The sequence below is a fragment of the Squalius cephalus genome (assembly GCF_949319135.1).
Source record: "Squalius cephalus genome assembly, chromosome: 24".
Classification (NCBI taxonomy): Eukaryota; Metazoa; Chordata; class Actinopteri; order Cypriniformes; family Leuciscidae; genus Squalius; species Squalius cephalus.
In genome coordinates this window covers 29,290,615-29,434,793 of record NC_137145.1, presented here as the reverse complement: position 1 = coordinate 29,434,793, position 144,179 = coordinate 29,290,615, and the positions used below count along the sequence as shown (strand labels likewise).

Sequence of the window (144,179 nt, the reverse complement as noted above, 5' to 3'; positions counted from 1 at the left end):
GGTTGCGGTGCCACCGGCTTGGGCCTGTAATCGCTGCTCGCAGCTATATTTAGGGCCCGAGCACCGATGGTGTGAGGACCCTCTTGGAATTGCTCTGTTTATTATTAGGGCCCAAGCCCTGAAAGGGCGAAGGCCCTATTGTTTCCGTAAGGATTATTTTTTTTTTTTTTCTTCATTATTTTTTTTTTTGCCTTTTTGACACTTTTGGGGCCCTTAACATGCTCAAAAACTCTTGAAATTTTGCACACACGTCAGAACCCGCGGCCATCAGGGCCGGGCTGAAGCTGGTACCGGGGCGTGGCAGGGGGGCTCGACGGCGCCCCCTGGAATGGGGTCCGAAAACTTGGTCCATAAATCAAACACGCTTGCGTGTAATAATATGAAACTCAGTACACATATAGATCTCATCGGGCCGAACAACTTTCGTGCTCTAAGTTTTACAAAAGCCCAACAGGAAGTCGGTTATTATACGTTGTTTGGAAAACGCATACAATGGAATGTGAAATACTCCTCCTAGGGATTTCATCCGATCGACACCAAACTCGGTGAGAATAAAGTCAAGACATTGAGGATGAATTCTTGCGAACAGATTTTTGATATCTCGAACGGTTTGGCCGTGGCGAGGAAACTAATTTATGGCGAATAATGGGACACAGGAAGTGTGTTATAACTTCTGCATACATTAACTGATCTTGATGAAACTTCAGCAGTGTATTCGTTGTAAGAGGCCGATCACATGGATGTGACTATTGTGAGTCAAAGTTATAGCGCCACCAACTGGCAGCAGGAAGTGTGTCACTTTCAAAATGCTTTGAAGTCACCCTCTTACTTTTACCCGATTTGCTTCAAACTTTATGTGTATAATGTAAACACACGGCAGATGTAGACCTGTGAAAGGATTATTGATATCTTAGATACTGTTGCCGTGGCAACGCATCAAATTTTAATGTTCTTTTCGGATGCGTTTGAGACTCTTAGCATGCTTGAAATTGGATGAAACTCGACAGACACATAACACTTATTAGCCAGTAGACATGTGAAAAGTTTCAGAAACGGGCGTGGCAGGGGGGCTCAACAGCGCCCTCTTGAACAGGGTCTGAAAACTTGGTCCATATATCAAACACGCTTGCATGAATTAATATGAAACTCGGTACACATATAGATTTCATCGGGCTGAACAACTTTCCCTCTGTCAAGTTTCACGCCAGCCCAACAGGAAGTCGGCTATTATGGGTTGTTTGGAAAACGCTTGCTGTGGAATGTGATGTACTCCTCCTAGAGAATTCATTCAATCACCTCCAAACTCAGTGAGCATGAAGTCAAGACATTGAGAATGCTAAATTGCGGACGGATTTTTGATATCTCGAACGGTTTGGCCGTGGCGAGGAAACAAATTTATGGCGAGAAAAGAGAGGAGACGAAGTGTTATAACTTCTGCATACATTAACTGATCTTTATGAAACTTTAGCAGTGTGTTCGTGGTAAGAGGCAGATCAGATGGATGTAACTATCGTGAGTCAAAGTTATAGCGCCACCAACTGGCAGCAGGAAGTGTGTCACTTTCAACATGCGTTTGACAAAAGTGGGTGGGTTAGTTTTACCAACAGTTACAAAAATCAGTATATATATTGGTCTCACCGAGCCGGACAACTTTCTAATTTACAGTTATTAGCTCAGAGCAAAAGGAAGTCAGATATTTTGGTTTGAATGTGGATTTTTTGGATATTTCAGACTCTGAGTTTTTAGCTACTCTTCCTAACTGGTTTATTTTATTCACACCAAACTTTTTCAAAATGATAAAGATACATTAAAGATGCTAAATTGTGAACGGATATTAAACATCTCAAACGGTTTTGCTATAGTGAGGGACTAAAGTAAAGTAACACTTAAAGCCTCATCTTCTAAAAATATAATTAAACACCATTTATTTCTATATAAAAGTATAAAAATATCACAACTAAACCCATTTTATTCTTTTTTTTTTCAATTTAATAAATATTTATAAGTTTAAAAATAGTAATTGTACTATTTAGTCCCATAAAAGTCAAGTCATACATAGGGCTATACTGCCCTCTTATGTTCAAAATCAGGTAGGCCTATTGTATCTACTTAAAAATATACTAGGTATGTGACGGTGAGAATATTTTACCACCGGTTAATCGACGTGTGACACCGCTGGGGGCTTTTGAATCGCCAACTTAAAAACGAAAGTAAAATATGTTCGTCCACACTGACATTGATAGTGGTTGAGCGAGCGTTTCAAATTAATTCCTATGGAAGTAGGAATTAACTGAAAAACGTTCACTCTGTTCTGCTCGTTCCTCGCCGTGGATGCGCACCGTTATGAATGCCCGTGCAGCCATGAGCATTTTAGTTTCATTTTAAAATTAGCGCCTTTCGGGGGTTGATTGCTTGAAATTATTTTACAAAAGCACAATGTTGTGTTTTATTGCGACTGTACACAAATATAAGTTAACACTTTGCAGTTTGAATGTCGTCCTGTATAATGACGGAGTATGTTTTTATGTGTCCACTGTTCCATCGCGCCCACGCCACACACACACACGCACACACACACACACACACACACACACACGGTTTACTATCTTTGTGGGGACTCTCCATAGACTTAATGGTTTTTATACTTTACAAACTGTATATTTTATCTCCTCACACTAACCCTACCCCTAAACCTACCCATCACAGAAAACTTTCTGCATTTTTACATATCCCAAAAAACTCATTCTGTATGATTTATAAGCTTGTTTACCCATGGGGACCTCTATTTAGGTCCCCACTGTGACACGAGTCCCCATGAGTCTGTGTGAATTCAGGTTGAAGTCCCCACCGGGATAGAAAAACATGAACACACATATACACACACACACACACACATTCCAGCATTGCAATCTTGACATCGCAGCCTGATCATTATAGCCTTAATAAAATATAATAATAAAATAGTCAACCTAACATATAAAAATTACACTGCTCTAAATAGTCAGTAGAACAATTCGTACATTCACAGTAAGCACCGCTCCACTGTGATGTTTCCAAGCACATTTTTGCGCATGTGAAGAGGATGATTTTTTCCATCAATATTGGAACACGAGTGAAGAACAAAGCCTATAATAAAGAATAGTTTAGCATCCAAATACATGGCAAATGTTGAAACATTTTGATTCTAATGAGAGGGTTACGTGAACCCAACACTGCTTACTTTCATTTTTATTTTTACATTAAATTTAAAGGATTTGGTGTGGAATATTTTGAGTGTATCGTAAAATCAGAATAAGGTAAGTCAAGTAATATTTTCTGTCTTTTATATATTTATATATGTGTGTATATATATATATATATATATATATATACTGTATATATATATATATATATATATATATATATATATATATATATATATATATATATATATAAATATAGCTGCGAGCAGCGATGAAGGGCCAAAGCCGGCGGTACCGCCACCCCGGTGCCTTTAGGTAAAGGCACCGGGGTTGCGGTGCCACCGGCTTGGGCCCGTAATCGCTGCTCGCAGCTATATTTATATATATATATATATTTAGGGCCCGAGCACCGATGGTGTGAGGACCCTCTTGGAATTGCTCTGTTTATTATTATTATTATTATTCTTCTCCGCATTGAATTGCATTTTTGAGGGCCTAAACATGCGCGAAAACTCACGAAACTTTGCACACGCGTCAGAACTGGCGAAAATTTACATCTGATATAGGTTTCAGAATTGGACGGGGCAAAATGGCTCGATAGCGCCACCTATAAAAGTTCAACGGAGTGCGCCTCCTGCAACGTTCCACGTACGTGCACGAAATTCGGTACATACGTGTAATGACCTAATACCTACAAAAAAGTCTCTTGGAGCATAGCCCTAAACACAACAGGAAGTCAGCCATTTTGAACTTCCTCTCAGATTTTTGTGCAGTTTTTGCCATTTTCAGGCCTCGTACTTTAACGAACTCCTCCTACAGTTTTAATCTGATCATCTTCAAATTTGGTGAGTGTAATCTTAAGGCCTTTGCGACGTTAAATTGCGAAGATCTTGAGTTTTCGTCGAAGGGCGGGTCCTCGGCGGCCTTACAAATTTCGATGTTTCGCCATGAAACAGGAAGTTGCTGTAACTCAGGCATGGAATGTCCAATCTCCCCCAAACTTCACACGTTTGATAAGAGTTCTGTCCTGAACACATGGCCATGCTCATATTCAGTTATAGTCATAGCGCCACCTGCTGGCAACAGGAAGTGACATGTTTAACACTGTTATGGACTCCTAATAACATATAAAAAAGTGCCAGCAAGTGCGAAACATGCTAACAACATACTAGAAGCATGCTAAAACATGCTAGCAAACTCTTAGCTAAGTGCTAAAGCATGCTATTATTGCAATTAAATAGGAATTTGCTGTAACTCAGGCATGGAATGTCCAATCTGCCCCAAACTTCACACTTTTGATAAGCGTTCTGTCCTGAACACATCTACATGATAATATTCAGTTATAGTAATAGCGCCACCTACTGGCAACAGGAAGTGTCATGTTTAACACGTTGATGCCATTCTAGCAACATGTTAAAAATGCCATTGAGGTCTAAACATGCTAGAAACATGTTAAAACATGCTAGCAATACTTAGCTAAGTGCTAAAGCATGCTAATTCAATGAAACAGGATGTTGTTGTTACTCAAGAAGGCAATGTCCAATATGCGCCAAACTTCACACTTTTAATAAACGTTCTGTCCTGAACACATGACCATGCTCATATTCAGTTACAGTCATAGTGCCACCTGCTGGCAACAGGAAGTGACATGTTAAACACTGTTGTGGACATATAAAAACATATAAAAAAAGTGCCAGCAAGTGCTAAACATGCTAACAACATACTAGAAACATGCTAAAACATGCTAGCAAACACTTAGCTAAGTGCTAAAGCATGCTATTGCTGCAATTAAATAGGAATTTGCTGTAACACAGGCATGGAATGTCCAATCTGCCCCAAACTTCACACGTTTGATAAGAGTCATGGCCTGAACACATCTACATGAGAATATTCAGTTATAGTAATAGCGCCACCTGCTGTCAACAGGAAGTGACATGTTTAACACTGTTGTGGTCTCCTAATAACATATATAAAAGAGCCAGCAAGTGCTAAACAGGTTAGCAACATACTAGAAACATGCTAGCAAACACTTAGCTAAGTGATAAAGCATGCTATTACTGCAATTAAATAGGAATTTGCTGTAACTCAGGCATGGAACGTCCAATCTGCCCCAAACTTCACATGTTTGATAAGAATCATGGCCTGAACGCATGCCTATGCTCAAATTCAGTTATAGTAATAGCGCCACCTACTGGCAACAGGAAGTGACATGTTTAACACGTTGATGCCGTTCTAGCAACATGTTAAAAATGCCATTGAGTTCTAAACATGCTAGAAACATATTAAAACATGCTAGCAATACTTAGCTAAGTGCTAAAGCATGCTAATTCAATGAAACAGGACTTTGTTGTTACTCAAGAAGGCAATGTACAATCTACCCCAAACGTCACACGTTTGATAAGAGTTATCTCTTGAACACATGTCCATGCTCATATTTAGTTATAGTCATAGCGCCACCTGCTGGCAACAGGAAGTGACGTTTAACACTGTTCTTGACTCCTAATAACATATAAAAAAATGCCAGTAGGTGCTAAACATCCTACCAACATACTAGAGACATGCTAAAACATAATAGCAAACACTTAGCTAAGTGCTAAAGAATGATATTACTGCAATTAAATATGAATTTGCTGTAACTCAGGCATGGAATGTCCAATCTGCCCCAAACTTCACACTTTTGATAAGCGTTCTGTCCTGAACACATGACCATGCTTATATTCAGTTACAGTCATAGCGCCACCTGCTGGCAACAGGAAGTGACATGTTTAACACTGTTGTGGACTCCTAATAACATATAAAAAAGTGCCAGCAAGTGTTAAACATGCTAACAACATACTAGAAACATGCTAAAACATGCTAGCAAACTCTTAGCCAAGTGCTAAAGCATGCTATTATTGCAATTAAATAGGAATTTGCTGTAACTCAGGCATGGAATGTCCAATCTGCCCCAAACTTCACACTTTTGATAAGAGTCATGGCCTGAACACATCTACATGAGAATGTTCAGTTATAGTAATAGCGCCACCAACTGGCAACAGGAAGTGACATGTTTAACACGTTGATGCCGTTCTAGCAACATGTTAAAACATGCTAACAATGCTTAGCTAAGTTCTAAAGAATGCTAATTCAATGAAACATGACTTTGTTGTTACTCAAGAAGGCAATGTCCAATTTGCACCAAACTTCACATGTTTGATAAGAGTTCTGTCCTGAACACACATCCATGCTCATATTCAGTTATAGTCATAACGCCACCTACTGGCAACAGAAACTGACATGGTTAACACAGTAATGCAGTACTAACCACATAATTATTGTGTACTAAGCATGCTAGAAACAGACTGAACATGCTAGCAACACTTAGCTGAGTCATGAAGCATGCTATTATCACCATTATACAAAACATTTTGTAACTGACTTTGACATACTCTTACTATATATACCTCCTTAAATGTACATTTCCCAACCATGCTCTGCCTTCCTAAAGCCACCGAGTGTTGATGGCACGGGTGCGAGGGCCCTTTCATCGCTGCTTGCAGCTTTAATTATTATTATTATTCTTCTCCGCATTTAATTGCATTTTTGAGGGCCTAAACATGCTCGAAAACTCACAAAACTTTGCACACGCATCAGAACTGGCGAAAATTTACATCTGATATAGGTTTCAGAATTGGACGGGGCAAAATGGCTCGATAGCGCCACCTATAAAATTTCAACGGAGTGCGCCTCCCGCAACGTTCCACGTACGTGCACGAAATTCGGTACATACATGTAATGACCTAATACCTACAAAAAAGTCTCTTGGAGCATAGCCCTAAACACAACAGGAAGTCAGCCATTTTGAACTTCCTCTCAGATTTTTGTGCAGTTTTTGCCATTTTCAGGCCTCGTACTTTAACGAACTCCTCCTACAGTTTTAATCTGATCATCTTCAAATTTGGTGAGTGTAATCTTAAGGCCTTTGCGACGTTAAATTGCGAAGATCTTGAGTTTTCGTCAAAGGGCGGGTCCTCGGCGGCCTGATAAATTTCGATGTTTCGCCATGAAACAGGAAGTTGTTGTAACTCAGGCATGGAATGTCCAATCTGCCCCAAACTTCACACGTTTGATAAGAGTTCTGTCCTGAACACATGACCATGCTCATATTCAGTTATAGTCATAGCGCCACCTGCTGGCAACAGGAAGTGACATGTTTAACACTGTTATGGACTCCTAATAACATATAAAAAAGTGCCAGCAAGTGCTAAACATGCTAACAACATACTAGAAGCATGCTAAAACATGCTAGCAAACTCTTAGCTAAGTGCTAAAGCATGCTATTATTGCAATTAAATAGGAATTTGCTGTAACTCAGGCATGGAATGTCCAATCTGCCCCAAACTTCACACTTTTGATAAGCGTTCTGTACTGAACACATCTACATAAGAATATTCAGTTATAGTAATAGCGCCACCTACTGGTAACAGGAAGTGTCATGTTTAACACGTTGATGCCATTCTAGCAACATGTTAAAAATGCCATTGACTTCTAAACATGCTAGAAACATGTTAAAACATGCTAGCAATACTTAGCTAAGTGCTAAAGCATGCTAATTCAATGAAACAGGATGTTGTTGTTACTCAAGAAGGCAATGTCCAATCTGCGCCAAACTTCACACTTTTAATAAACGTTCTATCCTGAACACATGACCATGCTCATATTCAGTTACAGTCATAGTGCCACCTGCTGGCAACAGGAAGTGACATGTTAAACACTGTTGTGGACATATAAAAACATATAAAAAAGTGCCAGCAAGTGCTAAACATGCTAACAACATACTAGAAACATGCTAAAACATGCTAGCAAACACTTAGCTAAGTGCTAAAGCATGCAAATGCTGCAATTAAATAGGAATTTGCTGTAACACAGGCATGGAATGTCCAATCTGCCCCAAATTTCACACGTTTGATAAGAGTCATGGCCTGAACACATCTACATGAGAATATTCAGTTATAGTAATAGCGCCACCTGCTGTCAACAGGAAGTGACATGTTTAACACTGTTGTGGTCTCCTAATAACATATAAAAAAGAGCCAGCAAGTGCTAAACAGGTTAGCAACATACTAGAAACATGCTAGCAAACACTTAGTTAAGTGCTAAAGCATGCTATTACTGCAATTAAATAGGAATTTGCTGTAACTCAGGCATGGAATGTCCAATCTGCCCTAAACTTCACACGTTTGATAAGAATCATGGCCTGAACACATGTCTATGCTCAAATTCAGTTATAGTAATAGCGCCACCTACTGGCAACAGGAAGTGACATGTTTAACACGTTGATGCCGTTCTAGCAACATGTTAAAAATGCCATTGAGTTCTAAACATGCTAGAAACATATTAAAACATGCTAGCAATACTTAGCTAAGTGCTAAAGCATGCTAATTCAATGAAACAGGACTTTGTTGTTACTCAAGAAGGCAATGTACAATCTACCCCAAACTTCACATGTTTGATAAGAGTTATCTCTTGAACACATGTCCATGCTCATATTTAGTTATAGTCATAGCGCCACCTGCTGGCAACAGGAAGTGACGTTTAACACTGTTCTTGACTCCTAATAACATATAAAAAAATGCCAGTAGGTGCTAAACATCCTACCAACATACTAGAGACATAATAAAACATACTAGCAAACACTTAGCTAAGTGCTAAAGAATGATATTACTGCAATTAAATATGAATTTGCTGTAACTCAGGCATGGAATGTCCAATCTGCCCCAAACTTCACACTTTTGATAAGCGTTCTGTCCTGAACACATGACCATGCTTATATTCAGTTACAGTAATAGCGCCACCTGCTGGCAACAGGAAGTGACATGTTTAACACTGTTATGGACTCCTAATAACATATAAAAAAGTGCCAGCAAGTGTTAAACATGCTAACAACATACTAGAAACATGCTAAAACATGCTAGCAAACTCTTAGCTAAGTGCTAAAGCATGCTATTATTGCAATTAAATAGGAATTTGCTGTAACTCAGGCATGGAATGTCCAATCTGCCCCAAACTTCACACTTTTGATAAGAGTCATGGCCTGAACACATCTACATGAGAATGTTCAGTTATAGTAATAGCGCCACCTACTGGCAACAGGAAGTGACATGTTTAACACGTTGATGCCGTTCTAGCAACATGTTAAAAATGCCATTGAGTTCTAAACATGCTAGAAACATATTAAAACATGCTAGTAATGCTTAGCTAAGTGCTAAAGAATGCTAATTCAATGAAACATGACTTTGTTGTTACTCAAGAAGGCAATGTCCAATTTGCACCAAACTTCACAAGTTTGATAAGAGTTCTGTCCTGAACACACATCCATGCTCATATTCAGTTATAGTCATAACGCCACCTACTGGCAACAGAAACTGACATGGTTAACACAGTAATGCAGTACTAACCACATAATTATTGTGTACTAAGCATACTAGAAACAGACTAAACATGCTAGCAACACTTAGCTGAGTCATGAAGCATGCTATTATCACCATTATACAAAACATTTTGTAACTGACTTTGACATACTCTTACTATATATACCTCCTTAAATGTACATTTCCCAACCATGCTCTGTCTTCCTAAAGCCACCGAGTGTTGATGGCACGGGTGCGAGGGCCCTTTCATCGCTGCTTGCAGCTTTAATTATTATTATTATTATTATTTTGTCAAACTTTCGGGCACTTTTGGGGCCCTTAACATGCTCGAAAACTCTTGAAATTTTGCACACAGGTCAGAACCCGCGGCCATCAGGGCCGGGCTGAAGCTGGTAACCGGGCGTGGCAGGGGGCCTCGACAGCGCCCCCTGGAACGGGATCCGAACACTTGTCCATAAATCAGACACGCTTGCATGTAATAATATGAAACTCGGTACACATATAGACCTCATCGGGCCGAACAACTTTCGTGCTCTAAGTTTTACGCCAGACCAACAGGAAGTCAGCTATTATGGGTTGTTTGGAAACGCATGCTGTGGAATTTGATGTACTCCTCCTAGGAAATTCATCCATTCGCCTCCAAACTCGGTCGGCATGAAGTCAAGACATTGAGGATGCTAAATTGCGGACGGATTTTTGATATCTCGAACGGTTTGGCCGTGGCAAGGAAACGAATTTATGGCGAATAATTCAAACAGGAAGTGTGTTATAACTTCTGCATACATTAACTGATCTTGATGAAACTTCAGCAGTGTGTTAGTTGTAAGAGGCCGATCACATGGATGTGACATTTGTGAGTCAAAGTTATAGCGCCACCAACTGGCAACAGGAAGTGTGTCACTTTCAAAATGCTTTGAAATCACCCTCTTATTTTTACCCGATTTGCTTAAAACTTTATGTGTATAATGTAAACACACGGCAGATGTAGACCTGTGAAAGGATTATTGATATCTTAGATACTGTTGCCGTGGCAACGCATTAAACTTTAATATTGTTTTCGGATGCTTTTGAGACTCTTCACATGCTTGAAAATGCATGAAACTCGACAGACACATCACATTTATTATCCAGTAGACATGTGCAAAGTTTCAGAAACGGGCGTGGTGAAATGGCTCAGTAGCGCCACCTTTAGTCAAAAATGGGGGCTTAGTTTTTCCTAGAATCACAAAACTTGGTAGGTGTATTGTTCTCATCAAGCCGGACAACTTTCTAATTTACAGTCATAACCTCAGACCACCAGGAAGTCAGATATTTTGGTTTGAATGTGGATTTTCTGGAGAATTTTCTCTCTCTCTCTGTGTGTCTGTGTGTGTGGGGGGGGTTGTATATTCCATTTAATCTTTGTTTTTCAAGGTTTCAGGGGCTTTTGGGGCCCTTAACGTGCTCAAAAACTCTTGAAACTTTACACACAGGTCAGAACCCACGGTCATCAGGGCCGGGCTGAAGCTGGTACCCGGGCGTGGCAGGGGGGCTCAACAGCGCCCCCTTGAACACGGTCTGAAAACTTGGTCCATATATCAAATTCTTGCATGAATTAATATGAAACTCAGTACACATATAGATATCATCAGGCCGAACAACTTCCGCACTCTAAGTTATTAGATCCGCCCAACAGGAAGTCGGCTATTATGGGTTGTTTGAAAAACGCATGCTGTGGAATTTGATGTACTCATCCTAGAGAATTCATCCAATCGCCTCCAAACTCGGTCAGCATGAAGTCAAGTCATTGAGGATGCTAAATTGCGGACGGATTTTTGATATCTCGAACAGTTTGGCTGTGGCGAGGACACGAATTTATGGCGAGAAAAGAGAAACACGAAGTGTTATAACTTCTGCACACATTAACTGATCTTGATGAAACTTCAGCAGTGTGTTCATGGTAAGAGGCCGGTCAGATGGATGTAACTATTGTGAGTCAAAGTTATAGCGCCACCAACTGGTAGCAGGAAGTGTGTCACTTCAAAAATGCTTTTGACAAAAGTGGGGGTTACTTTTACCCACAGTTACAAAAATCAGTACGCATATTGGTCTCATCGAGCCGGACAACTTTCTAATTTACAGTCATTAGCTCCGAGCAACAGGAAGTCAGATATTTTGGTTTGAATGTGGATTTTTTGGATATGTCAGACTCTGAGTTTTTAGCTACTCCTCCTAAGTGGTTTATTTTATTCACACCAAACTTTTTCAACATGATAAAAATACATTAAAGATATATATGTATATATATATATATATATATATATATATATATATATATATATATATATATAAATATAGCTGCGAGCAGCGATGAAGGGCCAAAGCCGGCGGCACCGCCACCCCGGTGCCTTTAGGTAACTAAAGGCACCGGGGTTGCGGTGCCACCGGCTTGGGCCCGTAATCGCTGCTCGCAGCTATATTTATTATTGTTGTTCAAGGGTTCGGGGGCTTTTGGGACCCTTAACAGACTCAAAAACTCATGAAACTTTGCACACAGGTCAGAACCCGCGGCCATTAGGGCCGGGCTGAAGCTGGTACCCGGCCATGGCAGGGGAGCTCGACAGCGCCCCCTAGAACACAATCTTAAATCTTGGACACATACAAGAACGTATTAGTATGAAACTCGGTACACATATAGATCTCATCGGGCCGAACAACTTTTGCACTCTAAGTTATTAGCTCTGCCCAACAGGAAGTCAGCTATTATGGGTTGTTTGAAAAACGCATGCTGTGGAATTTAATGTACTCCTCCTAGGGAATTGATCCGATCCCCACCAAACTCGGTCAGCATGAAGTCAAGACATTGAGGATGCTAAATTGCGGACGGATTTTTGATATCTCGAACGGTTTGGCCGTGGCGATGAAACGAATTTATAGCGAGAAAAGATAAACAGGAAGTGTGTTATAACTTCTGCATACATTAACTGATCTTGATGAAACTTCCGCAGTGTGTTCGTTGTTAGAGGCTGATCACATGGATGTGACTATTGTGAGTCAAAGTTATAGCGCCACCAACTGGCAGCAGGAAGTGTGTCACTTTCAAAATGCTTTGAAATCACTCTCTTATTTTTACCCGATTTGCTTCAAACTTTATGTGTATAATGTAGACACACGGCAGATGTAGACCTGTGAATGGTTTATTGATATCTTAGATACTGTTGCCGTGGCAACGCATCAAACTTTAATATTCTTTTCAGATGCTTTTGAGACTCTTAACATACTTGAAATTGGATGAAACTCGACAGACACATCACATTTATTAGCCAGTAGACATGTGCAAAGTTTCAGAAACGGGCGTGGTGAGGGGCTCAGTAGCGCCACCTTTAGTCAAAAATGGGGGCTTAGTTTTAAGTAGAGTCACAAAAATCGTTATGTATATTGTTCTCATCAAGCCGGACAACTTTCTAATTTATAGTCATAAGCTGTGACCAACAGGAAGTGAGATATTTTGATTTGAATGTGATTTTTTGGAGAATTCTCTCTCTCTCTCTCTCTCTCTCTCTCTCTGCATCTGTGTTGTGTGTGTGGGGTGGGGGGATTTGTCTGTTAGGAGAGATTTACTTTTATAATTGTTTTTCAAGTTTTCAGGGGCTTTTGGGGCCCTTAACGTGCTCGAAAACTCTTGAAACTTTGCACACAGGTCAGAACCCGCGGCCACCAGCGCCGGGCTGAAGCTGGTACACGGGCGTGGCAGGGGGGCTCAACAGCGCCCCCTTGAATGGGGTCCGAAAACTTGGTCCATAGATCAAACTAGCTTGCATGAATTAATATGAAACTCAGCACACATATAGATATCATCGGGTCTAACAACTTTCGCACTCTTAAGTTATACGCCAGCCCAACAGGAAGTCGGCTATTATGGGTTGTTTGGAGAATGCTTGCTCTGGAATTTGAAATAACCCTCCTAGGAAATTCTTTCAATAGCCACCAAACTTGGTCAGCATGAAGTAAAGACATTGAGGATGCTAAATTGCAGACGGATTTTTGATATCTCGAACGGTTTGGCCGTGGTGAGGAAAGAGAAAAACGAAGTGTTATAACTTCTGCATACATTAACTGATCTTGATGAAACTTCAGCAGTGTGTTCGTGGTAAGAGGCCGATCACATGGATGTAACTATTGTGAGTCAAAGTTATAGCGCCACCAACTGGCAGCAGGAAGTGTGTCACTTTCTAAATGCTTTTGACAAAAGTGGGGGGGTTAATTGTACAGTCACAAAAATCAGTACGCATATTGGTCTCATCGAGCCGGACAATTTTCTAATTTACAGTCATTAGCTCCGACCAACAGGAAGTCAGATATTTTGGTTTGAATGTGGATTTCTTTGCAAAATCAGCCTCTGAATTTTTACCCACTCCTCTTAAATGGTTTATTTTATTCCCACCAAACTTTTTCAAAATGATGAAAATACATTAAAGATGCTAAATTGTGAACGGATATTAAACATCTCAAACGGTTTTGCTATAGTGAGGAACTAAAGTAATGTACAAAAAGGAAACACTAAAAGCCTCATCTTCTAAAAATGTAATTTAAAACCATTTATTTCTATATAAAAGTATACAAATATCACAACTAAACCCATTTTATTCTTTTTTTTTTCAATTTAATAATTATTTACAAGTTTAAAAATAGTAATTGTACTATTTAGTCCCATAAAAGTCAAGTCATGCATAGGGCTATACTGCCCTCTTGTGTTCAAAATCAGGTAGGCCTATTGTATCTACATAAAAATATACTAGGTTTGTGACGGTGAGAATATTTTACCACCGGTTAATCGACGTGTGAGACCGCTGGGGGCTTTTGAATCGCCAACTTAAAAACGAAAGTAAAATATGTTCGTCCGCACTGACATTGATAGTGGTTGAGCGAGTGTTTCAAATGAATTCCTATGGAAGTAGGAATTAACTGAAAAACGTTCACTCTGTTCTGCTCGTTCCTCGCCGTGGATGCGCACCGTTATGAATGCCCGTGCAGCCATGAGCATTTTAGTTTCATTTTAAAATTAGCGCCTTTCGGGGGTGGATTGCTTGAAATTATTTTACAAAAGTACAATGTTGTGTTTTATTGCGACTGTACACAAATATAAGTTAACACTTTGCAGTTTGAATGTCGTCCTGTATAATGACGGAGTATGTTTTTATGTGTCCACTGTTCAATCTTGCCCACGCCACACACACACACACACACGGTTTACTATATTTGTGGGGACTCTCCATAGACTTAATGGTTTTTATACTGTACAAACTGTATATTCTATCTCCTCACACTAACCCTACCCCTAAACCTACCTATCCCAGAAAACTTTCTGCATTTTTACATTTCCAAAAAAACTCATTCTGTATAATTTATAAGCTTGTTTACCCATGGGGACCTCTATTTAGGTCCCCACTGTGACACGAGTCCCCATGAGTCTGTGTGCATTCAGGTTGAAGTCCCCACCGGGATTGAAAAACATGAACACACATACACACACACACACACACACACACACACACACACATTCCAGCATTGCAATCTTGACATCGCAGCCTGTTCATTATAGCCTTAATAAAATATAATAATAAAATAGTTAACCTAACATATAAAAATTACACTGCTCTAAATAGTCAGTAGTACAATTCGTACATTTACAGTAAGCACTTCTAAAAATGTAATTATACACCATTTATTTTTATGTAAAATTATACAAATATTAGAACTAAACCCATTTTATTCTGTTTTTGCAATTCAAGGAGTATGAAAAAGTTAAAAACAGGCTATTTAGTGCTATTTGGTTCAACAAAAAAGCAAACATAGGGCTATACTGCCCTCTTGTGTCCAAAAGGATATTAAAATAGTATATAAAACGTTTTACTAGGTAGGCCTATTGTATTTAAATATAAATTTATTAGGTATATGACTGTGAGGATATTTTCCCATCGGTTAATCGACGTGTGACACGAGCGGGTGCTTTTAAATCGCTAATATAAAAGTGAAAGTAAAAAAACGGACGTCCGCACGGACATTGATAATGGTGCACGTTGGAAAAAATGATACTTTTAAACATAACACTAAACCGCCATTAGGTGTCGCCAGGCGACCATCTTAATGAGCGAGTCATTGATTCATTCGTTCAAACGATTCGTTCGAATGACTGAGTCATTCATGATTGAGACAGATGTTTATGGATTGACCATTGAATCTTTGAGTCAACCGATTCTTTTCAAAATGCTGAATCATTAAGTAATGAGAAAACAAGTTGCTGTGAGATACGCGATGGTTCTGCTGTGATCTTTGTTTAACTATTTTTGCTGCTGAAACAACAAAAACAGTCAATATTGCTGTATGCTTTTATAATAAATTGTCTATCTATAGTATCTATCTATCTATCTATCTATCTATCTGTCTATCTGTCTATCTATCTATCGTAATAATGTATGATTTGCAAAAATGAAAACTGCTGCTTCTGTGTAGATGAGAGAATCAAAGTGTGTATGCGCGTTGTGCACACGCTACATTGATTATGGCCAAGCATGCGCCCTTAAAATAGCATATGAATAACATGCGCAACGCGCCACTGACTTTAAACTATTTTTTCCTGGTTAGTGGCGCAACTGTTTTCTAAACCTGCAAAATAGCATGAAGGAACATTTGCGCCTGAACACGCCTCCTTTTTTGCGCTGAACCGCCCAGGGAGCGCAAGTTCATTCCCTAGTTTAGCGACGTGCTTCTGTGGAGGGAAAAACGCGCATTGCGCGGGTGCAAAATAGGAATGATACATGCGTCGGTGTACAAAGTCAATTGCGCTGGGTGCAAGATAGGGCCCTATGTCCTGCTGGAGTCGTCCTGATGGAGGTTCAGGTTCACTGAGAAACACTGAGTCCTGCTGGAGTCGTCCTGATGGAGGTTCACTGAGAAACACTGAGTCCTGCTGGAGTCATCCTGATGGAGGTTCACTGAGAAACACTGAGTCCTGCTCGAGTCGTCCTGATGGAGGTTCGGGTTCACTGTGAAACACGGAGTCCTGCTGGAGTCGTCCTGATGGAGGTTAACTGAGAAACACTGAGTCCTGCTGGAGGTTCACTGAGAATCACTGAGATCTGCTCGAGTCGTCCTGATGAAGGTTCGGGTTCACTGAGAAACACTGAGTCCTGCTAGAGTCGTCCTGATGGAGGTTTGGGTTCACTAAGAAACACTGAGTCCTGCTGGAATCGTCCCGATGGAGGTTTGGGCTCACTGAGAAACACTGAGTCCTGCTGGAGTCGTCCCGATGGAGGTTCAGGTTCACTGAGAAACACTGAGTCCTGCTGGAGTCGTCCTGATGGAGGTTCGGGTTCACTGAGAAACACTGAGTCCTGCTGGAGTCGTCCTGATGGAGGTTCGGGTACACTAAGAAACACTGAGTCCTGCTGGAGTTGTCCTGATGGAGGTTCGGGTTCACTGAGAAACACTGAGTCCTGCTTGAGTCGTCCTGATGGAGGTTCACTGAGAAACAGAGTCCTGCTGGAGTCGTCCTGATGGATGTTCGGGTTCACTGAGAAACACTGAGTCCTTCTCGAATTGTCCTGATGGAGGTTCAGGTTCACTGAGAGACACTGAGTCCTGCTCGAGTCGTCCTGATGGAGGTTCGAGTTCACTGAGAAACACTGAGTCCTGCTGGAGTCGTCCTGATGGAGGTTCACTGAGAAACACTGAGTCCTGCTGGAGTCATCCTGATGGAGGTTCACTGAGAAACACTGAGTCCTGCTGGAGTCGTCCTGATGGAGGTTCGGGTTCACTGTGAAACACGGAGTCCTGCTGGAGTCGTCCTGATGGAGGTTCACTGAGAAACACTGAGTCCTGCTGGAGGTTCACTGAGAATCACTGAGATCTGCTCGAGTCGTCCTGATGGAGGTTCGGGTTCACTGAGAAACACTGAGTCCTGCTGGAGTCGTCCTGATGGAGGTTCGGGTTCACTGAGAAACACTGAGTCCTGCTGGAGTCGTCCTGATGGAGGTTCGGGTTCACTGAGAAACACTGAGTCCTGCTGGAGTCGTCCTGATGGAGGTTCGGGTACACTAAGAAACACTGAGTCCTGCTTGAGTCGTCCTGATGGAGGTTCACTGAGAAACACTGAGTCCTGCTGGAGTCGTCCTGATGGATGTTCGGGTTCACTGAGAAACACTGAGTCCTTCTCGAGTTGTCCTGATGGAGGTTCAGGTTCACTGAGAGACACTGAGTCCTGCTCGAGTCGTCCTGATGGAGGTTCGGGTTCACTGAGAAACACTGAGTCCTGCTCGAGTCGTCCTGATGGAGGTTCGAGTTCACTGAGAAACACTGAGTCCTGCTCGAGTCGTCCTGATGGAGGTTCACTGTGAAACACTGAGTCCTGCTCGAGTTGTCCTGATGGAGGTTCACTGAGAAACACTGAGTCCTGCTGGAGTCGTCCTGATGGATGTTCGGGTTCACTGAGAAACACTGAGTCCTTCTCGAGTTGTCCTGATGGAGGTTCAGGTTCACTGAGAGACACTGAGTCCTGCTCGAGTCGTCCTGATGGAGGTTCGGGTTCACTGAGAAACACTGAGTCCTGCTCGAGTCGTCCTGATGGAGGTTCGAGTTCACTGAGAAACACTGAGTCCTGCTCGAGTCGTCCTGATGGAGGTTCACTGTGAAACACTGAGTCCTGCTCGAGTTGTCCTGATGGAGGTTCACTGAGAAACACTGAGTCCTGCTGGAGTTGTCCTGATGGAGGTTCGAGTTCACTGAGAAACACTGAGTCCTGCTGGAGTCGTCCTGATTGAGGTTCACCGAGAATCACTGAGTCCTGCTTGAGTCGTCCTGATGGAGGTTCCGGTTCACTGAGAAACACTGAGTCCTGCTCGAGTCGTCCTGATGGAGGTTCGAATTCACTGAGAAACACTGAGTCCTGCTGGAGTCGTCCTGATGGAGGTTCGGGTTAACTGAGAAACACTGAGTCCTGCTGGAGTCGTCCTGATGGAGGTTCGGGTTCACTGAGAAACACTGAGTCCTGCTCGAGTTGTCCTGATGGAGGTTCAGGTTCACTGAGAAACACTAATAATAATTATAAAATTGCTAAAAAAACAAATATATGTAATGTTCATTGTAAAAAAAATATTTAATATTTTTTTTGAGTATTTAAGAAAAATGCACATTAAATCAACTCAAGTGAGCTGCTCATGTGTAAATAAACAGATTTGTGCTTCACACTGAAACATGCAGCGCATATATTTATTTAATTAAATCGCAGTCATAATGCAATTTTGGTTTAACCCTCTGAGGTCGGCAATCACGCCGGTGTGATTTGCTCGCTTTTTTTTATCAGTTCATAAGAGATTCATTTTTCTCTGTTGACTTTGATATTACAAACACGTTTCATACATCAATCGATCATGTTAAATGTGTATTATTTTTGTGTATACTCACAATAAAAACAAAGTGTTGTGCTTTTTGCCAAATAAAGAAAAATAAACGTGATGCGAGTTCTGCCTTCTCTCTGTCAGTTAAGTCCATTCTAAAACGCGTCCGAAAATGAACAATAACTCAGCGAATACTCAGTCAAACAGGCATACAGACGCACAGGCATGAAGCTTGAATTCTCTTCTTTTAAATGAAGTAATTTATATAAAAAACAAATATTTTCATCTTGTGAAATCTGTATTAAAAGAGAGTGATTCCAGTCGAGCTCATTAGAGCTCATTCAAATGTAATGTGACCACGCCCCGGAGAGTGCGCGCTATTCAAACGCAAATTCTGAGAACCATTTCAGACCTGTGAAACGCCCATCAGCTGTAAACACAGTGCGCCGCGAGTGAGGCATAATATAGCCTACCTAATAATCCTGGAGAAGTTTCCTCAGAACAGTGCTGATATGAGGAGCAATAGATCCCGCTGAGGAGTGAGGTAGGCTAAGTTATCTTTTCTCAAGTGTTAATGTGGAATAACGTTAGTGTAGGCCTATGTAAACAGCAAAAAGATGAATCGTGTTTCTGTGAGATGAATGAAGGGTACATATTTGTAAAGACTGTTTAGCCTAAATATGAATCGCGTGTCTGTGTGTGAAAGAATAAACTGCTTTAATCAACTAAAATGCTTTGCTATACTGAGATGAGTAAAAATCGACTGAAATATGTTGAAATAAAATGTCTTTGTATAAGCAACGTATTAAACTGCAAGTTAACATTTATATGCCCTAATATTTCATAAAAACAACGTTACACTCAGGCGAAATATGAAAGACAACATTTTGTTGACTAGATTTGGGTAGTTTTTACTGTAGAATATACTGCCACATCAAATAAGCTTTTGTTTAGCAATTTCTGCTCATATGTTCTATATATATATATATATATATATATATATATGTATGTAAAAAAAAATTTTTTTTTTTTTTGAGTATACATTGTGAGTATACACAAAAATAATACACATTTAACAGGATCGATTGATGTATGAAACGTGTTTGTAATATCAAACTCAACAGAGCAAAATTAATCTCTTATGAACTGATAAAAAAAAAGCGAGCAAATCACGCCGGCGTGATTGCCGACCTCAGAAGGTTAAACCAAAATTGCATTATGACTGCGATTTAATTAAATAAATATATGTGCTGCATGTTTCAGTGTGAAGCGCAAATCTGTTTATTGTATACGTTAGCTTCTTCCTTCTCCTTTTTTCCCCCCTTTCTTTTGAACATGCTGAGACTTTTAATTTTATTGTTTTCTGTTAAAATATGTTTTGTTACTAATGATCATGTTCTAAAGAAGAAAAAAAGAATAAATGTATTCATATATATATATATATATATATATATATATATATAAATATATAATACTATTTTTGTCAAAAATAAAGTAATAAACTAAGATGTTAGATGTTCCAATGTTGGCTATATTCAAACTAATGAATACATATGATAAAATGTAGGCCTGTAATCATTTTTTTTACAAAGAAAGAGTAAAGAGTTTACACTTGAAATATTGTTGAAATTGTAATTATTGTTGTAATTGTAACCTTTTTAATAAAATAGCAAAACATATTTACAAGATAGATGTAAGCAAAATCTTAAATGGTCAATATAAGTCTTCTTCTAAATATATCTTTTGTCCTTGCATTCATTCTTGTGGGTCTCAGTCAGTGTCACACCTGAATGAATGGCTCATTATGCAGAGTCATTACGCATACTGGGTGGGCCATTGTATTCTCAGGTGTAAACCACTCCTCGTTCACGCCCCCCTCGCATATTGGCTTTCCAAGCAAAACCTGTCTTATAAAACAATTAGGGCTGTCAAAGTTAGCGCGTTAATAACGCGTTAACGCAAAATCATATTAACGGCACTATTTTTTTTAACGCTCGATTAACGCAGCGCGTATTTTCTGTTTGACCCGTGGCCCAAAACCTAGTTGGAGAAATGGAGATACACAGTGTTGCCAACTTAGCAACATTGCAGACCCATTTAGCGATTTTTTTCCCTTCAACAAAGCGCCCAAACCTTAAGTTATTTAGTTTCTGAGAATCTACCAGTACTGCTCTCCCAGCACACGCGCGCGCCTCTCTCTCTCTCTCTGCGTCTCGCGCTGGAGAGAGGAGCAGCGATTTAATTCAGTTAAACACAGATATGATGTTGCTTCTCAAATTTTACATGCAAGTATAGCCGAAATCGCAAAACAGATATTGTGTTTATCTTATGTGTATTTGATTTCATCAGACGACGGCTCGATTATCAGGATTTTTGTGCAGATTAACATCTTGGAAGGGAGAGCTGGTTATGTCTTAATGGGTCGCGTTTCAGTCACCATTTCATATTCATTCCGTTGTTTGACAACAGAAACAGTAAAATATAACAATGAAAACAGTTTTATTGAGTATTTAGCTTCATCAAAATGGGCACAGAGAGAGACAAACTATAATGTAGCCTAATAATAAATAATAAATGTACATTTAGCATTTTCAGAAGAGCTGCCCTGTCATGCAAAAATCTAAACATGTTTGTGTTAATTGCTCAGTGCAAAGAAAGAGAAGTAATGGGAACCTGGTATTTCTTTGTTCTTTCTACATGTGTCTAATAGACATGAACGAGTTCTTTGAAAAACATCTATGACCTTTGAAACATGTCTCGTCTTCATGCTCTATGTTGACTATGGTTTCAATAATAAACATACATTTGCATAAAGCATCAATATTTATCCATGCCCACATTGATTAGAGTATTACAAACTTAAAAATTAATTTAAGGTACATTTAGAACAAATAAAAAAAATGTGCGATTAATCACGAGTTAACTCATGACAATCATGCGATTAATCGATTAAAATTTTGAATCGATTGACAGCCCTAAAAACAATACATTGATTTAAATTGTGTGTGAACGATTAGGCAGGATGATGTTCACATCATTTTGAAGCCAGAACTCGAAGCGACAACATTCATTAGTCAAAAGTCTTGTGGACACATATTTAGTATGTGTTTTGTGGTCTTATTTCAGCAACTTTCATTTTTATTTTTTTTCAATAACCACGCATAAACATTATTCTCTTAAAAATTCAAACATACACATGCATGTTGATCACATATTATGGTAGCCCTGTTTGTGCTATATAGAGTGAATTTACACCTTTGCCATTAACGTGTTTATAAATAACTGAAAAAAGCACAAATGTCAGAGCATGTCAGAACACCTCCAGGGCCCAGAAAACCCCTCAGACCCCAGAGGGTTAATTTCGATGCAGCCCTCCTCATGCTGCCTTGCACGCAGCACGATTTTATTCACGCTGCTAGGCAGCCTGGACACCATGGACCAGATTTTCCCATCAAAAAGGGAACCAATCACAGAACGGGGAGGGAGCAGCAAGACGATGACGACGTCTATGCGAAACACCGAAGCAGTTTGTTTATATCTATGGATCCAACATGGCAGCAGACGCAATTAGGGCTGCACAATTAATCGAATTTCTAATCGCGATTACGATTATGGATGCCACGATTACGTAATCGTTCAAAGCCGCGATTACAAAAAAAAAAAAAAAAAAAAAAAAATCCACTCTGCGTGCATTTAGAGCATGTTATGAGAGGCGAATCACAACTACTTCAGAAAACCCAGCACAATAGGAACTACCATGCAGTGACGTATTTGTACGCTGAAATAAAAAGTCTTTCACCTCAGAAAAACGGACGTTCCTGTCCTTTCAGCCGTTATACTGTGCTCGTTAGCGCCTATGGTTAGCGCATACTCTTCAAATGCACGCGCAAATGCGGCGGCACGCGCTGTGTATAAGCGCGCTGTGTTTAAGTGCAAAGGAAACTACGAGCATGCAACGTTGTAAATTAGTAAGTCACGAAATAAAAGTAAAATACCAATAAATCACGTTACTGGTACATTGTGTGTTAGCTGAGAAGGATTTGCATGCTGGGATAATTTTCATTCTATTCACCAGGAGCAGTTTCCACGTTTCATTAACAGTTGTTAATATTGTGTATTCTACTATTCACCATGGTAACTGTCGTTTCAATATTAACCCCAAAATGCCACTTTATTTTCACTTTGTGTTATTTTTTTATATTTTTAAATGACTGTAGTGGCTCATACCAACATTGTATTAACAAAAGCTAGTTTGGGACTGCTATTTAATAGCTTTAGCATAGGCCTAATGTTTATTTCTTAGTAGTCTTTACTATTAGTCATATTCTTACAATTTATGTGCATGTTAAGTAAAGGGGACAGTGTGTGTGTTCACAATTTTTAAGTAATAAAAGTATAATAATATGCCTATATTATATATAATATATATATATATATATATATATATATATATATATATATATATATATATATTCAATGTAAATTGTGATAATCGTAAATAATAATCGCAATTACAATTTCAAGGGAATAATCGGCAATTATGATTTTTGTCATAATCGTGCAGCCCTAGACGCAATGTTACCTTTCGATGCAGTCTTAGATAGTGTTCTAAGTAGTTTAGAACGCAAGTTTATTTCGTCTTCTTCTTCGTTGAATTTCTGTCGCTCTACATACGTCATCTGGTATAATTATATTATACTGTGTTTACCATCATTTGGAGTAGAAATGACAAAATACTGACACCGTCATAAACCATGCAAATTAAGCTGTTGAGCTGAGACAAAGAAACTCTTTCCTGCTCAGAACTTCTTGATTCGATTGGTCTAACTACCCAAAAGAGGTGCGGACTTCAAACTCCTTAAAGGACGCACACACCATCGTGCTCTTACTTTTCCTTTTCACGGCTTTTTGTTTGGTCTTGTCTTGTCTTCTCTCCTCTTCTTCAAGTTTATCTGCTCTCCGTTTTGTTTTGTGTTTTACTTTTGCTTCTTAGCTTTTTGTATTAGTCGTATCTCCGGCTCCTTGCCTTGTTTAGTCTCGTGTTCACTCATCTCTACTAACAGAGAAACAGACTTTAAACTAAGTCTCTGGCAACTCTTACAAGTAAGCCGTTTGAACTTCCCGCGAACTACACGAGCTCCGGAAGAACTGAAAGAACGCGTCCAACTAACGGACACACCGAGAACGGACACTCTCACACACGCATTCTCGCTCAGCAACAAAAGATCAATGCAAGTATTGTCTTTTTCAAGGTTTAAATGTGTTAAGGTTATCTGCCCCTGCTTAAAGGGATACTTCAGGATTTAGCATTAAGCTTTGTATTAGTAGAAAACCTGTAGTATTTTCGAATTACCATGCTTTCCACCCTCATATCCCCCTGAGAGGAGAGATTTATGTATTTTTTGTCTGGAAAAAATCCTCCGATGACGCAAAAATCGTCATTTTGCGTCATCTGAGGATTTTCTGTCCTGAGGCTAAAGACTACAGCCAGTAGAAGGCGTTGTTCCGCATGTTTTCAGCCCGCCCATACAGGGTGGGATCTCACTCACAGAATGTACACACAGTCAGCCGTCTTTCTTTGGAAGCTAAGCTAGCAGGCTCTTGTTCTGTGGAGAAAGCTGAATAGTAGGAGAAAGCTGAGTAAGTAGGGGTTACCATCCTCCTTTTCCCTGACTTGTCCGGCGGGCGAGATCGTTCAAAATGTCCGGGATTCGGCTTTTGCTTTCTGCGGTCGCCATTCATTGTTTACATGCACACCTCTTGTATCAATCTAACTGAATTCATTCCGATCGGTGAATCTGAATGTAGTGTTTACATAAACGCTAAACAAGTGATCGGTTGATGTGCGTTTTAACATTGCTACGAAAATTCCCGCACCTCCGTTGCGAGACCGGCGCGTCTCAGTAATGACGCCACCGGCCTCGCGCCGTTCTCCCGCGGCCGTAAGCCTCGTCCTGCTCGCCACAGTAAACATGATGAATGCCGACTGTAGAACGCAAAAGCCGAATCCCGGACATTTTGGGCGATCCCGAAATCCCAGGCAGACTCGTCACGGAGACTCACTGGTAGCCTAACCTTGTTTTAAACTGCGCTCTCTTACCAGTAGGCGTGGCCTCCTAGGGCAGCGAAGCAAGTGCATTCTGGGAGTTGTTGTCTTTCATCCACATGAGCCAAAAATACATTTTCTGGCTTTTCTCAGTCTAGAAAGCTCCAAATTAAAAAATATCTTCACATTTCTTCTACATAAATGACCTATTTTAAATACACATTCATCTTTCCAGAGGTGAAGTATCCCTTTAAGGTGGTTTTGATTCTTTGCTGGTTCTCAAAGGTTCATTGTTTGTTATATGTTTGCCATTCTGTAATCTGCTCTTTCTTTCTTTATTTTCTTTCATTATACTACTCATATACTGTATGTATTCTTTTTTAGATGTAGTTGTATGTTTATAGTGTAATTTATTAAAAACGTACTCGGTTACTAACGTAACCTCGGTTCTCTCTAGTAGAGGGAACGAGTACTGAGTACGTTTTCTTACGCTAGGGGAAAATCCTTTTTCCGCGAGATATTGACGGCAAAAATTATCTTTAATTTTTCAATAATGCAAAATGCGTTGCGGCAGCATACAGACATAGGCGAGGCAGCTCGCGCGCCTATTGGCTGCTCTGCGGCAACTGCAGCAAGCCTATCGAGCGAGGCCTGGCGTGACGTCAGACCCAATGAGGGCGCTTCACGCCCGCTGCGTCACATCCCGCCGAAACGGGCGTGGCCTAGGCCTATAAATACCGCTCGCAGGCAGATATTATCTGGTTTTTCATCATCGAAGCAACCAGAGCGTGTGCATGCACGGCAAGATACGCAGTACTCGTTCCCTCTACTAGAGAGAATCGAGGTTACGTTAGTAACCGAGTACGTTCTCTTGCGAGAGGTCTCTCGTACTGCGTAAGGTATCTTACGCTAGGGAACCCAATGCAGAACGCCGTGCATGCTGGGATCTGACACCAAAGACCCAAGGGCGAAGCCCGGGGTTCATATAGTGCACAATCACCCAGGGAACTCACAGGGAGTCCGGGAAGAGGGAGGGGCGAAGCCGCACTCTTCCTCGTATATCAGCGTCGCTTAGACGCGAATTACATCATACAGACAGGGCGGGGCACGGCCTGAACTGATGGGGAAATGTGGGTCTTATACAGTTTGCCCAAAACACATCTTTGTGCTGTTGTTTTACACTGTCGATCATTGAGCTGTGCTCAGTAGACGCAGCATTCTGAGCTGATAGCATCAGGACAGACAATACTGGTTATCTAGACCGACAGCAGCCTGGCCTGCAGGACAGGAACCTCTAGGTTGTAAAACCTATTAAATGTAGACGGGGAGGCCCAGCCTGCCGCCGTACATATATCTTGCAAGGCAATCCCACTCGACCAGGCCCACGATGAAGCCATGCTTCTCGTGGAGTGCGCTCTGACACCCAACGGGCATTGCATGCCCTTGGAAGCGTATGCTAGCGCAATAGCATCAACTATCCATCTGGATAGGCTCTGTTTCGACGCGGCTAGTCCCTTAGAGCGCCCGCTGAACGAAACAAAGAGCTGCTCTGTCTGTCTGAAAACAGACGAGTGAGACACATAAGCTCGTAATGCCCTGACTGGGCAAAGGAGGCTCGCGTCTCCTTCCTCATCAGGGACCGGTAGGGCTGACAGGGAAATGACCTGCGCCCTAAACGGTGTGTTGAGGGATTTTGGAACATAACCGTGCTTAGATTTGAGTATAACCCTTGAGTCATTACGCCCAAATTCCATGCACGTCGCACTCACTGAGAGTGCGTGTAAGTCCCCTATGCGCTTCACTGAAGCGAGAGCCAGCAGATACACAGTCTTGAAAGACAGGTGTTTCAGATCAATCATCTGTAAAGGCTCGAATGGGCCACCTTTCATGGCTTCCAGCACCGTAGAAAGGTCCCATACGGGGACTGAGGGAGGTCTGGGAGGATTCAGTCTCTTAGCCCCTCTAAGGAAGTGGATGACTAAATCGTTCCTTCCTATTGACTGACCAAGCGTTGTTCTCGAGAACGCTGCTATAGCCGCCACATAGACTTTGAGCGTGGAAGGGGTCCTACCCTTATCCAACAGCTCTTGTAGGAAGGAAAGCACCTCCGTGCTGTGGGTGACACGCCACGGGCTGTGCACCAGCCCGAGAACACTGACCATTTCGAGGAGTAGAGACGTCTCGTAGACGGAGCTCTAGCCTGCGTGATCGTGTTTAACACTCCTTTAGGGAGTTCAGCATGTACCCGTTGATGGCCCAAACATGAAGGGACCACAATTCTGGGTGAGGATGCCAAATCGAGCCGTGGGCCTGAGAGAGGAGGTCTCTCCTCACTGGCACTGGCCACGGGGCAGTGCTCGCTAGCTGCATCAAAGCTGGGAACCAAGGTTGGTTTTTCCAGAACGGTGCTACGAACAGTACTGAGCATCCCTCTTCCATGATCCGCTCTATCACCTGAGGCAGGAGAGAGACGGGGGGAAAAGCATAGAGCGGGCGGCGGGGCCATACATGAGCCAGCGCGTCCCTGCTCTTGGAGAAAAATTCCAGACAGTGAGCGTTTTCTTGAGACGCGAACAGGTCTACTTCCGCTCTGCCGAATTTCTTCCACAGCAGTTGGACTGTCTGTGGGTGTAGAGACCATTCGCCTGCCGGAACATTGTTCCTGGACAGTCTGTCTGGTCCTATGTTTAGGAGCCCTGGCACGTGCGCTGCTCTCAGCGAGCGCAGGTTGCGCTGAGCCCATTCCAGGAGGCGTTCTGCTAGCCTGTGCAGGTTCCGGGACCTGAGGCCGCCCTGGCGATTTATGTAGGACACCACAGACATGTTGTCCGAGCGGACCAGGACGTGGCGTCCTTTTATTTGGGGACAAAAACGCGTCAGCGCATTGTCTACTGCCAGCATTTCGAGGCAGTTTATGTGCAGAAGCTTCTCCCGTTCTGACCACTGGCCGAAGAACGGTCTGCCCTCGAGCAGCACTCCCCATCCCGAGGTGGATGCGTCCGTAGACACCACCCTCACCCTCGAGGAAGTCCCCAGGCTTACACCTGATTGGTACCAGTCGTTCGCTTTCCAAGGTTTTCCAAGAGCTGCGATGCACTTCTGATTGACCTTGAGACGAAGCAGACCGGATGCCCACGCTCGCCCTGGGACTCGCACTTTCAGCCAGAACTGCAGTGGGCGCATGCGGAGCAGGCCAAGCTGGAGCACTGATGATGCTGAGGCCATGAGACCTAGCATCTTCTGAAATTTCTTGAGCGGGACAGATGCGCCGCAGCAGAAAGAGTTTGCTGCGCGCTGAACGTCTACCGCGCGCTGTGGTGATAGTCGTGCTATCATGGACAGCGAGTCCAGCTCTGTGCCCAGAAAAGATATCATCTGACTGGGGGACAGAGAGCTCTTCGCCCAATTGACTCTGAGACCCAAATTCTCGAGGTGATCGAATAAAATGGTCATGTGCTCTGTGAGCTCTGAGTGAGATTGGGCTAGAATTAGCCAATCGTCCAAATAGTTCAGTACTCGCATGCCCCGCATTCTGAGGGGTGCGAGCGCTGCATCCATGCACATCGTAAATACACGGAGTGCTAGGGATAAACCGAACGGCAGGACTGTGTACTGATATGCCTGGCCCTCGAAGACGAATCTCAAAAATCGCCTGTGACGTGACGCTATCTGTATTTGAAAATACGCGTCTTTCAGATCTATTGACACAAACCAATCTCCTCAGCGAATCTGCGCGAGGATTTTTCTGGTCGTGAGCATCCTGAACTGTCGCTTCACAAGCACTCTGTTCAGTTGCCTTAGATCTAGTATGGGTCTGAGACCCCCGTCTTTTTTCTGTACCAGGAAGTATCTGCTGTATACCCCTCCTTCGCTCTGAACTTGAGAGAGAGGCTCTATGGCCCCTTTGCTCAATAGTTTCGCAACCGCGGTCTCGACGCGCGCCGTATAGCGGCAAGGGCGTCGGCGAAACTGCAGCGAATAGCCTCTTTTTATAATGTCTAGCACCCACTTCGAAACCCCGGGCAGCTTTGCCCATGCATCTGCATGAATAGCTAGGGGTTGAAAACGAAGCACGCTCCGTTCGCTCAGCGATGGAGAGGCTTCGGTGTGCTATAACATAAGCGTCGCGCTCATGACATTTGAGGCAGGGGGCGCGCTGATAACAGCGGGCAGATTGCCCGTGCTCGACTTCTCTGCGGCGGTCAACCGAGAGGGGGAGAGCTGGGCAAGTCCCGTAGGAACTGTCATGTCTGTGTGTGGATGTGGGCACGGGATAGCGGGCACATTTACCACACCGAAAGCATTGTTCGCTTGAGTGAAGCGAATGCACGTTGGTTTCGTTTAAACAGAAACCTTGGGACATGCATAACGTAGTGTTTGTGGGCACTGGGTAGTGGGCACATTTACCACATTTAATGCGCAATCGATCTGAGTTGATTTTATGTCCGCGAGCCCTGTGTGACGGGCAGTGCTTGTGTGTAGGAATGGGCACTGGGCAGTGGGCATTTTTCTACACATATGGCTGGGGCTGTGAGCTCTGGGCAGACGGTTTCGCACGGCCTGCTGCAGAGCTGGAGCGCTTCGGGAGGAAGTGCTTCATAGCCTGCGACGCTTTCTGCACCTCGGCGAATCTCTCCGCAAAATCCTTCACGGAGGATCCGAAGAGGCCAACGGGAGAAAGCGGAGCGTCGAGGAACGCGGTGCGCTCGGACTCGGCCATCTCTGAGAGCGTTAGCCACAGGTGCCTCTCGGTTACAGTGAGAGAGGCCATACTCCGTCCAATGGCCTGTGCTGCAGACTTCGCACGGAGTCGCACGGAGAGCGAGGTCCGTGGCGCTCCTTAAGTCCGGCACGCAGATCGCATCAGGTCCTTTCTCATCCAGCTTTCGGAGGAGATCGGCCTGGAAGATCTGCAACGTGGCCATGGTGTGCAGCGCTGACGCAGCTTGCCCGGCGGCGGAGAAAGTGCGGCGGAGCAGGCTTGACGTCGTGCGGCAAGCTTTTGAGGGTAGGGCCAGCTTAGCGCGCCGTCCAGCAGAGGGTTCACTAAGGTGTGCCGCTATCGCCTCTTCGACCGGCGGCAGCGAATGGTATCCCCTGTTCTTGGCATTGTCGACTGCAGAGAATGCCAAAGAAACAGATGGACGCACTCTAGCTGAATAGGGGGCGTTCCAGGACTTAGCGACTTCTTCATGTAGCTCAGGAAGAAAAGGCGCTGGTTTGGACGCAGGCGAAGCGCGCTCCCCGGGCAGAAAAAAATCGCTCTGGCGACACACACACACAATAACAGAGAGTGAAAGGATATGAGCGCCGGATAGCGCAGCAGGAAGGCAAGGAAGGCGGCGCGGCCAGCGACTTCAGTGACTCGTCCCGCTGAAGGTGCTTTTTAGGACGGCGCGGCTTCTCTCCGGATCCAGCGATGCGTGTGCTTCGCTTGAAGGATGAAAAATCAGATAATAGCTGCCTGCGAGCGGGATTTATAGGCCTAGGCCATGCCCGTTTCGGCGGGATGTGACGCAGTGGGCGTGAAGCGCCCTCATTGGGTCTGACGTCACGCCAGACCTCGCTCCATAGGCTTGCTGCAGTTGCCACAGAGCAGCCAATAGGCGCGCGAGCTGTCTTGCCCATGTCTGTATGCTGCCGCAACGCGTTTTGCATTATTGAAAAATTAAGGATAATTTTTGGCTTCAATATCTCGCGGAAAAAGGATTTTCCCTTAGCGTAAGATACCTTACGCAGTACGAGAGACCTCTCGTAAGAGAACCCATTATATGCTTGATTGTCTGTGTTTGCTGCTCACTGAACAAAGCCTCTTAAATGTGTACGATCATTAGCTTTATAAAGTTAAGCTTTATAAAGTGTGATCAGCCTACAAAGTTAATAATCTTATAAAACAAGAAAGTTATTCCTCATGCCCAGAGTAATAGCCTCTCTTAAGAGTTGATAAGAAAATCGCATGATTCATTTGGTGGACAAACGAATTCGATGTGACATTAATTCTGTATATTCATAATTGATTGTAATTTGTTGTGGTTAATTATATATATATATATATATATATATAGAGAGAGAGAGAGAGAGAGAGAGAGAGAGATACAAATATATGGCCTATTTATTCCATTTTTGGGATTTAAAATGTGTAGGTAATATGGCTCAAAACCAGTATGATTAATTATTAATGATTAATTATTGATTATCAATTATACATTCCCCTCATTTGAGTTGATTTTGCTACAGTATGTAATATTTCATTGTAAAATAAAAAAATGAGTCTTTGCACAATTACACAGTTTTGCGCTTCACACTAAAACATGCAGTGCATATATTAATTTAATTAAATCACAGTCATATAGCAATTTCGGATTTATTTCAAGAACAGTTACTGTGTTTAATAAACATTTACAAGTGCGCATTTGTAAAGACACCAAAAGTTAAAACAGTGTTTGAAACAGACCAGTTTTGGTGTCTACAGAATCCAGTTTGAAACTAGAAGTGAACTCGGAACTTCTTGTCTTGTGCGGGCGCTTCGGGACGAGCTGGAGAAACCAGTTTGCTGTTTAAGTCTCCTCTCCACTCGGTTATTCCCAGAAGAAGCCCCATCTGATGCAGTTTGATCAGGTGACGCGAGTTTGAACGGGCAACGTCCAGCAGGAGAGCTTTAGATTTGGCCTGACCGAGCACTTTAGAGAGCGGCTCCAAGAACACCTGCACAAAAATAATCAAAACACCAAATCATAAAAACACACACTGCAAAAAATGCTTTTCTTAGTATTTTTGTCTTGTTTCCAGTCCAAATATCTAGAAATTCTTAAATCAAGATGCATTTACTAGATGAGTAAAATGACATAAGATATTATGTCTTGTTTTCCAGGGGAATGTTGATGTTTAAAAAAAATGATCTGCAAATGGGGTAAGAAAAATATTCTTAATTCAAACACAGGGCTCAGCATTAAGCCTTTTCATGTGCTTGTCCTTTGGACAAGTAAATATGTCATTCACTTTTCCGAGTAAAAAAAGTTGCTTGTCCGGAATTTTTTTGGTGTGTGTGTGCTGTAAATATAATTTATTCTGAAGAAATATCCTCATCTGTGTTCAGTCAGCTCTGATATATTTAAATCTGCATATTGTCAGTATTTACGTTTATGCTATATTTAAGTGTATGCTTTATCTTTAGTTTTAAATTTTATCATTAAATTAGAATAGCCTAATAAGATAATATAGGGCTGTTATACTGGCAGTATGTTGTTAACTGAGTTTAATCTGAGTTTACATTTGTTTGGATTTCTCCTCGAGAGGCTGTGCGAGCCTCAACAGCGCAACCTTGTTACCGTCAGTAATACATTTATTATCCACTATCGATCGCAACTTACAATAAATATAATACAATCAGAATCATTCTCTCATTTTAGTGATTCCCTAGTTATTTTTTTGTTATTGACGTTTAATCAGGCTACTTGTCCGGTCGGGCAAGTAAAATTCTCTTTTACTTGTCCCTTCAAAAAATCCACTTGTCCCGGACAAGCGTTAATGTCGAGCCCTGAAACAGAAACAATATTATTAATTTTTACCCCATTGGCAGATAATTTTGTTTGTTTTAAGCATCAACACACTTAATTAATCACTTACATAAACAATACTTAATATCTTATATAATTTTACTACTTTAGTAAATGCATCTTGATTTAAGAAATGTTATGAAATAATATTTGGACTGGAAACAAGACAAAAATACTAAGTAAGAAAAGCAATAATATAATAATAATAATAAACTTTATTTTATATAGCGCCTTTAAAGCAGCTTCTCAAGGCATTTTACACAATAAAAATACAAAGAGAAAAGGAAAAAAAAGAATAATACACAGATAGAAATGAAAAGCGTACAAAAAACAAAAGAACGAACTGAATACAAAATAATAAAAACCATTAGGAAAAAGCTAACCTTAAAAAGTGAATTAGATTCATGGAAACACTTTATTATAAGATTGCATTAGTAATTGCACTGTGAACTAACACAAACATGAACATTGACAAAAGCTTAATAAAAGCTGTGAAGATATATTGCTCATTGTTAATGTTAGTTCATGTATTAACTAATGTTAACAAGTGAAACCTTATTTTAAAGTGGGTTGCACTTTACTTTCTAACCCTAACTTAAGTACTGTACTGAGTATTAATAAATGACTACATCTACATATTATAGGGTTAGTAATGGGGTTTGGTTTAGGGTTAGTTGTATGTAATTATGCATAATTTATAGTTATTATTACTTCTGTAACTACATGTAACATGTAACAATGACACTGTAAAATAAAGTGTTAAATTTACTTTTAAAGAATATTTGGTAACACTTTACAATAAGGTTTAATTTAATAAAGTCCCCCTGTGTTGAAAATCCAGCTTTTAATGTTGTTTATGTGTCTATGTGGTGTTTTTAATATGCTTTAAGACAAACCATGTGTAAATTCATAAGTCGACACCATTGCTGAGTATTTTCTCCTTAAAGGGAAACTAAACCCCTGGTCAGAGGATAGAGGGGACGAACCGAGGGCGGGGCTGAGCGTGGGGGGGGGGGGGGGGCATGATGCACCTGAGACCCGCAGTGACGGATTAATTGACAGCTGCTGTCAGACTCTAAAAAAAAAGAGTGACTCACAGGGTCGCAAGGCGACGTAAAGTACATGCATCTGATGAATTTTATCTAGTTGATGTCAATAGCGCGCGCTCTCTGTAGGCATATTCATATTTTGCCGCTATGTGAAAAAAATCCAGCAAAATGCGCCGGCACGTTTGTCGACCCCAGAGGATTAACTTTAGCCTAACCATAAATTGTGATTATATATATGATCACTCACATCAAGACGCCACTGCGGTGGTGGAGTCCATGCAGGAGGAGCAGCGTTTGGCACTGTGTCGCTTTTCAGCGCGAGCTGTGTGGAGAAGCCCATGTCCACCTCTATTGCATTGGAGAAGCAATCCCGCGTAAAATGCAGGTTTCACACTCACGGTCTTCCAGGCCAAGTGCATGCAAACACTGGCGCCTAATTTCCAAGTCTGCTGGAAAGCTATGCAGTCCAGCAGTGCTGTTGCAATCAGCAACACTACACCTACGCACCCTCCTGACCACTGTACTAAATAAATCTACGCTAACTTGAAGCTATCCTAACTGATGCAATACTATGCGTGGTAGCTCGTACCAAGGGAGGGCGTGGTGAGCTCATACCAAGGGAGGGCGTGGTGAGCTGGAACCTGCTTACGCCACCTGCCACTGCTTACTTCACGTACCAACGCAAACATCCAATAGGAAAATTCAACTGCAGTAGCCACCGTTCAACCTGAAGAGGGCAGCACTCAGACGTTTTTACACCATATATTGTAGAATTAAAACACTTTATACCCAAATATCAAAAAAGTTACTCGAATCAATGAACAGCACTAATAAAGCCCCATTCTTACAGATCATTAACTAAAAAAAGTTGGTTTAGGGTTTAGTTACCCTTTAAAACTGCAGTGAACCAAAGACAGTCTCAAAAGCAAGCTTTGAAATCGCTGGTGTTTCTGACGTCACAAACTACCTTGTAACCAATCAGATCAACGTGTGATCGTCAACCAGTGGATCTCTGAGCTGAGTGAGTGAGTGGAGGCGGGGCTCATTTGCATATTCATAGAACCGTGCATACTAAATGAGGCAAGGGTGTTGAGTTACAGTCGAGATGACTAAGGCATGAAGATAATTTTTTCAAGGAAAAAACGTTTACATATTTTGTTGATCAAAGTTGAGTTTTAAAAGATACAATTATTGACTACAGGGGGACTTTAAAAAAATATACTAAAGTGAATTTGCAACTTCAGTTCATTTATAGCCAAGCAGCAAAACACAACGTGACTCATTCAATCAGAAATTAGCTGCCAAGTGCCAGCCTAAGGCTAATCATAAACCAACTATCCAGCAGGGAGAGTGGGATCATTATGGGAAAAAAGGCACTCGAGACTAATGATATGACAGGAGACTGAACCTCTAACCCTCAAAGAATGACACTCGGCAACGGTTGTCATGACAACAACCTAGATACAGGACTTTCTCTCGCCTCGAGAGCCTCTGGTTCCCACCCACGAGACGTCTCGTCTAACATCCCAGTGATGATGGGAAAATGATCTTCGCCTAGCAATACTGGTCATACTTTACTATAAGGTTCATTAGTTAGCATTAGTTAACTACCTTAGTGAACATGAACTGCATTGATCAATCTTAGTATTCATTTCAACATTTACTAATACGTTATTAAAATCAATGGTTGGGAAAATGAGAAAATGATCTTCGCCTAGCAATATTTGACAAACACCACTGCAATAAATGATGTTCTTCCTCAGTGTTTCTGTTTTCCAGCACAAACATCTAAACATTCTCAAATAAAAATACATTTACTGGAGAAGCAAAATGACTGAAGATATTAACAGTTCAAATATATCAGTAACATTTTACTTAAAGCCTTCATATATAATGCATTATAAAAGTATTTTGTACGCAATCATGCCTTATAATGCATTGCATGATCCTATGAATAATAATACCCACAGTTATAATGCATTATAATACTTTTCAATTCACCCTTAGAAAGTATAATGAATTAAAACACTGACAAGCAACTAATTTCAGACGCAACAAGGAATTAGCAAATATTATAATGCATTTTAACTTTGGTTGCAATTACTTATAATAGGATATAATTATAATTATAACTAGGGCTGCATGATATTGGAAAAAACTGACATTGCGATTTTTATTTTTCTGCGATATGAAAATCATTGAACCAGATGACTTGAATAGCTCTATTTTGATACAACAAAACAAAGATAAAACGGAAATAAACAGTGCTTCGTGTTTTCAACAATCTTCATTGTATAAATTAAATGGAGAAAATCACTTTTGTAGTTTTAACTAAGATTAATTCTTTGTCTTTTATTGTTTGATGAACATTAGTGACGCAGACAGAGGCAGGTTTATTAGGCTGCTGTCACTTTAAGAACTAATGCATGGATCCAATATAACGATACGCATCCGTTTCTTTCTCAATTGATTACGTTCATAAGCAACTGTGTTTATGAGGATACTCGTCGAGACGGGCATATTGACAATGTCGTGTGTTTGTGTCCCTTCAAGCACAAAAGGCATGCAGCTTTTTACAAATTTATTAAATGTTTAAATTAGGTTACCTTGTGTTTTACATTGAGGCATAGATGATTAGATTCAAAGAAGATTAAGTCAAGCAACCCAGGTGTCTGACATTAACCCTCTGGGGTCGGCAAATGCGCCCGCGCGTTTTGCTGGATTTTCTTCACATTGTAGCACAATAAACTTAAATTACTCCGTCATTTATGGTCATACAGAAATAAAAAAAATATAAAAAAAGAATCTGTGATATTTCTATTTCTTTTGTATGTGTCCACTTACAATCAAATCAAAACATTGTGCTTTTGTAAAATAATGTTATTGTTGCATAAACTTCACATTGCAGTTGAACTGTTGCTAGATATATGGTGAATATTATAATATTCATTATAATTATATTATAATAGACCCGTGTTTACTGTTACTGTGTTTGTGGATATCTGCTCAAACGTATATATATGTTATAATATGGTAACGTATTTTGGTTTAAATGTTTAAATGTTTCATATTTTGGAACATTCACATGAGTCTCTGTATATGAACATGGTAAAGTGAAAATCAAACACCTTGGAAATGAAAGGTATGTACAATGTTTTTAGGAATGGCACAAAGGTCTCTGTCTTTGGTTCATTGTTTTCAATAGTGTGCTTTTTTGTCATTTGTTGTGTATCTTTGGATTATGTTGTGTTGTAAATAAATCCAAACAATCAAAAAGCCATTATTTTTTAAATCTCCTCATTCTTTGTGCAAGGTTGCTCAGAATGACAGGGCCGGATAGCTCTTAATAGGGCCATTAGGCGAGGGTCTTTGTCTTTCTCAGGTGTGAAAAGGCTTACATATTAATGATGTGATCACGCCTCCTCGCATAAAGCTTTCTTACACAAAACACGTCTTACAAATTTTAAATCAATATATTGTCTTATCTGAATGAGCAGTCAGGATGATTTTTACACAGTTTTGGAGCAAATATTCTAGGCTATGTGATGCAATTTTCAAAAGTCTTGTGAAGAAATAATCAGTATGGGTTTCATGGCCTTATTTCAGTGACAATTTTTTTTTTTGTATTTTCACAAACCACGCATAAATGTCATTATCTCAGAACTGCAAACTTTTACATACATGCTGCTGATATATTATTGTAGCAGAGTTTGTGCTAAATACAGTGTAATCAGACTTTAGCCATGAAAATGTCACAAGTAACAGAAATAAGCACAAATGTCAAAGCATGTCAGAACACCTCCAGGGCCACAAACAAACTTAAACCCCTTAGCTGTCACCCCCCTTTTTGAGAATGGACATTAAAATGCACTATTCAAGCTTAAATGGTTGTAATTCAAGAATGCTTTGGAGTATAGACCCAAGTTTGGTCTTGTTTTAAAGGGAAAAAATGCAGATTATTACTGAAGTGAAAGCACTTCAAAAAATTTAAGTATGAAAAAGTTATGGAAGTTTAAATTTACATTAAATCAAATATAATTTATTTAATATTTTTCTTTTATTTAAAATATATATTTTACAAAATATGTTTTACAAAAAAATTACTATAAAATCAAAGCCATATATCTAACCAAGTTGTGTTCCAAATTTGAAGTTGATATCACAAAAATTGAAGTTCCCATGAGATTTTGTTTAGGCGTATTACCAAAAATAGCCACCGGGTGTCATTGAATTCCATTGAATTTAACTATGCATTCTACCTTAACAAATTAATAAATTTGTGTCCAAATATCACTTCTGTCACAAAATATGGAACCTTGAGACTCAGACCTTTCTGACAATATGTGTTTTGTCAAGATTAAAAAATATTTTGATCATAAATTATGAAACATGACGACGCCCAAAAGGGGAGGAGCCTGATCAAATAATTTAGAGTACCGTTTCTATGGTAACACAATGTCCAATTTCAAAACAGTTTACACAGGATGAATTCTGAGATCGTAAACTTTCAAATGATACCTAATTTATGATAACTACTAAAATATGTGATGTAATAAAAAAAGGCAATAAAAAAGATAATATTATATTTTAGAGGATAATATGTATATTATACTTTTTAGAAGATAATATTATTTTATAAAAAAAAATTATTGACAAATACTAGATTAAATGTTTTATTATGAACTTTTAGCATGAAAACCAAAGTTTCAATTATTAAAAGTGTTTGCGTCAACTTTTTGTGACAAACGCCATAAACGCCTGTTATGATGTAGATTTTTTGAGGTGCACTCTTGTCATAAATTCATCTATTACTGTTCCTGCATAAATTGTAACAAAAAACAGTGCTGGAATATCTATTAAGGAGTCTTAGACCTTTCTAACGATATATAGTTTGTCATGATTAAATTAGGATTTAATTGTAATATAGTGAAGTAAACTTAGGCGTCCCGTATACGGGACGGTGACAGTTAAAGGGTTAAAGCATTAAGGCACTTAATTGATACATTTTTCAGAAAACAAAACATATATCTTATAAAAATGAGTTTGTGATTAAAACACGAACAAATCTGCCAACTACAAACTGACTTAATTTTGATAATGTTTTCAGAAAACAACACTTTATAACTAAATAATTTTTAATTCTCAAGTTAATATCTTAATGTATCTGCTTAATGTATCTGACTGATCGATTGCTCCTGTCTGATCGATTGCTCCTGTCTGCCTCGCTGCCTGCTGTGAGTGTGTTTGCTTCGGTGCTGTATGCTGTAAGCTCCGTCTTAGCCTCGTATTTCCTTGTTTTGAACCATCATTTACTACAATTTCTAGTTGTTTATACTACTACTAAATACAGCTTACCCAACATCTCAGATTAACCTGACATCGCTAGCTTCCGTTACTACTAGCACAACACGCTAGTAATTCGCTAGCCTGTTAACGCGCCACCCGTGCGCTCAGCTATTTTTATTTATTTATTTTTCTCTCACGCCTTTGAGTTCATAAAAGCTCAGGTGAGTAAGAATCACTCAACAAACACGGTGAGTAATGTCTTGTCCTGTTATTGTCACCTGCACTTCATGTCACATGTTTAGCATAGCCTTCTCTGTTGGCAATATAGGATTTATATGTGATAAATGCAAGGAGACAGTTAGGCTGACAGAGAAGATTTCAGAACTAGAAACACGCATCCAAACTTTAATTGAGGATAGTAAGAGTGCTAGAGCTTCAGATACTATTTTAGATGCGCCTAGCATAGTGAACTCTTTACATGATGCGGTTCCAGCTGAAGTAGTGCCTGAGCAGCCAGGCAAATGGGTGACAGTGAGGGATCGCTCTAGTCACAGATCAAAAAACCACTCATCTGTTCCGATTACCATAACAAATCGATTTGCCCCGCTCAGTGAAACACCCACTGAGAATGATTGTGCCCTAGTTATTGGCGATTCTATTACACGGAACGTGAAAATAGAGACACCAACCACCATAGTCACATGTTTGCCGGGAGCCAGAACGCCTGACATCAAAGCAAATTTAAAAGTGCTGGCTAATGCTAATCGTAAATTCTCTAAGATCATTATTCACGTTGGCACTAATGATGTTCGACTCCGCCAGTCGGAGATCACCAAAATTAATATTAAAGAGGTGTGTGAACTTGCAAGTACGATGTCAGGTACTGTAATTTGCTCTGGCCCCCTTCCTGTTCGCAGGAGTGATGAGATAGTTAGTAGATTGTGTTCTCTTAACGGTTGGCTGTCTAAGTGGTGTCCGCTTAATAATATAGAATTTATAGACAATTAGAAAAGTTTTTGGGGCAAACCTGACCTGTTGAAAAGAGATGGTATTCATCCCTCCTGGGAATGTGCTGCTCTTCTCTCTAGTAATATGGCACATAGTCTTAGAGCTCAAACATGACAATCTGGGGCTCAGGTCAGGAAGCAGACAGACTGGCTAAACCGACCGTCTGCTAGCGGCCTCACGTCACCAAGGTCAGATAAATCCCATCACATAGAGCCTCTTTCACCTAGCTATCATCATATAGAGACTGTGTCTGTTCCCCGAATTTGGAAATCCAAAAAACGTTTAAACCCATCTAAGGTTAAAAATTTAATTGATGTTCAACAAATAAAAAACAGCTATAATACAGATGAGCAAATGCTAAAGCTTGGGTTGCTGAATATTTGATCACTTACTTCAAAAGCACTCATTGTTAATGATATGATTTCAGACTATAACCTAGATGTGCTGTGTTTGACAGAAACCTGGCTAAAACCAAACGATTACATTACTTTAAATGAGTCCACCCGCAAGATTACTGTTATAAACATGAGCCTCGTCTGAAACGCAAAGGGGGAGGAGTTGCTGTAATCTATAGTAATATTTTCAAAACCACTAAGAAATCAAGTTTTAAATATAATTCTTTTGAAGTGTTAGTACTTAATGTGAAAATATATAGTATAAATGATAAATCACGTTTGAGATTTGTGCTGGCTACTGTATACAGGCCACTACGGCACCATAAAGATTTTATCAAAGAATTTGCGGACTTTCTATCAGAATTAATATTGACTGCAGATAAAGTACTAATTGTTGGTGATTTTAATATACACATCGATAATGAAAAAGATGCATTGGGATTGGCATTTAAAGACATTGTAAACTCAATTGGAGTTAGACAACACATGTCAGGACCTACTCATCGTCGTAATCATACTCTAGATCTAATATTATCACATGGAATAGATGTTGATGCCGTTGAAATTCTGCAGCAGAGCGATGACATCTCAGATCATTATCTAGTCTCGTGTAAACTTAATTTAGCAAAGGCTGCAAAGCCGACTCCGTGTTTCAAATATGTTAGACCTATCACTTCTGCCACTAAAGATTGCTTTATTAATAATCTTCCTAATCAGTTTCACCATCTCAGCATCCCAGATAGCTTAGAAGAACTCGATATTGCAACAGAAACTTTTAACTCTCTCTTTTCCAGCACTTTAGACACAGTTGCTCCGTTGCACTTAAAGAAGATTAAAGAAAATAGTCCAATGCCGTGGTACAACGAGCACACTCAGGCCCTTAAAGGGATAGTTCACTTTGAAATTAAATTTTGGTATGTTTTAGCTTACCTGAAGGGCATCCAAGATGTAGGTGTCTTTTTTTCCGCAGTAGTTTCAATTTTGATATTTTTAGGTCAAACTGTTCTTGTCTGTCAGTCATTTCATGCAGGTCTATGGTCACGGTCTCAAAGAGCATGCACAAAGTCCAAATTAAAACAATTCCCCATCGTCCAAATTAAACAATTCCCCATCGTAAGTACACATTGATGGCCTAAGACACGAAACGAGCGGTTTGTGTGAGAAAACGAACAGTATTTATATCGTTGTTATCTCTTGAACACAGCCGCGTCCAAATGATCTGAGGGCGCGGGCGGGTATAGATATATAAACTAGACGTCGCCTTGGCTACGGTTTCGTTCCAATGAACTGCAGTAGCGAAGGCGACATCTAGTGTATATATCTATACCCGCCCGCAGGTATAGATATATACACTAGATGTCGCTTGGCTACGGTTTCGTTCCAATGAACTGCAGTAGCCAAGGCGACGTCTAGTGTATATATCTATACCCGCCCGCGCCCTCAGATCATTTGGACGCGGCTGTGTTCAAGAGATAACAACGATATAAATACTGTTCGTTTTCTCACACAAACTGCTCATTTCGTGTCTTAGGCCGTCAATGTGTACTTACGATGGGGAATTGTTTAATTTGGACGATGGGGAATTGTTTTAATTTGGACTTTGTGCATGCTCTTTGAGACAGTGACCATAGACCTGAATGAAATGACTGACAGACAAGAACGGTTTGACCTAAAAATATCAAAATTGAAACTACTGCGGAAAAAAAGACACCTACATCTTGGATGCCCTTGAGGTAAGCTAAAACATACCAAAATTTTATTTCAAAGTGAACTATCCCTTTAAGAGAGCAGCCAGAAAAATGGAGCGCAACTGGAAGAAAACAAAACTAGAGGCATTTCGCATTTCATGGAAAGAGAGCTCGATTACTTACAGAGAGGCTTTAAAAGCTGCTAGATCTGCTTATTTTTCAAACCTATTAGAAGAAAATAAACATAATACTAGGTATTTATTTGAAACGGTGGCTAAACTAACGAAAAAGAAAGCTTCAAGCAACGAAGTTTCCAAGCAACACAGCAGTAATGACTTTATGAACTTCTTCACTTATAAGATTGATAATATCAGGGAGAAAATTATAACTATGCAACCGTCTACTACAGTATCGCATCAGGGAGTGCATTGTAGTCTTCCGGAGGAAAAATTTGATTCGTTCGTTGCTATAGAAGAGGAAGAATTTACTAAACTCGTTAAATCATCTAAATCTACAACATGTATGTTAGACCCTATACCGACTAAGCTACTGAAAGAAATACTTCCAGAGGTCATAGATCCTCTTCTTAATATCATTAATTCATCTTTGTCTCTAGGATACGTACCAAAAACCTTTAAGCTGGCTATGATTAAACCGCTTGTTAAAAAAGCGCAACTTGATCCTACAGAATTAGTCAATTACAGGCCGATCTCGAATCTACCTTTTCTGTCAAAGATATTAGAAAAAGCAGTATCCTCACAACTGTGTTCCTTTCTTGAAAGAAATGATATCTGCGGATTTCCAGTCAGGATTTAGACCGTACCATAGTACTGAGACTGCTCTCGTTAGAGTCACAAATGATTTGCTCTTATCATCCGATCGTGGTTGTGTCTCTCTATTAGTGTTACTCGATCTTAGTGCTGCATTTGATACTATCGACCACAACATTCTTTCAAATAGACTCAAAAATTATGTTGGCATTAGTGGAATTGCACTAGCATGGTTTAAATCATACTTATCTGACCGTTATCAGTTTGTAGCAGTAAATGAAGAGATGTCTCATCGATCACAAGTTCAGTATGGCGTACCACAAGGCTCAGTACTAGGACCACTGCTGTTCACTCTGTACATGCTACCATTAGGAGATATCATTAGGAAACATGGCATTAGATTTCACTGTTATGGCGACGATACTCAGCTCTATATTTCTTCAAAGCCTAACGAAACTTACCAATTCACAAAATTAACAGAATGCATAGCGGATATAAAAAAATGGATGACTCGTAATTTCCTACTTCTAAATTCTGAAAAAACAGAGTTTCTAATTATTGGACAAAAAACTTCCTCACGTAATAACCTAGAATACTGTCTAACACTTGATGGCTGCTCAGTTAAGTCTTCGTCGTCGGTTAGGAACCTGGGTGTGCTCTTTGATACCAATCTTTCATTTGAAAGTCATGTGTCCAGTATCTGTAAAACTGCATTTTTCCATCTTAAAAATATATCTAAATTACGTCACATGCTCTCATTGACAAATGCGGAACAATTAGTTCATGCGTTCATGACCTCAAGGCTAGATTATTGTAATGCTCTACTGGGTGGTTGCCCTGCACGCTTAATAAACAAACTACAGCTAGTTCAAAACGCAGCAGCTCGAGTTCTTACCAGAACCAGGAAGTATGACCATATTAGCCCGGTTCTGTCAAAACTGCACTGGCTCCCTATTAAACATCGCATCAATTTTAAAATATTGCTGATCACTTACAAAGCACTAAATGGTTTAGCTCCGCAGTACTTGAGCGAGCTCTTAACGCATTATAGTCCTTCACGTCTATTGCGATCTCAAAATTCCGGCCAGTTGATAATACCTAGAATATCAAAATCGACTGCTGGCGGTAGATCCTTCTACTATTTAGCACCAAAGCTTTGGAACAGCCTTCCTACCATTGTCCGGGAAGCAGACACACTCTGTCAGTTCAAAGCTAGACTAAAAACACATCTCTTTGACCTAGCTTTCACATAATACATTATAGACTTCTATAATTCAATGTTAGGCTGCATAGATTAGGTCAGCTGGAACCGGGAACATAAATCCTTCCCATAAATCCTGATGTACTCGTTACATCATAAGAAGAATGGCATCTACGCTAATTTTAGTGTCTTTGTTTATCCCGAGGTTTTCCTGCAGCCTGCCGGATCCAGGCCATATCCAGATCTGATGAAGGACCTTCACCTGGACCCGATGACAACGCAGTGCTGAAGTGCCAACTAGTCTCTCCCTATGGAGGATCCCTTTACCACTCTACAGATAAAGCGTTGTCGGGAAACTCAATTCGCGTATCTACCCCGAATTGATAAAATAAAATAAAATTCTGTATCAAAAATTATAAGGAAACACCAGTACTTTGTTTAGGCTTGGTTTGTAGGGAATTACAAACCTGCGTACATATATTCAAACGCACATAACTATAGAACCAATTCTTAATGCGCATGTGAACGCCATCAGCGTTTCTCACAGGTTCGCGTTTAAAGTCTATGTAGAGAGAATGGTGTTGTCTTAGCGGCCCCTAATTTAATAACAAATGATTGTTGCGACTGAAGCGAATCAATCATAACTAACCTTAGCTGGAAAATAACTTTACTAAAGAACCGCTATAAAGCCAAAACAATCTCTGTTACCATAAATTATACGTTTATCTCTGTAAAGCTGCTTTGAAACAATCTACATTGTTAAAAGCGCTATATAAATGAAGATGACTTGACTTGACTTTAGACATTTGTACTGAAAACAATATGTGTTTTGTAATGCACAGTGAAAGTTGGTTTCTTCCAGAATTTGACTGATTTGGCTCTTTACCTGCTGCAGTAGTTCCTTGCAAATTCTGGTGGGCATCTTTGCGATGCATTCGAGCACAAACCGAGCCACGCCGCCGTACGAGTATTCATCTTCCCTGGGCGCTATTGCTGTTTCCAAACGAGAAAGCAAACATGACATGAGTTCAGCATTACATCATTGGCAGAGATAATGTGTTACAGACAAGATAAACAAACCAGTGAAGACTAGGCCTGTCACAATATATCACAATACAATAATGCAACAATATGTGTCGTGGATAGTTCACCCAAAATAAAAAATTACTGTGTGAGAAAACATTCAAGTTTAGTGTCAGTACTATAAATAACGCTGAATATAAATGTATAATAATGCAATGGTGGAATATTTGTGGGTCCTGATAATGCCAAATGTTAGCAGTAAAAGTGTCCTACATTATTTTAAATATATCTAGTCAGTGACAGAGTGCAAACATATTCATGTGAAATAATTCTGTATTTTCAGCTTCAGTATCATGAATATTGTTATGCTGGTGTCTCTATTGTCCTGTGCTTTGGGATTAGTCCAAATCTAATCATTTATACACACAGTGCAATACCAAATTTAGCATTTTAATCAACAGTACATTTTTTGGTAATATTTTAAAAGAAAATTAATCTTAATTCAAGACGTGAGAAAAGCTCCTCCTACCTTCTTGCGCAACTGCGAGGTTCAGTGCACTCTCCATGTGATTGGCTAAGAGCGCCGTGGGCGTGTTCGGAATCCCATCAGACACCACGATGGAGACCAGGTGACCAGCGGTGCCGACCGGGTCCAGAGCCTGTGCCGACTCTGAGAAGTGCTTGTCGCTCGTATTGGTGGTGACTCTCAGCAAGACATCGGGAGAAATCTCGAGGGCCCGCAGCTCCGTCTTACCTGGGTAAAGGATGTTCGCAGTGAGAATCAACAGAAAACAAGACATTTATCCCCAATAGGCCTATATCACGAAAAAATTACGTCTTTTAGTAGGGATACGGCTCTTCCGGTTAGCTCTTTACAATGGCGGAGTCCGATAGATACCGCTGGACCAAATCTCTCTGCAACCTGCCTGAAGTCATATATGACGATGTGGTTCGGATGGTAAATTAAAACTCTCAAGTGGAAAAGCGTGAAAGCTGAGTTATGGCTGTCTACGTCCTGACGCAGAGCAACCCGGTACACTACAACAACAGCGGCGGGCTGTTCGCCAGTTAGGTAAACGTTTCTATGGTAACAGCGAGTTGGACCAATCAGCAGACGTTGCTGCTACGTTTAGGATTGTGGGTAGTGTAGTTTTTTTTATAAGATCGTGGATAAAACATGTTTTTCTTAAAACAAGGTTGATTTCATACGAACTTATACCTTCTACAGGAGCAAAAACCTTCGTTTCACAACCTCATAGCTCCTGGTCAGTCTACCTCGGATGGTTTAGACATTATGGCTGATAATCTCTAAATCCTTATCGAGAAATACTGTTGACCGGAAGTTCTGAATCCCTACTCCGCGTTCCAGAAGCAGGAAGTGTGACATAGGCCTATACTGACAAAAAATTACATCTAGATAATTACTGGGATTTTGACGATTAAAATGATTAGAGGATAAGCGTGTTTTTGTGATTGAATCTTGTCATAGACAAGACTTTCATATTCTGTGCAGTACTTAGTTAAAGATCCCCTGTGTTGAAAATCCAGCTTTTAATGTTGTTTATGTGTCTATGTGGTGTTTTTAATACGCTTTAACCCTCTGAGGTCTGAGCTGTTTTCTGGGCCCTGGAGGTGTTCTGACATGCTCTGACATTTGTGCTTATTTCTGTTACTTGTGACATTTTCATGGCTAAAGTCTGATTACACTGTATTTAGCACAAACTCTGCTACAATAATATATCAGCAGCATGTATGTAAAAGTTTGCAGTTCTGAGATAATGACATTTATGCGTGGTTTGTGAAAATACAAAAAAAAAATTGTCACTGAAATAAGGCCATGAAACCCATACTGATTATTTCTTCACAAGACTTTTGAAAATTGCATCACATAGCCTAGAATATTTGCTCCAAAACTGTGTAAAAATCATCCTGACTGCTCATTCAGATAACACAATATATTGATTTAAAATTTGTAAGACGTGTTTTGTGTAAGAAAGCTTTATGCGAGGAGGCGTGATCACATCATTAATATGTAAGCTTTTCACACCTGAGAAAGACAAAGAACCTCCCCTAATGGCCCTATTAGGAGCTATCAGGCCCTGTCATTCTGAGCAACCTTGCACAATACTGTAAATGAGGAGATTTAAAAAAGAATGGCTTTTAAATTGTTTGGATTTATTTACAACACAACATAATCCAAAGATACACAACAAATGCCAAAAAAGCACTTCAAAGACAGAGACCTTTGTGCCATTCCTAAAAACATTGTACATACCTTTCATTTCCAAGATTTTCACTTTACCGTGTTCACGTACAGAGACTCATGTGAATGTTGAAGTCCTCAGTGGCATCTGGGCCCTGAAAAAAAAAAAAGTGAACATACTGATATCAAGAGAAAGGCCTGCACGATTTTGGAAATAAATATTAGATTTTTCTGGTTAAAATTGCTTTTTAAAATTCACAGAATACACACACACACAAATGTTTCCAACAATATATAATATAATGAACACCAGGTTTGTTGTGCCTTGTAGGCATAAGGTATATGCGCAGTGCCGGATAAAATAATAATAACAATAAATAACCTATAGCAGTATAAATCTTCCAAAAGATTTCAGTAACAACTAAGCTAGAGAAAAATATATTGATTATCATGTTACTTCAAATGTTTCCATCCGTTATGATGATATGAAATGAGATAATAATAAAAACATGAAGCCGTTTGGTGCGTTTTGCTTTCATCCAAAATATGATACAGTACATTCAAACGCGATCGCGCAGCAAAATATGATACATTCAAACGCGATCGCGATCCAAAACATGATACATTCAAACGCGATCGCGCTCAAATATAAAACATTATGGTTACCATATACATATCTACGTTTGAGCAGATATCCACAAACACAGTAACAGTAAACACGGGTCTAAATATTATAATATTCCCCATATATCTAGCAACAGTTCAACTGCAACGTGACATTTATGCAACAATAACAAACTAATATGTAAGAATTTCTTACCTTACATCTTTCTTGTCTTCAAATCGCGTTCTTCTTCTTCTGAGGTAGCCTAAATCCAATGTAAGCTCAGGCACGTCTTTCAAACTCGACGAAAAGTGAAGTGAAGTGTTTTGTTGTTGAGGTAATGAGCGAGTCCGCGTTCCATGTGGAGATTTGCATGTGAATATCTTTTGCGCGAGTGGGCGTGGCCAAATTAACTGTAATGAGCAAGCGTTTGAGAAGCTGGACATCTTGTTGGTTTTATACAAATTACTAAAACAGAGAATATTTGTTTTCGTTTTGAATCCGATCATTTAAAAGTACACACTTAAATGTTTATAAAGGTATATGGCTCATAAATGTGTGACAAGTATTCGCTGAGTTTTGTTTCAGTTTATAGACGTGCTCAAGAAAAAAAAGTTCACCGCGACGGAGAGGCAGAACGCACACCCTGTTTATTTTCTTTATTTTACAAAAGCACAATGTTTTGATTTGATTGTAAGTGGACACATACAAAAGGAGAAATATCACAGATTCTTTTTTTATATTTCTTTTTTCTGAATGACGGAGTAATTTAAGTTTGTAGTGCTACAATGTGGAGAAAATCCAGCAAAACGCGCCCGCGCGTTTGTCGACCTCAGAGGGTTAAGACAAACCATGTGTAAATTCATAAGTCGACACCATTGCTGAGTATTTCCTCCTTAAAACTGAAGTGAACCAAAGACAGTCTCAAAAGCACGCTTTGAAATCACTGGTGTTTCTGATGTCACAAACTACCTTGTAACCAATCAGATCAACGTGTGATCGTCAACCAGTGGATCTCTGAGCTGAGTGAGTGAGTGGAGGTGGGGCTCATTTGCATATTCATAGAACCACGCATACTAAATGAGGCAAGGGTGTCGAGTTACAGTCAAGATATTAAGGCATGAATATTTTTGTTTTTTCAAGGAAAAACATTTTAATATGTAATTTTAGTGGTCAAAGATGAGTTTTAAGGGATACAATTCTCAGCTGAAGGAAATAATACATTGTTTATCAGCTTTAATATCTCAGCTACATTTTCTTATCGGGCCGAAAACAATAACATTATAAATGAACATACAGACCCTTTCCAAAAAATTTGAATATCATGGAAAAGTTTATTTATTTCCATAATTCCATTCAAAACGTTAAATGAGAACTCCGGTCAATTTTAACATTGAGCTAATTTTTTTGTACATTTGGAGTGCTGTCAATACAGAGAACAACGACAAAAATCGGTGTTGCCTACACCGAGTTATTCTATTTTTAAAATTTGCACCCGGTTGACTTCAATGGGGCAAGTACTAAACCTGCTTTTAGCCTCTTAACATCCTTGATGTGTCATTACAAGTGCACAGAAAATGTGAGTGATTCCTTCAGAGTGAACACGAGTGAATCTGACTGCAGTAGATGTGAAAGATATGTATAAAAATGATGTTATTTAAGCCAGCGCAAATACCTGTGTTTACATCCTGTTTTCGGTTGAAGTCCAAAGTAGTCGATTGGGTAGTCGAACAGGATGTAAACACAAGTATTTGCGCGAATATAAGAGAAAATATAATCGTGCATTGCATTGCACGTGAACTGGAGCGCATCTCATCCTAACTTAACCGAAACTCAGCGTATGCCTCACACAGACATGAGAAATACATCAAATACACAAAGCTTGAAATGTCTTTAAACAAAATAATTCAAAACGAAAATAAAAAGGCTACTCTCTGATTATGTAATCCATGATGTGCATTTCTCTCTATAGGCGCGTTCACTACGGAGATGGCGATCGTTAACTTCATCTTTGCAGTCGACACGGTCAGAAAACACTAGTTTATAAAAAAAAAAATCAATGCACGCGTCACCGGATTTACAAATGCACATCTTGCTCGTTGCACACACACATATTATGTCGAAATAATGAGATATTATATTGAAATAACATTATTATTAATAATATATCTTTTAGAATATTTGATTGAATGCTGAATGTTGCGCTTGTTCAATTGAATAAAATGAAAATTTTAATTGTGATCATTAAAATAATTGAATATTAAATATTTAGTGGCCAAGTTTTGCTCATTTATATATATATATATATATATATATATATATATATATATATATATATATATATATATATATATATATATATATATATATATATTGCAATTCCATTGCGATTGCTCATATACAGTATATATATATATATATATATATATATTGCAATTCCATTGCGATTGCTCATATACAGTATATATATATATATATATATATATATATATATATATATATATATATATATATATATATATATATAGTAGCGATAGTTCATTCTAAGTTTACTCAAGTGGAAGAATGTGACTAATAAACTTAGGCCTACTAGCACTATGCATTATATTCTATTCATCATGTTTTCGGGACGAAAAAAAAAAAAAAACAGTCCCGTGCAGACCTCCTTAAACCTTAGGTGTGTATGTGTTTGTCCCGAATAAATAATAATAAAAAAGTCAAGTCAAGTTTATTTATATAGCGCTTTTCACAATACAGATTGTATGAAAGCAGCTTCACAGTATTAAATTAAAATAATACATCAATGTTTGTTTCTAGTGGAAAACGTCCATGTTTGGTAATGCTGATCAATAGTATTGTTGATTGATTCATTAAATTAAATATCCCCAAATATCCCCAACTGAGCAAGCCAAAGGCAACAGTGGCAAGGAACTGAAAAACTCCATTAGGTGACCTAATGGAGAAAAAAAAAAAAACCTTGGGAGAACCCAGGCTCAGTCGGGGGCCAGTTCTCCTCTGGCGTTTATGAACTAGAGGTCGGATTTAACTGTAAGATTAAAAGTATTATATGAATGCCTGGCTGAAGAGATGCGTCTTTAATCTAGTTTTAAACTGGGAGAGCAAGTCTGAGCAACGAACAGTATCAGAAAGACTATTCCAGAGTTTTGGAGCTAAATGTGAAAATGCTCTAGATATCCTAGGTATGACCAAAAGCCTTGAATTTAGTGATCTTAAAGAGCGCGATGGATTATAGGGCGATAGAAGATCCGTTAAATAGACTGGAGCTAAGCCGTTTAGGGCTTTATAAGTCAGTAGCAATACCTTGTAATTAATACGGAACTTTATAGGCAGGGGTGCACATAACATTTTTGGTCTTGTTCTCAGGGGAGAACCTGGGGTTGTTGCTTGGTCCTCACATTTTCAAATGCATTTTTTCCTTAACCCACCTCACGGGAGGAACAAATTAGAGGGATGCATAATATATTAAATATTGTTATCTGACTATACCTACATCCAAATAAAAAAAAAAAAATAAAAAAAATCGAGCACACTTTAAAATAGTCAAATTTTTATCAGGCAGTAGGCTAATATGGCCTAGTCGAGTCTATGCAGACTGCTTGTTATTATCAGAGATGGCAAAGCCGGCGAAGGAGGTAACTTTACGTGACAAACTCAAAAAAAGGAGAATTAAAAACAAAGGTCATCCATCCATTTTTTCCCCCAAAACGCTATAAATCCATCCTTTTTTTATATATATATATTTTTTAAATTGATGGTTTGTCTTTTTTTTTTTTTAAGTATTTTGTCATTTATGAGGAAAAAACAATCTTACGTGAGTGACAGTTCTCCATTACGGACGCGACCACTCTGAAAGCGCCGCGGCACTAAAAGACTTTCAAACTTTCACAGAGACCTCAAACAAAGCACAAAGCCTTTCTTTAAAGCGAATTTCGTTTTGTATTAATTGTATCTTAATTTTAATCCATGTTTCATTAACCAATTTCCTGGTTTTAATAAATAAAAAAAGTAAATAGGCTATCTTGATTGTTTAGGCTATTTTTTAATTATAGCCTAAGTGTAAAATATTAGGCTGTGTATACCGACATGGATCAATTATTAATATTAAATTTCATCTGTCTTTTGTAGGCATAGGCTAGCTGATGGCGCACCAACGAAAAATCCTAAATGATGTGCCAAAATGCGTTTTCTATTAGGCTACAATGAAAATATTGTACGTTTATAACGTGACATACTGTCTTTCCATGCGATTCTAAATACCTCTAAATTAGTTCGTTTCCATTTACACTCTAAATTACGGGTTTCTCTCTTTAGAACATGCAGAGTATTGTTGTACCATGGTGCTTTACTTTTCTCTCTGACCTTTTTTAATCTAATGGGTGCAACAATATCCAATTTTCCAGAGAGAATGGTGCTCATAGTGCTAGTTAATTCCTCTAGTTCATCTGTTTGTTTGGGTTCACTGAGCAGCTGAGACAGATCAGATAAGCCATTTGAAAAATTATCTATGGTGGATGGAAGGATTGTTCTGCCTGATCGATAACGCGGTGCAGCATGATATATTACAGGAGTATGTAATATGCAAGTTACCATGTAATGGTCAGTGACATCATCACTTTGTGGAATGATATCTATATCGGTTGGATCGGTTCCATGTGATATAATTAAATCGAGTGTATGATTAAAACGATGAGTTGGTCCAGTAACGTTTTGCTTGACCCCAAAGGAGTTTAATAAATCTGTAAACGCAGCCCCTAACGCATCATTTGGATTATCTACGTGTATGTTAAAATCTCCAACAATTAATGCTTTATCGACAATGACTAATAGGTCTGAGAGAAAATCTGCAAACTCTTTTAGGAAATCAGCGTAAGGCCCAGGCGGTCTATATACGGTAGCCAAGGCTAGAGATAATAGGGATGTTTTTCTAACATCTAAGAGCGTAACATTTAGTACAAGTACTTCAAACGAAATAAACTTATAACCCATTTTCTGAGTAACATTGAGAATATCTCTATAGATTGTTCCAACACCGCCGCCACGACCAATCAGACGGGGCTCATGTTTATAGGAGTATCCTGATGGAGTAGATCATTTAGACCGAAATAATCATTTGGTTTAAGCCAGGTTTCAGTAAGGCAAAGTACATCGAAGCTATTATCTGTGACTATTTCATTTACAATAACTGCCTTAGGTGTGAGTGATCTAATGTTTAGAAGACCTAGCTTTAGAAATTGTTTTTGTTTACTAATAGCAACATTTTCTGTTTTAATAACAATTAGATTTTTCCTAGATCCTGCAGTAGATTTATTATTTGATCTCACTAAACGGGGAATAGACACAGTTTCTATGCAATGTTCTACACTAGTATTTATATCAGTTAAATTGGTGCAGCAGAGACAGTTTCTGCTCATTGCACCATGACACTAACCATTCATTTAGCGCAAATAATCAACTAAACTTTTCATTTCCTAGTCGGTACGTGGGAAGCGGTCCTGACACAATGATCGTTGTTTCAGGCGATGTGCTGCGTACCGTATCGATCAGATTCCTGAAGTTTTTCTTCAGAACCTCCGTCTAGCACAGCCTGATGTCGTTCACTCCTGCGTGCAGGACCACAGTTCCGACGCGCTCGTCACCGTTCAGAATCTCGGGAACGCGAGCAGCGATTTCAGAAGCACGAGCACCAGGAAAGCAGTGACTGTGCACCTTACTTTTTTTTTGTACGTGCCGAACGATGGAATCGCCGATGATCACAGCATCGCGTTCTGTTTCGCGAAGAGTGGAGAAGCGGTTTTGGGTGGATATCTCGAAAACCGGGAGGGTCGGAGAGAGTCTTGGTCTAGACCTGACTCGCGTCTTCCGCTGCGGAACCATCCAGGCTTCGTGGTGACGTGTTGGAGCCGGAGTGAACGAGACCATGGCTGATCGCGACCTCGGCGCTCGGGACCGATGCTGAGAAACGCACGGAGTAGACGAGGTCGGAGTCAGCGGGTTAGTAACGTTAATCACTGATTTGTGTGCATCGGCGCATGATGTTTCAAGAGCTAAACGCCGGTCTCTCAGCTCGGCTTGTCTCACTAAAAGGTCGTGGATCTGTTTCTCAACAGCTTCCAGCTCAGACTGCAGTGCGTGCAGCTCAAATGTGTCCTCACCTGCATCAAAAGGTAGACTACTTACATCTGATATATTCGCCATTTTAACAGATGGACAGTAAGTTAGCAACGACACTACCAGTGATGCTATCAATATTAATACTAATTTATGACTGAAGTCTTGAATATAATCCGTCTTTTTAGTGGTACGGGTGTAGAGTAGATGCACGATAGGCGGAAAAAAATGTTTGTTTGTAAGTGAGTGTGGAGAAGACGCGTTCAGCCGTGATCCACGGGAGTAACCTATAAGAGTATCCGATGTTGGATCACTAATAGGCTTGAGACGCGTCTGCTCAACAGTCCGCGTTGTAACTATGAGGTGAGGAAAAGTAGAAAATGTTCGTTGTAAGTGAGTTTAAAGAGAAAAATCAAGAATTATAAATCAAATCGATGGAGCTCCAAAGACAACAACGCGTTCAGACGCGATGCATGCGCATTCGTGCGCAAAAAAGGAATAAAGTTCAAAAGTCGGACTGTAAGCGAATCAAGCATGATTGCTATTCGATTCGATTCGATTCCATTGCGATTGCTATTGAAATGGGAGGTGAGACAGAGTTCATTAAGAGTATTTAATTTGTATCCATAGGCCTACTCTGTGTAGCTGGCCCGCCATCTACTGGCTAAAAAAAATATTGGCCCGCGGCCAAAGTTACTTGCCGACCCCTGCCCTAGACTGAGGATCTGGCCAATCCTAATTCAATCAGCATAAGGCTCCAAGAGCCATATGGGCTCCGAAAGGCCATTTGCAGAACAAAAGGTGAGATTCTCAGTGAATCATTCGTGTGCTAATCCCATCAGTCTGAGTGAAACTGGGGCTCCAAGAGCCATTAAAGACAATAAGGAGAGAACAGGAATTGCAACTTTGCTGAGATCTTAACCTTAAAATCTAAATATAATATTCTTTACCATGATGTTATGTACGGAAGCATATTTGAAATAGATTCTTAAAATTTGTTATTCTTCAATAGGCCTAAACTAGGGAATGTAGTCATTCCCAAAAATCAAAAGCAACACTTTGATAACGAATTAAATAATATTGATTGGAATGACGTTTACAAACTAAGGACGTAGATAATAGTTGTAATATTATGATGAACACTCACAGGACTTAAGAAATATACAAAAACTGTTAAGTGTACACAAAGAAGAAGCTCTTTACCCTGGCTGAATAATGATATTCACCAGTTAATGAAAAAAGGGATCTTGCATTGAAAAATTCACTATTCACTAAATCAATTACGGACCTCCTTATTTTTAAGGGATTAAGAAATCGGGTTGTTAGGGAATTGCGCTTGGCAAAAACCACATACTTTAACACAACTGATAGTATGTCTCTTTGGAAACACCTTAACAGTGTTACTAAACTTAAGCCCAGCCAACGAAAATTAATAACGGAGTTGGAAGTAAATGGAGTGATTAGCACTGACAGTACAGAAATCACAAATGAATTTAATAACTATTTCATTCAATCAGTGGAGGAGCTTGCTCAAAATTTTGAAACAGTAATACTATCACAGGCTAATATAACAGACTCTTTTCCGCCCTTTTATATTAAGGAAGTTGACCAAGAGAAAGCTGCTAAAATCATTAATAAATTAAATAATTCAAAGGCAAAGGATTGGTTTGGGTTGGATATTGCTGTTATTAAAACACACAACTCCACTCTGATTAAACCAATAACACATATGATAAACCTCTCCATTAGAGTTGGTAAATTTCCACAAACCTGGAAAACATCAGTCATAACGCCAATTTTGAAGGCTGGTGCACCAGATCAAGTAAGCAATTATAGACCAATCTCTATCTTACCAGTTCTCTCAAAGATTCTGGAAAAATTGTTGCAGAACAACTGGTTGACCACCTTGAAAATAATTTACTTATTTATCCTAAACAATTTGCATTTAGACCAGGGTATTCAACTGAAATGGCCAACTGCTACCTTTCTGAAAACATCAAGTCTTCATTAGATAAGGGTAATGTAGTTGGAGCAGTGTTCATAGATCTTAAACAGGCTTTTGATACTGTGAATCATGAAGTGCTTTTAAACAAACTAAGTACTTTTAATTTTTCTGAGCAAGCAACTGGCAGGTTTGCATCATATCTCGAATCAAGAGAGCAGTGTGTAAAAATCAATGCAGAATATTCAACCCCCCGACAATCTACAATGGGAATTCCACAAGGCTCGATTTTGGGGCCTCTGCTCTTCAGCTTATACATAAACGACTTACCATCATGTTGTAAAAAAGCTGAATGTCAGATGTATGCTGATGACACAATTATTTGTGTCTCAGCTAAAACCCCTTGTGTAGCAGCAGATATATTAACTAGCGAAATGGAGGGAGTATCCCTATGGCTTAAAAACAATCACTTAACTCTGAATTTGAAAAAGACTTTGTCAATGTGTTTTTCAATGAGAAGGAAAGCAAAAGAAAAGCTTATAATTAGAATAAATCAAGAGGAAATAGAGGAAGTCAATGATTTTAAATTCCTAGGTGTAATTTTGGACCCCGAACTTAAATTTGATAAACATGTTAAAAAACTATGCAAAACTAATTTTAACTGTTTTAGAATGATTAGACATTACATACCCCTCAAGGCAGCTCAACTGTTTATGCATGCCATGATATTTTCCCATCTTTCTTATTGTGTTACTGTATGGAGCCAGGCTTCACAGTCAACTGTTAAACCCATTATTTCACTATATAAACAAGCATTGAAAATAATGGATCAAAAAGAAACAAAATGGCATCATTGTATAATACTGAAAAGGTATAATTAGCTTAGTTATTATAGTTTTATTAAGTTCTCTTTTGTCAAATTGATTTTTAAATGTGTGAATAATCTCGCACCAGCTGTACTTTGTCCATATGTGACAAAAACAAATACTAATAGAATCACCACTAGGGGATCAGCAAATAGCAACTGCAGGGTGGCACAGCGCAAAACCACTTTCAGTCAGTCATCTTTCCCCGGTGGAGGGTCGGGGGAGAATCCTTGGTTTCCGAGTCCAATGACGGGCAGCACCCTATTTCAGTTAAAGAAAGAACTGACACACCCATCTCTGAGCATACAGAGTTCTCGGATGACAGTGTGCGCCGCTCTCGAGTCTCGCCACTCTCGTCCCCCTCTGTCGCCAGACCCCTGCCAGAGCACGCCCCCGTGGGCCGCTGGTCCTCCCCTGGCCTCCTCTGGCAGGACGCGGCTAATGACCGTGCCCCCGCACTGGGCCGCTATGCCACCCACGCCTGGGCCGGTCATTCTGCTTCGCTGCACCACCGAGGGTACGTCTGTGGTCCACATGACCCCGCTGGTACAGTTCTTGGGAGCCTGGTTAGAGCTTCCCAGACTGCAGCCATCAGGCTCGGCTATGCGATTCAGTTCGCGCGGTCTCCTCCCCGCTTCAGGGGAGTCCGCTTCACTATGGCCGGTGGCAATGCCCCTGTCATAAGAGCGGAGGTCGCCACCCTACTGGCGAAGGGTGCGATCAAGACTGTCCCTCCAGCCGAAATGAAGTCTGGGTTTTAAAGCCCCTACTTTATTGTACCGAAGAAATCCGGTGGGTTACGACCAATCCTGGACCTGCGTGTCTTGAACCGCTCCCTTCACAGGATGCCGTTCAAGATGCTCACGGCCAAACGCATTTTCGAATGCGTGCGGCCGCAGGATTGGTTTGCAGCGATCGACCTGAAGGACGCCTACTTCCATGTCTCCATTCTTTCTCGACACAGACCGTTCCTACGGTTTGCTTTCAAGGGGCAGGCATACCAGTATGCGGTTCTCCCTTTCGGGCTAGCCCTGTCTCCTCGCGTATTCACGAAGGTCGTCGAGGCAGCCCTTGTTCCTCTACGGGAACACGGGGTTCGCATCCTGAACTATCTCGACGACTGGCTGATCCTAGCTCACTCTCGAGACCAGGTTTGCGAACACAGGTACTTAGTGCTCCAGCACCTAGCTCTTCTGGGCCTTCGGGTCAACTGGGAGAAGAGCAAACTCTGCCCCGTGCAGAGGATCTATTTTCTCGGTATGGAAATCGACTCGTCTCTGCTGACTTGCCTTCGTCAGTTCGAGGGCAAGAGTGCGGTCCCACTGAAACTATTTCAGAGGCTCCTGGGGCATATGGCATCCGCAGCCGCAGTAACGCCGCCCGGATTGCTTCATATGAGACCGCTTCAGCTTTGGCTTCGCGATCGAGGCCCGAGGTGGGCATTGCAACACGGCACGCTCCGAGTCCCAGTGACTCCGACCTGCCGTCAGACCTTCACCCCGTGGACGAACCTCAGTTTTCTTCGGGCCGGAGTGCCCTTAGAACGAGTTTCCAGGCATGTTGTTGTATCAACAGATGCCTCCACCACGGGCTGGGGCGCCATGTGCAATGGACATGCTGCCGCGGGCTCCTGGAAAGGACCCCAGCACCTTTGGCATTTCAAATGCCTCGAGTTGCTGGCTGTACGTCTCGCCCTGCACCGCTTACGTGCGTTGCTCAGGGGCCAGCACGTATTAGTCCGATCAGACAATACAGTGACAGTAGCGTACATCAACCGACAAGGTGGTCTACGCTCCCGCCGTATGTCGCAACTCGCCCGCCACCTCCTCATATGGAGTCAGAAGCATCTGAGGTCGCTTCGAGCCATTTATATCTCGGGAGGGCACGCTCGGCACGGATGCACTGGCGCACAGCTGGCCGCGGGGCCTCCGCAAGTATGCGTTACCCCCAGTGAGCCTTCTTGCGCAGACCTTGCGCAAGATCAGGGAGGACGAGGAGCAGGTCATTTTGGTTGCCCCGTATTGGTACAACCGCACTTGGTTCCCAGAACTAGTTCTCCTCGCAACAGCACCTCCCTGGCCAATCCCTCTGAGGAAGGACCTGCTTTCTCAGGGACGGGGCACCCTATGGCACCCTCGTCACGATCTTTGGAACCTCCACGTGTGGCTCCTGGATGGGACGAGGCAGGTTTGAGTACCCTACCACCAGCTGTGGTGGCTACCATCACTTCCGCTAGAGCATCGTCCACGAGACATGCCTAAGCGTTGAAGTGGAACCTCTTTGTCAACTAGTGTTCTTCAAAACAACAAGACCCCACGAAATGCCCGATCAGTGTCGTGCTTTCCTTCCTGCAAGAAGGGTTGGAGCGAAGGCTGTCTCCCTCCACCCTGAAAGTGTATGTTGCCGCCATTGCCGCACATCATGACGCAGTTGAAGGTAAGTCCATTGGAAAGCACGACCTGATCATCAGGTTCCTGAGAGGAGCGAGGAGACTGAATCCTCCTCGCCCTCCGCTTGTACCCTCTTGGGACCTCTCAGTGGTTCTAACTGCCCTGCAGAGTGCTCCCTTTGAGCCTCTGCAATCAGTGGAGCTTAAGTTCCTGTCAATGAAGACAGTGCTCCTGGTTGCATTGGCCTCCATCAAGAGGGTAGGGGACCTGCAGGCATTTTCGGTTGACGAAGCGTGCCTGGAGTTTGGGCCGGCTAACTCTCACGTGATCCTGAGACCCCGGCCTGGATGTGTGCCCAAGGTTCCTACCACTCCCTTTCGAGACCAGGTAGTGAACCTGCAAGCGCTGCCCTTGGAGGAGGCAGACCCAGCCTTGGCACTGCTCTGTCCAGTACGCGCCCTCCGTGCTTACGTAGATAGAACGCAGTGTTTCAGGACATCAGACCAGCTCTTTGTCTGTTATGCTGGGAAGCTGAAGGGAAAGGCTCTCTCCAAGCAAAGGTTGTCTCACTGGATAGTGGACGCCATTGCTTTGGCATACCAGCAGCAAGGTCGACAGGGCCCCCTTGGTGTGACGGCCCACTCCACTCGGAGTGTGGCATCCTCTTGGGCTTTAGCGCATGGCGCCTCGCTAACAGACATCTGCAGAGCTGCAGGCTGGGCGACACCTAACACATTCACGAGATTCTAAAATCTCAGAGTGGAGCCAGTTTCTTCTCATGTACTAGCTTCAACTAGCCGGTACTAGATTCTGCTCAGGTGTCTTCGCTTGCTCGCCATTCCTCTCCACGGATGGGATACGTGCGATATTTTCCTCAGGTGAGCCTAATAAGCCCTGAGTCTCCTCCAGCACTATCGACGTCAACGCCAGAGTTATGCCACCGGCAGCTTTCGTGCTTGGCTAGGTGCCTCCATGTGCATGGTTCCCCCTCTGGGCAACCCCCACATGTGTATTTCCACTGGAAGCCTCTTTGAGCATGTGTCTTTCCCTCGGCAAGCCACCTTGCCACCCCTGGGGTTGAAATATTCCACCTGTGGCTGGACACCCCAGTGTTACTCCATATGCAGCCCTTCGGGGTCATATGTGTATTCCAAGTCCCCCCCTTCGGGTTGGGCATGTTGGCATTTTTCCACTGAGATGCTTCCCAGTGTACCTTGGTATTCCTGTGTTAAGTAGGACTCCTTCGTCCGTGCTAGTCTCACGACAGGGAGCTCAGACTTATGCAGGGCACTGGAAGACAGCCGAGGTGGCGTGATTAGACTGGGGACCCCATTCGTCTTCATCCGACTTGACTCGGAGTGACTACGAAAGGGAACGTCTCGGTTACGTATGTAACCCTCGTTCCCTGAGTAGGGACCGGAGACGTTAAGTCTCCCTGCCACTTCCGCTGTACCGCTGGAACGCTTGAGTTCAGTCTCGGCTCCTCAGCGAAGACATATCTGCATGTTGCCAGCGTACTTCCTAATATACCCCCAGGGTGGGGCGGAGTTACGCTATGCAAATTCCACAGACCCATGGCATTTCATTGCCTTTGGCTCGTTTTATATACTCGAAGATGAAAGGCTTTCTAAGCGAAAACCCATTCGTCGTCATCCGACGTAACGTCTCCGTTAATTTTTCCTTATTTTTATTTTTTTATACTTTGAAACAATTTAACAAATCTGGAGTACAATTTATATTTAATACAAATTCGGTAATTGTACATTTTTGTATTTGTGATTGCATTGAGCAAGAATAAGAAGCTTGCTTATACACATGTTCTCTCCCTGGATGTACATAGTTACCTTTTTATTTTATTTTTTCATTATTTTTTACCCTTATTAATAAAAAATAAAAAAAATGTTTTATTTAACTTTTCCTTTTTTTTCTTTCTTTTTTTAAAGGGGAAAAAAATATCCTTTGAAACAATTTAACAAATCTGGAGTACAATTTATATTTAGAATTGTACATATTTGTATTTGTAAAGACACTTTGTGATTGTATTGAGCACGATGCACACTGAAATATACTATATGATTGAACTCTGTGACCCTGGACCACAGAACCAGTCTCGAGTCGCACGGGTATATCTGTGGCAATAGCCAACAATACATGTTATGGGTCAAAATTAGCGATTATTTTTCTTCTATGCCAAAAGTCATGAGGATATTAAGTAAAGATCATGATCCATGAAGATATTTAGTAAATTTCCTACCGTAAATATATAAAACATTTATATTTGTGAGTGAATGCAGCACAATAGATAACATGAATGCACAACTTTAAAGGCGATTTTCTCAATGTTTTGATTTTTTTGCACTCTCAGATTCCAGATTTCCAATAGTTGTATCTCAGCCAAATATTGTCCTAACAAACCATACATCAGTGGAAAGCTTATTTATTATAAGCTTTCAGATTATGTATACATCTCAATTTAAAACAAATTTACCCATGTGACTGGCTTTGTGGTCCAGGGTCACATATGAATGATCAAATTAAGCATAAAATGACACAAGAAGCAGCAGCATGCGTGTGGGAGACGACCCACCACAGTGCTTGTCGATGAAGTCCTTTATCGGGCCAAGGTTGGGCTGAAACACCAGCTCCCACTGACTCCATTCCTGCAGATCCTGCAGAAGAGGCGCAGAGCGCAGACACACACACGCTTGATGCCGGCTCACCTCGCCCAGCAGACCCACCGTATCTGACACAGACTCCCTGAGAACACACACACACTCAATGAGGCCTCCTATCAACAGGGTCTTATGAAGGACAGTGTAAGGTCATCTGACAACTCTGAGATGTTGGGCTTTTCAGAAAGTGTTTTTCAGACTAGTGGAAAGAAAACATCCAAGATATATTTTAACTATATCTTTTAGAGCACTAAAATCTTATTTGAATGTGTTTGAAAAAGTCTCTTCTGCTCATCAAGGCTGCATTTATTTGATCAAAATACAGTATTAACCATGAAATATTATTATAATGTAAATCATCATTTTCTATGTGAATATACAGTAAAGTGTAATTTATTCCTGTGATCAAAGCTGAATGTTCAGCATCATTACTCCAGTCTTCAGTGTCACATGATCCACCAGAAATCACTCTAATATGATGATTTGATGATCAAGGAACATTTATGATTATTATTAATATTGAAATCAGTAATGTACAATTATTTTTCCAGGATTATTTGATGAATAGAAAGTTCAAAGGAATAGCGTTTATCTGAAACAGAATCTTTTCTAACATTATAAATGTCTTTACTGTCACTTTTGATCGATTTAATGCGTCCTTGATGAATATAAGTATTAATTGTACTGAAATGCCAACACCTTCAGTAGTGTTTAAAAAGCATCCCAGAATGCACCTTGTGAATTTATTTGAGAGAATGACCTCTAAATTGAGAATCTGCTTATAACATTAAATCCTATATAACATAATTTTCATAACTTTACTATTAATCTGAAATGTTGAAAACAGTGGTGTATTGTATAAGCTCTGATCCAGTTCTACAGTCGTTTATTCACAGGTTATACACTCACCTAAAGGATTTGCCATTGTTATGTGCAATGGCAAATTTATTAGTTATGTGCAGCTTGTCAGTGACGTACAGCTCAGTAAACGCGGCTCACTCCGAAACCACTGAGAGTTCGAGTCGCTTAGGGACTGTTCGTTATTTATTTAAGGGGCCACCGGAGGAGTTTTGAGATCTGTTGTCAAAAAAGACATGACCCTCCCTTCGCCAGCAATAAATTTTTCTATGACCCTCCAAAATGATTGTGAAAAAAGGCATGACCCTCCCCGATAATTTATTGATTAGCCTAATTCTGTACTGGTTTGCGCTTGGCAAAGATGTTCAGATAGCCATTGTTTGTTTGTTTTTTAAACCATAAACTCTTGATTTCTCATCTTACTAGGGCTGTAACGATAGACCAAACCTACGATTCGGTTCGTATCACGATTTTTTATTTTAGATTTGAAAAAAAAAATCATGTTTTCGGTGCTGATGCGGTGTGACTCGTTCAACATGTGGGTTGCGTTGCGAATAAAGCATCTAAAAGCTGTCACAAAGAACCGGCAAAAGTAATGATTATTAATATGTCATATATAGCTAGACATTTTAATTGTTTTTAATAAACAAGTGTTTTCTGTGTCTACTGCAAAGATGAAGTTGACGATGCGTCGCGATCTTCTCAGAACGCGCCAGAGAGAAATGCACATTTCATAAGGAGAAAGCAGTCTGTTTTCCTTCGTTTTGAATTGTTCTGCATGTTTAAAAGTAGACATTTCAAGCTTTCTATATATTTCTCAGGTCTGTGAGGCAAGTAGCATACCTTACGCTGAGTTTCGGTTCATTTATGAGACAAGAGTCCAGTTCACTCGCCCGCGCCTCCGTGTCATGATTATCTATTTTCTACTATATTTAGACTACTTCTTATTTATTAAATCCAGATGAAACATTGATTAAAATTAAGATAAAATTAATAAAAAAACGAAATTCACTTTAAAGAAAGGCTTTGTGCTTTCTGTTTGAGGTCTCTGTGCAATTTTTAAAGTCGCTTCAGAGCAGTCATATCCGTGCGTAATGGAGAACTGTCACGTCCGTAACATTTTTTTTTTTTTTTACATCAATGCAAACACGAAAAATAAAATAAAAATAATATAAAATGTAATTTTCTGTGGAGGCCGATCTTTATTCATCCGGTGGGTATATATATTTTGGTTTGCACAGTGTAATTTATAGAATTACTAAAAAATATTTTGCCACCTAAAAGTTAAAGATTTTTTTGTGTCACGTCACATGTGTATTTCCCTCATATTAAATATAAAACGCATGTGTAGACTGATATTTTTCTAATGTCTTGACTCCTTTCAGACGTTTCAAATAAATGCTTTTTCTGCGAATTTTTATTTTAAGTTTTGACTGCAAATGTCACGTCCATTCACTGGAATCGCCCAATTTTAACGAATTTATCCTCAACTAGTTTTTGTGGTGTAGGTCTATGTATTTTTTGTTAACTTAAATAATAGCCTACTAATAGTGATTTAAAGATGTGGTAGCGCTGCGAAGATCGCGAGTCGTCAACTTCTTCTGTCTAGCCGACACTGACATAAAAAATAACTGTTTTATTAGTAAACAATTAAAATGTCTCCTGCTATATTGAACATATTTGCCTGTTCCTTACAAAACACTGACAGTGGGGTTTTTTGACTGTTTTCTTCTTTTTTTTTTTTTTTCTTTTTTTTTTTGAGCAGCTGCGGACAAATTATTTCGACACACACACACACACACACAATATTGATAAACAGGACAATAAAAATTTCATTTAATTTATTGTTTAATAAAATTATAAGCCTATTATTTTTAGTTTATTAACAGCAACAACAGCTGTAAAGATGAAGTTGACGATCGCCATCTCCGTAGTAGTGAACACGCCTATAGAGAGAAATGCACATCATTACATAACCAGAGAGTAGCCTATTTCTTTTCGTTTTAAATTGTTAAAAAGACATTTCAAGCTTTCTTAAGATATATTTCATGTATGTGAGGCATATGCTGAGTTTCGTTAAGTTAGGATGAGATGCGCTCCTGTTTACGAGCAGTGCAAGTGACCACGCGGGCGCCTCTATGATTGTGTTGTCTGCTATATTTGGTATTTGGCAATTGGTTGATAAAAAAAAAAATATTAAAATTAAGATACAATTTATACAAAACGAAATTCACTTAAAAAAATCGTTTTCTGCAAAACAAAACTTAATTAAGTGGTCAAAATCATGTCTGACCCCGCTCCATGTCTCTCGATATTGCGTATACTCGTGTGTGCGGTTCACTTTTCATAATCAACATAGATGAAAAAATAACATTATTATATTTTAACAAAAATTAAACTAAATGAGCTTATTTAATGGTAACAACACAGTAGGCCTACAGACTCTGTATTTGTACAAATTGCTGCACATTCATTTTATTCTGAATTTTGCACACACAAGTTGAAAGGCATTTGTTTGTGCATGCATGTAAAACATATCTGCAACATTTATCAAGTTCACTGATAATTATGCGTGCATTTATTAATTATTATCTTAATGAATAATGTAACAAGGACGAAGCATGTAAACTGTTTGTTTAGAATTTGGATCGATCATCGCAAATAGATCCGAATGAAGAAATGTACAAAACCATAGGCTATAGAAAATGGGTGGGCCCGGACCTAAATGCCCACCCGGGCCCAATGGTAGCGCCGCGGCTGGTGGTAGCCCTACATCTTACACATCGTAGAAACAAAATAAGAATGGAAACTAAAATATGCAGTATCGCCCTGTATACAGCGCACATTCTATCAGCAGTTCTGGCGCCTCAGTCCCAATACTGTTAAACTCGACGTACGTTCACATCACATGTTAATGCAGCGGTAGAGTTAGGCTACACTCACAGGACACTGTGCACTTAACAAAAGTTCATTATTTGCTCGTGCTTTAAAGCTTTGCCGGGTAAACATTTCTTTGGCATTCTGTTCTGACATGATGCACTTTTTCTAAGCGCGACCTGAAGCGCACACTGTCAAACAGCGCCAAACTGGATTTTTGTTGGGTCAGACCTATCTGATATCGAAGGGGGGCTGATAACGCGAGATCAACATGGAGCTAAATGGAAAAAAATAGCACAAAACAAGCCACTTTGAAATGTTGCTGTTTTAATGAATATAAAAGTTGGGTGACCCTCCCCCTAGACTAAAAAAAGTTGGATGACCCTCCCCTCAACAAAGAATAAAAAGACATGACCCTCCCCTATTTTCCTCCGGTGGCCCCTTCCATAAATACCGAACGGTCCCTTATAACGAGCATTTGAAAAAGCAGCACGCGCCAAACATCTTTCCAGACATGAGATGCATTTATGAACCTCTAGTGTGTGTGTGTGTGTGTGTGTGTGTGTGTGTGTCAAACATCTTTCCAGACATGAGATGCATTTATGAACCTCTAGTGTGTGTGTGTGTGTGTGTGTGTGTGTGTGTGTGTGTGTGTGTCAAACATCTTTCCAGACATGAGACGCATTTATGAACCTCTAGTGTGTGTGTGTGTGTGTGTGTTTGTGTCAAACATCTTTCCAGACATGAGACGCATTTATGAACCTCTTGTCCAACAACAGACAACATTAATAACACGCTTTTCCTCCAAACTCAATTCATGAGGATAGCCGAGCTCCTCCTCCTGCGTGTGTGTGTGTGTGTGTGAGAAACGCCCTCTGGTGTTCAGATGGATGTGTGTGTGTGTGTGTGTGTGTGTGTGTGTGTGTGTGTGTGTGTGTGTGTGTGTTGAGAAACAACCTCTGGTGTTCAGATGGAGCATGTACTACTGATCAGCCGCTGCACTGATAAGCTGCACATGAAATAATCGCAGCATTTGCCCAATCGCGTGCGGTTTCGTTGTGATTAATCGCGCAGCAGCCTCAGGCTCACCCGGACCCGTCGGGCATCAGTGGACACTCATAGCGCACGACACTGGTGGCGGCGTTTTTCACCAGACAACCCAGGGGCCCGTGACCCAGCTCCCGGCTGTCCCTGATGCCGTAGTGGTTCCTCAGGGCCGCCTCGATGAACGGCAGCTGATCCGGGACAACAGAACAAACAAATGTTAAAAACCCATTTAATTTGGTGTTACGGACACATTTTCATGCATCCCTATGTAAAATATATATTTTAAATGAAATAAAATGAATGAAATTGTTTTAACATGAAACTTCTAAATATTGTTTCTTCTTTAAAAGGAATCCAACCTTAGATCCGTATTCCAAAGCATTCATGAACTACAACCACACTTGTTTGTTCATCTGATTCTACAGTAAGTAGGAGGCTGTCTTTTCTCTGTCACGGCAAATATTAATCAGAGATGTGATCTGTCACACTGTGCAAAAGCTCTTCTGACACGTAACATGCACAGACAAGCTGGCGGCAGAACTCACTCTGCTGGCGTCTCCCTCCCCGCACTGTTTGATGAACTCAAGCACGTCTTGTCTGCGAGGTCTGAACCCGCTGGCTCCGGGATCTTGGCTGTCGATGGAGACGGCGCCCCCTGCTGCCTCCTGGAGGATCTGTGGGAACAGCAACACACACACACACACGCCATGAGAACATTTACTAAATATCTTCATGGATCATGATCTTTACTTAAAGGAAAAGTTCACTTTTAAAATGAAAATTCTGTCATCATATACTCACCCTCATGTTGTTTCAAACCTGTATGAATTTCTTTCTTCTGCTGAACAGAAAGGAAGATATTTAGAAGAATGTCAGTAACCAGACAGTTTTTGGGTCCCATTGACTTCCATAGTATATTTTTTTCCTACTATGGAAGTCAATGGGACCCAAAAACTGTCTGGTTACTGATAATCTTCTAAATATCTTCCTTACTGTTCAGCAGAAGAAAGAAATTCATACAGGTTTGAAACAACATGAGGGTGAGTATATGATGACAGAATTTTCATTTTAAAAGTGAACTTCTCCTTTAATATCCTCATGATTTTTGGCATAGAAGAAAAATCGCTAATTTTGACCCATAACATGTATTGTTGGCTATTGCCACAGATATACCCGTGCGACTCTTGACTGCTTCTGTGGTCCAGGGTCACATATGAGTAAATATAAGGCAGAGACATATTGTTTCTTTGAAATAACACTCTTATGGATACGTTTTGTGAGTTAAGGTGCATTTGTATTAAGTAATTTGGTGAGGTTAATTTGTAAAAGAAAGACTGCACACATTTATATTCAAACGCGCATATATCTGTAGACTAAAACCCATGATACGCATGTCCACGATTCACCGATTTCACAGTTTCACGTTTTTGAAGTTTATGTGGAGATGATAACGTTTAAAAAAAAATCAAAACTTGTGCCTTGGAACCAGTTTCAAAGTTTGCGTTCGTGAGCCACCGAACACTGTTGTCGTGCAAACGAACGGCCAGAACACATTAAACATTTTCAGTTAAAGCGGTGTCTTGTAAGCGGCCGCTAAATTAATAATAATAATAATAATAATAATAATAATAATAATACATTTTATTTATAGGTGCCGTACGTGACACTCAAGGACACCTTACATGCAGATAAAACGCATAAAACAATTTGAAAAAAAAAAAAAAAAATACTAATAATAATAATAATAATTTATGATCTTTGCAATGGAAGTGAATCAATGAAAACTTTATCTGGACAATAACTTTATTCTAGATCTGCTGTAAAGCCTAAACAATCTCTGTTACTGTAATCTCCTGTCATCACTGTAAAGCTGCTGTGAAACATCTATATTGGTAAAGCGCTGTATAAATGAAGGAGACTAGACTTGACTTGGAGGTGAAGCAGAAACACACACCTCTTTGTTTTTGATAATGAAGTCCAGGTAAGTTCCCTGCTGCAGCTGACTGAAGTCTGTGAATCTGAAGTGCTCTGCCATCATCTTCTCCAGCGTGCGCAGCTGAGCTAGGCTAGGTGTGCTAGTGAAGCTGGCGACATGATCCTGGAAATAGCTCTGCACGTCAGCTATGCAAAACAGGACCACATCATTAGGCAGGAAAGTATTTAAATCAAGTATGAACATTTGATCCAACAAACACTGATACTGATTATGCACACTCCCCATAGTCATCGTCATCCTAGGAAAAGGAGAACCGTAATAATAAGGGAATCTATAGATTTGCATCAGAACGATGCTACGGTGGCCGAGAGAGCTCAACGCGCTGCAACTGAAGAAAACACATGCAAATAGAAAAACACCAGCAAATTAAGAAAACATCTTCATCAGTTTCACAACACATGTGTGCTCCAAATACTCACAACACAAACAAATATAGAAACGCGCTGCAAAAGTTCACAACACAAACAAATACAAAAACGAGCTGCAAAAGTTCACAACACAACCAAATACAGAAACGCGCTGCAAAAGTTCACAACACAAACAAATACAAAAACGAGCTACAAATACAACAGAACACAACGGAAATGTTTCCGGGGAAGCCAATAAGCGACGGACCCGGCTGGGATGTGCTTACAGAGCTGTCTACTTTTATTATTATTTAATTTTTTTGCAAAACATACAGAGATGACACGTTTATGACATACAACTTTGTATACAAAATACAAAATGTATTTACAATATGTTCAATGTCATAATACTAAAAAGAACAATGAGCTGAAGACTAAAATAAATAAATAAATAAAGATAGAGAAAAAGACCATGAGGGAAAGACATTAATCTATACATCAGTTACATTGTACACATTTTGTCATGTTATGTTAAAATAAGTTTCATAAGAAATGTTAGAATGCAGCTAGGGTCCAAATATGAGACGGCAAGTTTTAAAGTTGAGACACTCACACACAGATATAATGCATATTTTAAAAACTTTGTTGTATAAAATGTATATTTATTTGCAACAGTTATGTTAACAGCAATAATCCTATATTTCTGGTAAGAACAGCTATTCAGCTGATGGACACGCGCTGCGTTGTCATGGGAACATCCCAGGTGAAAATAATGAGGAAATTACGTTGTCTTTCGTTGCTCCCTTCATCAACATAATGGCACACAAGTGCCCCGCTCCCTCCAAAGTGCCCAATTCAAGCTCTGCCGTCTGCCCTTTTAAGAGAGTAGGGCATAGGTAAAGCTCACGAGCAATAAGCACGTCCCAGCCGTCCGTCCGTCACTTATTGGGTTCCCCGGAAACATTTCCGTTGTGTTCTGTCCTATATTTGCAGCGCGTTTTTGTATTTGTTTGTGTTGTGAACTTTTGCAGTGCGTTTCTGTATTTGGTTGTGTTGTGAACTTTTGCAGCGCGTTTCTGTATTTGTTTGTGTTGTGAGTATTTGGAGCACACATGTGTTGTGAAACTGATGAAGATGTTTTCTTAATTTGCGGGTGTTTTTTCTATTTGCATGTGTTTTCTTCAGTTGCAGCGCGTTGAGCTCTCTCGGCCACCGTACGATGCAACAAATCAATGCAATCTTTCTTAACAAAATTCAAGCACCTGAGCAAAAGTAATTTAGAAGTTAGACTGTCAGCTGACTAAAATTTTACTGAATTAAAAGTTTTTCAATCATTAAAAAACAAAAGTTGCATCTGTTAATATTATTTAATGAACCAGAGCTGACAATGAGCAGTTGTTATTTTTAATAATAACTAAGATTAATCATCAACAATTTAACAGACGTCTTGCATATTGTTAGTTAATGCATTAACAGGGATTAAAGTGAAAAAAATTCTTCTGACTGAATTTTTTTTTTAGGCCAAGTCATATTCCTTTAACATTTTTAATAGTCGAGACCAATAGCGTTTTAAGGGGAGACGTTTTAAACCGCTTTAATATTGCCAGTAGGCGTATTTTAGAAGCTATTTTAATCTATGAAAACCAGGCAGGGAGCATGTGTAGGCTACTGTAGAGCACGAACGGCAGCATTGTGACTAGCTTCTGATTGATGGCGACCTAGCACTTTTTTGCCATTATTGCCATATTGAAGTCTCCTGTGACATACTGTGCAAAGACACGTACCTGGCTGTTTGATTTTTTTAGTCCACAAACTAAAAGGCTTGCCATTCTCCCCCCCATTTCGCTAAGCCAAGCCCATCTCCATTTATTTTTAACACTTTTATCGATCTCCGATACATCGGAGCCTTCCTGCATTTAGGGCTGGGCGATATGGACCAAAAGTCATATCCTGATATATTTAGGCTGAATATCGATATACGATATATATCCCGATATTTTTTCCGCAAAGTGAGAGCAAATGTTCAGTCAAAGTCAAAGCCAAATATGACATGTCACAAGTAGTTTTATTGAAACCAGCTATTTCAGTGAACAGTTGCAAAATCAAATTAACAAATAATAAACAGGTTTCTTCATCTAAGTTAGGGCTACACGATTATGACAAAAATCATAATTGCTGATTATTCCCTTCGAATTGTAATTGCGATTTATTAATTATGATTATCAAAGTTTACATATATAAACAAATTTTGTGTAAACATGTTATAATTTGCATATATATATACCTACATATATACCTACATATATATAAACTCAGCAAAAAAAGAAACGTCCTCTGACTTTCAACTGTTTTTACTTTCAGTAAACTTAATGTGTGTAAATATTTGTATGAACACTAAAAGAGTCAACACCATAAGACAAAAACTAAAAATGTTTCACAGACATGTGACTAACAGAAATAGAATAATGTGTCCCTGAATGAAGGGAGGCTCAAAATCAAAAGTACCAGTCAGTATCTGGTGTGGCCACCAGCTGCTTGAAGTACTGCAGTGCATCTCCTCCTCATGGACTGGTCCAGATTTGTCAGTTCTTGCTGTGAGATGTTACCCCACTCTTCCACCAAGGCACTTGCAAGTTCCTGGACATTTCTGGGGGGAATGGCCCTAGCCCTCACCCTGCGATCCAACAGGTCCCAGACGTGCTCAATGGGATTGAGATCCGGGCTCTTCGCTGGCCATGGCAGAACACTGACATTGCTGTCATGCAAAAACTCACGCACAGAACGAGCAGAATGGCTGGTGGCATTGTCCTGCTGGAGGATCATGTCCGGATGAGCATGCATAAAGGGTACCACATGAGGGAGGAGGATGTCTTCCCTGTACCGCAAGGCATTGAGATTGCCTGCAATGACAACAAGCTCAGTCCGATGGTGATGTGATATACAGCCCCAGACCATGACGGACCCCCCACCTCCAAATCAATCCCGCTCCAGGGTACAGGCCTCGGTATAACGCTCATTCCTTCGACGATAAACACGAATCCGTCCATCACCCCTGGTGAGACAAAACCGTGACTCATCAGTGAAGAGCACTTTTTGCCACTCCTGTCTGGTCCAGCGAAGGTGGGTTTGTGCCCATAGGCGGCGTTGTTGCTGGTGATGTCTGGTAAGGACCTGCCTTACAACAGGCCTACAAGCCCTAAGTCCAGCCTCTCTCAGCCTATCCATCCTGTACCTGTCACGCAGGTGTGATATTCGGATGTACCGATCTTGTGCAGGTGTTGTTACACGTGGTCTTCCACTGCGAGGATGATCAGCTGTCCTTCCTGTCTCCCTGTAGCGCTGTCTTAGGCGTCTCACAGTGCGGACATGGCAATTTATTGCCCTAGCCACATCAGCAGTCCTCATGCCTCCCTGCAGCATGCCTAATGCACGTTCACGCAGATGAGCAGGGACCCTGGGCATCTTTCTTTGGGTGTTTTTCACAGTCGGTAGACAAGTCTCTTTAGTGTCCTGCGTTTTTAGAACTGTGACCTTAAATGCCTACTCTATGTAAGCTGTTAAGGTCTTAACGACCATTCCACAGGTGCATGTTAATTAATTGATTATGGTTAATTGAACATGCATGGAAAACATTGTTTAAACCCTTTACAATGAAGATCTGTAAAGTTATTTGGATTTTTACAACATTATTGTTGAAATACACAGTCCTGAAAAAGGGACGTTTCTTTTTTTGCTGAGTTTATATATATATATATATATATATATATATATATATATATATATATATATATATATATACACATACATACATATATATACAAATTATAACACGTTTACACAAAATTTGTTAACACACACAAGTACTTTTCCCCTTTACTTAACATAAATTGTAAGAATATGACTAATAGTAAAGACTAGTACTAATAAATAAACATTAGGCCTATGCTAAAGCTATTAAATAGCAGTCCCAAACTAGTTTTTGTTAATACAGTGTTGGTATGAGCCACTACAGTCATTTAAAAATATAAAAAATAACACAAAGAAAAATAGTGGCATTTTGGGGTTAATATGGAAACGACAGTTAGCCTACCATGGTGAACACACAATATTAACAATTAATGAAACATGGAAACTGCTCCTGGTGAATAGAATGAAAATCATACCTGCATTACTTTTATTTCGTGTAATTTACAACGTAACGGCGTTGCATGCTCGTAGTTTCTTTTGCACTTGATCAGTGAGGCGAGCGTGCGCCGCTGCATTTGCGCGTGCAATTGAGTGAGCGCTACGAGAACAGGATAACGGCTGACAGGACAAGAAAGTCTGTTTTTCTGAAGTGAAAAACTTTATTTCAGCGTACACTTATGTCACTGCCTGGTAGTTCCTATTGTGCTGGGTTTTCTGAAGTAGTCATGATTCGCCTCTCATAACATAACATGCTCTAAACACGCACATAGAGTGGAAAAGGAGAAGCGGGGCGCGGGGAGCAAGGATCACAGCGCAAATTTGAACTATATCAATATATGCGATATGGTCTAATTCCATATCGCATTTCAAAAATATATCGATTTATTTTTTATATATAGCTGTAGCCTGACATGCACTTTCCGTGAGCGGTAATTGAAAACCCGGAGTGGACCATGAGCGAAGTGATTACAGAGTGCTTAGAGTGGAGAGAGGAACGTGCTTTTGCTCCACTCCAGGCTTTGATCACATCCCCCTCAGCAGGGTGAATACACCTCGTCTTTTCCTTAATTTCAGACCTATTCAAACTAAAATTAAGACATTTATTACACTATTTGAGAAATGAAAGCCTATTTACGGCCTTAAAATTATGAAAAGTGAATTTAAGACATTAAGGACAGACTGGAACCCTGCAATTGACGGAAATCCGTCATAGACTTGCTGCAATTAACGGAAATCCGTCGTAGCGACGGAGAACTTTAATCCCTGTCATTAACCAATGCTAACTAATAGGACCTTTCTGTAACATGCTACCAATTAATTTTTATAATATGCAGATTAATTAATTAATTAAATTAACTGCAATTAAATCAAAAACCTCAATAAATGCTAAGAAAACCCCAACAAATACAGATAAATAACTAAAATATTATGAAAAGTTTCTATTCATTGTCATGTTACCCTTTTAAGGCACCGATATACTTCAAGTGAAATCGAAGAATGAATTAGTGTGACGTCTTTTCCAACAAAATCATGCCAAAACCAAGTTCATTAATGGATTTCAAGAACAATTTTTGATTTTATTTTTTGATTCCAAAAAACGAGCGTAAAAAGAGACAAAAGTGGATACAGGCCTTGAAACAGAGCGACACGTGTCATGGGGGGGGGGGGCAATCCAACTGTCCCCATTGACTTTGTATTGTGTGAAGCTGCCTCCTCAAGTTCAAGTTTCAAGTTTACTTTATTTATATAGCACATTTAAAACAGCCACAGACTTACCAAAGTGCTTCACATCAAAAGAACAGCATTATAAAATAATTAAAACAGACAGATTAAAAAAATAAAATAAAAAAAAATCCTCCTTGTCATTTCTGACTTGTAACAAAAAACAAAACAAAATGTCTAAAAGCTGCTATGTGACAAGGTGTACTGCAAACAAGCTAAAAAAAAAACAGAAATAAGTGTTTATAAGCTGTTGACCCCAAAAAACGAGCGTTTAAGGACACAAAAGTGGATACAGGCTGAAACAAATCGGTAATCCTGACACTCAGTATGCTCTAAAAATACTACAGGGCCGTTGAATGCTTGAATCTGATTGGTTGACGAACGATCTAAGGTGTGCCTTATTTTCAGGAAATCGCACGGCTAAAGTAGTTCCAGGCAGGTCTTGACCGCATTACAGTTCCATATCACTTTGCGTAGTTAAGTGTAATAACGGAAAATAGGATACAATTCATAACAAGAAAAAGCATTTAGCCCCATGCGCTTGATCTGCAATTTTCAATGTCTAGCTTCACAATCAATAGAAACATGCAGTTTAATTTAATAAATAAAATATATAGTTCTATCTATAATCAATAGAAAATTAAACTGAATATAGGCTTGTTACGAACCGTACACTGTTTTTCTTCTTGTGTATGTTCTTTTGTTTTTCTATTGTTTGTCATTTTTAGCACTTCTAGGTATCGCCTACTTTCGGAACGCTATTGGTGGATGTGCCTGTCAATCATCGTTGGTCGACTGTGACGTCGCGGGATCTCCGCCAGACACCATTGGCTCCGACGCATTTAAAACGGAAGCGGCAGCTGGAAGAGTTGGCGGCTGTTTTGACTTGGCGTGTCACTGTTTGTGTTGTTTGTCTGTGTTATGCTACTACTTTAAACGCTTACGAGATTTCCATGAGAGTTGATGGAACGAGCTGTGTAATGGTTGTCATTAGTGACATTTGTGTTCTTGTTGAACGAGTGCCTTTGACTCTTCTAGCTGCTGAAACTCCACTTAAACTAACTGCTGTCTTTCAGACGACGGAGACGTGGAACAAGCTTAGTAAGTCACGTGACATACATACCTTGCACGTAGGAGTTTCTATGTATTAGATACACTAGTTTAGTGAAGTGCACTAAATATGTACTTTTGTGTTTATTAGTTAGAGTAAGTTCAGGGCGCATTTGCGCTGAAGACTTTTCTTTTCATATTTTTGTTTTCTTATTTAGAGGACCGGGAGGAGACAGTTGGGGTTCTTTTTGTTATATTTATTTCTTTGATTTGTTAGCACTACTTTCAGTTCCCTCTCTCGTTTGTCTTGGTTATATTTATTTCTTATTGTTAATTATTTTTGTTTTCTTAATTGTTTGTAAATGTTTATGGTCTTGGGAGCAATAAATCTTTTGCGGTGATAATTTGATGGTCTTGTGTTTCTCTTGCCACACACTTAAGCCTTTTCTATTGGTCATCTCAATGTTACTTCTTTTAACTCCTAGACAATAACTTTCCACCAAAGGTCATAACATTTAATGGGAGCTCTTCCTGGATCATAATCTTTTTAACATATTTTCGGTGTAGATATTACCGGATGGATTGTTAAATTCTTGGGAGGTAAACAAAATGACCAAAGAAATAGCTATGGTAGTGGCAATAGAATTTGTTGGTTGTGTAGTAGGCTAGTGTAACTTAGGTAAGTTTGTCATAGTATGTAGCAGTTTTGTAGCACTCTTGAGCACGTGACACTGTAATTTAAAATGTTCAGTTTAGAGGAATTTGTTAAGAATCCGTCGTTGGAGTTGCTTAACGTTTGTCGAAACAGGACTTGTTTTTGGTGGCTGATCATTTTAAATTGTTAATTAATAAACAGGATTGTAAAGCCGAAGTTAAGCAAAAGATAATAGACCAGTTACTTGAGCTTAATGTACTTCTCATGTCAAATATTGAAATGGAGGAGACGGCTGATCATCTAAGCCCTGGTGATGAGGTGTTTGCTTCTCTTGAAATGAGAGATAAGAACGTGTGTAGTGGCAGAACCGATGCAGATGCAGGGGTGGAGGCCGTTGCAGATGCTGGTGTTGGACTGCCACCCTTTGAACCGTTCTCTCCACTCTCTGTGGGTTCGCGAGACGATGCGCGGCTGAAAGTCCGTCTGGCACGTCTACATTATGATTCTCAAGAGCATGCCCGTCGGGCTGAACTTGACCTACGTTTGCAGATACGCAAACTCGAAATCGAGGCTGAGACGCAAGTGAGGTTGCGCCAGCTCGAGTTGGACGCTTCAAGGAAGGCTGTGGAGGCTAATCAGCCAGGTCCAGTTTCGCCTTCAAATGTTTCTTCGGTGTCGATATCATCCAGTCCCAATTTTGACGTGAGTAAGTACATTGCTCTTGTTCCACAATTCAGAGAATCAGAAGTTGATTCGTATTTTAATGCGTTTGAACGGATTGCGACTTCTTTGCATTGGCCACTTGAATTCTGGTCTTTGTTACTGCAGTGTAAACTTGTGGGAAAGGCTTTAGAGGTGTACTCCACTTTGTCACTTGAAGAAAGTTTGAAGTATGATTCAGTCAAATTAGCGATACTTCGTGCATATGAACTAGTTCCTGAGGCGTACAGACAGAAGTTTAGGACGCACAGAAAAACTCCTAATCAAACTTTTGTGGAATTTGCTAGAGAAGGGCACGCTTTTTGATAAGTGGTGTGTAGCTAACAATGTGGCAGATTTGAATTCGTTGCGTGAGCTTGTTCTCTTGGAAGAATTTAAGAATTGCTTACCGGAGAAAGTGGTTGTTTACCTAAACGAACAAAAGGTAAATTCTTTATCACAAGCCGCTGTTTTAGCTGACGAATTCATTTTAACCCACAAAAATATCTTTGTTCATTCACGTGTAGAAAATGCACCTGCTGTTCCATCTTTATCTAACACACAATTCGTGCGCTTGAAAAATAATGCACCAAGAGTTAGTGAGGAACGTGACTGTTTTTATTGTCACAAGAAAGGACACGTTGTTGTGGACTGTCTGCGACTTAAACGAAAACAAAACTCACAAGCTAAACCGGTAGGTTTTGTAAAGACTTGTAAACAGACTGTGGCTGTACACTCCAAAGAGGATGTGGATGAAACGTTCCGTCCTTTTATTCTTAAGGGGTTAGTTTCTTTGACTGGTAGTGATGATGATCAAAAAGAAATCACAATGCTTCGTGACACAGGGTCTATGCAAAGTTTTATTGTTGAAAGTGCAATGAAATTCTCTGATGAGACTTCATGTCATTCCAGCGTTTTAGTGCAAGGAATTGAAATGGGATGTGTAAAAAGGCCCCTGCATAATCTGCATTTGAAAAGTGACTTGTGTTCTGGACTTGTCCGAGTTGCAGTTTGTACTTCACTGCCTATGAAAGGGGTAGATTTAATCCTAGGCAATGATTTAGCCGGAGGGAAAGTGATGCCATTATTGGAAGTTCTGGACAAACCGTCAGAAGGTGCATCTGATGAGGTTGGTGAAGCTTATCCTCGTGTTTTTCCTGCCTGCGCTGTCACTTGCGCACAGTCGCGTAAAGAGATTGCTTTGAATGATTCTTTTTTTTCTTCTGTCGTAGACGGAGAGGAAAATTTGGAGCATGAGAAAAAGAAAACAGAAAGGGTTAAAAATTCTGATTTAAATGACACAAATTCGTTGATTTTAAAAATCACACGAGAGGAATTAATCACTGCACAGAAAAAAGATGAAACCTTGACTACACTTTTTAATTCTGTAGTTCCGCACGATTTGGCTAAGACGAAACAAAGCGCCTATATTTTAGAAAATGACTTGTTGATGCGTAAGTGGTGTTCATCACCTGACCAAGACGAATGGGATATTTTTTATCAAGTTGTGGTTCCTGTCCCATATCGCCCACACGTGTTGTGCTTGGCACATGATCATCCACTGTCGGGTCATTTGGGCATAAGGAAAACTTACAACCGGATTTTAAAGCACTTTTTCTGGCCTGGACTGAAATCTGATGTAACACACTATTGTCGATCTTGTAACGTATGCCAAATTGTGGGAAAGCCAAATCAGGTTGTTTCTCCAGCACCGTTAAACCCAATACCTGTTCTTGGTGAACCGTTCGAACATGTCCTGATTGACTGCGTAGGTCCTTTGAAAAAGTCAAAAAGTGGTAATCAGTTTCTACTAACAGTGATGTGTCTAGCCACCCGATTTCCTGAAGCAATTCCTTTAAGAAAAATCAGTGCACCTGTTGTTGTCAAGGCATTAGTTAAGTTTTTCTCGACATTTGGTTTGCCTAAAGTGGTGCAAAGCGACCAAGGCACAAATTTTACGTCCAAGCTTTTTAATCAAGTCATGCAGACTTTGGGAATTAAACACCGTACTTCTACTGCGTTCCATCCAGAAAGCCAAGGTGCCCTGGAATGTTGTCATCAAACGTTGAAGTCGATGTTGCGAAAATATTGCATGCAAACGGGTAATGAGTGGGATGATGGTACTCCCATGCTGATGTTCGCTATCAGAGAAAGCGTTCAAGAGTCGCTTGGTTTTAGTCCAGCTGAATTGGTTTTCGGACACCAGGTACGTGGTCCGTTGAAAGTTTTAAAAGACCAAATTCTGGAAAAAGACAGTTCGAAAGCGAATGTACTGGAGTACGTAACAAAGTTTCGGAAGCGTTTGCATACGGCTTGCTCAGTTGCAAGAGAGTCTCTTGCCAACGCGCAAAAAGGCATGAAACGAACATTTGACAAAAAGGCTGTTATGCGATCTTTTAAGTCTGGTGACTTAGTTCTGATTTTCTTGCCTATTCCTGGTTCTTCACTGTCGACTCGATTTTTCGGACCTTATGTAGTGAAAGAGAAATTGAGTGAAACAAATTATGCTATCTGTACTCCTGACCGAAAACGAAAAGTTCGCGTTTGTCATGTGAACATGCTGAAACTTTATCATTCGAGATCACAAACTGATGTGAATAACAAAACTCCCGACACTGCTGTTATTTCTGTTGCGGTTGTGGCAGAAAAGCCTGTTACTGATGCTGAAGAAGATGGAGTTATGTTTCAGAATACTTCTCAGACGACTGTGAGGTTGTGCAATTCTGTAATATTGAAAGATCTTGATTCACATTTAACGAATTTGTCTGTTGATCAGAAAGGTGATCTAGTGAGACTCATTTCTGAATTTGCGTGTCTGTTTAAGGACGTACCTGCGTTAACTAATGTCATTCAGCATGATATTGATGTTAAAGATGCTAGTTCGATCCGTCAGCATGCATATAGAGTGAATTCAGTCAAACGTTCAGTTATGCGACAAGAAGTTGATTACTTGCTGAAGAATGGTCTTGCTAAGCCTAGCTCTAGTTCATGGAGTTCTCCATGTATTTTGGTACCGAAACCAGATGGTACTTTTAGGTTTTGCACAGATTTTAGGAAAGTAAATTCACTTACGGTTCCTGATAACTATCCACTTCCTAGGATGGAGGATTGTGTGGATAATGTAGGATATGCAAATTTTGTGAGTAAATTAGATATGCTCAAAGGCTACTGGCAAGTACCACTTACATCCAGAGCTTCTGACATTGCTGCTTTTATCACTCCAGATTCGTTTGCACAATATACGTCCATGGCGTTCGGACTCCGAAACGCACCTGCTACCTTTCAGAGGTTGGTAAACACAGTTTTAGCTGGCATTTCTAATTGTAGTGCTTATTTGGATGATGTTGTTGTTTATTCCAGAGATTGGGATGAACATATGAAGACATTACGTGCTGTATTTGAGCGTTTTGCAAGTGCTTCCTTGACCCTTAACTTGGCCAAGTGTGAGTTTGGTCAGGCTAAGGTGAGGTATTTGGGAAAGGAGGTTGGGCATGGTCAAGTTCGACCAGTTGAAGCGAAAGTTGAAGCTATATCGAAGTTTCCAGTTCCTACGACTCGACGTGAACTTCGAAGATTTCTCGGAATGGCTGGATATTACCGCAGCTTTTGTAGAAATTTTTCGTCTGTGGTTAGCCCTTTAACTTCACTTTTAAGTCCTTCTACTGCTTTCGTGTGGAGTGCAGAATGCCAATACGCATTTGAGAGTGTGAAAACACTATTAAGTAGTTCACCTGTTCTTGCAGCTCCTGATTTAGAACGTCCATTTAAACTCGAGGTGGATGCAAGTAATGTCGGGGCTGGTGCTGTTTTATTACAGAATGATGAGCAGGGTGTACCTCATCCAGTAAGTTATTTCTTTAGGAAGTTTAACAAGAATCAGTTAAACTATTCAGTCATTGAAAAAGAGACGCTTGCTCTAATTTATGCATTACAACATTTTGAGGTCTATGTGGGATCTAGTGTGCAACCTTTGGTAGTTTTTACGGATCATAGTCCTTTGACATTTCTTTCAAAGTTGTACAATCATAATCAGAGATTGACGCGGTGGTCACTCTTTTTGCAGAGTTATAATTTGGATATAAGACACAAGAGGGGCGTTGATAATGTCTTAGCGGATGCTCTTTCAAGGGTATAACTTTTTGTGTTTTTCCCAAAAGTTTATTCTTAAGTGGGGGAGTGTTACGAACCGTACACTGTTTTTCTTCTTGTGTATGTTCTTTTGTTTTTCTATTGTTTGTCATTTTTAGCACTTCTAGGTATCGCCTACTTTCGGAACGCTATTGGTGGATGTGCCTGTCAATCATCGTTGGTCGACTGTGACGTCGCGGGATCTCCGCCAGACACCATTGGCTCCGACGCATTTAAAACGGAAGCGGCAGCTGGAAGAGTTGGCGGCTGTTTTGACTTGGCGTGTCACTGTTTGTGTTGTTTGTCTGTGTTATGCTACTACTTTAAACGCTTACGAGATTTCCATGAGAGTTGATGGAACGAGCTGTGTAATGGTTGTCATTAGTGACATTTGTGTTCTTGTTGAACGAGTGCCTTTGACACTTCTAGCTGCTGAAACTCCACTTAAACTAACTGCTGTCTTTCAGACGACGGAGACGTGGAACAAGCTTAGTAAGTCACGTGACATACATACCTTGCACGTAGGAGTTTCTATGTATTAGATACACTAGTTTAGTGAAGTGTGCTAAATATGTACTTTTGTGTTTATTAGTTAGAGTAAGTACAGGGTGCATTTGCGCTGAAGACGTTTCTTTTCATATTTTTGTTTTCTTATTTAGAGGACCGGGAGGAGACAGTTGGGGTTCTTTTTGTTATATTTATTTCTTTGATTTGTTAGCGCTACTTTCAGTTCCCTCTCTCGTTTGTCTTGGTTATATTTATTTCTTATTGTTAATTATTTTTGTTTTCTTAATTGTTTGTAAATGTTTATGGTCTTGGGAGCAATAAATCTTTTGCGGTGATAATTTGATGGTCTTGTGTTTCTCTTGCCACACACTTAAGCCTTTTCTATTGGTCATCTCAATGTTACTTCTTTTAACTCCTAGACAATAACTTTCCACCAAAGGTCGTAACAGGCTAAATAAATGGATAGTCCTGCAGCACTGATTTTTATTGCAGATAATATAACAAATAAATAATTATTGATAGGCCTACTTGTTAAAAGGGCTTTGTGTTTCATTTATTTGGCTATAGTCTACTGTCATCTGTCAATAATGAAAAAAAAAAGAATGAACGAATTAATTAAAACGAATTGAATTAATAAATAAATAAATAATATTGACGCACATGCTTTTCTGTCTCATTATTGCAACATCTCTCTCTAATAACTGCATTAATAACTGCATAATTAATGTAATTTGATACTTATGACTGATCATGCCCAAACGCGTGTTCAGCGCGTTCAGTCGGTGTTTAAAATCTGCTGCAGTCGATGAAAACAGTCAGAGAATGTGTCAGCTAGTCGTGTGTCCCCAGCATTAGTCTGCTATCAGTGGCTCAAACCTCCGTTACTAACTCTAAAATGACGTTTTGGAATTAGCAACGGAGGCATGGGATTAGATGCGTAAGAAATTAGTCCTACATACAAGAGCATTTTAATGACATAAACCTTTCAAACGTCTTGAAATACATAATCTGAACAATGTTTCGAGGTGTATAAGCAACTGAAAAAAGCACAAATGTAAGGGCATGTCAGAACATCTCAAGGACCCCAAAAACACCGTAGACCCCAGAGGGTTAAACGCTCGTTTTTTGGGGTCGACAGCTTATAAACACTTATTTCTGGGTTTTTTAGCTTGTTTGCAGTACACCTTGTCACATCGCAGCTTTTAGACATTGATTTGTTTTTTTTGTTACAAGTCAGAAATAACAAGGAGGCAGCTTCACACAATACAAAGTCAATAAAGACATTTGGATTGCCTCCCCCCCCCCCCCCCCCCGCGGCGTGGGCGTGGCCTGAATGTGCTCTGTCTCTATTGGTCGGTGTGATGATGATGTATAAGGTGGGTGTGGCTCAGAGGCTCCGCCTTCTTTGAGGTGTGAATCTCTGGTTAATTTCTTCTGTTCAGACCATAGACTAAAACATATGGACAAAGCGTCTGTGACGTCACCCATAGACTTTCTGAAGAACGGTTTTGAGGCCGTTTATGGGGGGTATGGGCGGCGCCATCTTGGAAAATCTTGGGAAATCCTAACCCCGCCCACCTTCTGGCCAATCCATATATGGGTAAAAGGGCGGGCTTTGTGTGAGACTGGAACGACGTCATTTTCGTGTGAAGAAAGCAACATGAACAACAATGGATGACATACAGCAGATCTTGTTCTTGCTTCTCGGCGTGTTTGTCACAAGAAGCCAAGCGCCGACATTAGGCGTTTCTCGATAGCAAGTACACAAAGTTCAGACTTAATTGCCAAGTCCGACTCAGGAGAATGACTCCCGAGGACGCGAGTCCATTTATTCTGCAAATGAAACAGCGCGCGTCACTCAGCTCGCTCTACTACTCCGGTTATCTCTGTATGTATATTTTAGGCAACAATAAAACGAAATATGTTATAAAACACCACACTGCCTCTTTTCGTTTTCATTTAAAGAAATCTTAAACATTATAGCCACACAAGTGGTTCAGGCAATGCGTATTGATTATATTCACTGCATATAACGTTAGCCTATTTATAACAAAACGAAATATAAAACACAACCCTGCCTCTTTTCGTTTAAATATAATATAAAAATATTGAACATTTTAATATGGTCCAGGCAATATGTGCATTTGTACTAAACAACAAATGTTGCAGTAAACAACATTACAGATCATCTTCGTTGTATTCAAATTTAAAATGACAAAACTCAACCCAATCTCTTTTTGTTAAATTTCAGTTTTATCAATATTAGCCATTATAAAACTATAAGTAAAAGGTACAAGAAGCTATACAAATAAAGCAAACAATTCAGTCAAACATACAAAGTCAGCGCTCTAGTCTAACCATACAATGGTAAAGTTAAATAGCTTATATAGTTATGAAATTTCTCTTTGCCCTCAGCCAAAACTATTGGCCAGGGAACAAATGATAGATTCACGAGACCAAAAATCGCCCGTTAGATATACACAAGACGAATTATATCTCATGTTTAACCACTACAGAGACGCCAGAGTCAGCGGCAAATGTCAGAACGACTAGCCGAGGAAAGGCTGTTCCAGGCGGGGTCCATGAGCGCCGAGCGCCCGGTGATCGACTGGATCTAACAACCTGGATAAAATTTTCATAAATCTTTATAAATAAACTACAGATTTGAGCTTTAAACAACTACATTCTTGCCTGAAAAACTCTTACAACTACATTTCATGATACAAAAACAGTAGTATTATATTTCAACTGTATATTAAAAAATGGCGCTTCTTATGTTGTCATTCTCCTTGGCGCAGCCTATGCTCGTTATCAGCTGTCAATCAAGCTGTCAATCAAAGTTAACCACGCCCTTATTTGTCATACATTTTATATCTAAATACGATCTAAACTAACGAGTTAGAAAAAAATTCACCCCCCTCACAGTTGTCAGGCACTCGGAACCTATCGAAAAATACAATAAAAGTCCATGGGACCAACCTGTAAAAACATGAATTTATGCTGTGAAAACTGACATTTTAACATGGGGGTCTATGGACATTTGCTCCCTTTTGGGACCTCCCCCTAGCGGATTTTCGATGTATTGCAGTTTTTCGCACTTCCGGGTAGGCTTCATTTTTCAGATTAGAATGTTGCCGCTTGGTTCAGAGGCGAGTAAAAACATGAACACACTGAAGAGCCGCTTTAGAGTAGAAACTGAAGCTGTGACTCTAATTGAAAGAGACTCTGATATTGTTGTTCATGTTTAATACTGTAACGCATCTACTGTATAAAGTGCTGTCTGAGTAAATGTGACGAGACAGGAGAGTCTGAATATAAACATTTTCACATCTCTATGAACAGAAGATGCTTTCTGAACTGCTGTTTTCTCATTTCTGTTGTGTGTTTATTGTGTTAATGAGAGGAAAGAGCAGCACATATTGACATATTTATCTAAATGCCGTTGGATGTTCACTTTTAAACCCTAAGCGGAGGACAAAAAAAGACTTTGCTTTGAGTACATCAGGGTCTTAACCTTAGAGGGTGCTAAAACAGAAAAGGAGAATAAGATGACTAATGAGGTGATGAAGTGGAAACCTTCAGTGGGGAGCATCTTCGTTGCTCTCTCTTCCGTAGCTTTATTTGCCTCTGCTTTTATCTGAGGTTTCTCTTTATCTACCAGGTCCTGAGGTGCGTCCAAGGAGCCACAGCATATAGCAAGCTGGAATAGGGCTCTAGCTAGCCTGTCTCTCATTACACATGTCAGGAATGCCTGAATATCCTGAGGACACACACAAAAAACAAGCACAATCAGTCGTTTCCATAACACATTATAAAGTAGAAACATTCATGTTCAATTACAGGGTTCCGACACCTCGGTTAACTTCAAATTCAAGGAGCTTTCAAGGACTTTCCAGGTCCAATACCCTCAAACTCAAGGACTTATTGTGGGAAACATTTCAAGTAAGAGCAAGGTTACATCGTGTTACCCATTTTACAGCCACATCATTTTCGTTATGCATTATTTGTTTTTGTTGTTTAAAAACACACAAAAAAATGTATCCAATCGATCGATTAATCGATTAACCTGTTAAGCTGCAACCCCACTTTTGAAAAATCCCCAGAAATGACATACCCAAACTGAAACAGATACAGTTCATGAACCCTTTGTACTAAAAGCACAAGTATGATCTCATTTGAAAGCTGACACCTGGCAGTTTATTGTAAATGTAGAATTAAAAATTACCATAATGACAAAAATTGTTATAAATAGCTTCAAAGTTTTGTAAAGTTATTAGAAATTAATTTTTATGAAACATCCTCATGAAAATAAAATTGAAGTTGGCACTGGAGCAATCTAGAAATGCACTACAGCTAAAGCCACATGTCTAAACATTTTATGTTTAAAATCTGAAGATATTAAGTCCAAAACTCTGTATTTAGTTAAATGTTTTTCAAGACCATGTCAGTTGACTTTATTTTGATTTGACGCTAAGATGCTTCTGATGTTTATTGTCATCTTCTAACCATCTATCCAGTATATTGTCTCTATTGTTTTGTGGTGCAAACAAGCCCCATTCAGTCTCAGTCTCCCCCTGCACACATTCACACCTCTCCAGCCTGGTTATGGCTCTAAATATGCATTTCTTTTGTCTGCATTATAGTTACTAACGACTGGCTATTCACATGCTATTCATAGGGTTTCAATCCCTAAATTCTTTTCTCAAAGTTCACCTCACATTTTAAATAAAGAATAAAGAACATTCTTGAATAAAGAAACTTTCAGTAAGCATTCAAAAAAACATAAAAGTATAACTTCTAGGTTGCAGGTGCACCTAGGGCTAGCTAGCATGTTAGCTTAGCACACCATCTATACGACCATTTATGAGATCAAAACCATGTTTGTGCTCCAAACTTACTTTTATAACGCAAGTGGAGTATTTTAAATAATCTTCTGTGATCTAATTTGGCTTCAGATAAAAAAATCAGACAGAAAATATACTATTGTATACTGTTCTGCACAATGATAGTCTATATAGATTAGCATTACATTATAAATATAATCTATTATTATGAAAATACCTGGCATGTCTTGAAAAATACAGGTAACTCAAATATCATTGCAATCATGTTTATTATCTTCAAAACCTCTTTATCTGCATTTTACAGCGCGAACTCTGTAGCTTTGTGTGTATCAGTGACGTCCTGGAATGTCACATGATCATGGCACTTCTTCATGTTCCATATATGGACAATTATTGTGCATATAGCGCCCTCAGGCTGTTGGTATGGATTGAAAACACAGTATCAGAGTATGCAAGCGCTCATAATGATTACATCGACGCATTTGGGTATAAATTCAATAAATATTATTCCTGTCTATAGAAATATGATGTGAATCTATGAGAATATATCAATATTTCTCCAAATCTGCACATTTTTGAGCTAAAGCCCTGAGGGACGTTGTTTTGTGTATCGCTGTCATGACGACAGCACGGGAGTTTTTTATGAATGAAAGCGGCTGACGCGCATAATTCATATTCGACTCATTTTTTCATTTCATAACTCCTGACACAAATTAAGAAATAACTGTCGCTATAAGTTTCTCAGAATACAATAGTGGTCAAATACTGAAACTTGAGTCTTATATCTTTTTAATGATGTATAGTTTGTCGAAGTATAACATTAAATCTGATAGTAACTTTGAGCTATATAAAAAAACGCTTCAGTGCGCCGACGCACTGGTGAGGCTTAACAGGTTAATCGGATAAATTTTTTTGTGTGTTTTTAAACAACCAAAAAAAATAATGCATAACGAAAATGATGTGGCTGTAAAATGATAAAGCATTTGGCTTTTATTTCTAAAAAAAAACAGAGGTATTTATTCCAACTCCAACATTTGGCTCCAAAACTAAGCCTATTTATTGCAATTTTTTACCCATTTAGTGTTTATAAGTGCCAGTGCCAACAATTATATAACAATACAGATAAGTCAACTTACTGTAAAACATGTATAACATGTAAAACTATGAATACAAACTTAAATAGTAAATGCCATTTGGCCTTAGTTTTGTCTTCTTAATACAACATTAAAAAAAGGATTGCATTTAACTGCAATTTAACTTCAAATTGCATGCATTGGAGACACCTACACATAGTGTAGCTTTGAAAAGGGGAATGTTTTATTGCAAAAATGTATTTTGTTAAATAGAAAAAGAACAGCATTTTGTTTTTCACTTAGGCTAAGTATATTAGCACGTTTTGTAGTATTATATTTTTTGTTAATTGAAAATGTTCTATGCTCAATTACTTTGGTAGCCGATTATAATGTCTTCCCCAAAAGTACGAGTGGATTTGGAGAAGCAGGCTGGGGATTTTCATTTTTTTTTGTTGTCTGTAACTATTTGGCAGACGTGACATACAAATAAGGTCTCGCAAAGACTGCAATACAATATTTGTTCCTCCATCACGTCCCGGTGTATACAGTGAATGCATGCTGAAATTATTGTTGCGTGGCTACATAAAAGTTTAAGCATGTGATGCATTGCTGCAACGGATTGAAGCGCGCGTCCGAGTGAAAAATAGAGCGGTGTGTGGGCGAGCCACACGAGAAAACATTGTATCCGCGCCACTGATCGCAGCGGCAACGAGCACTTTGATCACTTGATTTAAAAAACACATTTCAGTGACATGATTGGTTTTAACAAAACGACCAACTTTCGGACCCTGCACTTAAGCCTATAATTTTGTTTTTCAAAATTTAATTATGTATTTAAAAGTTGCGTTTATCTTTACTCTCCGCCATTGCGCCAACTAAATTCAAAATGTATCACGCGCTATGGTGTGCTTCCTGAAAATTGAACAACGGTCCGTATGAAACAATTAGATCCCTGCGCGTAGTGCGCGTAGGAATTTAATGAGGCTTCGAGGCAGAGTTTTTGCCTCGAGGAATTTTTGTAATCGAGTTAATCGAGTAACTCGATGAATCGTTTCAGCCCTAGTGTGTTTACTTTCAAAAACTTCCCAAGGACTTGAATTATTTATTTTTTTTATATTCACAAACTTTCAAGGATTTCAAGGACCCGTGGGAACCCTGCAATTAATCAAAAGCTTCAGTTCCAGTCATAATTGCAAACACCAAGCAAATAAAATCTCCTTTTGGGTTTTGGTAAGTAGAAAGTATGTGATTCTGGTTTGGAACAAAACAAGAAAGAGTACTTTATAAGAGAGCTTGGGGTGAACTATCCCTTGCATCTCATTAGGAATAATAATTACAAGTGGGAACTCAACCACCAAACCTTGTTTAAGAAAGACAAACACTTTTACGTAAAGGCTGCTCTAAACAAAAGGCAGCAAAACTACACCACTATATTGTGTTTGCCCATATACAAATCTTACCGAAGCTTGTTTTGGAATTCCTGGATGTAAACTCACAATTGTAAGAAAAACATCTGAATTGTGAGATAACCTTCAAGTTTAATACTCAGGCTATGTGTCAGTGTTTTATTACTCGAGACTAGACTCGATCTGCGCGCATCACAGAGCTAGTGCAAGATGAGAATTTGTGGTTAAAAGTATATGAATGTTTATTTTGTTTATAAAATGTCTGCTGGTTTGTCTAGATAAGACTCTAATTCCTCGGCTGGATCGTGTCGAGACTTTGAAGCTGCACTGAAACTCACATCTGGACCTTTGACCCGTTGGACCCTATTGAAGTCACTATATGGAGAAAAATCCTGGAGTGTTTTCCTCAAAAACCTTAATTTCTTTTCCACTGAAGAAAGAAAGACTTGAGCATCTTGGATGACGTGGGGGAGAGAAAATTATCAGTCAATTTGAATTCTGAAGTGAACTTCTTTACCTCGAATTTGGTCTGAAGCACTACAACACTGTTAGGAGTTTTGGAAAAACCTTTAGTAAGTATGCACAAAAGTAATAGAGGTGAGTGCCAAAACAAGCACTGCTTTAACTTAGCAAGATGCCACCCATGAAGGACAGCAACTTGGGAATTTCCAGTGCGGTTAGCAGACATCAAACATCCAAACCACAAGAAAAAACAGCTTGCAAACGAATACTCGCCCTTAAGTTGCTCACCTTCGTCATAGTTTCACTGAAGATGCCTTCAGAGTTGTTGAAGACTTCCAGGACTGCATCGGTGGCGGTCATATTTGCATATTTGTCCCTAAGCTCGGAGTTTCCCACCTGGGAGTAGATCACAGGTTCTTGGGTGGGATCCAGCAGGCTCTTCTTGATCTCAAACATTTTGTCATCCACCTTCTCCAGAATGGTTTCTTTGGCCTTTTCCATGTGGCAATACTCAGCAGCCGATGCCTTATTCAACATCTAAGAACACAGCATGAGCAAATAAAGTCTTATCCATTGGATAAAGAATGATGGGAATTTTAGAGCGCAACAGTTTCACAGTTCCAGAGTTTGGGAGAATTCTTGAAGGATGTATTTTCAATGCTTTGTAGATAGGGATGCACCAATATGAACATTTTGCAGATGCCGATAACCAATAATTCTTTATACTTAGATAAAAGTAAAAAGCTATTATTTTGCTATTAGATCCATGTTCGAGGCAGTTCGACTTAAAGGTGCTGTAAGTGATGCGACGCGTTTTTTAGGCCAAAACATTTTTTGTCACATTCAGCAAACATCTCCTCACTATCCGCTAGCTCCCTGTCCCCTGAACACACTGTAAAAAAACGCGGTCTCTCTAGACACCACAGGCTCCACAAACGGCAACAAAAACAAACTGGGCTCACCCGCACCACGAAACATAATAAACAGAGTTCCAGCCAATAACCGACAAGAAGTATTGGAGGGTGGGGTTTGGGGGGTTAGAGCGCGTGCACGTGAAGGGGGTGTGTGGAGGAGAGAGAACAGAGAAGCATGAAGAGGGAAGTTTGAATTATGGCCGACACACGACCAAAGAGACGACGTTCCGATGAACAAATTGCAAAGAAGAGGGACAAGGATAAGGAACGCACGAAGTCCCGAATTTACATCGGAAAAACCTTTAAAAGGTGGCGAGAACTCCGCCGGCAGAAGGGCTTCCAATCCGACATAGTTGCTCTGTTTTTGCAGAACAGGTAAATCCATTTTTCTTTCTAAACTGACGTTCATGTTCGCTAAACCAACACAAGGATGTAATTAGCTAGATCTATGCAGTCAGCGTTAACTTTGGTGAATACAACATGTATGTTTCTAGCAGCGATCAATCTCTATTGTAAATGATCAAGCAAATTCACAGTAGGGCGACAATTTGTGTGAATGATTGTTTTCATCCACTGTTCGTTATGAATTTGAATGTTCATTTATAGGCTATTGACAACTTTGACTAAATTTGTTTACGCCGCCGCCGTTGTTTATGCTCACTGGGAAACGCGAACATTATCACTCTATTATTGCGTCCTTGTATGGGAGCTATTTATAACCTCAGGTGGCGAGACGATTTTAAGATAATGTTTCTCTTTTTCTGCATTCTGTTTTGCAATATATAAAAGCATTTATCTAACTTGGCGACATTACTCATTGAATGAAGTATCAGTAAAACTTAACTTTGTTTGTAGTGACTATTTGGACTTTCCTTTATGTCGGAAGGGAGGGGAGGAGGGAGGAGACGGGATGAGGAGGAGGGAGGGTCTAGCTAGCCTCCGTTTTGTTTGACAACAATTCGAATGTCAACAAGAAGTAACGTCTCCCGGGATCGCTTACAGCACCTTTAACAAGTGCATTTCTTTACACACACACGCACACGCACACACACACACACACACATGAATTGGAAACACTCGATCTGCGCCAGTGGACGTGCACCGTTATGAATGCCTGTGCAGCAATGTGAAACAACGGCAAGCACACACGCAACTTCTACAGAAAGACTGTATCCTCGAACTGTTTCGACTTTAATCTCGAAATGCTAGATTTTCTTTCTTTTAGACTACAGAATTTATTATACTTGTCAAAACGATAATAGAAACTCCACTATGTCTCTCTTTACATTTATTTTGTCCTGTTGTCAGCTTCAGCTATGAAAAGAAATAGTTCGCCCCACACGTCCAAAATTCATAGCACACTTTAGATAACCTTCGGCAGCGAGTGCAGGCTCTTTGGTGGAGCTCTGCTCTGTGAAGGAAGTTCCATCGTGACAAATGAATGGACTACTAGCGGACTCGGAGTGACATGAAGATATGAATCAGAGGCACAAAAACGTTGACAGGGGTGAGCGGTCATTATGTTTACTAATTCCTGAACCGTGCTTTGCGCGCAACCCGAAAAAAAAAAGAAAAGAAAAAAGCGGATTTGCATGATTTACGAGAGCATCATTTTCAGGTCGGAAAAGCCAGATTTCCGGATTTATCCGGAAGAATCACATCCCTGAATAATGTTTTCATTATAATTTTATGTAGCCGATATGACAGACTTGCGCTGCACATGTTGCACTGAACTCTATTTTCCTTTTTGAAGTGATTCAATCATATTTCAAGCAACTCAATCCCATCATGTTGAACAGTGGCATCTGAAGCGTCTCAGCTGAAGGAGATAATACATTGTTTATCAGCTTTAATATCTCAGCTACATTTTCTGCAGACACCGACGTGGTGGCCGATATATCGTGCATCCCTATTTGTAGTGAGAACCCTCAACACAGAATCAGACATTTCCGAAAGAGAAACCCAAAAAGAAGACAGACCCAAAAAATATGGCAACAACAATAGGGAATCTTACCGAAATGGGCAACCCAAGACTCTGGATTCTGATGCCGAGTTCATAAGGCGACTCGCAGCTATAATGGTCTGCAAGGTGCTTCAGGAAATCAGCAAGGTCAAATCTAGGTGTCATGCTTCTTCTCCGGAATATTCTGAGACTCTAAAGCAAGCAGAAAACCACAGCGTTACGTCAACGCAGATGTATAGGAATTGTTTTTTTTGTGTCTTCCCTATTATATTGGTTATGTTGTGTGTGTTAAACAAGTGCAGTGCTGTGGAAAAGAATTTCCCCCTGGGCACAATAAAGTTATTCAATCAATGAGTATGTTGAACACTGGTCAAGAACACAGCCAATGCCAAGCTGACTCACCTTAAGAACGTCCACAGTTGTAATCTGACGTACGTCATCATCTTTAGTATTTGCATCTATTTTGAACATTCGGTGGATAAGAGGGATCTTGCAGAGAGGGCCCAGATGGAGTTCTTCAAAGCGTTTCTTGTTCTTCAGGTTGGCCAGACCCAGTCCCAGTTCGTAAAGTGTGCACACGCAAGACACTGCCTCCACTGACTGACAGGGAAAGAAACACATCAGGTAAACTCAAGGGGTCTCATTTATAAACATTACTAAAAGTGTACATGCGCCCGAAAGCAAAAAATGTTGTACGGCAAAAAAAATGTCAGACTTATAAAAGCGAGCGTACGCCAGAACCGGCGCAGAATCCCCTTTATAAACCCCAGTTATTCTTGTATGTATTTAAAATGTTATTGTGAACATGCACTGTATTTGTGATTAGGACTCATAATGAATATTAAAGTGGTTTTCCTTCATCAGCCGTCAGTCCCTCAGATCAACATCGGTGTCTCTAGAATATTCATATGCATGACCAGGTCACGGTTGCAAATGAGAACCTGTTCTCAACCGATTAGCCTGGTTAAATAAAGGTAAAAAAAAAAAAAAAAATCAGAGTTTACTTACAGATGTCCTTACACACTCTCCCGTCAAGCGTGTTTTTATAAATCACAACTTATGTGTGTGAAGTGTGAACTTATGTGAACTTATGCGTACGCTCTTTCAGGGCCTGTTTTGTGCGACGCAGGCCTCTGAGACAAGTCTCATCACAAACCCAGACCTGCCAACATGTACGCATTTTGCGTAGCGGATACGCATTTTGACTTCAAAGTACGCTGGTACAATTTGTCACTCTAAACTACGCAAAAACCTGGTGACACCTCTGTGCACGCGCTGTCCTCAAATCAAGCTACAGCAAAAGAAGAAAAGTTCGACCAATCATGGGGCTGGGTTCATTCCCCAAATAGCAAGCGGGGATGATTGACAGATGCGTAAGGCCTATCATTAAAAAGAGACTGAAAATCGACACCAATAAAGATTCCCGCTCGATCCCCCTTCCACTCCCGCGGCCGACGTCTGACTGATTTCATAAGCATGGAGGACAGTACAGTACAGTACGGTACCTCTGACTCATGAAGGGAAACGGCCTGGGGTCGATGTGGAAAGTTGATTGTTGAGTTAACTTAATCTTATGGATTCGATGATCACACAGATCACATGGATTATCTTAAAATACTCCGTTAAGTTCATGGTCACTCAGAAAAGAGGAAGACAGATCATTCATTCATGCAAATAATAAAATGCTCAAGTAATGCTGAACTATAAATCTTGAAATCGCTATGGCTTAGTGATTATGAAAGTGCTGTGATTTGTGGATTAGCCTACTGATAAGCGCGAGTCTGGAGAACTGCGTTTATTTATTCATTCATTCTCAGTGTTGAGAAACGTATGTGTTACGTTATTGTGTTAATTATAACTAAAGTACCTAATTATGTTACATATTTATTTTGTATGAAAACTAGCGCGTTAGTTACTTATGGATGAAAAAGTACTGTTTTATCAGTGCTGCGCGAGCTCTCTCACAAACACGGACGCGCACACACACAGTGAGATGATCATTGTAAAATGAAAATTGACGGGCTAAGTTTAAATTTTGTTCTTGCTTGTTTCTTTTTCTGTAAAAAAGCATTTTGTATTATCCATCCCTGCTTTTAAAATTCGTTAAATGACGGACGTTTTACTGTTAACACAGCCCTTATTATATGTCGGATTCGGAACTTATACTTTATATTATTTTTAGAATAAGTGATTCGTTATGCTATTATTGGACTCCTGTCTATTCTTGTCAACTGTTTTCTATAAATATGTTTGTATTGGCTAACATTTATTCAGCTAATGTGTGTCCTGTTTAAAATGTGCAATGTTCAAATGCAAAGACAGCACGTCACAAATAGAAGCCCTTTTCCCTGTGGTATTTAGTATCATATTTGAATGGCTAATGACATGGTGTAATGAACAGAGACTGCTCTTTGTAAATAATTGGAATCTGTTCTGGGACCTAGTTCTCATCTAGTATTATTCCGACCTAGGCTCTTCCGTGCTGATGGCCTTCACCCCAGCAGGATCGGAGCGGCTCTTCTGTCGGACAATATCTCCAAGACGTTACACACCATATGAGTAGTAAGTCAAAGTCCAAATCACAGTCTTTGCTGTCCCAACTAAATTGATATAAGTACCAATGTAGAACATTATATTGAAACTGTCTATTCCTCGTTTAGTGAGGTCAAACATTAAATCTATTGTAGGATCTAGGAAAAACCTAATTGTGATTAAACCAGAAAATCTCAATATTAGTGAACAAAAACAATTTCTAAAGCTAGGTCTTCTAAACATTAGATCGCTCACACCTAAGGCGGTTATTGTAAATGAAATTGTCACAGATAATAGTTTCGATGTACTTTGCCTTACTGAAACCTGGCTTAAACCAAATTATTATTTTGGTCTTAATGAGTCTACTCCATCAGGGTACTGTTATAAGCATGAGCCCCGTTTGATTGGTCGTGGCGGCGGTGTTGCAACAATCTATAGAGATATTCTCAATGTTACTCAGAAAACGGGTTATAAGTTTATTTTGTTTAAAAGTACTTGTACTAAATGTTACGCTCTCAGATGTAAGAAAGAAATCCCTATTATCTCTAGCCTTGGCTACCGTATATAGACTGCCTGGGCCTTACGCTGATTTCCTAAAAGAGTTTGCAGACTTTCTCTCAGGTCTATTGGTCAATGTCGATAAAGCATTAATTGTTGGAGATTTAACATACACGTAGATAACACAAATTATGCTTTAGGGGCTGCGTTTACAGATTTATTAAACTCCTTTGGGGTCAAGCAAAACATCACTGGTCCCACTCATCGTCTTGATCATACGCTAGATTTAATTATATCATATGGAACCGATCCAACCGATATAGATATTATACCGCAAAGTGATGATGTCACTGACCATTACATGGTAACTTACATATTACATACTGCTGAAATTTGTCATGTTGCGCCACGTTATCGACCAGGCAGAACAATCCTTCCAACCACTATAGATAGATTCTCAAATAGCTTACCTTATCTATCTCGGCTATCTGACTAGCACTATGAGCACCATTTTCTCTAGTACATTAGATATTGTTGCACCAATTAGATTAAAAAAGGTTAGAGAGAAAACTAAAGCACCATGGTATAACATTGCTACGCATGTTATCAAGAGAGAAACTCGTAATTTAGAGCGTAAATGGAAACAAACTAATTTAGAGTATTTAGAATCGCGTGGAAAGACAGTATGTCACATTATAAAAAGGCCCTAAAAGTAGCCAGGGCTGAGCATCTCCGCAAACTAATAGAAAATAACCAAAACAATCCAAGGTTTTTATTTAACACTGTGGCTAGACTAACAAATAAACAGACATCACCTGAGCAAAATATTCTGTTACAGTGTAGTATTAATGATTTTATGAATTTCTTCACTGAGAAAATAGAAAGCATCAGAAACACAATTGTAAATGTACAATCTTTGGTGGTGTCTTATGATTCAGCCTCAATTATCGCCCCTCAAGAACAACTACAGCACTTTACAACTCTAGTACAGGAAGAGCTAAATAAACTTATTGCATCTAAACCAACAACATGTTTATTAGATCCAATACCCACTAAACTACTGAAAGAAGTGTTACCTGTAGTGGAAGAGCGTCTTCTCAATATTATTAACTCGTCTTTATCTTTAGGTCATGTTCCAAGAATATTCAAGTTGGCAGTTATAAAACCTCTCATTAAGAAACCGCAATTAGATCATAATAACCTAGCAAATTACAGACCCATTTCAAATCTTCCATTTATGTCTAAAATACTAGAAAAAGTTGTGTCCGCTCAATTGTGCTCTTTCTTGCAAGAAAATGATATCTATGAAAAATTTCAGTCAGGATTCAGGCCGCATCATAGCACAGAAACTGCGCTCGTTAAAATTACAAATGATTTATTTCTAGCTTCTGACCAAGGCTGTATCTCAATAATAGTTTTACTCGATCTTAGCGCTGCGTTCGACACTATAGATCACAAAATACTCTTAGATCGACTACAAAACTACACTGGCGTTCATGGACAGGCATTAAGCTGGTTTAGATCATACTTATCAGACCGCTACCATTTTGTCTGTTTAAATGGGGAAAAATCAAAGGTAACGTCAGTAAACTATGGAGTGCCGCAAGGATCTGTGTTAGGCCCTCTATTATTCTCAATATATATGCTGCCACTTGGTAATATTATAAGAAAACATGGAATTAATTTCCACTGTTATGCTGATGACACTCAATTATATATTTCATCACGACCAGATGAAAACATTAAATTATCTAAATTGACAGAGTGTGTTAACCCTCTGGGGTCTGAGGTGTTTTTGGGGTCCTTGAGATGTTCTGACATGCCCTGACATTTGTGCTTTTTTCAGTTGCTTAGAAACATATTAATGGCAAAGGTGTAATTACACTCTATTTAGCACAAACAGGGCTACCATAATATGTGAGCAACATGTATGTACATCTTTTCATTTTTGAGAGAATAATGTTTATGCATGGTTATTGAAAAAACTAAAAATGAAAGTTTCTGAAATAAGGCCACAAAACACATACTAAATATGTGTCAATAAGACTTTTGACTGATGGATGTCGTCGCCTAGCGTTTTTTCTTCAAAATGATGTGAAAATCATCCTGCCTAATCATTCACATAAAACGATACATTGATTTAAATTTTGTGAAACACTTTTAGTTTGAAAAGGCAATATGCGGATGGGGCGTAAACAATCCAACACCATCATGAATATTTAGTAGTTCACACCTGATGTCCCTGCATACTTAATGAGCCATTCATTCAGGTGTGTCACCTATAGCCACAAGAAAGAATACAAGAGCAATATATATATATATATATATAGAAATTATTGAACTTAAATATACAAGCTTCATAAAAATGATCATTCTAGAAGAACATTTCAGATGGCATTGTCACAGTGTTGGGTTTGTCATGTGTCTTGTTTGGTTTGTTGTGAGCACATAGCTTGTCTTGTATTCCTTGTGCCATGTGCTCTCCTGTCAGTTGTCTAGCCCCTCCCATCTTGTTACCTGATTATTTAATTATTTGCCCCACCTGCTTTCCCCGTTATCCTCTTGTTTGCTTCCCTATTTAGTCTCCCTGTGTTTGCAGTCCTGTGCTGGTTCGTTATTTATGTTTCCCTTGTGTTCTGGTCCTGACTTTTGCCTGTCTTGTTTTTCCCCCTTGAGGAGGTTTTTGTTTGTAGTTTTGTTTTGTTTAATAAAGATCCTTCCTGCACTTGAATCCTCTCTCACTAATTCAACGAGTCGTGACAGGCATTTAGAGGCTTTTGCATCTGAACTCTTAATATATATACACACACACACATATATATATGTATATACACACTACCAAATTGGTTCACAGTTGGAAGCATCGCAAAATTTTTTTTTTTTTTTCACAAATTGTGCTTGCAAATTGTATAATATCCAAGGCAAACATGTCTAGTAATTGTGCAGTTAATTCTCATACTGTATTTTCAGTTTTGGAATATTTATCCTCTCCCCAAATTTGTCACTAATAAAACACAATACAAATTATTTAAAGAAAAGGCTTATATTTACATTTTAATAGTTTGTTTACATCTACCTTGTAAATATATTTTTTTATTAAAGCTCCACTATGTAACTTTGGTATGTGACCACAAGAGGGCGCAGTTTCAACAATAACAAAGGCGAAGCTTGATGACGCTATGAAGGAGGTGACGATGGGAGATGTCGTTTTTAATGCGTTTTCACCATAGCAATGTATCTAAATGGAATTAATGAATCATGATCACGGATGAGGTAATTTATTCGTTTTTGTATTACCTGTATGTCTGATCATATTATTTTATGTCATCATAATTAATGAACTGCAAGGAACGTGAAATGTTATGCTATAGGCCTATTATCCCGTTACAACATACAGCTATTTGTCAAATGATTTGTTTGGTTTATGTTGTGCAGTTTTACGTTTTTATGGTTAATGCCGTGTTGTTTAACGTGTTCAAACCAATATCTAAAAGTAAATTTGAACGAACATTTGCAAGTAATGACTAAATATATTTTTTTAACAACATATCCGATTGTATTTAATTGTACTGCCATAATCTCGGTCACCACACGTGATAAAAAGCCTTACCGAAGTACAAAGAGCAATATAACTTTGTTTATAAGTGCTATTATTGACAGTTGCATGTCTTACCTGTCTACAATACACTCGCGAGAGCAGTCTCTGTCAAGTCCAAGATAGTCACGCAGCTCTCTCCATCTCGAAAACGTCTGGCCGATATTTATCCGGGTTTTATTCCTCCGTTTGTCACACAGTCCGTGACTCCGCGTGTATCCGAATATGGACGCTTTAGTTTTGTTGGCACTTCAATACTCGCCAAAGAGTAATCGTGATCCATAACAGCTATAACCATACAGTCTATGGCTATAACGCTTTAACCACCACTTCCGCATTTGACCATGTGATATTCCGGTGTGGTGGGTCATATTTTTTATTTTATTCTTTTTTTATTCTTTGTCAGACGTCTTTATTGTTTATTGTGATAAGAAAAAAAACTCAATAAAGTTGTTGTAAAAAAAAAAAAAAAAAAAAAAAAAAAAATCCGGTGTGGTGGAATATCCTATCACATGGTCCACACCGGAAAAAAAGGATAGAGCGGACATTGCGTCACTGAGGCGCGACATTTCTTTTCCGGGACGGCCAGTTATTTAAAATCGGAATTTCTCTGAAATAAAAAATCTTTGGAGACTTTTGAGATATTGTAAGTACACAACTGGAGGAAATATATCACACTGTGCAAGTTATTTTCGGAAATTTTATTATAAAATTCCTACATATTGGAGCTTTAAAAAGGTTACAATTACAACAATTCAAGTGTAATCTTTCTTTGTAAAAACTAAAGTATACAAAACGTATTATTTGATGACTTTATTTTTGACAAAACATACTATTATTTAAGATATGAGCAAAATTGGCAAACAAAAGCTTATTTGATGTGGCAGTCTATTGTACAGTGAAACCTTTATAATCTATTCAAAACTAGTCAACGTCTTTCAAAACTAAAGTATACATTTTATCATACGTATTTCAAAGTAAAGAATTCATTAGTTGATGACTTTATTTTTGACAAAACACATATATACAGTATATATTCCTCATCTCAGTATAGGAATAGAGTTTGCTAAAAGCTGTTCATTCATTCACACACAAAAACGCGATTCATTTTTAAACAGTATTTTTGCCAGCTGTAGTAGCTACACAACAGCGCGCATATGTACATTCATTCATTCATTCACACTCAGAAACGCGATTCATATTTCAACAGTCTTTTTGCGTGTATAGACAGACACTATTGCGATTAGAACAAAGGGAACTGAACTGACCTATTCCTCAGCCGGGTCTGTTGCTCCTCGAAATGAAACTTCTAGCACTTCTGAGGTAAATTTTCCAGGATTATTATCAAGATAGTATTATTCCGAAGTACATGAGACTGAAAGTGAACTCGCGGTGTGTGTTATCCAGCTGACTGTGGGCGTTCACAGGTTTGCCTGGATCGCCTCACATTTGCGTTTGAATAGCGCGCGCTCTCCGTGGGCGGGGTCACATTACAACTTAATGAGCTGAGATGAGAACGACTGACATCTCTCTCTTTTCATACATAGTACATGAACTGAGAATATTTGTTTTTTATATAAATTACTTCATTTAAAAGAAGAGAATTCAATTTTCGGACGCGTTTCAGAATTGACTGCACTGACAGAGAGGAGGCAGAACTCGCATCATGTTTATTTTTCTTTATTTGGCGAAAAGCACAACACTTTGTTTTTATTATGAGTATACACAAAAAAAATACACACTTAACAGGATCGATTGATGTATAACACAAGCATATATGATAAAAATTAATATTAGTATTTTGATTCTTTTTTGCACTGATAAGGAAAAAAACGAGCCTATCGCGCCGGAGCGATAGCCGACCTCAGGGGGTTAAAGATATAAAATACTGGATGACGTGTAATTTTCTGCTATTAAATTCAGATAAAACGGAGGTATTACTTATTGGCCCAAAAAACTGCCCACAAAACCTCTTGCAATACAACTTTAATTTAGAAGGATGTCATGTTACTTTATCCACTACAGTAAAAGACCTGGGTGTTATACTAGATCGCAACTTGTCTTTCGAAAATCATATTTCATATGTTACAAGAACAGCCTTTTTCCACCTTAAAAACATTGCTAAGCTACGTAACATGCTATCTGTTTCTGATGCAGAAAAGTTAGTTCATGCATTCATGACCTCGAGACTAGATTACTATAATGCTTTATTAGCTGGTTGTCCTGCATCCTCAATAAACAAGCTACAGTTGGTCCAAAATGCAGCTGCTAGAGTTCTTACTAGGTCAAGGAAATATGATTACATAACACCAATTCTATCATCTCTACACTGGTTACCTATTAAGTTCCGTATCAATTACAAAGTATTACTACTGACCTATAAAGCCCTAAATGGTTTAGCTCCTGGGTATTTAACAGAACTTTTATCACCCTACAATCCATTGCGCTCTTTAAGATCACTAAATTCAAGGCTTCTGGTCATTCCTAGGATATCTAAGTCCACTAAAGGAGGGAGGGCGTTCTCACATTTAGCTCCTAAACTCTGGAATGGCCTTCCTGATATTGTTCGAGGCTCAGACTCACTGTCCCAGTTTAAAACTAGATTAAAGACGCATCTCTTTAGCCAAGCGTTCGCATAATACTACCTTTTATACTACAGTTGAATCATATCGAATGCATTAATATTATGAACAGCAGCTATGCTAATTATTTCCCATCTGCTTTTCTGTTGTTATCTCAGGACGCTAGTAAATAGTTCGTCAGCTCCAGTTTGTATCCAGCCTCTCATGGAACCTTCAGATGCCCCAACACCCGTGCAGAGACGACTCGACTCCTGTGAAGAGACGACTCGACGCTGGCGATATGTTATGCCCTAAATTAATACATGATTAACTAACTGTATTTTTCTATGTACATTTCTGAAATGCACTTTCTGTAAAGCTGCTTTGAGACAATATGTATTGTGAAAAGCGCTATACAAATACATTTGAATTGAATTGAATTGAATATTTGGATATTGGAAAATAAATCTTAATTGTACACAATGTTCCTATGTTTTTATCTTTTTTATATATATATATTTTTACTGTGTTCTAGGGGTTTCTTAATTTTAGACTAGTTGACCAGCACACATTATATGCAATGCAATTAATGCATGCGTGTCGTCGTCCAAACCGCCCATACAACACCCCCCCCCCCCCACCCCCCCCCCCCCCCCCCTCGCCCCCGTACGCAAAAATTTTTTGCAAGGTTGGCAGGTATGCAAACCTACACTGGGACTTTTGTGTAGACCTCATACCTCAATGTACAGATTGATCTCCTGGATGGTGCGCTGAAGGTTCTGCACTGCAGGAAGATGCCGAAGAGCGTCCACATTCATATCTTCCAAAGTAGACACTTGTAGAAGTGAGCAAACTCTGCTTATTACCTTTGGCATTATAAAAAAAAAAAAATTAGTCATGCTATTGACATTGGGATAAGCACAAAATAGGTCTGGATAGTGCTGGTCAGTATACCGGTTCATACCGAATACCGGTGTTTATTTTTGTTATGATATGATTGTTTAATATCAACACTGCGCAACACTGTTTGAGAGGGTCTTTTCACTGTTGCACTGTGTGGTGATGCACAGATGTATGAAGATGGACAGGTTAAACTATAATTAATAGCTGTCAAATTATATTACAGTGTTTCCCATTGATTGGTTCACAATATCAACACTGCCCGGCACAAATAGATTTTCCAGAAGGCTTGACATTGTTAAATAAACATGAGCACTGCATGTTTCAAAGTCAAGACGCGGCACGGGTGTTTTTACATGAATGTATTTGGAGGGAACTGACTGTCTTTAGAAAAGTTTCCATGTTATTTTCATTCAATCTTTCTTTATCTTTCCTGATAAAACAGCGTTTATGAGCGCCTCCTGCTGGACCTCTTTGTAAACACCATCATTTTATGGGGTCTTACAAACCTGTATTAATACTAGTGTGGGATTTTTCTACAATATTCACTCATGACAGTAAAATAGGGCATTCTGAGTCAATCCACTGCAGTTTTTCCTCTCTCAATCAGAATAAAATGTGGTTAACACCCAGTCATGCTTTCAAAAAAATAAATAATACACCGTCATGTACCGTGAAACTGGTATAATTTTGAAAAATACCGTGATATAAATGTTTGGTCATACCGCCCAGCACTAAGGTCTGGATAATTTCCCAAGACACTAACCCTCTCGATGGTCACATGCTCTCCTTCGGCTGCAAGGGCTCTCATGACATCCTCCGCCAAACTGTTCACTTCGCTTGAGCTCATGGCCTTTCTCTGTCTCCCAACATTGTTTTCATCTTCCAGCAAGGCTTCTGCTGCCCTCATGTTTGCACCATGAACCTCCCTCATCTGGCTGTAGAAGGACTCATAGAAGACAAGCCCTCTTCCCTCCTTCAGTTTCTTCTCCTCAGCATTGGGCATCTTGGAACCAAGAACTGGGAAGTCACTAGCTGACAGATTACCAGGGACGACTGAACTTGTCTTGGGCCGAACCACTTGTTCATCCACCACAGGTTTGGACTGAACCTTCTTTGCTTCCTCATCAATCTTCTGTTGTGGTCCTACAAGAATAAAGCCAACAATGTGTTTTTAAAGACTTAAAGTTATAGTTCACCCAAAAAATGAAAACGACCCCATGATTTACTCACCCTGAAGTCATCCTAGGGGTATGACATTCTTCTTCAGACGAATAAAATCGAAGTTGTATTAAAAAATGTCCATTCAAGTGCATCTATCCATCATAAAAGTACTTCTATCCATCATTAAAGTGCTTCTATCCATCAAAGTGCTTCTAACCATCATAAAAGTGCATAGTATCCATCATTAAAGTACTTCTATCCATCATAAAAAGTGCATCTATCCATCTATCCATTATAAAAGTGCATCTATCCATTATAAAAGTGCATCTATCCATCATAAAAGTGCATCTATCCATTATTAAAGTGCTTCTATCCATCATAAAAGTGCTTCTATCCATCATAAAAGTGCATCTATCCTAGGGCTGGGCGATATGGCAGAAAACTGTATCACGATATAAGTGTTTCATATCGGTCGATATCGATAATTATTGAATTTTTTTATAACATATTTAAAATAAGGACCAGTCCAGGAGACAAATATATTACATTTAAAGATTTTTTATTTTAAACTTAACCTACCTCTGATTATAATCCCATCAGTTATAAAGGCAGAAATGTCAACACGACCATGGAAAACTCAAAAGTCTAAAATCACAATGAACACTTAACAATTATCTCTTAACATTAAGGTGCAAAATTAAAGAATACGTAAGAAATGCTTTATAAAGGGGTGGGCGATATGGCAAAAATATAATATTACGATTTCTTTCTATAAATTCTATAAATCTATTTCTTTCTATTTTCTGTAAATTATACATTGATACTTATTAAAGCTATTAATAAAGTTATTAGTCAAGAGCAGTGAGTGATTTTTCTCTTTACATTTTGTTGTTTTATTAACATTAAAGGGATAGTTCTCCTAAAAATTCTAATTTTCATAATTTACTCTCTCACGTTGTTTTAAACTCGAATAAGTTTCTTTCTTCTGTTGAAAATAAAAGTTATTTGGAAGAATGACCAACAGTTGATGTACCCCAGTGACTTCCATAGTATATTTTTCTCCTATGGAAGTCAATGGGGACCAGCTACTGTTTGGATACCCACATTCTTCAAAATATTAATATTAGAAAATATTAGAAGGCAATTAATACAGGTTTGGAACAACATTAGAGTGCGTAAATAATGAGATAATTTTTATTTTTGGGTGAACTATCCCTTTAAGGACAAGCGGCAGCGTGTTTACTATTACTACTGTCTCTTTAAGAGCTGCGCGCGACGCGTCTATTATACACGCATTTGACAAGCAGATTTTCTCTCAATTTTCTCAAGTTTGCTTTCACTTTAGACATATCCGACTAGTTTATGTAAACCTTGTGTGTATATAACAGTATTAGCAAAATAAGACTCGAAAGATAACTTAGTATTCAGGCGCTGGTAGACAGGCTTTTAGTGCATGTGAGCTTCACATGTATGCGCTGAGAAACGCACACGCTAGAACAGCGCATCTGCACGCGAATAACAGAGAAACTGACGACGGTCTTGCATAATCTGCAGATGACATTGGTCTGACTACGGTCGGTCAGACTTTAAGTCAGGCGAGCTGACTTTTCCTGTTTTATCTAGTTACTAGAGAGTGAGTGCCTTTGTTCATGCAATCAAACTTGCTTTGCTGGTTTCTTCCGACGAAAAAAAAAAAAAATTATCGAACGTTTTATCGAACGCATTTTTTATTGATATTGATTACGTGTCTATCGCGATACATATCGTTATCGTTTTATCGCCCAGCCCTAATCTATCCATCATTAAAGTTCTTCTATCCATCATTAAAGTGCTTCTATCCATCATAAATGTGCATCTATCCATCTATCCATTATAAAAGTGCATCTATCCATTATAAAAGTGCATCTATCCATCATAATAGTGCATCTATCCATTATTAAATTGCTTCTATCCATCATAAAAGTGCATTTGTCCATCATAAAAGTGCATCTGTCCATTATAAAAGTGAATCTACCCATCATTAAAGTGAATCTGTCCATCATAAAGTGCATCTATCCATCATAAAAGTGCTTCTATCCATCATAAAAGTGCATCTGTCCATCATAAAAGTGCATCTATCCATTATAAAAGTGAATCTATCCATCATTAAAGTGAATCTATCCATCATAAAGTGCATCTGTCCATCATAAAAGTGCATCTATCCATCATTAAAGTGAATCTATCCATCATAAAGTGCATCCGTCCATCATAAAAGTGCATCTATCCATCATAAAAGTGCATCTGTCCATCAAAAAAGTGCATCTGTCCATCATAAAAGTGCAACTGTCCATTATAAAAGTGAATCTATCCATCATAAAAGTGCATCTATCCATCATAAAAGTGCATCTATCCATCATAAAAGTGCATCTGTCCATTATAAAAGTGAATCTATCCATCATTAAAGTGAATCTATCCATCATAAAGTGCATCTATCCATCATAAAAGTGCATCTATCATCATAAAAGTGCATCTGTCCATCATAAAAGTGCATCTGTCCATCATAAAAGTGAATCTATCCATCATTAAAGTGAATCTATCCATCATAAAGTGCATCTATCCATCATAAAAGTGCATCTGTCCATTATAAAAGTGAATCTATCCATCATTAAAGTGAATCTATCCATCATAAAGTGCAACTATCCATCATAAAAGTGCATCTGTCCTAGAGGTGGGCGATATATCGTTTAGACGATAATATCCAAATTGTTGTCTGGACGATATGCAAAATTGGGATATCGAATATTTCATAATTTGTACAATCCGACCCCCCAAACATGAAAAGAGCTGAAAGAAGTTAAAGAGAAAACAAATAACGCACACTATAACATTCTAAACAATTATATGTAGCGATTTTTAACACTGTAGGGCAGTACTATTCCGGAAGCAACGAGTGGCCCAGCCCATGGTCCCGTGTCGTCAAAAACGCACGAAATAGTGCGCGCAGAAGCACATGCGCAAAACCGTTTTGTAAAATGATATAAGAATTATTTTTATTTTATAATATGTCATTTTACAAAAGGACATTTTACAAACCTACGTTTTGCGCATGTGCTCCTGCACGCACTTTTTCAGTCACAACACAGCAATCAGAGGAGGACGCGCTGAAAACTTTAATGCTGTTCTCTTCCTTCATAACTCGTACTGAGAAGGTTTGAGTTGCAGAGGAATTTGTGACTTTTTCACCTGTTCAACCACATCAAAGTTTCGTAATTAGTAAGTCCGTGCTTTTTCTCTTTTTGTTCTTATGTGCTGAAGGGCCGCTGTGCCTTGGTGAAACGGTGTTTGTACGTGAAGAGCTCTTTTCCAAAACGCCATAAACCTAAAAAGCTGCCTCAAAGAACCAGCAAAAGTAATGATTATGTAAAATATTGCAATAAGACATTTTAATTGTTTATTAATTTCTGTGTCGGCTGCAAAGATGAAGTTTATGATAGGCTATTCTATTGACTCGCGATCTTTGCAGTAGGCTAGTGAACGCACCGGAGAAATGCACATTTATTAGGCTACATAGTTTTATTTTTATTTTTATGCATTAAATCCAGAAATTGGTAATGAAAAAAATATTAAAACTAAGATACAATTAATACAAAACGAAATTCGTTTTAAAGAAAGGCTTTGTGCTTTCTGTTTTGAGGTCTCTGTGAAAGTTTGAAAGTCTTTTAGTGCGCTTTCAGAGCGCTCGCGTCCATAATGGAGAACTGTGACGTAATATTGTTTTTTCCTCATAAATGCAAACACGAAAAATAAAAGACAAAAGACTTTTTTAAAAAGACAAACCATCAATTTTTGAAAAAAAAAAAAAAAAAAAAAAGATGGATTTTGCGTTTTGGGGAAAAAATTGAGGGATTTATAGCGTTTTGAAAAGAACATTTTTTACTTTGAATTTATCATCAACAATATTGTTGTTTGATTTAATAATCACTGTTGCAAGAGGTGCCTAGTTCCGTTTTTTTTTTTTTTTTTTTTTTAAGTGCACAAAGTAGGGGCTAACTCAGATTCTGTTTAGTTAGCTCCTTTATTGTTTTTTTTTTTCTATAGCCTACAATAATAAGTCAAATGCAGCAAGTCAAAAGACCAACTGGACCTTCTTTGCCAGTTTGCACACATTTCTTTGAAGGATGGCAAAAATATCGTCTGAATATCGATATCGAGATATTGGAAAAAAATATCGAGATATTCATTTTTGTCAATATCTCCCACCCCTAATCTGTCCATCATAAAAGTGCATCTGTCCATCATAAAAGTGCATCTATCCATCATAAAAGTGCATCTATCCATCATAAAAGTGCAACTATCCATGATAAAAGTGCATCTATCCATCATTAAAGTGCATCTATCCATCATAAAGTGCTCCACACGGCTCTGCAGGGGTTAATAAAGGCCTTCTGAAGCGAAGCGATGCGTTCATGAAAGAAAAATGTCCATGTTTAAAACTTTTAAAAGTTATTTAAAACCATGTTTAAAAAGTCGACTTACGCCAAAAGAGAAACATTTGAACTTGACGCACAACGTAATGACGGCAACTGACGCCTCTCGCGGTTCAAACAAACAGGGCTGGGCAACTGCGTTCGTCATTACGTTGTTCGTCAAGTTCTAGTGTTACTCTTTTGGCGTAAGTCGACTTGCGTGCGTCCGTCTGCCAGAAGCTAGATATTTTAGTCGATGAAGTTTTAAATATGGATATTTTTCTTGCATGAATGCATCGCTTCACTTCAGAAGGCCTTTATTAACCCCCCCACAGAGCAGTTTGGGACACTTTTATGATGGATAGATGCACTTTTATCATGGATGGATGCATTTGAATGGACTTAAAAAAAAAATGGTGCCCATTCACTCCCATTATAAAGCTTGCAAGAGCCAGGACATTTTTGAATATAACTCTGATTGTATTCGTCTGAAAGAAGAATTCCATACATCTAGGATGACTTCAGGGTGAGTAAATCATGGGGCCATTTTCATTTTTGGGTGAACTATCCCTTTAAGAACAAGGAACTGTTTATGTACTTGTCTATATAACTGTATATACTCTTACTGTCAAGGCACTTTGCTCCTGCTTGTTTATCATCTACAACTGGACAAACGGAGTAGGTTTTTAACGGCAGTGCAGACCCAAATAAGAGGGAGTAGCCATTCTCCAGTTCACTAATGGAGTTGCTTGCAGCTGGATATTTTCTTATAACCTCTTTAACTCTATCTATCAGATCATCTTGCTTCATTTCACTACCTCTTTGAGCAAAGTCAGCTCCCAAATAACTTCAGGGTTTCTGCACACAAGTCAAATTTAAGGCTTTTTAAGACCTTTTTAAGACCCTTTAAGACCTGAAGAAATCAAAATTAATACCATGCATTAGGGGTGTGCAACATTGACAAAATATGTCTCAATATTTTCAAAGTTTTGTTGATAATAATTAGATAATATGTTGCTGATTGTGTTTCTGTGCTTGGTGCCATGGCTGGTTTAGGCCTGTTGTTGACAGCTGACTGGCGAAGATATTCATATTTTTCATATTCTATGCAGTGGTCAGTTCACAGCAGTGACAGAAATTAACCTTTTTTAATTAAGGGGTAATATTTGCCATCTTAAATTGATTTCCAGGGGCATTTTCACATATAAATGGACATTTTGAATTTGTAGATGTATGCATCACCTTTCATGTCAAATTCTAACATTCAAATTAAATTCTATTAGAATAATTAAATTATACCACTGTTAACAGTCAAATTAAATCATTAAACCAAAGTCCATCTTTGCAGTGCAGAGGTGACACAGAAGTGGCATCAGATCTGGTTACACTACATTTACAATTGCATAAATAAAGCTATGAGATTGCTAAATATGAACTGATTTCTAATTTTAACGCTCTAATTACAGGGTAGGCTACTTTAAATGTGAAACTAAAACTGCCAGTAGGTGGCGGCAAGTCACTGTCTTAATAAGTGAGTTGAGGGAGTCATTCATTCAACCGATTTGTTCAAACGGCTGATTCATTCGGGAAAGAAGCAAGTGATTGTTCATTGAATCATTACATTGATTCGTTCAAAACTCGGATTCCATTCAAAAAATCAGCGCTGTCTGTTGCATTGAGACTCTGCTATGGCTTCATTTTGAAATTCTCGTCAGCGAAATAAAGGAAAAACAAACAATACTGACAATATTGTTTATAAAATGTAACAATGTTAATTTATTGTTAATTTAACTGTTATATAAAATAAATATCACATTTGCAATTGTGCACGGTAAAACAGAACTCTTGCTGATGTGATATTATAGGCCTATGATAACAACATAATATGATATAAATATGAGACAAAAACTAATTTGGGAACATACCTATAACTGCACACATCACGCAGTGAAAGCACGAGGGACAAAATCGATGTCAGCTCGCAGTGCCGCGTACATTGTTAAAACAATGATTACAATATCATAATAGACAATACACATCGCACACCTCTACGCACATAAAGAATGAACTTAGAATTGAACTGACATTTACCAACTCGCTTCTCCTTCTCTCCTCCTGTTTCGCGTGCAGGAGACAGACGTAATGCTGCCGCGAATGTGACGAATCCACTTTTGTGTCCTTAAACGCTCGTTTTTTGGGGTCGACAGCTTATAAACACTTATTTCTGTTTTCTTTAGCTTGTTTGCAGTACACCTTGTCACATAGCAGCTTTTAGACATCGTTTTGTTTTTTGTTACAAGTCAGAAATAACAAGGAGGCAGCTTCACACAATACAAAGTCAATAAAGACGTTTGGATTGATTACCCCCCCCCCCCCCGGTGTGGGCGTGGCCTGAATGTGCTCTATCTCTATTGGTCGGTGTGATGATGATGTATAAGGTGGGTGTGGCTCAGAGGCTCCGCCTTCTTTGAGGTGTGAATCTCTGGTTAATTTCTTCTGTTCAGAGGCGATTAAAAACATGAACACACTGAAGAGCCGCTTTTTAGTAGAAACTGAAGCTGTGACTAAGTGAAAGAGACTGATATTGTTGTTCATGTTTAATACTGTAACACATCTACTGTATAAAGTGCTGTATGAATAAACGTGACGAGACAGGAGAGTCTGAATATAAACATTTCCACATCTCTATGAACAGAAGATGCTTTCTGAACTGCTGTTTTCTCATTTCTGTTGTGTGTTTATTGTGTTATTGAGAGGAAAGAGCAGCACATATTGACATATTCATCTAAATGCCGTTGGATGTTCACTTTTAAACCCTAAGCGGAGGACAAAAAAAGACTTTGCTGTGAGTACATCAGGGCCTTAACCTTAGAGGGTGCTAAAACAGAAAAGGAGAATAAGATGACTAATGAGGTGATTAAGTGCACACCTTCAATGGGGAGCATCTCCGTTGCTCTCTCTTCCGTAGCTTTATTTGCCTCTGCTTTTATCTGAGGTTTCTCTTTATCTACCAGGTCCTGAGGCGCGTCCAAGGAGCCACAGCATATAGCAAGCTGGAATAGGGCTCTAGCTAGCCTGTCTCTCATTACACATGTCAGGAATGCCTGAATATCCTGAGGACACACACAAAAAAACAAGCACAATCAGTCGTTTCCATAACACATTATAAAGTAGAAACATTCATGTTCAATTACAGGGTTCCGACACCTCGGTTAACTTCAAATTCAAGGAGCTTTCAAGGACTTTCCAGGTCCAATACCCTCAAACTCAAGGACTTAATGTGGGAAACATTTTAAGTAAGAGCAAGGTTACATCGTGTTACCCTGTAAGATACATTTAGGGCTGTCACGATGTTAGATTTTTCACACCACGGTTATTGTGGCCAAAAGAATTCACGATATCGATATATCGCGATATCTATAGAAGGGGGGGGGGGGGGGGGGGGTAGTTATCAGTCAAATTAATTTTTACTTTGTTTATATAGTTTTTCTTTTTTACCCAACAAACATAAGGATACTGATAAACACAAGGCACATGCATTTTTACTTCTTGCGTACTCAATCTATGGCAAATTTTTGTGAAGGAAGACAAGCATGTGAAGTTTATCTGGTTTCAAACTGAAGCCAAACACTGTCTGAAGGTTTCCTGAAGAACTGAAAAGCTCTTAAACCTGTTGTTGCACTGGTGCCAATAAAGTCATGCAGATAGCAGATTTGAATAAAAAAATCAAGTGCAAATACAAATACAAAAATAAGATGAGTAAAGAAAACGGGGTTCTTAATTTTAATAATCCCCCTTTATTAAATATATGAACACAGAAACCCCCTGTTAACAGTTAATGTCACGTTTCCCATTCCATGATGACTAGTAAAATAATAGCCGCGTCGCGTCTATGACAACTCGGTATCGCACACCGGACACGCACTTTCTCAGTTTATGGCCAGCAATATCATTATGTTTAAGGACATTATGGAATTGAGATAATGTCTGTACTATGTTATGATTATACTGTACAATTAAATACAATAGTTGCTGAGTCTGTGATCTGAACACTTTTTTCTGCGCTCTGTGTCGCGGCAGGATTTTGAACACGGTCCTGAGCCGTTGCTGGGCGCCGCGGCCGCCGGTGTGTGTACACTCATACAGAATGTGTTCGAATTTTAAAGACGTGGCGCTGCGCTTCTCGTCCGGTGTGCGAACACCTCTATGGTGCTGTTTTCTTTGAAGCCGAAGAACTCTGTTGTTAATACTGGCGAGCTCAGCTTACTTTTTTCGGGTGTGGACCAAGCGGCAACCTCCCCGTCTCTCTCTTGAAACCAATACGGAAGTGAGTTAAACTGCAATTCATTGACTGGCCGCTTGGCCTGGCTGCAGAAGTGAGTCAAATCTGTATCTTCCCCATGTTAAAATTTCCAACTTTACAGCAGAAAAAAACATGTTTACAGCCTGGATCTCTGTGTGGCTTTGGTCTATACAGCTAATTTTGCCCTTCATAACAACTGTGAGGGGGGTGCATTTTTTTATAACTCGTCCGTTTAGTTGATTAATATTTAAATTTAAGGGTGTGGCCACTTGAGTGACAGATGGATTGCCTGCCGCTGTCAATGCTACGCTAGCCGTTTGTCTGCTCTGCTGTTACTAGCCGTCACTTCACCTCAGCAAATGTTGCTGCTGAACTTGCCTTCTCTGCAGTGTTTGTGCTTTTTTTTTCGGGATTATTTCATACAATTTAATACTTGGGTACAAAGCCCACGTCTTTGGATTGCGTCGTTATCGTTCGAGAGAACAACCAGCGCTGTATTTCAGTTGTTTTCCTCTGTGAACATGCACTAATGGATGTCTGACAATTTTGTTGCTTTTTGGGGTTTTCAAATTTAAAACGTCAATAAAGGCTCGTTCGTTCTACTCTCACGGAACAGATAGATTATAATATGCTTATGTACCGTCAGATGAAATCATGCAGGCGTCGGCGCTTTCTCCGTCCGTGCAATAAATGCACATGAATGAGCGCGGATATTCTAGCGCATTTACTTGCACTTCAAAGGCAATATATCTATGGTTTAACGGTTTAACCCATTTGAGAGGCGGCCAAATTCAGAATTTAAAATGGACTGAATAAGCTCTCTACGAACTTGAGCGATGCCGCGCTGACGGACCATGAAAGAGTGACGGACATGTACATAAATCACTGTCACACACAAACACTCTCGAAGTAATACAGTCTCACTTGTAGCCATGTCTTTTAACCATTATAATATTTCGAAGGGCAAAAACAGGAACTTTTATTTGGCTTTACATCATCAGCTAACTCGATCACGTCGAGCTAGGTGATTTCAGATAGCCAGGCTTCAGCTCCAGTCACGCCCCGCCTGTTTGCCTATTTTCTGTTATCCGGGAGTGACGCAAGGCCAAGATGGCGACGGACGGCTCCGCCCACTTTAGGCTTCAAAAATGCTCTTCAGAAACCTACGGGTGACGTCACGGACACTACGTCCATATTTTTTTACAGTCTATGGTGTGGACAGAGTGTTTCACTCTAGCTGCGCGGGCGCGGACGAGCGCTGCGTCTAGAAAACGGCAATATCGCCAATACCGGTATATTGTATTGCTCTAAATTAACACGATGTCGATATTTCATGCTTTGAATATCACGATTATCGGCAATACCGGTATATTGCGACACCCCTAGATACATTGTTACAGTTTTGCACGTGTGAACGTCATGGCAACGTACAACACAAAGTACCTCATGCGGCACACACTTAACGTAACACGTAAACGCGCGTAACTAATGTAAATGCACAAGCTAGTGCGCATAGGCCACGAAGTGTTGGCGGAATAACACATTAGCGGATCAGAGGGAATCATATGGAAGCATTTTCAAGGGCCTGTATCTGTGTATGTTTACTTTCAAAAACTTTCCAAGGACTTGAATTTTTTTTTTTTTTTTTTTATTCACAAACTTTCAAGGATTTCAAGGACCCGTGGGAACCCTGCAATTAATCAAACCAGAGCAGAAATGGCATGAATAAGTTCATGGATATGTACAAAGAATGGCTTAAAGTGAATGAAGAGGGAAAGGTCAATCAAAAGAGCAACTGCATGAGGACCATAAAGACTCAATGGTTATGATGCAAGTCGTTGGAGAAACATTTCTGTGTGGGATTAGCAGATGATGAGTGTGACATCACATTAATGAGGAAAGCAACCGATCCCTCTCCTACTCTCATCGTTAAACCCATTTACATCCTTAAACAACTGAAAGGAATTACCACTGCAATTACCAGGAATGAAGCATGAAGTAAAAGAATAGTTCACCCAAAATTCTAATTCTACATCATCCACACACTTTTTGAAGCTTGAAAGCTTCAGTTCCAGTCATAATTGCAAACACCAAGCAAATAAAATCTCCTTTTGGGTTTTGGTAAGTAGAAAGTACGAGATTCTGGTTTGGAACAAAACGAGAAAGACATACCTGCTAACCTTCAAGAAATTTTATGAGTACTACATACTTTCACCAATTAAGATTTATTAGTTACTCCATAACCATATACAAGTAGACCATAAATGTTATACAATTACTGCAATCACTCCGAACATTTTGTACAGGAGGCATAGCCCATTGAAACTTCTTCCAACAGAAAATCTTGTCAGAAATAGAAGTAAACTGAGGACATTCTTTGTAAATAAATAAATCAAAACATTAAATAAATGTGCAAAACCAGCAGTTATTAATATCAAAATCAGTTTTCTAAAAACAAAAACAAAATTATAATTTACCATGCATAGTGTTTAAACTTTTGCATCGTTTAACTTGTTAAAGGTTGCAGATGTGGCTTTTTTAAGTAGTGCGTCAGTGAAAGTCTCTTTGTAACAAATGCTGCCTTTTAGTTAGGGAAAGTTAGGAATTTTTTTTGCCAATCTGCAAAAAAAATTCTTACCAATAGCTTTTTTTTACCATGTGTTCCTATAGGTGTCTAGTAACACCTCCCAATTTATCCACGGCCAAATCCTCGGGGAAACGCCTGAAGAGGCAATCAAAGTTGGGGTGCCCAGACGGCCTAGGTAAAAATAATTATTTTTTTAAGTTTTTTTTTAATATTACCTTTTGAGATGTCTAACTAGGGGTTTTTAGGGGTGCCGAATCTATCCCAGCCATTAGTTTTGAGTAAAAATGACTTTACAAAAAAAAAAAAAGACCACATAAAATGGTTTTATTGAACAATTACAAAACAAAACTTACTAAATCGGTTTAAGGCGAGACACTACAGGTGAATAGAGTCAAATTTTTAACTAGCAGATATCACCATGAAACTTTCCCAGTTGATTACCTATATTAAGATGAGAAAAAAATGTATTACAAGTTTTCTGTAATTTAATGTTTAAATATGCAAATTAGGCAATATCTAATTAAATATGCGCTAATTTGCATATATTTTAAAAAACGAAATCTGAGTATTGGATAAAGCCAGGTTAAAAATTATTTTTTCATTGTGTTCACATATTAGATGGGAAAAAATTACTGAGGGATTTATGGATATCTACTTTTGTTATCCTGTAAATCCGAAAATACTGTCAATATTAATATTAAAATATATGCAAATTAGCGCATATTTAATTAGATATTGCCTAATTTGCATATTTAAACATTAAATTACAGAAAACTTGTAATACATTTTTTTCTCATCTTAATATAGGTAATCAACTGGGAAAGTTTCATGGTGATATCTGCTAGTTAAACATTTGACTCTATTCACCTGTAGTGTCTCGCCTTAAACCGATTTAGTAAGTTTTGTTTTGTAATTGTTCAATAAAACCATTTTATTTTTACTTTGTAAAGTCATTTTTACTCAAAACTAATGGCTGGGATAGATTCGGCACCCCTAAAAACCCCTAGTTAGACATCTCAAAAGGTAATATTAAAACAAAACAAAAAAAATCATTATTTTTACCCAGGCCGTCTGGGCACCCCAACTTTGATTGCCTCTCCAGGCGTTTCCCCGAGGATTTGGCCGTGGATAAATTGGGAGGTGTTACTAGACACCTATAGGAACACATGGTTAAAAAAAGCTATTGGTAAGAATTTTTTTTGCAGATTGGCAAAAAAAAATCCTAACTTTCCCTAACTATTTGGAGGCAATCATGACTTTTCTTGTCACAAGAGAACTAAGCCTCTCTGTGCTCAGGCTAGCACGACATTGTGTTTTGTTTTTAGTGACCAAGCTGAAAATCCTTTCACAGTCTGCATTGCTGTGAAAAATCACACACACCCCAAGCATAACTGAGGAAATGTTTGCAAAAAGTTTCTTCCCTCCTGATTCCATCACACCTAATTCTCTCCAAGCTTCATCAGCCCGTTTGGTAAGAAAACCATCATTCAAGGTGGAGGACTAAAAGAGCCGAAACTCCTCCTCCACTTCATCCACTGTAACACCATTTCCCAAGAAGCAGGGGAACCTGTCTCTGAAGTATGTCAGTGAGGAGAATTTAGCCATTTGCCGTCCGTCAAAAGCATTTTTTGCAACTGTAGCTCCAATATCTGCAGCAATATGGGCACACATGGCTCTTCTTTCTGCAGGTTCTGATTTGCGGTTTCAAATAAAGATATAGCTCTCTTTAAAAAAAAGAGCATACAGCTTGGACTGTGGGTCAGTCAAGAAAGCATACAACCTCTGTGGTTTTGTGACCTCTGTTTTTTCTATCTTCTTTTCCTTTTCTGTGTTCTTTTTGGACAGATCCCTCTGTTTTTTGCCCTTTTCTTTTTGTTTAAAAACAAATTGGTTTAAGTCAAACCCCTTAGGTGGTTAAGCTGACTGCTGTGTGGAGCTTGGTCCGGTCTTGGGCTTTCTCTGGTGGACTTTGGTCTTCAAAAAGCTGGAGGACAAAGTCTTTGAGACAGCAAGCTACCCGAGGTAGGTGCTTAGGGGCAGCTGGGCTCTTCAGAGAGGGATGAGCTGAGGATGTGAGAGGTTTAGCTGCCTTCTTCCCTGCTGCCTCTTCAGCAAAAAACAGAGTCAGAGGTTCCCACTGCTGGAGGAGTCGACACATTTGCCAAGAGCCAGCCATCTGGTCGAGGATAATTTCAAAATCTTCCTCACATCAGTGTCGCACAGCATTTGTAGGTCACGCAGCAAAGCTTTCCTCTTGCTACTCTTGTCAAGGTAGTAGTAGACAAAGATGAGCATGTCTTCAATGTCAATACATAGACTCCTTGAAGCCTTTTCCACAGCTAAATGCATTAGGGTGGCATGCACTCCGACCATGTAAATGTGGGGATTCTGTGACTTAATGAATGTTGCGACACCTTTTCTTATCCCCTGCATGACAGAGGCGTTGTCAGCCGAAAAGCTTACACAATTGCCCCATGGTATTTTCCTTTTGTTTAGTTCCTGGTCAATGAGATTGTATATCCCTTCGCCAGTAGACTCTCTACACTCAACAATTTTCAGGAGTACTACAACTATTTTTCCAACACTGGGATCATAGACACGGACAACCAAAAGAAAAAGCTTGACATCATGTCTGTGCTACCATCGGTTGCAATGCTGAATGGGGAACGGCTCATAAGGTCACTGATAACCTGTTCATCATTTGAGGAACGTGTGTTCAATATAGCTGCTGTCTTGGTTCGGGCACAGCCGTACTGCTGGGCAATTTGACTATCTGGAAACATCTTCTTAAATAATGGTCCAGCATGGTAAGCTATAGACACTGGCACATTGTGCTCAGCAATAAAGTTTGAGAAAAGTGTTTCTGCCCTGATGGTCCGTAGATCTTGATCTCCAAAAAACTTTGTGGTGATCTTAGGGACTGAGGCAATGGCACTTTCCAGTTTCTTGTGCTTTGTTCCTTCCACATGGCGTCTGCAATCTGAAAATGTAGCACACACACACACACACATCAACATGCAAAATTCATTCAAAGGATACATGTAATTTACATTAAAATACATTGTTTGGCTCATCACTAGAACCTTCTATATTACAATAAATTATTATTACTGTGTAGAGGAATGGAGTGGATGAATGGCTGTAAGCTAATAAATAGGCCTAAGTAGTAATGTGTTAAAGATGAGAGTCAGACCAGGTTACACTTAGCCTTCTGAATTACACTGCGCAAACCAAAAGTAATACTACCCACTGGAGGAAGAAGGGTTGGTTCTCCACATAACATAAAATATTCATTTTATTTTATTTTTCGTGTTCGCATTTATGAGGAAAAAATGTTAGGGGTGTGACAGTTCTCCGTTACGGACATGAGCGCTCTGAAAGCGGCACTAACTGCTTTAAACTTTCACAAATACCTCAAACAGAAAGCACAAAGCCTTTCTTTAAAGTGAATTTCGTTTTTTTGTATAAATTGTATCTTAATTTTAATCAATGTTTCATCAAGCAATTGCCTGGATTTAATAAATAAGAAGTAAATATAGAAGACAAGAGATAATCACGACATGGAGGCGCCGGCGTGAACTAGAGCTCGCCTCATAAATTAACCGAAACTCAGCGCCTGCTTGACTCACAGACCTGTCTACTTTTAAACAGAACAATTCAAAACGAAAGAAAACAGACTGCTCTCTGCTTGTGCAATCCGTATGAAATGTGCATTTCTCTCTGGCGCGTTCACTACTGCGAAGATCGCGAGACAGCATCGTCAACTTCATCTTTGCAGTCGACACGACACTGCTACAGGAAACACTTGTTTATTAATAAACAATTAAAATGTCTCCTTTCTATATTTGACATTATTCATAATCATTAGGCTACTTTTGCCGGTTCTTTGTGACAGCTTTTAGGTGCGTTATTGGCAGCGCCACCCTTACATGTTAGCCTACATGAACGCGTGAACTGAACTGAGCTCGTCACAGCTGGACTGCCTGTTATGATGTCAAGGTCATTTTTAATGTTCATAAATTCAATTAGGCTAAAAATAGCCTAATTGTTACCTTTATCTTACGTTAATCAGCACCTGGCCTGTCTAAAACCTTCTAGATTTCTAGCCATTCAACCACTTTTCTAACTGCCAACTAATTTCCCCAACTAATGGGAAGGATGGCCGGTTTGATAAGCTAACGTTAGCCTATTGACACTTTGAACGTTTTTTTTTTTTTTTTTCTCATTTCCCTTTTATTTTTAATATAATTATGTTTCTGGGGATGGGGAGTATTTGTGTGTGAGACTGTGTTTGTTACCTGTTGCTCCTTGGTGACTGATGTCGATGTCCGTCTTGCAGACGGTGCAGAACGCATGATGAGGTAGCCTGGACATCTGGAGGCAAGGCCATCTCTCACGATAGCGGTCTAAAAATCATTGTGTTTTTCGAACCTTTTTATTGTGGCGGTTCAGCCATGGCATGAAAGCCTAGGTATCTTATCCGGCCAGTCTGGCTTGCTTGAGGCACTGAATTGAATTGAGTGCAAAGCATGTGGATAGGAGGGGGAGGTGGGCGGCGGGTTAACATGCAGGGCTCTGATTGGCTGAAAGCTTTTCACTCCACTTACACGCTGTGGCTCAGCGGCAGAATCTGCGTCATAGATTGCATAGAAACTGAAATCGGCGAAATGCGAGAAGCAACAAAATGCGTACCTAGAGAGCAGCGAATCGTACAAGCGTACTTATGGATCAAAATGCTTGCCGAGTACGAAAAATGCGTACATGTTGGCAGGTCTGGAAAGAGTACTTTATAAGAGAGCTTGGAGTGAGCTATCCCTTGCATCTCATTAGGAATAATAATTACAAGTGGGAACTCAACCACCAAACCTTGTTTAAGAAAGACAAACACTTTTACGTAAAGGCTGCTCCAAACAAAAGGCAGCAAAACTACACCGCTATATTGTGTTCGCCCATATGCAAATCTTACCGAAGCTTGTTTTGGAATTCCTAGATGTAAACTCACAATTGTAAGAAAAACATCTGAATTGTGAGATAACCTTCAAGTTTAATACTCAGGCTATGCGTCAGTGTTTTATTACTCGAGACTAGACTCGATCTGCGCGCATCACAGAGCTAGTGCAAGATGAGAATTTGTGGTTAAAAGTATATGAATGTTTATTTTGTTTATAAAATGTCCGCTGGTTTGTCTAGATAAGACTCTAATTCCTCGGCTGGATCGTGTCGAGACTTTGAAGCTGCACTGAAACTCACATCTGGACCTTCGACCCGTTGGACCCTATTGAAGTCACTATATGGAAAAAAAATCCTGGAGTGTTTTCCTCAAAAACCTTCATTTATTTTCCACTGAAGAAAGAAAGACTTGAGCATCTTGGATGACGTGGGGGATAGAAAATTATCAGTCAATTTGAATTCTGAAGTGAACTACTCCTTTACCTCGAATTTGGTCTGAAGCACTACAACACTGTTAGGAGTTTTGGAAAAACCTTTAGTAAGTATGCACAAAAGTAATAGAGGTACTTGGGCGTTTCCAGTGCGGTTAGCAGACATCAAACATCCAAACCACAAGAAAAACCAGCTTGCAAACGAATTCTCACCCTTAAGTTGCTCACCTTCGTCATAGTTTCACTGAAGATGCCTTCAGAGTTGTTGAAGACTTCCAGGACTGCATCGGTGGCGGTCATATTTGCATATTTGTCCCTAAGCTCGGAGTTTCCCACCTGGGAGATCACAGGTCCTTGGGTGGGATCCAGCAGGCTCTTCTTGATCTCAAACATTTTGGCATCCACCTCCTTCAGAATGGTTTCTTTGGCCTTTTCCATGTGGCAATACTCAGCAGCCGATGCCTTATTCAACATCTAAGAACACAGCATGAGCAAATAAAGTCTTATAGTCAATATTGTGTACTGACCCAACAAATGCCACCATTGGATTAAGAATGATGGGAATTTTAGAGCGCAATAGTTTCACAGTTCCAGAGTTTGGGAAAATTTTTGAAGGATGCAGGATTTTTCCTGCATAGAGAATTATGAGCTGGCCGCCTCCGTCAAATTTCGTGCCGCCTCCGGCTCTCGAAAAAACTCGGACTGACAGTCACATGGTGAGATACACTTTTTCCACCCTGACGGTTCTGTTGCGGTTTGTGTCCATTCTCAAACCGTAGCCTATATAGTGCTGCGCGGATCGCGGATCATCCGCGGGGCGGGCGGGCCAAGTAATAAAAACATTCCATTCCAATTAATCGAGGGTAGATGATACATAAATCAATATACTGAGTTGAGTTTAATAAAGACACGGAACTCTCATCACGGTAAAACGCAATGAACGTGAGTCACTCTTTTACTTTCGTTTTCAACAATGTAATTTTCTTCAGGGAAAACCAATCAAGGAAAACATATCAGGGCTCGACATTAATGCTTGTCAGGGACCATAGACTGTGTCCGGGACACGTGTGTTTTTTTCTTTTTTTGAAGGGAAAAGTGAGAGAGAATTGTACTACTTGCCCAACCGTACAAATGCCCTGATTAAAACAATTTTTAATATAAAAATAAAAAAATAACTAGGTAATCACCAAAAACGTGAGGATAATTCTGTTTTATTTCATATAATGTATGCAGCGAAAATAGTTCCAAACAAAGATCACAGCAGAACCACAGCGCATCTCACAGCAACACTCATTACTCAATGATTCAGCGTTTTGAACGAATCGGTTGAGTCAAAGTTTCAATTACCCATTCATAAACTGCCTCATTCTGAATAAATCAGCCGATTGAACGAATCGTTTGAATGAATGACTCAATGACTCGCTCATTAAGACGGTTTACCATTTACCATTTACCATATTGATCAAATTTAAGAATTTGAAATGAAAGATGTTTAGATACATTTAAAGTCCCTGTAAAGGCAATTCTAAAAAAAAATTCTAAACACATTATAAATGTTAGAAATGTATTGCTAAATCATATTACAAAGACTGTGCACTGTGAAGTACTGAATTGTGGAGTTAGACCGTTAAACAGTTTTTCATCGTTGCTGTGTTCCGGATTTTTTGGGCAGGGCTAAAACGGGGGCTCGATGACGCACTGGAGCCCCTGAGCTCCTGGACACGCCCCTACTTGATGACGCACTGGAGCCCCTGAGCTCCTGGACACGCCCCAACTTGATGACGCACTGGAGCCCATTCACATCAGTTTGCAACTCAATCGCGAGTTACTGTCAGTACTATTAGTTATTACATCCTACAGTTTGCTAGCTAGCTATGCCTTCGTCACGGAAATGAGTATTACCTGGATGCGATCACGTACAAAACAGATCGGTGTCCTTATTTAGATTTCCGAAAAACTATCATATCAACAAGAGGTGGATTAATTTTGTGAAGAGCCACCTTGATGGAGAGCTCAGGATCACCGCCAAAACCCGCCTCTGTAGTGATCATTTTACATGGGATAGTTTTATAAACTTTCGTCGGAGACAACTGGGATTCATTCACTGATAATTCGCTGTTACTGGTGAATGTGGCCGAACCGACTATCTCCCGCCTCTGCCTTCATCCTCCCGTCGCGCCGACAACTGGTGCCATCATCGGCAGTGTGTGCCCACCAATGAGTGTAAGTTGCCTTGTGTGCTTATGTTATAATTATAGTAGGTAGTCCAGGCTCGAACATGTATGGCTTTGTAAACAAATTAAGCTGCTAGGAGCATCCATTCGGCTGTAGTGGTGACAGTTGAGTGTGGTGAGTCGACGGCAGCGAGCTTTCCTGCGAGTGGGCGTGGTTTCAGCGCAGCCAGCGGACACGCCCCCAGCGTTTGAGAGCAGAGACTACTGCTCATTTTTTCAAGATTTTGATCGCTTATTTTATGTACTTGCCGGCTTTTTTTATCATTAAAATTTGGCTGGGTGGCTAATAACACATTTTTCTGTGGTGTGACAAACTCAGAACATATACTTAATTTTGACTTTACAGGGACTTTAATAAAATTAGGGGGAAAATGCCCTTTATAAAAGGTACAAAAAATTATTCTGAGTGTTTTCAAACAGTGATGTAATGAAACATTGACAATTTAAGTTTGAAGGGAGTAAAGCCTCTGTTTAGGCTATTAAGGAAATTTAATTTTGCCAAAAGAAGAACTTTTATTTTAAATAAATGTTCATTTTAAATCAGCCAACTTCAGTGTGATATGTTACTATATTATCATGCTTAACTAAGAATATGAATAATTGTAATGTGATGATCAGATGCAGATATCTAAATCAAAGAATATGGGCGGTTGGCGGGTGGATTATTTATTTTTTTTGCAAAAATATTTTTATTGAATTTTACAACACATTTAGCAAAAGAACAAATATAGTCCTCTTAAATACAAACATAACTTACTCACAACCCTCCCCTCCCCAATAACCCAGGCAGTTAGTAAAAAAAAAAAAAAAAATAATAATAATAATAAAATAAATCCCTAGACAATGGTTTAAATTATACACTTCTGTTACAAATTAAGCATTTACTACAACTTCACACATCTATAGCCTCTTCAATATCACCTTCTTTGACAAATCTCAAGAACATATCCCAAATTTCGTAGAATTCAGAAGACTTTCCCTTAATAACATATGGCCAAACTGGAAATCAGGTTTTTTAGCCAAAGTCCAAGGGAAGGACAACTTGTATCCTTCCAGCAAAGGGCAATTGAACGCCTGGCTTGTAGTAGGCACAAATCCACCAGTTTTTTCTCTTTGTTGGCCAGAGAATAATTGTCTACATAAATACCCAATATACATATTATCGGGCTTAAAGATATAGGGGTAGTCGTAAATTGAGATATATAATGAGTAACTTTCCTCCAAAACTTTTGCACCTCAACACATTCCCATTCACAATGAAAAAATGTGCCTTGGTAAATATTGCATTTAAAACACAAGTCCGGAATATTAGGGTTAAATTTATTTAATCTTACAGGAGTGATATAAGTTCTCATTATCCAGTTATATTGTAATAGTCTTAAACGAGTATTTATAGTTTGAGTTTGTGCTTTTAAACATATTGTACCCCACTCATCTAATGAAATGTCTTTATTCAAATCTTGCATCCATTCTCGTCTTTTATTTTCAGAATTTTCTTTATGATTCTGTACCAGTATATTATATAATTGGGAAATTCGCCCTTTACTGAAACATTCTTGTGTGGAAAAGGTTTCCAGTGTCGACAATGAAGGGAGTTGCACAGATTTCTTTAATTTTGAAAAAATAAAACTTCTAAGCTGTAGGTATTTAAAAAAATGTTTCCGGGGTATATTAAACTTTGATACCAGATTGTCAAATGACATTAAAATATTGTCCTCGTATAAGTCCATCAATCGAACTATTCCTTTATTCAACCATAGTTTAAACCCCATATAATTTTTAGCTGGAGTGAAATATTCATTCCCCCAAATCGGGGAAAAGCAAGACAGCAAGGGGGCCTCTCCGAGAAATTTATGAACTTCGTACCAGATCATAATGGTATTTTTTATCTTAATCACATTTATTCTTCCCATTAAAGACAGGGGCAGCGTCATCCATCTAGTCGTCTCCTCAGACACCTTCGCCATTAGAGGTTCATAGTTGGCTGAACTGAGTGAGCCTATTTTAGGGGTTATTTTAATTCCTAAGTAATCAAAACCATTAATAGCATTAACAAACGGATGCACTACTTTTGGATTAATTCTCTCTTGTTCATTTAGAAACATGATTGATGACTTGTCTTTATTTATTTTAAAACCAGAAAAAACACAGAACATGCCCATGAGCTCTAAAAGGGAAGGTATCGATTTTTCAAGCTCTGATAGAAACACTATGGTATCATCAGCATATAAGGCAATGCGGTGTTCTAAAACTGCTGTATGAATACCACGAATTATTGGATGTGATCTAATTGCTATTGCTAGCGGTTCCATGGATAATACAAAGAGTAAAGGCGAAAGCGGCGAGCCCTGTCTGGACCCACGACTTAATTTAAATGGTTGTGAGATAAAATTGTTAGTAAGTACCTCTGCAGTAGAATCAACTAATAGAATTTCCATCCATCTACGGAAATTGTCACCCAGACCAAACCGTGCAAGAACCTCCAACAAGTACGGCCATTCAAGTCTGTCGAATGCCTTTTCGGCATCGAGAGACAGGATGGCCGCATCTGGAGCACCGTCCCCAGAATGTATCAAATTAAGTACCCTCCTAACATTGTGGAACCCCTAACGATTCTTAACAAAACCACACTGGTCTGAATGTACCAGCAGAGGTAGGACCTTCTCAAGTCTCATCCCCAAGGCTTTAGCAATAATTTTTGCATCAGTATTCAAAAGTGAAATAGGTCTATATGACCCACATTCTACAGGTGGCTTTCCTGGCTTCAAAATAAGAGTGATCGGGGCACTTTTCAAAGAGGGAGGAAGAGAACCTCGCCGAAAAGCTTCTACATACATATCTAGTAACGGGCCTATTAATTTATCTTTGAATTCCTTATAAATATCTATTGGGAGTCCATCTGGACCCGCCGCCCTTCCGCCCGTCATTTTAAGAATAGCATTAGAAACTTCTTCTAATTCCAATTCCCTATCTAGCTCAAGTTTTGTTGCTTCGGAAATAGAGGGAATATCCAATCCATCCAAAAATGTATTTTGAGTAATGGTGCTTGTAGGAAATTCGGTATGATACAGAGATTTGTAAAATGATACAAATGTACCATTAATCTCACCCGGATCATTTGTAATTTCTCCTCTCCCATTTCTAATTTCATTAATAGCTTTTTCTGATGTTAATTTCTTAAGTTGCCAGGCCAACAGTTTACTGGGTTTCTCACCCTGATCATAAAAAGTTTGCTTTAGTCTTAATATACTGCTTTCAGCTTTTAGTGTTGAAAGTTCCTCATATTCAGCTATTAAAGCTAATAATTTTTGCTTAGTTTGTACAGATTTATTTAGGTTTAATATTTTCTCTAAATCTCTAATTTCAACATCTAACTCACGCATCTTTTGTCTATCTTTGTTAAATTTGGAACTAGTATAACTAATCATTTGACCTCTAATAAATGCCTTAAAGGCTTCCCATCTAATGGCCGCCGAGGTTTGATCTGTATTTATTGAAAAATACAAGTCTATCTGTTCCCCAACAAATTTAATGAAATCAGAGTTTTGCAACCATCTAGGCTGCAAACGCCATCTAGGGGAACTTTTGATTGCTTGAGTGTCTAAATAAAATAATGAGGTGGGGGAATGATCCGACAAAACCGCACTATCGTATATACAACTTTCTATAATTGGGCAATAAAGAAACAGAAATTAAGAAGTAATCTATACGAGAGGAGGTTTTAGATAAAGAAGAGAAACATGAGTATTCCCTTTTTAATGGATTTAGTGTTCTCCAAGGGTCGTATAGATTTAAATCTATCATGGCTTGTCTTATTTTCCTTCTACTTTGAGAGTGAGAACTATCCAGGCCTGAAGAGCGGTCAAGCAACGGGTCAAGAGTGCAATTAAAATCCCCTACTACTATCACTGTTCCAGGTAGCGAGGCAATCAATAAGAAAAGATTCTCAAAAAAAGCCGGATTATCATCGCTTGGGGCATAAATATTGACCAAATTAATAATTTTACTCATATAAGTTCCCTGCACTATCAGGTATCTACCAGCCTTGTCTGTAATGTTCTTATTTACTTGGAAGGGTACCGACTTATGGATCAACATCATAACTCCCCTTGAATGAGAATAAAAACATGAAGCCAAGACCTGACCTGGCCATCTTCTTTGTACCTTTTGGAGTTCCTCTTTAAGTAAATGAGTTTCCTGAAGAAATACTATAGAGGATTCCAATTGCTTAATCCTCGTCATCACTTGCTTTAGTTTAATTATTTTAATAATCCCCCTTACATTCCAAGAGGTGAGTTTAAGCTTCTTTATCTGTGAGATTTTGCTTTAATTTAAGACAGATTGTACAGCATAACAATAACCATATAAAGTAAATAGTCATTCGATGTGGAAGTTAACCAAGAAATCAGCCAATCTAAGAAGCTAGTATAGAAAATATAAAAACAAATGAATAACTCAAAAACCTGCCATGAACACCCCCCATTAGCTGTTATCCCGAACTGAACAGCCTGCCCCCTCCCCCCTTTATCAACTTGGGATATAGTTATGTCCCCACACCGATCCAATATTAACAAGGGAGCAGTTAAACCAAACCAAGTGCTTATTAAGATCAATGAAAACAAAACCATAAGACAAACAAAAATAGTGTGTGACCTGGCTTTGGAATTACAAAAAATAAAAAATAAATAATAATAAAAATAATACAAATTATAATAATAATAACTCTTAAAATAAATGTACCTTTCCCCAAAATGTGTCTTACTGCCTAACATTGTAGGTTACTGGGCTTATTGTAGGAAAACGGTTTAAAGAAAAAAGAAAGAAAAAGAAAAGAAGAAAAACATACTTTAAAAAAAAAAATAATAAAAAAATAATAATAAATAAAAAAAATAAAAAAAATGTATTACGTACATACAAAATAAAATGATAACCGAGCCATCTGTGTATATAAATACATTAGTGATAGTATATAAAAAAGTTAAAGTTAACCCTCAGAGGTCGGAGATCACGCCGGCGTGATCTGCTCGCTTTTTTCCTTATGAGTTGAATTGAGACCCCAAATACTCTTTTGACTTTGATTTTATAAAACAAGTTTCATACATCAATCGATTCTGTTAAATGTGTATTATTTTTGTGTATACTCACAATAAAAACAAAATGTTGTGCTTTTTGCCAAATAAAGAAAAATAATCACGAAGCGAGTTCTGCCTTCTCTCTGTCCGTGTAGTCCATTCTGAAACGCGTCCGAAAATGAATCATAACTCATCGAATACTTCTCACACAGGCATGTGAGATATGTCTTTATGAAGCTTGAAATCTCCTCTTTTAAATGAAGTAATTTATATAAAAAACAAAATTTTTTAACTCATGTAATCCCTTTGAAAGCAAGGAGAGGTACCGTTTTTCCTTCTCCCTTCATTATCTCTAAATGAGCTGCAGCCGCCCCGCCCCCGGCGCGATTCACATGTAAATAGTTTACCTGATCTAGTATGCATCGCATACGCCCCCCGATCAATGCCATAAAAACACAGTTTGTTCATCAGACTTCAGACTGATAGTTCATCGCGTTTTGAGTATGACACGCTTCTCCGGTAATAAAGACTCCCTTCAGATGATTCTGGACAGCGAGGAAGAATGCACCTTTTCCTCAGAGGACGAACGGCAGCATTTTGAAGAGCGAATTCCGCCGAGAACACAATTTCGGAGTAAGTTTTACTTAAAAGTCTTTTGTCTTTTATTTTTCGTGTTCGCATTTATGAGGAAAAAACAATATTACGTGACAGTTCTCCATTATGGACGCGAGCGCTCTAAAAAAAGCACTAAAAGACTTTCAAACTTTCACAGAGACCTCAAAACAGAAAGTACAAATCCTTTCTTTAAAACGAATTTCGTTTTGTATCAATTGTATCTTAATTTTAATAATTTTTTCATTAACAAATTTCCTGGATTTAAAGTAAATATAGGCTAGCAATCACAACATAAGGTGCTTGAACTGGAGATCATCATGAACCAGACAGTATAGCCTACTCGCCTCACATGTCTAAAAAATGTGAAATATATTTACAGAAAGCTGGTTCTAAACAAACCATCCAAAACACTAGCCTACTGCGAAGATCGCGAGTCAATAGCCTATCGTCAACTTCATCTTTGCCAGAAGTTAAATTTAAATCGCGTGTGTGAATGAATGATGATGTTTTAGCAAACTGTATTGCTACTGAGATGAGTAAAAATCGACTAAAATATGAATACATAGATAAAATGTAGGCCTATAATCATTTTTTTTTTACAAAGAAAGAGTACACTTGAAATATTGTTGAAATTGTAATTATTGTTGTAATTGTAACCTTTTTAATAAAATAGCAAAACATATTTACAAGATAGATGTAAGCAAAATCTTAAATGGTCAATATAAGTCTTCTAAATATATCTGTTGTCCTTGTATTGTGGCTCAGTCAGTTTCACACCTGAGTGAATGGCTCATCATTATGCAAAGTGGGTGGGACACTGTAATCTAAGGTGTAAACTACTCCTCCCCCTCGCATATTGGCTTTCCAAGCAAAACCTGTTTTACATCAATTTAAATCAATGTATGGTTTTATGTGAACGATAAAGCAAGACTATTTTCACATAATTTTGAAGAAAAAACACTAGGCGAGGACATCCATTAGTCAAAAGTCTTATTGACACATATTTACTATGTGTTTTGTGGCCTTATTTCAGAATTTTTATTTTTTATTTTTTTCAATAACCACGCATAAACATTATTCTCTCAAAAATGAAAACATGTACATACACATGGCTCACATATTATGGTAGCCCTGTTTGTGCTTTATAGAGTGAATTTACACCTTTGCCATTAATATGTTTATAAGCAACTGAAAAAAGCACAAATGTCAGGGCATGTCAGAACATCTCAAGGGCCCCAAAAACAGCCCAGACCCCAGAGGGTTAAAGTAAGAACCTACCCAGCTGAGAATAGAAGAAGTGCACAAAAATATATAACTCCGAGCCACTTCGTTCTCGCTAGGATTCAGATAACGAAAATCTGACAAGTGTCCTTTTAGGTTCTGTCCACTTCACCTGCACTTTGTATTCCTTGTAGGGCTGTCAAAGTTAGCGTGTTAATAACGCGTTAACGCAAAATCATATTAACGGCACTCATTTTTTTAACGCGCGATTAACGCAGCGCGTATTTTCTGTTTGACCCGTGGCCCAACCCCTAGTTGGAGAAATGGAGATACACAGTGTTGCCAACTTAGCGACATTGCAGACCCCTTTAGCGATTTTTTTCCCTTCAACAAAGCGCCCAAACCTTATTTAGTTTCTGAGAATCTAACGTTACCGGTACCGCCGGTACTGCTCTCTCAGCACGCGCGCGCACCTCTCTCTCGCTCGCTCGCTCATCGCTCGCTCTCTCTCTCTCTCTCTCTCTCTCTCTCTCTCTCTCTCTCTCTCTCTCTCTCTCTCTCTCTCTCTCTCTCTCTCTCTCTCTCTCTCTCTCTCTCTCTCTCTCTCTCTCTCTCTCTCTCTCCTCTCTCTCTCTCTCTCTCTCTCTCTGCGTCTCGCGCGGAGGAGCAGCGCTTTAATTCAGTTAAGCACAGATATTATGTTGCTTCTCTAATTTTACAAGTATAGCCGAAATCAGAGCACGGATATTGTCTTTATCTTATGTGTATTTGATTTCATCAGACGACGGCTCGATTATCAGAATTTTTGTGCAGATTAACTTAACATCTTGGAAGGGAGAGCTGGTTATGTCTTAATGGGTCGCGTTTCAGTCACCATTTCAAATTCATTCCGTTGTTTGACAACAGAAACAGTAAAATATACCAATGAAAACAGTTTTGAGAATTTAGCTTCATCAAAATGGGCACAGAGAGAGACAAACTACAATGTAATAATAAATAATAAATTTACATTTAGCATTTTCAGAAGAGCTGCCCTGTCATGCAAAAATCTAAACATGTTTGTGTTAGTAAATTGCTCAGTGCAAAGAAAGAGAAGTAATGGTAACCTGGTATTTCTTTGTTCTTTCTACATGTGTCTAATAGACATGAACAAGTTCTTTGAAAAAAACATCTATGACCTTTGAAACATGTCTCGTCCTTATGCTCTATATTGACTATGGTTTCAATAATAAACATACATTTGCATAAAGCATCTATATTTATCCATGCTCACGTTGATTAGAGTATTACAAACTTGAAAAGTATTAATTTAAGGTACATTTAGAACAAATAAAAAAATGTGCGATTAAATGCGATTAATCGCAAGTTAACTCATGACAATCATGCGATTAATCGCGATTAAAAATTTTAATCGATTGACAGTCCTAATTCCTTGCAAAAACTTATCCGCCTCAACTGGGTCCTCAAACTCCCGGGTCTGTCCATCGATAGTCAGGCGCAGCTTGGCTGGGTAAACTATTCCATAATTGACGTTCATGGATCTCAACCGTTGTTTAACTCCGTCAAATCGGGGAAAAATCTGACTTCATGATCTCCATACATGATCTTGCCTTTAATCCTCGCAGCTCTCATCACTCTGACTTTATCTTGGAAGTTCAAAAACTTCATGATCAGCACTCTTGGAGGAGGTGATCGACTGGATTGTGAACGGCCAGGTAGTCTGTGCGCTCTTTCGATGATGGGCGGCGCGGGAAAAGTTGCCGGGCCCAACACTTCAGGTAACCATTTTTCTAAGAATGCGACCGCGTCGGGATTTTCCACCTTTTCAGGAAGATTGACCAGTCTTAGGTTCGATCTTCGAGAGCGGTTTTCTAAATCGTCTAGTTTGTGTGAAAGGGAGGCTAGACGCTTAACTACCTCTTCCATTTTGCCCTTCTCTGTAGAAACCGTGTCTTCTACGTTGCTAATTCTCTCTTCGGCCATATCCATGCGTCCCGAGAAGTCTCTAACATCCTTTTTTACCTCATGAATCGCGTTAAGAACGCCATCTATTTTTGTTGCAAAGTCACTTCTCATCATGTCCAGCTTTTGGATCACATCCAGATTCTGGCCAGTGTTGGTACAACTTTCCTCAGATTGGGAAGCACTGCATGCGTTACCTGACGAGCTAGCTACACTGCTAGCATCCCCCTCATCATCCTGGTCGTTGCGTGGCATGTCCGATTTATGTTTTATTTTGGATTTTTTCGACGGCATTTCGGTTCTTATTTCACCTCAAGAAATTAGTGAAAAATAAAATAAACTTGTATAAACAAAAAGACGGATAATATACAGGATTTTCAACAAATAATGCCAGGAGCTCACCAAAAGACGTGCACTCAGCTCGGAGTCATAACCACGCCCCGGATTATTTATTTTTAACAGTGGATTCGGGTGACTCAAAGTGCACCAGATTAATGAATTTATCTTTAAAATGTACCAAATTTTCTTCCGGGGGGGCTTGCCACCGGACCCCCCTAGAGGTACCGAGCTCCACCCACAAAAATAATGTTGGAAACACATTAGGCTATATGATGATCTACGAAAAATACAAATTTAATTACTTTATTATTAAAATACATAATTAGGATTTTACCACCTCCGCCTCATTTTGATCCAGTAAAAACCCTGGGATGTATTTTCAATGCTTTGTAGATAGGGATGCACCGATATGAACATTTTGCAGATGCCGATAACCAATAATTCTTTATACTTAGATAAAAGTAAAAAGCTATTATTTTGCTATTAGATCCATGTTTGAGGCAGTTCGACTTAACAAGTGCATTTCTTTGCACACACACACACACACACACACACACATGAATTGGAAACACTCGATCTGCGCCAGTGGGCGCGCACCGTTATGAATGCCTGTGCAGCAATGTGAAACAACGGCAAGCACACACGCAACTTCAAAGGAAAGACTGTATTCTCGAACTGATTCGACTTTAACCCTCTGGGGACCACAAACGCGCCCGCGCGTTTTGCTCGTTTTTTTTTGTTAGCAATGAAAATAAACACTAAATGCTCTGTTAATTTTGATCTTTCATTTTCGTGTAATACATCAATCGATCCTGTTCAGTTTCTATTTTTTTTCTGTATACTCACAATAAAAATAAAGTGTTTTGCTTTTTGACAAATAAAGAAAAATTAACATGATGCGATTTCTGCCTTCTCTCTGTCAGTAAACTCCCATTTGAAACGCGTTCGAAAATGATCTATAACTCCGCGAAAATTCAGTCAAACAGGCAAACAGACCCACGGGCATAAAGCTTGAGATCGCATCTTTTAAATGAAGTCATTTATATAAAAAACAAATATTCTCAGCTTCTGTTATCTGTATAAAAAGAGAGCGACTCCTGTCGAGCTCATTACGAGCTAATTCACAGTAATGTGACCACTCCCCGGAGAGCGCGTGCTATTCAAACGCAAATTCTGAGAACTATTTCAGAGCTGTGAAACGCCCACATCAGCTGTAAACAAAGCGCGTCGCGACTCCTCGCGAGTGAGACATTATAGCCTACCTTATGGAGAAAAGATTCCTCAGAACAGTGCTGATGATGAGCAATATCTCCTGATATGAGGAGCAGATCCCGCTGAGGAGTGAGGTAGGCTGTTTTCTTTTCTCACGTGTGGAATAACGTTATGGAATAACGTTAGCGTAGGCCTATGTAAACCGCAAAAAGATGAATCGCATTTCTATAATATGACTCGCCTTTCTGTGAGATGAATGAAGGGGACATATTTGTAAAGACTGTTTAGCCTAAATATGAATCGCGCGTCTGTGTGTGAAAGAATAAACTGCTTTGCTATAGCCTACTGAGATGAGTAAAAATCGACTGGAATATGTTGAAATAAAATGTATTTGTATAAGCAACGTATTAAACTGCAAAAAAATACTATTTTTGTCAAAAATAAATTCATAGACTAAGATGTTAGATGTTCCAAAGTGTCGCTATATTCAAACTAATGAATACATATGATAAAATGTAGGCCTATAATCTTTTTTTTGTTTTTTTTTTTGTTTTTTTTTTTTACAAAGAAAAAGTACACTTGAAATATTGTTGAAATTGTAATTATTGTTGTAATTGTAACATTTTTAATAAAATAGCAAAACATATTTACAAGAGAGATGTAAGCGAAATCTTAAATGGTCAATATAAGTCTTCTTCTAAATACATCTTTTGTCCTTGCATTGTGGCTCAGTCAGTTTCACACCTGAGTGAATGGCTCATCATTATGCAGAGTGGGTGGGACATTGTAATCTAAGGTGTAAACTAATCCTCCCCCTCGCATATTGGCTTTCCAAGCAAAACCTGTTTTACACCATTTAAATCAATGTATTTTTTTTTTGTGAACGATAAAGCAAGACTATTTTTACATCATTTTGAAGCTAGAACTCAAAGGGACAACATCCATTAGTCAAAAGTCTTGTGGACACATATTTAATATGTGTTTTGTGGTCTTAATTCAGCAACTTTCATTTTAATTTTTTCCAATAACCACGCATAAACATTATTCTCTTAAAAATACAAACATCTACATACACGTTGCTCGCATATTATGGTAGCCCTGTTTGTGCTATATAGAGTGAATTTACACCTTTGCCATTAACATGTTTATAAATTACTGAAAAAAGCACAAATGTCAAGGCATGTCAGAACATCTCAAGGACCCCAAAAACAGCTTGGTCCCCAGAGGGTTAATCTCGAAATGCTAGATTTTCTTTCTTTTAGACTACAGAATTTATTATACTTGTCAAAACGATAATAGAAACTCCACTATGTCTCTCTTTACATTTATTTTGTCCTGTTGTTGGCTTCAGCTAAGAAAAGAAATAGTTCGCCCCACACGTCCAAAATTCATAGCACACTTTAGATAACCTTCGGCAGCGAGTGCAGGCTCTTTGGTGGAGCTCTGCTCTGAAGGAAGTTCCATCGTGACAAATGAATGGACTACTAGCGGACTCGGAGTGACATGAAGACATGAATCAGAGGCACAAAAAAACGTTGACAGGGGTGAGCGGCCATTTTGTTTACTAATTTCTGAACCATGCTTTGAGCACGACCCAAAAAAAAAAAAAAAAAAAAAAAAAAAGCGAATTTGCATGATTTACGAGAGCATCATTTTCAGGTCGGAAAAGCCGGATTTCCGGATTTATCCGGAAGAATCACATCCCTGAATAATGTTTTCATTATAATTTTATGTAGCCGATATGACAGACTTGCGCTGCACATGTTGCACTGAACTCTATTTTCCTTTTTGAAGTGATTCAATCATATTTCAAGCAACTCAATCCCATCATGTTGAACAGTGGCATCTGAAGTGTCTCAGCTGAAGGAGATAATACATTGTTTATCAGCTTTAATATCTCAGCTACATTTTCTGCAGACACCGACATGGTGGCCGATATATCATGCATCCCTATTTGTAGTGAGAACCCTCAACACCGAATCAGACATTTCCGAAAGAGAAACCCAAAAAGAAGACAGACCCAAAAAATATGGCAACAACAATAGGGAATCTTACCGAAATGGGCAACCCAAGACTCTGGATTCTGATGCCGAGTTCATAAGGCGAATCGCAGCTATAATGGTCTGCAAGGTGCTTCAGGAAATCAGCAAGGTCAAATCTAGGTGTCGTGCTTCTTCTCCGGAATATTCTGAGACTCTAAAGCAAGCAGAAAACTACAGCGTTACGTCAATGCAGATGTATAGGAATTGTTTTTTTTTCTCTCTGTATTGTGTCTTCCCTATTATATTGGTTATGTTGTGTGTGTTAAACAAGTGCAGTGCTGTGGAAAAGAATTTCCCCCTGGGCACAATAAAGTTATTCAATCAATGAGTATGTTGAACACTGGTCAAGAACACAGCCAATGCCAAGCTGACTCACCTTAAGAACGTCCACAGTTGTAATCTGACGTACGTCATCATCTTTAGTATTTGCATCTATTTTGAACATTCGGTGGATAAGAGGGATCTTGCAGAGAGGGCCCAGATGGAGTTCTTCAAAGCGTTTCTTGTTCTTCAGGTTGGCCAGACCCAGTCCCAGTTCGTAAAGTGTGCACACGCAAGACACTGCCTCCACTGACTGACAGGGAAAGAAACACATCAGGTAAACTCAAGGGGTCTCATTTATAAACATTGCTAAAAGTGTACATGCGCCCGAAAGCAAAAAATGTTGTACGGCAAAAAAATGTCAGACTTATAAAAGCGAGCGTACGCCAGAACCTGCGCAGAATCCCCTTTATAAACCACAGTCAGAGGAAGATTGTGAACCTGCGTCTCCTCCCCGAAATAACCATATATGAGCTTACAACGCCTCCTTTACTGTGCATATCCTCATCTGCATATAATTTGCATATGCATATTCATGCACGTGATGCCATGTTTATCGGTATGTTGGAAACTCAGCTTTCGAAGACCAGGAGACTTGGTTCTTTCTTCAGCAGGATTCTTTATTGAGAACACGAGCTGTCGGTAGCTGCAGTCACCAAAGTCTATCTGAATTCTACAGTATAGTTTTTATACATTTACAAGGAGGAGGGCATAGCATAATGATAGCATAACACTATCATTCAAATGATCCAATCAGCCTGACAGTATCACCCATACCTTCACCTGATCATAGCTTAACTTGGGACCATGACACTGTTCCGGATATAAAGGTTAATGTCCGACACCTGGGTTGCTTGACTTAATCCAGTGTTTCCCCTACAATGTATTCACCAGCGGCGCAGCGCCGGATTTTCAGCGCCACTGCAAAATCTTCACATGATCAGTAATATCACGACATTCACTTCATTCACTTACACACCAAAAAACACTTAGACATGGCGACCGGCGGCGCTGCTAATATGCGTTGGCTCTGAATCCACTTGTAAGCGCGCTTATAATAGATAATAGAACGCGCCGCGCTCGTTTTTCCAGGCGCGCCTCTGTTGGTTGCATAGCAACGACAGACGCCACGGGAGAGCAAGCGCTTGTGGAAAGGAGAAAGCGGTACGAACTGCGAGAACCGTAGATTTTCACTGGTATTATTGGTACCGAATACTGAAATTTTGGTACCGTGACAACACTGTGTTATAAATAGGCTAATCACAAACAGACCTTTTCTACGTTTAAGGCATTAAACATACTGTCTTATCACTAAGTAGAAAGACGTGTTCTGATAACTTCCACATTCTCTGCTTTGTCACTTTATGGGGCTTCAGTGTCACATGATCCTTCAGAAATCATTCTAATATGATGATATATGAAGCTCTTTTTTTTATGGATTCTTTGATTAATAAAAAGTTAAAAAGAACATCATTGTAATAATATTTCACAATATTAGGCTACTGTTTTTTCTGTATTTTTGATTAAATAAATGCAGACTTGATGAGCATAAGACTTCTTGCAAAATACATAAAATAGTATCCAAACTTTTCACACACACACACACACACATATTAGGGCTGTCAAACGATTAATCGCGATTAATCGCATCCAAAATAAAAGTTTGTTTTTACATAATACATGTGTGTGTACGGTGTATAATTATTTTCTATATATAAATACACACACATGAATGTATATTTAAGAAATATTTGCATATACTGTGTATATATATATATTATATATAATTTATATTATATATAAATATTTTATATATAAATAACACATTTTCTTAAATATATATATGCATGTGTGTATATTTATATATAGAAAATAATTATACTCCGTACACAGACATGAATTATGTAAACACAAACTTTTATTTTGGATGCGATTAATCGTTTGACAGCCCTAATTTATATTAGGGCTGTACTGTCCTAGTCGATTAATTGGTCGATACGTTCTGGTTCGACCAAAATTCTGATTGGTCGATTTTCTGCCGCGTTTATTTCATCAGTTTTGCCGCACTGAGGCGCGCTCATTTCATCAGGTGGAAAGCACTAACTGCTAATCAAGATAGAGTACCCTTGTTTCACTGTAACAGTCTGTCTTCAAAACACCCCCCTTGTTTTCACCTTTTTTGGATTAGCCCAACCCAAGAGAGAGCGTCGACTCCGTCGAGCGTAGAAGGTTTGATGCTGAAAATTATTTATTTAATTGTGAGAGCGTTTAATAGTCAGTCCTCTTCTAACATGTCAACAACAAAGAAATCGACAGTGTGGCAGCATTTTGTTAAAATTGATAACAGGAAAAAGGTCGAATGCAAAGTTTGCTCAACTTTCAACCACAGCTCAACGACAAACATGACATATCATCTAAAAGTGGTAAGCTCACTTGTCTGCGTTAGCTTGCCCTGTCTGTTTTCAGTAGGCTATATGAACATATCAGAATTTGCATATTTCAATGTTTTAGTGTGATAACCTAACTTTTTTATTTTTTATTTGGAATGCGCAATTGCGCTGTGCTGTTGGTTGTGTTAGTTTTGAGCCTAGGATGCTTTATTTTTCAGTTATGCACTTTATTTCGTTTCTGCTCTTGATCTGGTTTGTTTAATAAATATTCTTTTTTTATTAAAGTGGACGTGCCTTTTGTGTTTATTAAGAGTAAAAGCTTTAAGTTAATAGTCTATTCGTGTCTCAGCTGCGAAGCTGAGCTCATGTTCAGCCTCGCTCAGTGCGAGGACATGCACAGTGAAATGATAGTGTCTGACAGTTATAACTTATTATTATAACATATGACAAAAATAATTGTCTAAATTATGTTGCATATTCCTCAACAGTTCTTGTTATGATATCACTAGTTGACAACATAGTACTATTTTCGGAAATCATAAGCTATGATATTGCGCAGGTGCACGTGATGCAGCGCTGTCAGAGCCGACAGACTCGTGTGTCAGACTCATTTCAGTGCAAAATAATTAGGTCAAAAACGGTTTAATATTCTGCAAATAGCCTACTAGTTGTTTATGTTTATTTATAATTCATTTAGGCGGACAACAAGGCTACCAAAGTACTGCGCAAAGTGCGCATCTAATTAATTTAACGTTTTTTTTTTTTCTAACGTCATTTTTAGTCGATTTTAGTCGATTTTTAGTAAAAAATTTCAGGACTTCAGTCGACCAAGATTTGCTTTGGTTGAGTACAGCCCTAATATATATATATATATATATATATATATATATATATATATATATATATATTTTTTTTTTTTTTTTTTTTTTTTTTACATATCGCACCTTTCTTACATTTGAGCCCCTGCCCCTGATGAACTCTCTGCACGTCCCTGGAGGTTGGTGAAGTAAAATAGGCTATGTAAGCTAGTCACCTTACGTACTGCAATAATCATGCCTTGAATCTGTTGATGGTGTGTCATATTTGTATGTCTAAAAATGTCCATTTCTATCCACAAAACTTGCCAGAAGTCATGGTTTAAGGGGTTATTTAAAAAAAAAAAATTCTTCCGGAGGTGCATACCCCCAGAACCCCCCGCGCGCGGCTTGGCCAACCTCCGGCACGTAACAGCACCGCTGCTAGAAAAATTTCTAGGGGAAACACTGTAATCTTCTTTGAAATATCATCATCTATGCCTCACATGCTAAAATCAGTAACCTAAATTAAACAATTAATAAATTTGTAATATAACAGGTACAAGACATTAGGAAAATATGAGATAATAAATAAATCAAATAGTATAAAATACATTTCAGAGAAAGTTTTTCTCAATCTTTTCCACTGGACAAACAGTATTTTTAATCTCTTTATATTTTTAATGGAAACAGATTGTGTTCATTATTGATCATTATTTGCGTGTAAATATTTCCTCAGTCCACGAGTTCTGCTATTATCATGCGCTGAGCAAACATTAACACACAGCATGCCTCAGGAAAAGTGTTCGAACGCAGCGCATCCTCTACTAATATTTCTATTTATTAGAATATAGAATATAATCTTAACTCCACTGAGAATGGCATATTTAATCTAAATGTGTATATCAGATGTAAAACAGAGTTTAAATCATTCTTGTATGTATTTAAACTGTTATTGTGAACATGCACTGTATTTGTGATTAGGACTCATAATGAATATTAAAGTGATTTTCCTTCATCAGCCGTCAGTCCCTCAGATCAACATCGGTGTCTCTAGAATATTCATACACATGAATATTCATACACATGATCAGAGTTTACTTACAGATGTCCTTGCTTACTCTCCCATCAAGTGTGTTTTTATAAATCACAACTTATGTGTGTGAAGTGTGAACTTATGTGAACTTATGCGTACGCTCTTTCAGGGCCTGTTTTGTGCGACAAAACCTACACTGGGACTTTTGTGTAGACCTCATACCTCAATGTACAGATTGATCTCCTGGATGGTGCGCTGAAGGTCCTGCACTGCAGGAAGATGCCGAAGTGAGCAAACTCTGCTTATTACCTTTGACAATAGAAAAAAAAAATGAGTCATGGTATTGACATTGGGATGAGCACAAAATAGGTCTGGATAGTGCTGGCTGGTCGGTATACCAGTTCATACCAAATATCAGTGTTTATTTTTGGTATGATATGATTGTTTAATATACCTCAATACCGGTGTATGTCACTTTAACAATGCTGGGAACACGGCGCAACACTGTTTGAGAGGGTCTTTTCACTGTTGCACTGTGTGGTGATGCACAGATGTATGAAAATGGACAGGTTAAACTATAATTAATAGCTGTCAAATTATAGTCAAGTCAAGTCATCTTCATTTATATAGCGCTTTTAACAATGTAGATTGTTTCAAAGCAGCTTTACAGAGATAAACGTATAATTTATGGTAACAGAGATTGTTTTGGCTTTATAGCGGTTCTTTAATAAATTTATTTTCCAGCTAAAGTTAGTTTTGATTGATTCGCTTCCGTCGCAACGATCATTTGTTATTAAAGGGGCACCAGGCAACTCTTGAGTGTTTTTTCTCTACGAAGCTCCCCCTAGTGTCTGGTAGTAAATGCTTTCATACATTCTGTCGTAAAAGTAAAAACAAACTGTTGTCACCCCACCCCCCTCGCCACGAGCAACCCAGCTGATCAGCTGTCAACCCAGCTGAGCAGAGGAACCGGCTATTTCAAAACCAGTTATGTCTACCGAGGCAAGTAAAGCAATACTTTCTTTCCAACTGATGGCGATTTTTTTTTTTTATTGTGTTGTCATGCATACTAGTATTTTTACCGGGAACGAACGATATGAACGAGGCGAACTACTGCTTTCGTGTTTGTTTGTTTTTGGGAGAGTGGGCATGAGCATAAAATATATATATATCGGAGGCTAATATTTGTTTAAAGTTATATTAGCAAGGTCTATAAGTTCATCTGGTAGAATGATGGTTTACCTTTGCTTGTCTAAGAAAACATCCGAACGTTTTTTCTAGCTCGATCATGATATGTGCAACATGTTTATTGCCTATTATCAGACGCGTTGACTTAGTGACATAAAATAAAAGTGTAAGTTACACAAATAAAACCGACAGAGGAACGGCCACACAACTACAGAAATCAAACGTGTTTGCTAATGACAATGCCTAACATCAAAGTTATAGTATCTAGCGTAACGTTACTAGTAAGCCCGTAACAGACAGCGATCATAATAAAAAAACTTTATGGACAATAGCAAACATCCTGAGGTCGCAATTACTTGAAATTTAAATATTAAACACAGTTTATTCCAAAGATACTTACAAGTGCAACAGCAATAAGGCCAGGTCAGCATCCGTTTTTTGCAGGCTTCTGTTTCTCTCAGTTCTCACCATTCTGAAAAAGCTGGTCCGATATATTTACTCGAGTCTGACTTCTTGCTCGGTCAGTCTCCCGTTTCCTCTTTCGTTGGTCCTCCGACAAAGATTTCCTAGCTTTCTGCTTCTTTTTTACAGGCTCAGCCTCAGCCATAACTCAATCTATCGTTGCCCTTTGCTTATATAGCCCGCCGGTGCTTGAATAGGGGCGTGTACGTGTGCAGTGCCGTCAAGCAATTCGTTACATCGTGAGACCTGATATCACGCGATACTTCCTGGAACACGACCCGCGTCCCAAAGTTGCAAGTGAGTTTTTTCCGCTCTCGGGCACCAGGGGGGTGCGAAACCACCACCATTCAACCCGAAATAAGTAATATAACCATTCCACTGACTCCGAAGCTGTTCAGTTAAGGTTAAAAAGTTACCTAGAGCACCTTTAAATTAGGGGCCGTTAAGACGACACCATTCTCTCTACACAGACTTTAAACGCAAACCTGTGAGAAACGCTGATGGCGTTCACATGCGCATTAAGAATTGGTTCTATAGTTATGTGCGTTTGAATATATGTGTGCAGGTTTGGAATTCACTACAGACCAAGCCTAAACAAAGTACTGGTGTTTCCTTATAATTTTTGATACAGAATTTTATTTTATTTAATCAATTCGGGGTAGATACGCGAATTGAGTTTCCCGACGACGCTTTATCTGTAGAGTGGTAAAGGGATCCTCCATAGGGAGAGACTAGTTGGCACTTCAGCACTGCGTTGCCTTCATCAGATCTGGATACGGCCTGGATCCGGCAGGCTGCGGGAAAACCTCGGGATAAACAAAGACACTAAAATTAGCGTAGATGCCATTCTTCTCATGATGTAACGAGTACATCAGGATTTATGGGAAGTGTTCCCGGTTCCGGCTGACCTAATCTATGCAGCCTAACATTGGATTATAGAAGTCTATAATGTATTATGTGAATGCTAGGTCAAAGAGATGTGTCTTTAATCTGGCTTTGAACTGACAGAGTGTGTCTGCTTCCCGGACTATGTTAGGAAGACTGTTCCAAAGTTTTGGTGCTAAATAGGAGAAGGATCTACCGCCAGCAGTCGATTTTGATATTCTAGGTATTATCAACTGGCCGGAATTTTGAGATCGCAATAGACGTGAAGGACTATAATGCATAATTGTTCCGCATTTTTCATTGAGAGCATATGGCGTAATTTAGATATATTTTTAAGATGGAAAAATGCGGTTTTACAGATACTAGACACGTGACTTTTAAATGAAAGATTGGTATCAAAGAGCACACCCAGGTTCCTAACCGACGACGAAGACTTAACAGAGCAGCCATCAAGTGTTAGACAGTATTCTAGATTATTACGTGAGGAAGTTTTTTGTCCAATAATTTGAATCTCTGTTTTTTCAGAATTTAGAAGTAGGAAATTACGAGTCATCCATTTTTTATATCAGCTATGCATTCCGTTAATTTTGTGAATTGGTAAGTTTCGTTAGGTTTTGAAGAAATATAGAGCTGAGTATCATCAGCATAACAGTGAAAGCTAATTCCATATTTCCTAATAATATCTCCTAATGGTAGCATGTACAGAGTGAACAGCAGCGGTCCTAGTACTGAGCCTTGTGGTACGCCATACTGAACTTGTGATCGATGACACATCTCTTCATTTACTGCTACAAGTCATTTACTATTGTTTACATTTACTATTTAACTGTCATTTACATTTACATTTACTATTTAACTGTCATTGCTATATTACAGTGTTTCCCATACACTGGTTCACAATATCAACACTGCCCGGCACAAATAGATTTTCCAGAAGGCTTTGACATTGTTAAATAAACATGAGCACTGCATGTTTCAAAGTCAAGACGCGGCACGGGTGTTTTTATATGAATGTATTTGGAGGGAACTGACTGTCTTTAGAAAAGTTTCTATGTTATTTTCATTCAATCTTTCTTTATCTTTCCTGATAAAGCAGCGTTTATGAGCGCCTCCTGCTGGACCTCTTTGTAAACAGCATCATTTTATGGGGTCTTACAAACCTGTATTAATACTAGTGTGCGATTTTTCTACAATATTCACTCATGACAGTAAAATAGGGCATTCTGAGTCCAATCTACTGCAGTGTTTCCTCTCTCAATCAAAAGAAAATGTGGTTAACACCCAGTCATGCTTTCAAAAAAAAAAAAATAGTACACCATCATGTACCGTGAAACTGGTATAATTTTGAAAAATACCATGATATAAATGTTTGGTCATACCGCCCAGCACTAAGGTCTGGATAATTTCCCAAGACACAAACCCTCTCGATGGTCACATGCTCTCCTTCGGCTGCAAGGGCTCTCACAACATCCTCCGCCAAACTGTTCACTTCGCTTGAGCTCATGGCCTTTCTCTGTCTCTTCCCTCTTCCCTCCTTCAGTTTCTTCTCCTCAGCATTGGGCATCTTGGAACCAAGAACTGGGAAGTCACTAGTGGACAGATTACCAGGGGCGATTGAACTTGCCTTGGGCCGAACCACTTGTTCATCCACCACAGGTTTGGACTGAACCTTCTTTGATTTCTCATCAATCTTCTGTTGTGGTCCTACAAGAATAAAGCCAACAATGGGTCTCATTCATGAAACACGTGCAGAACGAATTTTTGTGTAAATCGTGTGTAAAGTGGTTCTGGCGTAAATTTTCGGATTTATTAAAATGTTCGTATTTTCCAAATGTTAGTTGGTACGAAAGAAATCTACACCTGCTCCCAGCCACACGTAAATAGTGCGTTTAACATCCGAACGTTTTGCTCATTAATAAGGCTGCATTTTAATTCACCTTAATCGGGTACATATTTATACAGCATTTTGAAAAAATATTATATATAGTAATTACATACGTTTTTTCTTTTTACTTTTATTACGAGAGCCAGTAATAGCATCTGCAAACGGAACACAAGTCTGCAAGTCTTTTTTATTTATTTATTTCTTATTTATTTTTTTATATTCAAGCTGTTTATTCATTTTTATTTTCATTTTTTTATTTTTTTTACAAGTCCGCAAGTCACAAGTGTTGCAGTCAAGCTTCATGTCGAACCATTTTCTTTTCACTTCTGGGACTGTTCGATTAACAGATGAAACTCCATTAACTGCATCTGTAATATGCTGCCAAGCATTTTTACCTAAAGCATTATTACCTAAAAAATCCTTTTTTTTTAAGGACCTGATACACCACTATGTACGCTTGAAAATAAAATGTGGCATTTTGAATGAACTTCTGATAATAAAACTTTTAAAACTGCATCTGAGAAAT

At 39.2% G+C, this 144,179-nt stretch overlaps 1 protein-coding gene across 3 annotated transcripts; it reads right to left on the bottom strand.

Annotated features, from left to right (window-relative positions):
* Positions 1-31,363: 31,363 nt before the first annotated feature.
* On the bottom strand, positions 31,364-120,330 carry LOC307153122 (uncharacterized protein). 3 transcript variants are annotated; one of them, XM_079862294.1, is made up of 16 exons: positions 120,224-120,330; positions 110,654-110,837; positions 102,882-103,261; positions 102,061-102,081; positions 101,953-102,018; positions 92,432-92,629; positions 92,081-92,221; positions 89,441-89,689; positions 84,944-85,127; positions 68,531-68,697; positions 67,122-67,250; positions 66,619-66,764; positions 61,710-61,879; positions 45,518-45,742; positions 44,852-44,958; positions 31,376-31,717 (listed from the first exon to the last, which is right to left on the bottom strand). In XM_079862294.1, the coding sequence occupies exons 1-16, from the start codon at positions 120,293-120,295 to the stop codon at positions 31,499-31,501; spliced, it is 2,658 nt and encodes an 885-aa protein (XP_079718420.1). In that variant the 5' UTR covers positions 120,296-120,330; the 3' UTR covers positions 31,376-31,498. The 3 variants fall into 3 exon arrangements, with proteins under 3 accessions (XP_079718419.1, XP_079718421.1, XP_079718420.1); XM_079862293.1 differs by having other exon boundaries at positions 31,364-31,717; positions 101,953-102,081; XM_079862295.1 differs by lacking the exons at positions 110,654-110,837; positions 120,224-120,330 and adding an exon at positions 109,810-109,825 and having other exon boundaries at positions 31,364-31,717; positions 101,953-102,081.
* Between the last annotated feature and the right edge of the window lie 23,849 nt (positions 120,331-144,179).

What these genes read in the sequence shown, in the direction of transcription:
- LOC307153122 (XM_079862293.1), bottom strand. Translation starts at nt 120,295, where the DNA reads ATGACCGCCACCGATGCAGTCCTGGAAGTCTTCAACAACTCTGAAGGC. An exon ending in AGATCAATCTGTACATTGAG is followed by an intron (nt 92,630 to 101,952) that starts GTATGAGGTCTA and finishes TTTCCCTGTCAG; the next exon opens with TCAGTGGAGGCAGTGTCTTG. An exon ending in CTGATGCCCGACGGGTCCGG is followed by an intron (nt 61,880 to 66,618) that starts GTGAGCCTGAGG and finishes GTGTGTTCTCAG; the next exon opens with GGAGTCTGTGTCAGATACGG.